General features: G+C 37.7%; 2 protein-coding genes across 2 annotated transcripts; one reads left to right on the top strand and one right to left on the bottom strand.

Annotated features, from left to right (window-relative positions):
- Positions 1-2,469: 2,469 nt before the first annotated feature.
- fat2 (FAT atypical cadherin 2) lies at positions 2,470-57,763 on the bottom strand. Its single transcript, XM_022684053.2, has 25 exons — positions 57,536-57,763; positions 48,740-52,024; positions 47,695-48,006; positions 45,010-45,068; positions 44,076-44,387; positions 43,562-43,772; positions 40,588-40,727; positions 39,635-39,910; positions 39,195-39,405; positions 34,791-38,843; positions 34,396-34,592; positions 33,427-33,580; positions 32,656-32,889; positions 30,455-30,844; positions 25,669-25,880; positions 24,141-24,278; positions 21,720-21,863; positions 20,590-20,787; positions 18,499-18,974; positions 16,051-16,370; positions 14,620-14,774; positions 10,234-10,666; positions 8,589-8,742; positions 6,930-7,453; positions 2,470-6,055 (listed from the first exon to the last, which is right to left on the bottom strand). The coding sequence occupies exons 2-25, from the start codon at positions 51,999-52,001 to the stop codon at positions 5,574-5,576; spliced, it is 13,047 nt and encodes a 4,348-aa protein (XP_022539774.2). The 5' UTR covers positions 52,002-52,024; positions 57,536-57,763; the 3' UTR covers positions 2,470-5,573.
- A 38,568-nt stretch (positions 57,764-96,331) lies between these two features.
- Positions 96,332-102,841, top strand: LOC103029073 (ganglioside GM2 activator). Its single transcript, XM_007246442.4, has 4 exons — positions 96,332-96,643; positions 96,771-96,923; positions 100,507-100,689; positions 102,075-102,841. The coding sequence occupies exons 1-4, from the start codon at positions 96,539-96,541 to the stop codon at positions 102,228-102,230; spliced, it is 597 nt and encodes a 198-aa protein (XP_007246504.2). The 5' UTR covers positions 96,332-96,538; the 3' UTR covers positions 102,231-102,841.
- The last annotated feature ends 6,229 nt before the right edge of the window (positions 102,842-109,070 follow it).

Genomic DNA, 109,070 nt, shown 5'->3' on the forward strand with positions numbered 1-109,070 from the left:
CTCTTTCAGCTCTTTGGATATATATATAATTTTAGATTACACATCTTTAAAGCATCACTGTCTAATTGACTCCAGCAGTGATAAGCTTAGTTTGAGTTTAAATTAAGTGATAATGAAAATGACACTGTATTTTACAGTATATAGTGCTTAACAGATCTCAGAAACAGTTTTACACCATAAATATTACGGTTTTATGATAAGCTATCATCAAAAGCAGCCCCAGCAGAACATGAGTGATTACAGAAGTATGTGCTGATTCTGCATTGTGGTTAATGAAGCCTATAATTTATTAGAGAATCAACGTTTTAATGGCCCATAGCCAGAGAGAGTGAATAGACGCTTTTCTAATAATGAATTCTTCACTTAATCCAGTAATGACCCTTAGAGACAGCTGAGCATTTATGTTAGTGCCTCATTTCAGTGTTAAAGCAAATGACATAGTTGGTGGTTGTCAGATTAGAATGTTAAATATCTCTCTTGAGCTCTCTGTGTGACAACAACCACAAAAAAGACATGAGAGGATATATTTCTATAAGGTTTAAAATATACATAACTTTCATATTGAATGTATCTTCAAAAATGTTTTCCCCTCATTTATCAGATTCCAAAATGCTACCAAATTGGCTTAAAAGTAGGAAAATATTAAAGTACTGTAAAATAGAGACTTATTGCTAGATTTTTTTTGTAGTATATTATATATAAATATACTGCTCTGACAAAAAAATAAATAAAAGACCACTTCAGTTTCTAAATCAGTTTCTCTGATTTTGCTATTTACAGGTATATGTTTGAGTAAAATGAACATTGTTGTTTTATTCTATAAACTACAGACATTTCTCCCAAATCCCTCATGAATTTTGTAATTTAGAGCATTTATTTGCAGAAAATGAGAAATGGCTGAAATAACAAAATAGATGCAGAGCTTTCAGACCTTAAATAATGCAAAGAAAACAAGTTCATATTCATTAAGTTTTAAGATTTTACAAATCAATATTTGGTGGAATAACCCAGGTTTTTAATCACAGTTTTCATTCATGTTGGCATGTTCTCCTCCACCAGTCTTACACACTGCTTTTGGATAACTTTATGCCACTCCTGATTAAAAAATTCAAGCAGTTCAGCTTGGTTTGATGGCTTGTGATCATTCGTCTTCCTCTTGATTATATTCCAGAGGTTTTTAATTTGGTAAAATCAAAGAAACTCATTATTTTTAAGTGGTCTCTTATTTTTTTCCTAGAGCTGTATTATATGACTATACTACATATTGCTAGTACTGGTATACTATTAATACTGGCAGTGAGTGTATTTACATCAACAATCAACAATCAACAATCCAATCATAATCAAACTTCTGCAGTAATCTTATTACTGATGTGGTCGTAAACAGCATATTTTGATTTCTTTGATTGAATTAAACCCTGGGCTCATCTTTTCAGGATCTTTCAAATCCTGATCTCCATCTTTTTATCCAGTAGGTTTGTTTTGTTATATTAGAAATCATAAAAGCAGGGATTCATATTTGCTGGTAAAATAGGCCAATGTTTACAAAAAATCCACAGCAAGAAGTTTGAAGTTCACCTCACATGTTTTTTGTGAGATTACTGGCTGGTTTCAAAGAAAAAAATCTGATTATTGCCACACTCATGAAAACCTTTATCAGATTAATTAAATGCATGTACACAATCTGACTTGATGCAGTTGTTACATTAGTATGTGCATCTAATGGATACCATGTTGTTTAGATTTAATACATTAGGCTCAGAGTTTAGAACACTTTTATAACTTCCTACTATTCTGACTTTTTTTTCTGAATTTTTTTCTTATTGAAGGTTGGAAGTTTATGAGTTGAGTTACAAGCTTGGGAATCAACCAATCATTTTTTTCGATTTACAATGTGTGTGATCAGTGCTGTCCTAGATTTGTCACTGGCTGTAAATGTGAGCAATAGTGTAAGCAGGTTTCAGTCAGTATTTTGGAGAATTGCGGCCTGAACTGAAGTCCTGCAGATGGGTCAGATAGCTATATAGTCTGAATATCTGGGAAACCTGATAACATCACTGTGTACCTCTGGCAGGACTGTCACTTTGAGTAAATGTGAAAAAACTGCTGAGTCGGGTGGACGGAGTTGAACTCTAGTCTCTCTCAAATGGCGCTGACTCAGATCCTCCAGTGTCCCACTGTGCTGATTTATGCCCCCACTTCATTATGCTCAGCCATTAATGCAATACCTTTGATTCTATGGCAGTGGGAAAACAGATGCGCCGTGTGGCACCTAATGAAAAAGCTCGCTCACCTCTCCATCCCTGACACCAGAGATATCTCAGCACGCAACTCTGAAACGCTGCCAATCAGCCAGAGCCCGGCCTCATTCGTATTTAAGAAGGAGGCAGCTGAGCAGGAACAAAATATGTTTGCATATTGAATAAACACAGCTGTAACTTGCACGGAGGATACAACGTGAGTCAGTGAAACATTTAATAACCACATATTTTTATTATATACTATTTTTTCATGAGATTTAACAATGATGAGAACAAAACAATTGAAAGGATTCTCTCACAGAGGAACATGGGATTTAAAACATGGGATTTGTCCCACATTGAATGTAAAAAATAGAAAAATAAACAAAATAAAACAACAACAACAACAACAAAAAAAGTACATTCTCTCTTGAACTCACTGGACCACTGCATTCACTGTACATACAACGAGAGTTTGTGTGGCCGGCCGTAACGACAGAGATGTGAGAAGCTGTGGAATCAGTCATCTCCGGAAATACTTCAAACAGCTGCCATACACAACACCAGAAGATTCCTAGAGAGTGTTGCTCCAAACACTAAGCTCCACCCACCACAATGACATGGCACTCGGCGAGTAAAAGAGAGGGGGCAGTACATGCACTGGTTTTAATGGCTCAGCCCTGAGCATGTAGCTTCGTGTGTGTGTTCGTATTTCTGGCTTTAAAAATAATTATATACAACCTCAATGCTATAAGCTATGAACTTTGACCTCTACAGGCCAGTAATAAGACCATCCAGCATCTGAACTGTGGAGCAACTCCCTATGGATCACATTTCAACTGTAAACAAGTCGTTACTAAGGATAAGACCATAAACATGTAGTTTAAGCAAAACTGACAAACAGTTCATTTTTAAAATAATGTATGGAGGAGGGGAACAAAAGCTAATACACATTCTATTACCTTTTTTATTTGTACAATGCCTTTTTTATTGTTTAGTTGGCAAGATTGCATCATGTTTGTTTGACTGTTTTCATGGCAAACCATTTTACCCTAGTAAAAGCATTTATTTCAGTTATCAACAGTAATAATATAAGACTTTTTGACTCATCATGGCAATGTAATTTAGAATGACATATGTTACTATTGATTTGCATGATATCGAACTCTCTCTTATCCATCATTAATTTTGTTGTTTAAATGTTGTTCCAGATATTTCCACTGTAATTATAAATAGTATAAATAGTCAAAATTATAGTCTAACTATCTGAAGTAACAACTTTAGTAAAAAGAACAATTGTATTGTACTTTTTACAAGTAAATTGTACAGTTTTAATCAATGTTAAATTCTTAAGAATAAAATAAAAATTGCATTATCACAATTTGGAGATTGAGCATCAATCAAGCTACAGCTTGTATTGTTGGTGGTATTTTAGGTTAAAATGGTTTGCCATATTTTGTTATTTTTAATCACTTTAATGTATTCAAATTCAATTGGCTTTGATCATCAGACTTTTCACACATTTACAACATTAGTGCACGAGTTCACATTCCAAAAATACTGCATCTAACTCATTACTATTCACAATGCACTGCATCCCCAATACTTTACATGCTGGTGAAAATATATCTGTTTAACAAGACCTGTCAGTGAAAGACTCAATACTTTGAATCTATTTTCGATATAGACTATATTTATATTTCTACTATATTTCAACAATATATTGGAACAGCAAAGGACCAGCCTCGGCTTATTTATTCTATTTATTCATCTAAATAACTTGCATCTGTTATGTTTCTAGTATATGGACTCACCTTGCAATTTAACATTGGCTGGTTTCTTCTCTTTCTACACAACTGTATCACCAAAAAAAAACTAACACACAGTTGCTTTGACATACGTGAAGCTGAACACGGCTTGGTTTCAATGAACAAGCCAAACAGGATTGTGCTTAAAAGTGCTTCAACACACTTGGAGGAGAACACTGACTGCCTGACCAAGCAAATAAATAGTCTACTAATAAACCAGCTTTTTATATAGGGGCAGCCTGTTATGGACGGCATCTGGCACAGCTGGAACCTGAATATTACTCCTAGCTGGTGTGCGGTATTTATCACTGTTGGAATTGCAAATAAAATAGTAAACCAAACATTCTTAACTTTAGTCTTATTCATAACCATTTCTGTTGGTCCAGTCATCATGAAATGTTCTGATTAAATTCATTTAAACACCTTTCCTTTTCTTTCACTCTTTTTGCATCTATTCAGACTTTTCTCTTCTGCTTGTTGCAGCAAGCACAAATGGGACTTGAAGAAAAACAAGCTTCAGTTAGCTTCCCACAGTGCCTCCAATTTCATATTTTCAAGATGTGCCACAACAGTTATTCTGGTTCCACATCTTCAAAATCTGCACATATTATTATGGTGCTGTTCAGCTGCTTCTCAGGGAAACTAAAAAACAACACACAGGAGAAAAACCTGCAGCCTAAAACTGCAGCAAGATGTCACTTATAACCACATTTCAGACTTCTTTAGAAAGTCATGCAACAAACACTACGAATCAGCACATGAAGACGACTTATAATGGGAACTGTGCAGCTGTGCTTAGGAGTTATCTTCTCAAACAGCAGGGCAGAAGAACACTAGTTAACACCTTTCTTCATATGCTTCTCTGTGTGATGGACGGTGGATCGTGTTTGAGGCGGGCGACTCTGTGCCGACAAAACTACAAAAGTAATACTGTTCCATGAAGAACCCTGAAGTTCATGACTCACATTCTTCTTCTCCTTATCCCCTTAAATCCCAGAGACCTGTCTAGGGGTCCAGGTTTTAATCCTTACTCTTCTACTACAACTACAAAATGTATATACCAGTGTTGCTGGTTTATTCATGGCAGTTATGGGCAGGGCTTTATTAGCACATTATTATTATCACTATTAGCTTGGGTAAAGTGGCTTTGGGATGATTTGTACCACCATCACATTAATCACAAAATAGAAATGCTGAAAAGACCATTTAACACTGAGGAACCAGACAAAAATGGCCTAAACCGGTAACCACTTTAACGGATGAGCTCTCTCCACTAGGCTAAATGGTGAATGGTGACTACTTGAATGGACACTCGATTCTACGGAACGATAGATAATATAAGGAGTACAAGGGGCAGTTCTCCATCAATGTAAGCATATTTTGAAGTCCTTCTCTCAATTTTTCAATGTGACAAGGCCCCTCTGTAGGAAAGGGCCTTGAAAAGCAGCCCTGGGTGAACACAGCCATAGTTGAATAATAATCCTGGAGTTTAAAGAGGTTTTAAACCTGCAGTTCCAACATTACACTAGAACATGACCTCCTCACAGCTGCCATAGTCACTCTCCATCATGTCCGAGTCTGCGCGGCTGCGCGGGCGCCTGGACGGCGACGTGTGACGGGAAGTGCTGCAGTCTGCGTACGAAGGCTGGGCCACACTCAGGCGAACGCTGAGCCGCTTGTAGCCCGTGGATACGTTGTCCATGCTGCGTGCATGCTGGGTGGGGTAGTAGCTGATGGCTGTGTACTCATTCGGACACTGTGAGCTGGGCAGGGGCAGACCATCCGGTCCCAGAAAGTCATCCAGGTTCTGGTTGCTGTAGCAAGGGGGCAGCGGTGCACGTCGGTCACTGCGCTCCAGAGGGAACGGGAAGCCCCCAAATCGAGAGTTTCGCCGAGAGTCTGTGGACGACATTGTTGGGTAGGTGCTCTCTACGATGTCGAACTGAGGGAACTCCTGCACAGCTGGAACAACTGGACGCCCAAAATAGTCTGGATCAGCAGGGTAAACTGCAAACATAGAAGAAAGAGAAGAAAAAGGATGTTTTTTTTGCTATAAAGGTAAACAGTTTAACATTATAAATAATAGTATATACATCTATTGTCAATACAATATAAAAAATAATTGCACCCAGAAGGAATCAAATAACAGGACAGAAACTTGCATAGGTTTGACATTGTGAGACATTGTAAAACTTAGCAGCATTCTTTAAAGGTAAAATATGCTTTGTTAAGGAGTTCAAAAACAATTTGAGCAGTTGAAAGAGTTGAAGAAGGGATGCATCATGAAGCTAGGGTTAGAATTAGAGTTAGAGTTAGCATGCTGTTGGCAGCAAAGTATAAAACAAGGCATTTACCAGCCCCACAAAGGATCTGGGAGACCCAAACTAAGCATGGACAGGAAAAACCAACACACTGTCCAACATGCACAGAGTAACCCAACAGCCACGATTGTGGACATTCAGTAAGCAGTAATGCCCTCCATGATTCTGTTGGTGCCAGCACCACTGGCAGACGGCTGCAAAATGCAGGACTACAGTCACTATAATATAATGGCAAAATCTGCATGAACTGTGTGAAAATATTTAAACTGCATGGGATAGATTACTGTAAGACACCTTTAAAAATGTGGACATCTTCATACCAAGTCTACCTGTTTATTCATTTATTTATTATTTGTATTAATAGATTTTTTTATTGTTTATCAGGTCCTCAAGACATATGAACAAGCACTCTGACATCTGATTTTTTAGAGTACTTCTAGATCAAGAAAAAAAATCTGTAATTTGCAAGTTACTTGTCCTTTAATGTTTTTCCCCAGCAAATAATCATAAGAAAAACACATTTACAAGTCTTTGAGTAAAAAGAAAGCTCCGAGACTCACCTTCATAGCTTGGCTCCCAGTTGTGCTTCATGATGGAGTCATTATCAGAGCTGGTGGAGGGTGGAGGGGGAAGGTTCGGGGCCACACTGCAAACCACAGGGCCCTGAGCCTTCTGAGGCCGTGAGCCGGCCTGAGCCAGCTCCCTTTGCTCGCGGGGCTTCAGGGAGCGGAAGGGGCTGTGGTCGTTCCCTGAGCCGATCAGGGTGCTCATCTCCATGGGCGGGGAGTCTCCTCCATCACGCATCATGCTCTTGGTCAAACCCGTCGGGAAGTAGCCGTTGGAGTCTTGCACGCAGCTTGGCTTGTGCTTCTTGTAGCTGATGTAACACTTTCGGGCAAACACGAAACCAGCGACCAGAAACACCAGCGCCATCACCCCCGCACAGATCTCAGCGATCTCTATATATCCAATTCCTCTCGAGAGCTGAGGCAGTGGGTCACAGTGGATCGAGCGCTCAACCATTTTACAACCAAATCCGCTGGGACAGGGGTTTGGAGAACAGGCATCGATCGGGGTGTGACAACTGCACGCAAAAATAAAGAGAAGAAGATGGATGAGAGGAGAAAAAGGTTCAGAGCTGTGTGCACCATGAATGTTTAGACTATGCCTAACGAGGGAGTTTGGGCGGGAAAAGAACAAAGGATGCAAGGAGTAACATTGTCCATCTCAAAACCATGAGGAAAATAAAAATGCAAAAGCAAAGAAGAGTTTCTGAAAATAAACAGCAAAAACTAAAGGTTAAACTGGGAAGACATAGAGACATCTGTCTTCCTATTTCTTGTAGAGACTTGTTTCTTTTTGTTTCTTTGTAGTAGGGAAAAGGAAAGGAGGCTCAAGGAACTAAAATGCTGGAGAAATAAGAACAGATAACAATCTCTCTTTTACTCACACACACATGCAAAGTCACGGCAAGGAGTGTCTTTGTCTCATTGGTTATAAAGGTATCTGACCAGGTGTTGCCCCGGTGGCTGGTGGTCGTCTAGGTCTAGAAAACTCTTTTACACTATCCTCATTACTGCTGAATTAATACTTAAAAATTTGCTAGTTCTGAACAGCTAAAATGGAACAGGAATAGGAGCACCTTTTGAACATCTGTCCACGGTCAACTGTTAAGCATGGGGGTGTATGTATCTTGCCTTGTGTTGCAGCCAGTGGCAGGGGGAACATTTCAGTAGTAGATGAAGATGAAAATCTTTGTGGAAATTGTGAAAACAGGGTGGAATAAAGGGAATAAAGCATGTGAATATCATTTCTGTAGTGTCTGTGCCAATGTGCATTCTAATTTTTCATCATCTTCAAAACAGTACAGTGTGGCAGTTGGGGGTTCTCTGAAAGATGATGTTCTTTAGTTTGTCTCTCAGGGAAAATGGAGTTAGAGATTTTCAAGGTTTGAGCCAATTAGCCAATGAAAGAGGTCAGACAGGAGCTAAATCATAAGGCACTATTCCATTACCTCAAAGGCAGAGGAATAAATCTGATGAATGTTGTTGTGCGGCGCGCACACACACAATTTACATACGCTGTCTGGAATTTGCATTTTTCAGGAAAAAGAGGAGAAGCCGCTAACTGTAATGCACAAAGCATTGAGTCCCCTGTGCCCTCACCAAGATAAAGTATGTGTGATCGCACTGAGCACTGCTGCAGTGTGCGGTTCTTACCTGCTTCCAGTCATTTGTTCAGGGCAGTGGCACATGTAGCCTTGCGGTTTTGGCACACACAGGCTGCCGGGGGCGCACGGCTGAGATACGCAGGGGTTGTTGTCCAGCTCGCAGCGCCAGCCAAAGAAGTGGGGCGGGCAGCTGCACTGCAACTCTGGAGAGCAGAATTTCAGAAAACATCATGTCTTAACTTCTGAAAGAGAAGCTGTCACCCTGGCGCCGGCAGATCCACAGAGATCCATGCCGAGTTATTTGAATGGAGATCAAAGACCAGAACCGAAATCACTGAGCCTGACGTTCTCGCACATCTTTTGAAAATGAAATACGTTTGGGGTTATTATCTCCCTAGCTTCATTTCCATAATTGTGTTGCAGTGAATAGTGCTTCTGCATACAAATACACATATAGAAATTTCAGCCTAAGGTCACAAATATTAGAGCGATTGCAGAGACGCAGCTTAAATAAACCTGCGCACAACATCAAGGCTGTCACTAAATTGGTTAATTGTGTTTCCACTATAACCAGAAACCAATTTGTTACTTAGAATCATGTGAAAAAAACCATGTAACAATATTTTTTAAATAAAGATTAAGTATGCATAAGTTTAAATATGTTTAAACTACTAATTACTAACTGGTTTTTACATGGCTGTGTATTTCTCATATATTTCTCATACTGTATATACAGCTCTGGAAAAAAATTAAGAGCCCAATTTCTGAATCGGTTTCTCTGATTTTGCTATTTATAGATATATGTTTGAGTAAAATGAACATTGTTTTTTTATTCTATAAACTACAGACAACATTGTTTCCAAATTCCAAATACAAATATTGTCGTCAAGAGCATTTATTTGCAGAAAATGAGAAATGACTGAAATAACAAAAAAGAAAGCAAGTTCATATTCATAAAGTTTTAAGAGTTCAGAAATCAATATTTGTTGGAATAACCCTGGTTTTAATCACAGTTTTCATGCATCTTGGCATGTTCTCCTCCACCAGTTTTACACACTGCTTTTGGATCATTTTATGCCACTCCTGGTGCAAAAATTCAAGCAGTTCAGTTTGGTCTGATGGCTTGTGATCATCCATCTTGCTTTTGATTATATTGCCCAACTATTACATTTACAGTTTGCTTTTAATTTTGCCCATAGCACAGTTATATCATTTTTAATACTTATGTGCCAAAAACATGCATTTTGTATTACCATAATTCAAGCCTTGTTTGTTGCTTTTAATTTGAGATGCCTGTTTTTTCTGTCTTTTTATGACGGATATATTCAAACACCGGAAGTAGACTGAAACTAAACTTAAACATGAAATGGACAGCAGCAGAGCTAAGTTGCTGAAAGCTGAATAAGTAAATGATATATGTAAATGCACTGTCTCTTTTTTCCTGGTAATAACAATTTTTTTTATCATTTGTTAAATAAATACTTCAGGTACTGAGTAATTAGCATGTGAGGTCACATAAGGAAAAGAGCTTATGATAACTACAAAGATTTATTCCCCCTCATTCTGTTCTTAATTAGTACTTTACATAACGCTAGGCCAATGCAAAATGCTAAAGAGGGTCAGGAGTGCACACATGCATTATCCCTATTTTAATGCATAGACATTAATGAATTCAGTTTCAGTTTAATCCTCACCTCCGTTTAAGTTTTGCGTACATGTCCCTCCGTTCTCACAAGGGTTATCAGCACATCCGTCCTCTCTGCAGCAGTTGTACATGCCGAACAGCCGGTTCCTCTGCGAGCCCAGGCTTGTGGTGATTTCCTTATTCCTCAATGATTGGCCGTTAAACTCCAGACTGTCCAGACAGCCTTTGAAACCTGGTGAACGGGCTTCTGTGTTGGGGGTGGCGAGCAGCAGGGCCCCGCGGCTCTGAGACAGCCTGCATGGTTCCGGCAAGATCACAGAGTTGGTATGGGTGCCATCAACAGTAAGTCTGAGGGTAGTTCCATTGACCTCCAGAGAGACGTAGTGCCAGCGGTCATCGGCTACCGGGTGGTCTTTCAGGTGCAGGCTTCCAGGGAGGACGTTTCCACAGCCATAACGGAAGAGGATCTCCCGGTTAAACACCTGTATGGACAGAGACACATTAAAAGGTTATTATGAGATAGAAAAACTGCCGGGGTGCCATATTGTATATTTCCCAATAATATTGTTATAATTTTGAAAACGATAAAAGACATGTATTTGTTTTGATATTTACTGTAAAGCTTTTAGAGTGTAGAGTATATATATATATATATGTGCACATTTACTAAATATTTTGCACTTTAGATTGTGGTAGATTTTTTATGTTACATTATTTCTTTTGTTTTTCTACTTATTTTATACATTAAGTCTTGGCTAGTCACTGTTGTCTGCAAAAAAAAATCTTATAAATGTTTAAATAAGTTACTTATAAGACCTTCACATTTTATTTTGTTGCAGTAGTTTATTCTTTAACTTGTCATATTTCCAAGAATACTGTTATTGCAAAAACAGCTTAAAATGTTTTAATTATTTTAAAAATATGCAGAAAAAAGTATTTATAAATCCTATATATTAGCTTCTAGAAAGTAGCCCTTAATATATATATTAGTAAGTTAGCAAGTTAACTTCAGCTGAATATTTAATTTATAGTTATGATATTTAGCTGACAAAAATAGACTAATCTAGCACTAGCAGTTTTCCTCTTTTTGGTGTAGTCTAAAGTGCTCATCTGGCTAAAGAACTAGATCCTAGTCTTACACAGAGAGGCCAATATTGTAACCACTGTGCTTAACCAAGCACAAGCAGAATTCACAGTAAGATTAGCAAATGTAAGCTGCTAATTAGCCAGAACGAGTATGCATGAACAATACTCATTTTTTTGTTTTGAGGCTGCAATGCTAAAGCAAACAGACTGTAGAAATCAGAATTGCAGTCGAACTGGGTATGCTAAATTTAAATTATTACACACATGCATCAAACCATGCTGAGTTGTTAACCTTAACTAATCTCAACTTAAATATTCAACATATTTTGTATGACATATTGCGCAATTTTATTTATACGAATGAAAAAATTAGGTTTTCAGCTTAGCTACACACATGCATATTAGTATGGTACAAAAGTCTTGTCAGGATCCTCATGCATTTGAAGTAAACTAAGCTACATTATTTTATTTTTTTTACATAATTTCACATAATTAGACCTATTTTGCTTTAGCTGCAGGCTTAATGTAGTCAGGCACATAAAAAGTTTTGAAAGAGGATGGTTACTTAATTGCCCAGTTTTTGCTTTTTATTGTTCAGAATAAATGGCGCAATATAAATGAAGTGCCTTTGATTTACCCTGCTCTTAATAAGGCAGCTCTATGGTTTGTGGTTCTTCAGTAGCTGTGAATTGGCTTAAAGCACCACAGCAAGGAAGTGTTTTTTTTCTTACTGGTTGTTGTTTTTTTAGCACAGTGCCAACTCACGAACTCCAGAAGCGCTTTGAGTTGGGCACTAGTAGTTCTGCAAGACAGAGCTCACAGGAGCTGGAGAAGAGTCAGCTCGCTTTCAAGCTCACTGGGGCTCTGGGATGCAAGGTCATGCTCAAATCAGCGGCATTAGCATGCGCACGGACATTTTTTTGCCTCCTCAGCGCTGCACCGATAAATAATGAAATCGCTTCGGCCTTTCATATTTTTTTTCTCCAGTGTTTCCTTCCATGCATTAGCTCTTTCTCTCTTTCATTAAATATACACAGCATTGCGTATGTGGCTTAAATTTGCAAGCATCACGCTGATTTCCAAGAGCATATATTATTCATCGTGATCATCATCATCATCTTCATATTCGTGCCAGCCATTTATTTGCTGCAGCAGATTCTTCTGAGAGTTTTTGGGGTGTGTGAAGAGTGCACAGCCTCTGATGTATCAGTGCTCGGCCTATGTGCTTTTCTCATTTTCTTTAGCTGGACTGGGGCCTGAGTGTGCTGTGCAGAGGGTGGTGATCCATGTTCTAATGGAAGAGCTGCTTTACTCAAGAGACCTTGTGAAGATGAGTTTGAGGGGGGGGTTCAATCAGACTTTTAAGCTTTTTCATGCCACCGCTGAGACTGACAGGTAAGAAGGCTGCTTTCTTTTAAGAGTCCACACCAAAAACCACAACCGCCGGACCTCAGCATAATTGCACTAGGCTTAAAATCAGCCTGCGGCTAAAAGTAACATCTAACAAGTTGAGGCAAAAAAGGTGCAGCGAATCCAAATTCCCCTGAACGCTCTTAATTGTACAGCAGCTACACAAACTGAAGCTACTTGTTACTAAAGAAAACATAATGTGATTCCACTTTACAGCTGAGATCAAAGCAGTAAATTATCTCCGGTTCAAGCACAGGCAATGCTTTTGCTGATGTTTGACTGCTGCAGAAGGAAGTAAAATAATCCTTTTTATGGCTCTGGGTAAAGAGGATCACACTACAACTGCATACACCTGATTTATCCATTTAAAAAAATGGAAAATAAACACAATAAACTCCCAATCACGGCTTCCTATTTGGACTCCCTGAATCATTTAACAGTATCTGTTCCACACTGCCTATCAGATGAGGAATCTTGTTCCCTTTAATAATGTTAGATCCTGGCTGTCAGTTTTCATAAATGTTACAGCAGCTTAACTGACAAGTCACCTTTCCTTCCCTCCGTCTTGTCAGAGGTGGTCTTGTTCAAATCGACCTAATTTCCATCTGAAAGGTAATTTCTCAAGAGGCGTGAGTACAGAAAAGAAGAATTAACCAGGAAACAGGTCGCTCTTAATTCCCGGCATTTTCTGTGAGATGCATGGCCCGCTCTTTCAACCTGGAATATTGATGAGGGCTGGAAGACACTAATAATTTGCCATGGTGCACTAGAGCATCACCACAGCTCTGAAGGAACACAAACTATGTCATGTATCTTGTCAAACCCTTCACGAAGGAAGCGTAAATGGATGCATGGGAGAAGTCAAGGATGACCATGATTAATGATTCTTTTTGAAGCCTTTCTCTGACAATAATGAAGACGATCCTCAACAGGGTTTGAAACTCGGAGGAAAACCTGGGAAATACAGAGATGACACTTTTGATGTCTTAAGCCACTGCATAAAAGAGGGACCCTGAGGGAGATTACATCACATGACATAAAAAAGTGGAGGTTGAGGTTTTAATAAGTAGCACCCTCTATGTTTTTTAAACATTGAGTTTTTTGTGTTTTTTTTTTTGTCTTGTGTGGCATCGTCTGTAAGATGTCCTACATAAGATTTGAGCTCCAAACATTGTGGGGCCGACCAGATAAATCTGCTTAAGATAGAGACATCATGCCCTCATTGCCCTGCTTCCTGCTTTGAAAGTATGGCAGGGGTAGAAGACTAAGCCAAAGCTTCGTCATAACATTGATTCTAAGAAAATGAATCGATTCAGTGATATGCTCAGACTCAGAGGCAGAATCAAAGGCACTCTGATCTGTATTAGAATATTCTTTGAAATGCAAGTGACTGATGCACAAGCCTTAGATTTAGATTTTATTAGGATATAAAAGCATAACTGTCTAATGAAGCACTTTTTAAAGCCTTATGTGAAAAATATGTCTCTTAAAAAAAAAACAGATCTATATGTTTTATATGCAATCTTTGACTGGCTAATGAGAGAAAAAACATGTGAATTCTTTTCACAGCTTGTACTCTTCTCATTTCTAAATATATTTAATATTTAAATTGAGCAGAAGGGAAATAGAAAGATCTCTAACCTTGAACTAAAATGTTAAATATGTTTTTTTAATCTTTTTTTTATTGATTCTTATTGTATTTTAAGTGAATTTTATCATTTTTATCTTCTTTTTTTGTCTTATTCTGGGTTGGTTTGCTCCTTCCTCAGATGATCTTGACTTCAGCCCAACACAGTGGATTTGAAAATTCTAGCTTTTGTACACTTCTCTTGCCTCGCCATCAATAAATATTGATTTCCTCCAATCAAGTCCTCTTTCAGCCTGCAGATTCACAGGCAGATACACTGTTTTGTGGGCTGCTGATTGGGAGCAGTAATACCTGTAATATTCCCCAGTCTGAGGCGTTGACAGTCATCACTGTGCCTTCAGCATTAGATGTCTTGATTCGCAGAGACAGGTGGAAGTTCTGTTTTTCCTCCTCCATCTGATAAAGATACTTCAGATAACCGTGCCCATCAAATCTCACAGCCGATTCTACAACACGGAGAGTGCAAATTGTTAGTTCAATTTTGACAACTTTCTGCAAGAAGCAGAAACTAATCAATGCCTTATAGTTGAGTCCAAACACAGAGTGGAACAAATAACACCTAACTACTATACACAGTCAGAATATCAGAATATTATGAGCACCTCCTTGTTATTATCCATTTATTATTATCCATTTTTACTGACTATATAGCACGTTGTACTTCTATAATTCCTGGCTGTAGTCTATTCGTTTCTCTGCATATTTTATCATCCTTCTTTCACCATGTTTCTTAATGGTCAGAACTCCACAGGACCATCACAAAGCATGCATTATTTGGGTGGTGGGCCATTCTCAGCACTGCAGTGACACTGATATATAATGGTGGTGTGTTAATAAGTGTGTCGTGTTAGTGTGTGCTGATAAAAGTGGATCAGTTGCAGCAGTGCTGCTGGAGTTTTTGAACACCTCAGTGTCACTGCTGCACTTCAGCCAACAGCATCCTATGGACAGCGTCATGTAATCACTGATGAAGGACTAGAGGACAAATGACCCAAGTCTCCCAGAAGACGCAGGAGTTGACCGCATATCAATAACGGCTCCCTGATGCCCGCAAGTCAGATAAAATCTACTGGAATCTCGGCAACACAGACTTTTTTTACCCAATTGTGTGTAAAAGTGTGTGTAAAAGAAAGGGAGTAGGAAAAAAGTCGCTCCCCTCGTGTGCATATTGATGAAGCACATGCAAAACAGAGAGGGTTCTGATTGGCAAGTTGTCTGCAAACTCTGTAAGTTAGCTAATCAGTTTTTAGTGTGGGCGGGCATTGTTTTTTTTCCCTTTCTAAACAGGATGCATTCAAGAGCATCATGGCTCCCAATAAAACTCGTTTTACCTCTGAATTCTCTAAGGTATATTTAGTTTGTAATAGTGATGGAAAGATGGATAATAACATACGCAGAGAAACTACAGTAGAGAACTACAGTATGTAATTATAGAACTACACAGTGCTTTGTGATGAGATATCACTCTTAAAACACACATTTCAACTTTACAGCAAGGTCTAGGTGGGTCTGGCAAACAAACTGGGCAGGCATACACATGGCAATGAACTTGAAAGCACTGATCTATAGTCATACATCTGATCTACAACACTTAAATCCTCTCTGACCCAAGACTTTAGGTTTATTTTTCCTGTAGTAATACCAGAACAGAGTCAAAACACAGATGAGATCTCTGCTAATCCTGCTCGGAATGTGGCGTGTGTTTGAGAGGCAGGCGCCTACCGTTACAGGAGCAGACGCTCTCCCAGCTGTGGCGGGGTGTGATGAAGCTGGCCCGTGCCGTGCTGTAGTGGTTCACTCTCTCCTCACTCATCAGCACAGAGCTCCTGCAGCTTTGCTCGTGGCAGCCGGACCGCACACAGCCACCGTGCCTCACCCTCAGCACGCTCAGGCCCAGAGTGTTCTCCACTTCAGTCAGTGCTCCAGTCAATCTCTGAGCATCCACGGGTCGAACCGAACCTTCGTGAGACCGCCGGACCAGAAGCACCTCCAAGTTTACAGAGTCAGGCTCCTGCTGCAGGCTGGCGATGTGCAGCTCTTGCCTGGGGAAAAAATAGGCATTATTTTTTAACCTATTTCAAGATAATTTATTAAATGAACGTTTTGTTTAATATTTAATCCAATAATAAGATGTTTTTTTTATAGTTCTTAACACCCAGCCAGGCTATAAGATATTTTTTTACTTAATTCATTCATTTTGTCTATCCCTGAGTATTATTATTATTATTCACTTTAGGGGTGGGCAATATTATATCGTATACAATATATCGTGACACAGAAATATCGTGATATTAAAAATCCATATCGTGATAATAGAGATGTTCTGTCTTAAAAGTAGTCTATTATTTACTGTGAAGCTTTAGGTGTATTTATTGTATAATTGTTTTAGTTTGCAGTTTATATGCATGCACTAAATATTCTGCAATATTTTTTGCTGCATTATATTATTTTATGCTATATTATTTATTTTGCCACATTATGATTATGCTGTTATGTTATTATACTATATTCCTGAAATTAATTAATTATTTTTCTGTTTTCCTATATCACCAAGTATATCGTTATCACAAAACTACCCTGAAATATCGTGATATTATTTTAGAGCCATATCGCCCACCCCTAATTCACTTATTTAGTACTATTTTTCTGCATTGTGATGACTCATTGACTGTATGAATTCTGCCAGTAATTCTTCACTTTTTTAAGAATTGTTTTAATATCAGAAACAGTAACTTTAATGTTATATACTGTATTTTTCTTGGCATTAAATGAAAAAACTGATATTTTGTACACAGAACTAAAACAAGCCAATTTCTAACCCCTAGGTTAACTATATTTTGGTTTTCGAAAAAGAAGACACTATGAATACACATGTGTTTATGATTGTTTGGATGTTGTGACTGTGGGGCTTCCATATAGGCTTACGTTAGAATAGGTACTCATATGAAAAACCATATGAGTGTCTAGGTATAAAGGTGGGAGCCAGTTGAACAGTAATAGTAAAAGCCCTAGTCAAATCTAGTTAAACAGTAAAACATGACTTCAGGAGAATATTCTGTTTTTGATACTGGAGAGCAGCACATCCTCTCCTGACACAATATCTGTTAGAATAAAAGCAGAAAGCTAGCTTTTACCGTGTCTTCCCTCCAACACCTGCTCCTTCTAAAATATACCACCTACCAACTACTACTAACTTCCAAAATAGAGCAAAACACACATATAAAAGGAAAAGTACAGGAGGACGCAAGAAAATTAAATCCAGGAAAGCAAGTGGGGGTGAGGCTAAAAGCTAATCCAGCTATAATCATATCTGCTTGTGCTAGGAGTACACAACAAATGGACATGAGTTTTTGTTACAATTATAAAACTATTTTCAATGTGTGGCTGTTTCAATAGTGCTGTAAAACAGATAATAGAAGAAGAGTTTATCATTATGTTTCTTAGCTAAAAGGGGCTATAGGGGTAAATTGATGTGTAACAGCTTTCTATTTATACATCAATAAACGGCTTAAAATAGTCAATACATGCATTTGCTGAAACATTCAACTAAACATATAAATTTGACCATTTAATTAAATATATAATCAGAGCTACAATATAATACAAGAGGTATTTCATTCAAATATACAGGTCTGGATAAAAAACGATGAGTTTCTTTGATTTTACCAAATTGAAAACCTCTGGAATATAATCAAGAGGAAGATGGATGATCACAAGCCATCAATCCAAGCTGAACTGCTTGAATTTTTGCACCAGGAGTGGCATAAAGTTATTCAAAAGCAGTGTGTAAGACTGGTGGAGGAAAACATGCCAAGATGCATGAAAACTGTGATTAAGACCAGGGTTATTCCACCAAATATTGATTTCTGAACTCTCAAAATGTTATGAATATAAACCTTTTTTATTTACATTATTTGAAGTATCAAAGCTTTGGATATTTTTTGTTATGCCAGCCATTTCTCATTTTCTGCAAATAAATGCTCTAAATTATAATATTTTTATTTGTAATTTTGGAGAAATGTTGTCTGTAGTTTAAAGATAAAAAAAAAAATCATTTTGTAAATTTTACATATACATATAAATGGCTAAATCTGAGAGGCTGATTCAGAAACTGTAATTTTTTCCAGAGCTGTACATAAATAGAATCATTTTCTGATCACTCAGCTCTACCTGGGGATGTTGAGCTCAGTGCCCAGGCTGCGCTGAAGGCTCCTCCAGTGGTCGGCCACAAACTCCTCAGCAGACAGGCCAGCCAATCTCAAGGTGAAGCCCTGGTCCAGGGCCTGCTGGGAGGCGGCCCACACGTGCACCCCGACCCAGGCCCACACGCTGAACTTGCCGTCAGACACGCTCACATTGAGGGAGTAGAAGCCAGCCTGCAGCGCCTTCTCCGCCACGATCTTCCCATCTACAGAGTCCACAGAGAACAGTCCTACATGCGGGGACTCCAGCTTGTAGGACAGGATGTCCTGTGGGTCCTGGTCAGAGGCGTGGAGCTTGCCGATTACCCGCCTGCTCAAACTCTCCTCAGTGATGGTTATGAAGACCTCCAGGGGAGCCACAGTGGGAGGGTACTTGCTCTCCTCCGTAACATTGATTTTGACCACACAGATGGAGGAGAGTGGGGGGTGGCCACTGTCGGTGACCTGTTGAGGGAATATCTCTGTTATAACACTTTCAGACCTGAATCACATTCCATTTCCAATGCTGTTTCTGTATCTAATGTGCTTAAAACATGATTCTGTAAAAAAAATAGTAAAATAATTATATTTTTTATGTTTATTGCAGTGGACTCACTTGTTTAACATTATTTTATTGTATATAACTTCCACAACTCATTATTTAAAAAATTGTTCCTAAAGCAGAAAAACTCCAAAAAAAAATTATGGGGGAAAAAGTGTTTACACTGCCACATTAGCTGGGATGCTGCCATGCTACACTTTTTTCATTGTGCAGATTTGAATGTTTTTAATGCTGTGGGTGGACCTAAATCTGCTGTTCTATTGGGTAATAAATGTCTATTCAAATAGAATATTGGGCCTTATCTATGTTAAGGGCTAGAATATGCAAGAAAGAAGAAAAAACACATCATGTCCATTAAAATGGACGCAGGGTCTGAAAGGGTTAAATGAGACATTATATGTATGTCAATTATTAATCAATAGCCAGTTTAGCAGTTATGAGTTTTTTCAGGGATATGTTTGCAGGACACAGGAGTTTTTATTGTTGCTATGGGACTATGAGGCTAATCCAGCATAATGGAAGCTTATACACTCCAGTTGGACTGCATTACACATATAACTCACATCATATTTTAGGGTTTAATATCAGCATAAAACACAAATATGAACACCACATATAATAATAAAGTGATGTAATATATAAAAAGTGATGGTAACAGATTTTTTAAAAAAGTGATATGATGACAGAGCAGGAATGAAAGTTGTGTATGTCCTCTCAGAACTGTTTGCTGAGGCGGCGATCACAGGGGTTCTGTGGCTAAGTGGGACAGTGACTTTGGCCCTCATTAAATGGGTCATTGCTTGCTCTGCCCAGTGTTTCAGAAAAAAAAAATAATGTCCAGCTGACACAGGGATCTACTGAGAACTATTTGATGTTTCAAAACATCTCTACAATCCTCTACTATATACACTCTTAAGACAAAAACTGCACAAAAGGTTATTTAAACCATAAAGAGCCATTTTCATTTAAACAAATGTCTGTGAAGAGAGTTTTAAAACCTTAAAAAAACCTTTAAAACCCTAGTCTTGTTATTTGTTACTGACACAGTTAGCATCAATAAAAAAAAACTAAAATGGACCCCTGTGGGACTACACAAAATGTAATTCATAATGGTTTCTGCATTAAGCCTATTAATTGAATGATAAACATAGGTTTCAATGTGTAAAAAAGGTAGATGTGAAGGTTCTTTCTGGAAGCAACAATGGTTCTTCTATAGGATCTTTTACAATTTTTAGCACTTTTTTTTCTCAGGAATTCCTGTAGAATTTCCTTTTAGTGGTTTTTGAGACGTTCACCTAAGTTTGAAGAAAGGTGAATGGAAAACCTGCCATTCAACTGAAATTATGTGTCACAATAAATTTTTTTGTTATATTTACTGATGCTATGTTTAATAATGATTTGAGTGTGTGAAGACATATGTGTCCAAGCTTGTTAGTCACAATATAAACTACTAAAGCAAAATCTGAGATGAGGCCAAAACTGTGTGAATTAACATCTACTTTATTTTGAGTCTACTACCTGAATTTTGAGCACATGCTGAAGCTTTCCTCTCTTCCCCAGTGCTGATGAGAGAGACAGGAGTCCCCCCTGGTCCACCTGAAAGTGTCTACCCTCATTTCCTGATACGATGTGGTATGAAAAAGGAGGCCCGTTCTGCGGCGTGTCCCTGTCGCTGACCAGCAGCTGCAGAATGCTGCTGCCCACAGCCTCTCCTTCCTGCCACAGAATAACACAGCAGGGTTAAGGAATGCAAAATGCAGGTGCCATGGCTTTTCCATCACGAACAGACATAAATAGACTTCAATTTGATCTTCACTTTAGAGTTCACTCTGGTTACCATGGAGTTTGCTCTTATTATTGTCAGGTATTACCTTTCCCAGACTGGATAAAGAAGGCTCAAGTCACAACCAACAGTGACAAAAAGAGAATTCCCAAGAGAGAGAGAGAGAGCAGCGGCGATCAATTTGTTAGGTTGCACGTGTGTTGCTGGCTGTTTTCAGCTTTGTCGGATCGATGGTGTGTCGCTTAGCTGCTCGGCAAAGCCAGATTCTTTTTGAACAAAACTGAAAACACAGCTAAGGCTGAAGAAAATGATCAAATTAAAATCTGCACACAAAATCCAAATGAAATAGGGACCCAAACTGCACCTGAGCAGACGGAGAGTGAGGTTCTTATCACTGTGTCTGCATTCGTCAGCCCACAGGCAAAAATTTGGCCCAGACATTCACACCTTGACTGTGCCTGTTCATTCAAGCCAACACAACTGGAGCAGGTAATTGAAACAGAGTGCTCAGTTGGCAGAGATCAGCCTAATTGTCACTGACCACCTCCATTGTGCCAAATAGTCTGGCTGTTTGGAAGACACAGATGCCTTGGGTGGAGGCAAATGGGCTGTGAAAAGGATTTCCAAGTCAGCAGTGTTGGCTCTATAATTAGAGGAAATAAACCGGGTCACTTCCAAAGGGGGTAAACAGCCAGAGCAAATACCACTGTGGACAAAATGGCACGGGAGCAAATCCATAGCCGTATTAGACACGGCGGATTGGCTTTTCGGTCGGGTGTCTAGTCCCTCCAGCACCTCTGAGGAGAGCTGTGGACCTGCATTAACCTGAGAAAAAGATAACTCTACACCACCCCTCCCCCAATACCTGTAGAACAAGGCTGTGGGTGGTCTGGGAGAAGGCTGGTGGATTGTCGTTGACATCAGACACCATCACTGTCACCTGAACGGCAGAGGATAGAGGAGGATGTCCCTCGTCGGCCGCCTGAATGGTTAGCGAGTAGTGTGTTACCTGAAAAAGACATAAAAGGACTTAAGCCTGGGTGTCCACTTGAAAATTCAATATAATTTTCCCCCCAAATTATTTCAAATTTAGTCATTTTCTGCCAAGTTTAATCTACAAGCTAGAACGATCACTAACACTAACATAACATTAACCTCTTAAGCTCCAAGCCTATTTTGACCAATTTCCGCCTGAAATTACATACTCACATTTGAAGGCTTATCACTCTAATATTAAATAATTCAGAGTCAATTCTATGAATTAATATCACTTAGAAGCCTTTACACAATTCATTTAAGACACTTTAATTATTTAATTGAACATGTAATGGCCAGAATATGGGTAAAACCAGGAATTTTTTTAGGCGCTTTTTTTTCTATTTTATTTTTTTATTTTCAGACATATAAAATGAACTATTTATATGGATGAAGGGTTTTGGCAGCTCTACATTTTGCTATAGAGTGTTTACAATCATCATATAAAATTATAAACTGCTGCCATTAACCTATTAGATAATATTGTGATTTGAAGCAGTAATGGTATTTTCTTTCTCCAAAGAACTGGAAACTTTATAATAATAAAAACTACCACTTTAATAACTCATTTTGCAGTAATAAGGCTGTTTTTTTGTGGTCTACTCCTATACAAACAGAAAACCGCAGTGTCTCTTTAACAGAGCGCTTCCTGCAGAGTGAGCAGTCTCTGAGATACAGTCTCTCTGCCCAAGCAGCCCCCGCCCCTCCTTCTAGCTGGCCGCACTCGACCCCTGATTGGCTGACAGACCTCATTTGCACACAGTCACGTGCAGTAGAGTCTGTTGTGTAAGTAGAGACCGCACACATGCCGGTGCGTCGAATGAAACGGTTTTAATAAGCAGTTAAAGTTTCTATAATTTTTTTTCTGCCTGAAATTATTTCAAGCTCTGAGTGGATATAAATGGGGATTATAGGAGACTGGATTGGCGGATTCTCTTACGTGTGGACTCATTTTGAAGGTAAGAGCGTGGGGGATGCGCTGGTGGGGGTTGGGGGGGTGTGCGGTGTGTCCTGAGGTAACCCCAGAACGAAACCCGAGCAGATTTTAACTGTAAACACGCGCTCCGACGCGCTCTTTCAGCTCTAATTCAAAAACCGTACATCCTACAGTAAAACGGCACAGTTCCGGAATCCGAAGAGACAGACGGTTCGAATGGTGTATAACATGACCGCATCCGACCAAATATGGACGTACGAAAAACGGAAATATGAAAGATATGAATCATAACTTTATGAAACTAGGCATATTTCGCCATAAATGTTTATTTTCTGAAAGGAGATACTGCTAAATAGGCTAGATAACTGACAAGCAGAGATTCTAAGCTTTAAAATGGTATATTGGGTGTCTATATTGAGCCTATAATTGTTCATAACTATTCATAAACACAGCCAGATATGATTTTTCATAAATTTATGGTCCGCCGGCGGGCCAGGGCATGTTAAGAGGTTAATTAATAATTAGATAGCTCTACACACTATTTATTCATTCTGCAGTACAATCACATTTCCACCCACTGTACTGTCTACTGTGCGTGGTAATGCCTTCAATGATGCATGTATTAGAATGTCCAGTCTATCCAGCACCCATTATCAGTACTTGCTCAAGCACTAATAATTAATTTGCCTTGCCATGAGCATGTTGACCAGTGTTCAACCCCACGAACAAGTGAGCACCTTACGCCTTATGAGCCTTATTTGGGCATTCCCAAGTTAATTGTCTCCTATGGGTAACAATTAATGATCATTAAAGTTAACATACTGCTATTACATTTTGGAATGTCAGTGTACTATACTGGGTTATCCAGACTAAAACCTTTAACAAGCTCCAACAGACAAGATTTAAATTATACTAGACTACAAATTAGATTTAATAATGTTTAAGCCAGCCTTTGACTCTGACTGCAATAAAACCTGCAGAATGTCTTACTGTAAATCATGGATTTAATCCAGGTAGTAATGTAATGTAATGTTTTATAACTCGAGCATTAGGCAGATTAACACAGTCTGCTTATGTTATCGCACTTACACATATAATGAGGGGTGAAAAGAATTGCATAAGCCCATTATATAACAGTTATAATAGTGAAGAAACCCTCATAATCTGATGATTCAGACGACCGAAACCAAAGAAAACAAGTCTGCACTCGCTGATGTAGGAGACAGAATGCGCGCGAGAGAGAGAAGGAGGGACAGGATGGGTGGCCTGTGCTCGGTGCTGAGCTCCTCATTCTCCTACAGCGGACAGCCTCACCTCTTCCCTGTCCAGTGCAGAGCGCACTTTGATGTGACCAGTGCGAGGATCGATGCTGAACTGCTGCTGTGGGTCGCCACTCACGATGGAGTAGTGGATGAGGTTGTTTGGAGGCCCATCAAGGTCGACAGCTGTCACCTGAGAGAGGAAGGGAGAGAGTATGAGGGGGAAAAAAGGGTAAGGGAGTAGAATAGGAAGGCAGAAAAGGAGGATGAGAGAGGGTGAGCGGTAAAGAAGGAAAGAGAAGGGCAGTTAGAAGAGAATGAGACAGAAAGGGGAGAAAATAAAAGAGAAATGCTGTCAGCAAACAGGAGTACTGAAACCTGACTGTGTCCGATCAAAGCTAGGTGTGAACCTCTGTCTCGGATCACTGCATGTGCTTAGGGTAGAACAGGCTGCTTCTACCCAAACATACAGCATCACACGCCTACAGACTGACGGTTAAGAAGCCACAGAGATGTTCTTTATTCAGAATGCTGTAAACAATGAATAAATAATCTTCTCTTTTTTTTAGTATTATACGTTTACCCAGCTATTGACAATAAAGTAAATAACACTGTATTTCCAGTAAGTACATGGATGTTCTTGTAGCTGTGAATCCAGACAGTTTGGTGTTCACTAGGGTAAGGGTCACCAACCCTGCTTCTAGTGAACTACTTTTTATCAGACTTATTTAATAATCAATCCCACAGGATCACCATTCAGCTTGAGCTAAATAGTGTAGTATGGTATGTTGCTAACCTGCTAGGGGATAGCACCTTGGTATAATCAGATGAATGTGTGGTACAGTCATACAAATCAGTCATGAACCAAGGGAAAAGTCTTCAGTAAAAAAGTTTTTATTATTATTTGTGTTTTATCATATAACTTGGCTGTGTTGGATTTTACTTTTTTTTTTGTCTTGGTTAATGAGTGTAAGCTAATATACTAATGTAATTACATGCTATTAGAGGTATAGTCTCATCCTTAAGCCTCGTAAGCCCATTGCTGTGGGCCTTCAAATCAGGCATACTTCTATGTACGTATATGTATAGACACATATTTAGCCTCAACAAATTCCTGTGCTGTTCAGTCAGTTTTGTCATTCCATGAACATTAAAACTAACCTGCTGGGGCAAACTTTACAATTTATGACTATGAAACTGAGCATTGTTGCATGAAGAAACCAATGTGATTCAAGAAATTTAAAACGTGTTCTGTGTGATTGATTACGTACGGGATTTCACACGAAACTGTGAAAAGGCAATTTTACAACAAGTTCATTCATTGTATTAGATTGCGGATCATTCTGCCTTTCCCAGAGTAATCAAAACTGACTCAGCAGAGGGGGTATAAAATATGAGGCCTGAGATAACCAAGAGGCATTAAGGTGTGTGTGTGTGTGTGTGTGTGTGTCTGGGTGAATCCGACTGTCCAGAGGCGGTGGGAAAGAAGGCTCGGTTGGGGCAAGAAGCAGCCGGCCCTGGCCTCATTTGATAGCGTTATCACTGGAGCAGCAGTGACAGGTGAGGGAGACAGTTACTGATACCTGCATCACTGTGTCTCCTGCAGAGAGATCCTCTGCGATTTCGGTGCTGTAGTCTCCACGGCTAAAGACCGGAGGGTTGTCGTTGATGTCGGTGATGTTGATTATAACCATGGCGATGTCAGTCAGTGACGCCTTGCCTCTCGCTCCCTCCACTGACAGGTAATACTCGCGGCACAGCTCAAAGTCCAGCGCAGCGTTCACCCACAGCACACCTGCGGCACAGAGAGACAATATCAGAGCCACTTCTGACGGGTGCACTGCGTTCTCCACAGAAAATGGCCTGGAGGAAGGAAGAATGTCACTTTTGCCTGAGCTCGGGAACAAAGCTCAGAAATCCATTCGCCTGCTCTCCGGGATGAAAGCCGCTGTGTGATATAGCTTTGTAAAAGGAAAGCTACCGTTGCGAATGTTCCTGGCAGAATTAACGTGGTTGAGGAAAGGGCAGCGGGCTGAGTCAAAGCATAGCAAGCTTCTACCTTGAAAAATGCATAGTTAGCAATTCCCTGGTGAGGCCTTCCAATTAGTGAGTGTTGTAAGTTTGAGAAAGATCTAAGAGAATAAACTTGAGGATGAGCTTGGCTTTCACACAAGCGTGAAATGTTGCAAGAACTAGATTTCAGGTCAGCAGCCTGAGAGCTTCTTTCTTGTCAAGTCTGCACTACTGTTAACTGATTAGGTGGCATGCCAGCAAAAAGGTTCATTGACTCAAAATGACCTAGAGGCTTGATTCAAACAACTATACACTTCAAAAGAAACTATAAAGCTTTCTCAGAACCAACTGCAGCATTGGTGATTTTTTTTCTTCTGCTGAAGGTGCCCTACATTGTCAAGCAGTATTTACATTGGCACAGTTGAATAATAAGAGTTTGGTACGGGGAACTGACAAGCAATAAACATCAAAAGCGAATCCAGCGTAGCCAAAACAGGGTTGGAAAACAAGCCAATTCCAAAAGCAAATTTCCAAACCTGTTTTGGCTACGCTGGATTTTCTTTTAAAGGAGAACAAAACTGTGATTTGACTCATTGACCTGTAACATTTACACTCCAAAATTCATATACACCCAGCCCACTAGCCAAAACCCTAGTCAAAACTGGCAAAATAGTTACATGTGACTAAGATGTCGGAGCTGGGAATGATGCCACACAAGGGCTGTGTCTAGTTTAACTTTCAAATATTTTTAGAGTATTTCAAAATATTTCCAAAAACTGTTAGTTAAAGACTTAGATGTTTCCCACAACTGGTTTGACAATCATTTACTAGTGTTTTAGGGTGAATCCAATCAAAATATATCTCATTGTCCCAGGCTACTGATACAATTTAAATACACAAAGTCCTCTAATGAAATCCCTCATCAAAGAATTGCTTATTAACTTACTAAATTAAATCATACAGTATGTAATGTTGTATTGTGTTTACTATTGTATTCGGATAGTTCTCAGGGTTTCAAGTTCTTAGGGTTGATGAAACTAAAGGGTTGGTGCCCGGCGTACAATTAATTTTTTGAGTAAGAAAGGACATTTATAAGGACATTTCAGTTAAAATTCTCATCATGGAACTTCCTGGAAATTCTGATGACCAAGTTTAAACTGAAAGTAGAAAAACACTCACCCAGTTCAACCCAGGAAAGTTTTTTTTTAATTAGCTGATTTGTTGAATCTGGCATGTAAGAATATTGCAGCGTAAGAGCAGAGGAGCATTCCAGGGTAAGCATAGAGAAACACTGGCGTAAAGGCACCCAACCAAAGAGTCAATATTCAAGTTGATTACAGACAGAAATATTCATTAGGTATCATTTCTCCTCCAGTGTCTGCAGCAGACTGTTTGCTCAGAAGTTTACAGGGCCCCCTGCCAGGGTACTTGCACACTTCATTAAAATAAGACTAGATGGGGGCAAAATGCACATGAACAACTGCATTCCTGCTCACTGCTAGAATAGAGGTTTCAACAAGTCGCTCTCTGCAATCTCTCTTTTATTGATTTTAAAGATCAAGGGCTCTGCGGTGTCAGGTAATGGCTTTCTCCAGAGCTTGGCTGCCATGTTATTAACAGGACTCTGCCTCCCCTCTGTCAATAAACCTGTGTTTGCTTACTGTGTTTGTACACACGCCTTGTATTCCATGCAAAAGTGGACACTAGGCCTCGCACAAAAGCCTTAGTTAGAGTCGTGGTCAATGCCCAAGCATTCTTTCTATGAGCAAGAAAGTAAAAGTAGCGTCACATTCCTGGAACACATCATTCAGTAGTAAGAACTGGGTGTTATGGCAACAAAGCACACATCATTCACGAAAAACGCCACTTCCATGCAGAGTGTAACAGGCATGCCTGCAATGCCACACAATAATGGAGGGTTTCAATGTGTTCTCATGTTTCAATGCTTCAGGAGGGACATTCAGAATTGTCAGAGGCACAAACACCTCGTGTTAGCCAGCTTCATGTCTGTAAACATTATGTATAGTCATACTAAAGCAAATGGCAGGGATAAGATGTAAGACTGTGACATCTACTGAAAGATAGAAACACAGAAGAAAGGGTGGACCATTATGTGGCTTTTAAAACATCAAGGCATGCTTTTACTCATACAAATTGTCCTAAATAAGAAGATTTTACTTGATGGCTTAGTAGAGTTTGAAGCTAAACTAGACATATATTTCTTTTGTTATTCCATATGCTATAGCAAATATTTGCAGCATATATATTATTGCTGTCAGAACAAAAATCTATATATCTATATATCTTTATCTATATTGCAGAATAAGAAACACACCTTTCTAACTTGCAATGAAAGTCGTGGTAAAAAAGACAATCCTGATTAGTCATTCTAGAGCATTTCTATTGGTCTATTGATAATAAAATGTTAATACAACATAAAAAACAACTATTAGATTAACATTATGCAAAAAAAAAAAAAAAAAACGGCAAAAATGAAGGCACAGTTTTTATATAACAGTGACAATATGTTTGGTTTACATTCAGGAACATACAGAGTAGCCCACACAAACATCTCGAAACTAGGCACATTTTGCTAAGGCTAGGTTACCTCAGCTAGCATTACTATCCTAGCCCTGTATGGCTAATGTCTTACAGCTGGAAAACAAAAAAAAATACATCTAGGTACAAGTGCTGCATAAGCAACATTCAACCTTCTGGCCACTGAAATTGAAAAAGAGAAATTAACATTCTACAAAAATGTTGCACAACAGAATTTTATTCCCAATTATAATGCAAATCCAGCCATGCAAATATAAATCCATTTCTGTGCCTAAAACCAACCGTGCTTTGGGCCGATATCTAATGGAAGATGTTCTAATTACTTCTAAATAACCAATTGATTTCTGCTGCAGACCTCATGGTAGTTGCCAAGGCCTGCAATTGTGAACTGTTAAAGAAATAATTAATACATAGTGCAGAAAGAGAAGTGGTGTGGGCAGAAGGCTCTGAGGAGTGGAGATAAGGAAAGAAAGATGATGGGAGGAGGGGGCCTAAGCAGTAGTTGAACAGAGGAGCAGAAGTGAAGGAGAAGCTCCGCTGTTCAAAAGCATGTTAGTACAGGCTCTTCAGCTCTGCCCTTACTAATCCCTGAGGAGAAGCTTTGCAGGCTCTTGAGGTAGAGGGTTCAGCGCAACCTACTCAAGAGTGAGAGCACCTGGAGTCAAAGAGTCTTTACCGTACTGTAAGTTCACTGCCTCTGTAGCATTTGGCTAATCTTCAATGTTTAAATACAGCCATATTAGAAACTGTTTTACTGCAACTCCATCATGCATTCAATTCAGCTACAAAGCACACTGCATATTATTTTGTAATTGTGATAAATGATACTTTCAACAATGTCAAACAAACTACATTAAAACTAAGCAGCATAATTAAAATTCATTCAGCTAGAAAAATGCATGTGAAAAGTGAAAACCTGACACTATAATGAAATGTAAGGAAATTACTGATAGTATGTACTGCTGTGTGTTTCTCCAGCTTGCCTATTAAACAATTATAAAACTGGCCGTAATTAAATTAAAAAGCAAAATCCACAGAGACAAAAAACAATAACACTGTTGTCCCAACACAGGTTCTCCAACATAAAATTGATCAGGCCCAATTTATGCCCTATTAAAATGTATTTTTTTTCTCTTTTGCAAAGTAAAAACTAAGATGTGCCAGATGTTATGTCAATTATTAGCAAATGTAAAACAATACATTTGAGCCCAGCTTGTTAATTGGTCTACTAAAGCACATGAATGACTGTAACTGGTGAATTAGCAAGCTAGTAACAGAAATATTATAGCAAATCTAACGGAAAATCTTTCACATGAAAGATTCCAAAGCAATTAGAGCCTATATTAATCATTTTGAGTTTAAGTAGGTTTTACCTCACAAAATGCATGTGAAAACCTGACACTATTATGAAATGTAATGAAATTACTTATAGCCTGTACCGCTGTGTGTTTCTCTGGCTTGCTAATTAAACAATTATAAAACTGGCTAAATTAAATTCAAAGGCAAAATCCCTACAGATAGATGGAGTGATGTGATATTTGAGATGGCCTTCGTTATATTTATGGACTGTAACTATGTTAAGATTGATTGAAGCAGGTCTGGGGGTGGGGGGAAACAGAGAGAGGGACAGAATGTATGTTATGTTCAATTCTATGTTCAGTTCAAATATATATGTGTAAAAAATTATGATAATAAAAAGACCTTGATCAAAAAAAAAGTCTTGTTTTTTTTTTTTTTTATTCATTTAAACAAAAATAAATAATCATAATAATAATAATAATCATAAAGCAACCTCACCTGTCTCTGGATGAATCATGAACCTCCCGTCCTCGTTTCCAGCTACGATGGAGTATCGGACAGGCTCACTGCCAGTGCCGTCTCTGGTGAGGGCGGACACGCTGAGCACCTCTGTCCCTACTGGCGAGGACTCTGGGAGCTGGGCTGTGTACTCGGAGGTCAGGAACACGGGCTGGTAGTCGCTCAGGTCGACGACGTTCACTGTGACCATGGCTAATGAGGAGTGGTGGCGAGGAAGACCCCTGTCTGTGGCTTTGACTCGCAGCTCAAAGGTGGACTGAGCCTCATCAGCCAGAGAACGCTCCAGACGCAGGATGCCCGAAATCTCGTCCAGAGAGAAGAAGCCGCTGTAGGCTCCCTGGAGAGAGTACCTCACCTCTGAGTTTATGCCTGCCAAAAAGGAGGAGAGGACATTAACCTTCAACTGTGAACAATGAGCCTTCATTGTTGAATTGATCTGTTTACATTCATTTTTGATATAAGTTACATGACTTCTGCTGCTCTGCCCCAACAAAGCTAAAGAGATGCTCTACTGGCCTATGGGATATGTGTGTGGGGCCTCCTGCATTAAATGTGTTTGTATTTAACCAGATTAGCTTAGCTTAGTCTGTTCTACCCAGACATCACTGGTGCACTGTCCACTGTGGGAGGTAATGCCTTTTATGATGTACACACAGTGCACAGGTGACACTGTGGTTCATGGAAGAATAAATGTTTGCACTTTGGAACTTCAGGATCTGGCCCCCATTATCAGGCCAGACTCTAACTCTAATCATTAACATTGCTTTGCCATTAACATACTGGCCAATGTTCATCCTCACTCACAAGATTACACCTCGAAACTTACACAGGTGCATGCATTTTAAAGCTGTTCACTAACGTAACACTTCATGACCAGTTAGTTGTGATGATATAGTGATGTTCCATGACTTTGGCATCACAGGTACGAGATCAAGCCCAGTGGAGTTAAATAAATAGATGTGTCAGATATTATGTAAATTATTAGCAAATATAAAACATTACATCTGAGCCGAGCTTGTTGATTGGTCTGGCATATAAAGTCACATGAACAACAAAGTGAATAAGTGAATTAGCCAGCTAGAAACTATTGAAGCCTATCAGTCATTCAGAGAGAGTGCATTTTTTGTTATGCTGAATTTCTTTAGATTTTACATGGTTTAAATGAATACATTTTCATGTGGGTCGTAGAATGTTCTGTGGAGGTTTAAGTGCGCCACAAATTGTAAAAGATTATTTTGTTTCTTGTTTTGTAAACTGAACTGCCAGAAGGAATGAGCTTAAAAATAAAGAGAAATAAGAGACTCCTGAAGACAGAGCTCTTCAAAGAGCACTTACTCTCCTAACACCTCTAACACACTAACTACTCCTAACCCCATTTCCTCCTTCCCCTCCTTCACTTCTCTATCCCTTTATTTCCTTTCGACCTCCTTTAAGCCCTATCTAAAAATGGTTTATCTTAATTCCTATTACTTTTGTACTTCATTATTGTAAGTCGCTTTGGACAAAAGCGTCTGCCAAATGTAATGTAATGTAATGTAATGTAAAAAAATGGAAGCATAATGGTTTTACATGGTTGAAAATGGGGTTAAAATAGTTGACTAGGAGCTCAACTACTTTTTAAAAACTGAGTAGAAAACTTTGTCCATGGGCTACAGTTTATAGCATATAAAGAGAATGAAGATCATTTCAATGTTTTGCTTCTAAATTTGTAATTAATTTGTAATTGTATTTCATGTTTTCAGAAAAGTGTAATATGCAAAATACCCCAAAGAATGCTACTGTTGTTTACTTTTGCAGACAGTGTTAAAAAAGTTCACAATTCAGCAGAAGCCTTGGGCCAGGAGCTACAGTGGATTCTGTGCAAGTTCCCACACATCACCAGGTGTGGTCTGGCACTCCCAAAGAGTATCTTTCTGTACAGAACTCGATCCCAGATCAAACGTTACACACCTACGCTTTTGCTCCACACTGCTCTGTCTCAGGGGAGAGGAATGAGGGCTTTTCAGTAATAGCATTTAGCAAGTGTGTATTCACTTTTTGTTTAGAACCACTGATACTAGTGAGCACTATGTTGGACATGCATGACCTCACAACCTGTTTCAGGTCATTAAGTGTGCTTTTCTGTTCATTGTGCTACCATTTCAAGTAATTTCAAGTTATACCAATATATCGAGAGATACCTGTATCTGGGTCTTTGGCATAGATGACGGCGATGGGTGTTCTAACTGTGGTATTGTCGAACACAGTGACCTCATAGTGGTTGGTTGAGAACTGTGGAGCATTGTCGTTCATATCCTGGACCATTAGCACGATGTCTGCCTGACAGGAGCGTCCACCACCGTCAGTCGCCTTTACGACCAGGTCATATTCTGTTTCTTTCTCCCGGTCCAATACGGCGAGGGTGAAAAGCTCCCCTGTTTACAACACAAGCATGTTTGGGTTTGGAATTACTGTGAAATGTTAGGCATTGGCCAAAGGAAGTAAACACGAGCAATATCTTAAATATCCTGTTGAGACACGTAACTGTTTTCTTTTCTTTTTCTTTTTTTACAAATGCAAAGAAATGTGCTTTAAGCACAAAAAAAAAAATATTTCTGAAGACATCTTCGATTCTATCTAACATTTAACATAATTTCAAACACTTCTGATCTTGTTAACTTAATCTAGCATGCCAGGAAGATGATGGGTGTAGATAGTAGGCAGTACTGGAACAAGTCAGGTCATATAAAGCACTAGTAATACAATAGTGATTGGTGAGAAGCAAAAAAAACAATCTGATGAAGGTAAGGGTCTCTAAAGATCATGGCTCTTTCATCCTTTATTTTTATGATTATTAGCAAATCAGTACTTTAAAAGTAAACAAGGAAATATCTGATATCTCTAACGGTTAAAAAAATAACTGACATGATTCAGGAGCATTAAGAGGAAGCAGCAAAAAAAAACAGCTTTACCAGTTTTGGGGTCAAGATGAAACTTGTCTGCATTTGGTCCATGAAGGGTGAAAGAGACTTGCCCGTTCGTGCCAATGTCTGGGTCAGAGGCAGACACCTTCAGAATAAACAGTCCTGATGGGGAATTCTCCATGACTGCTTCAGTGTACAGCAACTAAAAAAATCAAAATTAATGTTTTTTTTTACACATTAAAGCAGCAGTCCTTAATATTTTACTGCTGAATTGAAAGCAGTAGTATTTTGGAGTGGGTAAGGAGACAACATGTTCAAATAAATGGCATCAATCTGCCTCCATCCCTGCAAAGCTGAATAAATTCATTCTAAAACAGTGTGTTCTGGTAGGTTTTCCTGTGAGTTTTTTTCTGGCCAATCACATCACTTTCCAACAGCTTTTGGTGGTTAACTGAGCATGCGAAGCACTGCCAATGGTGCTGACATAGGTGCTACATGAAGTGTACATGAAGATATCAAAACTTTATCTGCTAATTCACACATTATTAAATCTTTAAAGCCTGCACCACAATGCACATTTTATAACTACTGGTACTTTATTGCATGCTCAGTGCAAATACACATATATTCTCACCAAACAGGTTTGCAAGTCCCCAAAACGCACACACTGTTGGTTTAAAAAATATTTTTAGACCCACAATGAGTAAGCATAACACAATAACCATTTCTTTTTGGATAGCATATTTCCCCAGAAATAATTCTGCTGAACAACATTATTATTATTTTAAGATAATATTGTGACATTGATTATAATATAATATAATTGCATAATTGCAATCTGGACACTAACAATGTCAGCAATATAAAAGGTCAGAACAAAATGACTGAGGTTATGTCAATATCTTAAGTCCATAAGTCGATAACACAATTATTGTGACAGGCCTAAAAATAAGCTTAAACGATGATTTGTCTCAGCATAGTTCATTAACAATTTGTATGGAAGACTGCATAACTTACCTGCTCACACAGTGGACTGTTGTCATTGATGTCAAGAACGTGGACCTCCACTGTGGCAGCTGTTTGAAATTTCCCATCTGTGGCAATTATTCTGAGGATGTGTTTGTCTTTGGCTTCCCTGTCAAGTGAACCTCTGGCCGTAACTCTCCATTCGTCTCCTACTGCGATGACCGAGAACTGGCCCAGTGGGTCACCATCTTCATAGAAGGTCAGGATAAAATAAAAAGGAAGATTATGAGCATTAACAGTCATCTGAATAAATTCAGCTCATGTGCAAAGTAATGCTGAACACATTCTGGAATGTGGGCCAGCATTATGAGTGAACTCAATCTTGCAGTTTAGATGCTTATGTGTTTGTTATCTTGTCTGATTGCTGTAATACTGATTGGACTCACCTGTTATATAGCATGTGACCTGTCGGTTGTCTGAAGACATGTCTTTATCGATAGTTGTCAGAGTGACTATGGCCTCCTCAGGCCTGTTGTTCTCGATGATGGACCCTTGATAAAGTTCCTCTGTGAACTGGGGTGGGTTGTCATTTTCATCGCTGACTGTCACTTCCACAAGAGCCGAAGAAGAAAGCACAGCGCTGCCCCCATGATCAGCAGCCACTACATAGAACCTGTACAACTGTTTGCGTTCGCAATCCGTCTCCTTCAGCGTGGTGATCCAGCCGGTCTGTGGGTCAATGGTGAAGATGTCACTCACGTCATCCATCTCTGACAGCAGACTGTATGTCACCTGTCCATTAGCATCCTTGTCTGGGTCATTAGCTGTCACTTGGATGACTGTAGTGCCAGAAGGCATGTTTTCTGCCAGTACGGCCTCATACGGGTCTGCCTCAAACATGGGTTCGTTGTCATTCACGTCCTGAACTTGGATGCTAACTGACACTAGAGAAGCTACGTCTGTGCCGTTGTAATTGCCTTGAGCAAGAACGTCGATCTGATACCACTTGGTCTTCTCGTAGTCGATATTCTTTTGTACCACGAGGGTGCCACTTTCTTTATCAACAGCAAAGACTTGTTCTCTGTTGCTTTCCACAGTGTTGCCATCTACTAAGCTGTATATTAGTGGCATGTCCGCATCAGCTTTTATTGTGCCTACCTCATAGCCAATAGGAAGGTCCTCGGAGGCTGAGAATGTGTATAGTGGTTCAGTAAATCTCGGCAAGGGCACCTCTGGTGGGACTACTTTAACCTGGACGGGCACTGTGGAATTACGATATGGAATGCCTCCATCTCGAGCCTGGACTTTAAAATTAAAGATCTTGTTCTCCATTCCGACCAGGCTCTCTTTGACACTGACCTCGCCAGTAAAGGGATTAATCTCAATGACTTCCTCTGTCACTTCCTCAGCTTCATCGACTGCGTAGGTGACATCCGCATTCTTGCCGTCATCAGCATCGTAAGCCATTATCTGAATAACTGGTGAACCTTTATTGATTGTGGACTGGATCGAGACGTGGTATTGAGAAGCTATGAACTGAGGGGCATTGTCATTCTCATCTGTAAGAATGATCTTCACAGTGCAAAAGGCTACTCTCCCACCACCATCCTTAGCCATGACTTTAATGGCAATCACTCTCTGTGACGAGTTTTCTCGGTCCAGAGGCTGAGATGTCACGATTTGTCCTTCATTGTCAATGGAGAATTTTTCATCCGCAAGCTTGTTGATAATGGTGTAGTCTACGCTTCCGTAGGGTCCATCGTCAGGATCAATCGCAGCTAGGCGTATTACACGTGTTCCAGGCTCTGCGTTCTCTGCCAGTTCGGCTTCATAAATATCCTGGTTAAAATAAGGGTTATGCCTATTGCTGCTGGTCATGTCAATGTTTACCGGAGCAGTTTTCTGGAACACGCCATCAGAAACAGCCACTGTCAGGTTGTAAAACGGATCCAGATTTCTCTTGCAGACATTGGAGAATGAGATAAGGCCTGAGGATTCATTGATAGCAAAGTACCTCCCTTCATTCCCAGAAAGAATTTTGTACTGCAGATTGTCCTTGCTATCTGGATCTGAGGCCTGGATTTTGATGACTATATGACCGCAAGTGGCCATTTCATCCAGAGATGCTCGATAGTGGGACTCGCTTAAACTTGGAGGGTTGTCGTTGATATCAGTAACATTCACAATAATGTAGGCTTCACTGCTCAGAGATGGTATACCATTATCTGTGACTCTGATTTTCAGATGGAATTGTTCTGTAGCCTCATAGTCCAGGATCTGAGATGTTACTACAAACCCACTTAATGGATCCATCTTAAAAAATTCAGTTTCATTCTTCCCTGTGTCTGTGACTATTTCGTAGGTTAAATCTTTATTTCTCCCAGAATCCAGATCAAAGGCTGATACCTGTAGTACAGATGTGCCTGATGGAAGACCTTCTAACACTTCTGCGGTGTAAGTAAGATTGTCAAACACAGGAGCATTATCGTTGACGTCTTCTACATCTATCTCTACTTTGGCCTCCGTAAAAGTGCCAGTCACAGAATCAGTGGCCCGAACAGTCAGTATGTGCTTTGCTTGAGTCTCGTAGTCTAGAGAGTTAGTGACGCTCAGCATTCCTGTTTTAAAGTCGATGTGAAAGTACTTTGTGGCATTTTCTTCTGCCAGATTGTAGATAAGGCGATATCCCTCTGGGTTCCTTGCTTGCACATGCAGGATGGTGGTGAAGGGAGTGATGTTTTCAGGTAGTTTCAAGGGGTAATACAGACTTTGAAATATAGGGTGTGAACGGTTCTGCACTTGGACGTATAGCTCTCCCAGAGTTGCCAGACTTGGCTCACCCTCATCTGAAGCTCTCACGATAAGCACATACTTATTCAGCGACTCAAAGTCTAGGGGTCGTTGAAGGGACACATCCCCAAGATAGGGATCAATCCTGAAGAGAGTAAAATCGTCCTCCAGCGTGAATATTACAGATCCATTCTCACCAGTGTCATCATCAGTCGCCAGCACTTGGAAGAGAACATCTCCTGGTTCAGTCTCCTCAGATATCATCAGCGTATGGGGAAGGTTTGAGATGATGGGTGCATTGTCATTGATATCATCTATGTAGACCTTGACATGAGTGATGGCTATGCGTGGTGGAATTCTCATGTCTCTGACTTCCACGGCCACATCATATTCATCCTGTTCCTCGCGGTCAAAGGGAACACCAGTGGTCTGCACTACTCCTGATGACTGCACCACTGAAAACATATCTCCTGAGTTCAGAACAGTGTAGATCAGCGGTTCATTGAGGTAGCTACCAGTGGCTCTGAGTACAGTTAAGGTTTTTATAGATGTGGTGTTTTCCAATACGGTGCCTAAATGCATCCTTTCTTCAAACTTCAGGGTTGTCATTTTGGCATTTGTAATATTAACTTTCACTAAAGCAGTGTCTTTGTATAAACCGTCTGAAGCTACAACTTTGAATTCATAATAAGTCTGGAAATCATGTACATCATTCACCAAAATTTCTCCATTTGATTCATGTATTTTAAATGCATTTTTCAGACTGCTCTCTGCAATACTGTATGAAACTGGTGAATCTGCATCCAAAGCTGTGACTTGGATGACTTTCATGTCTTTGAAAACAGGCAACGTGAGGGACGCTGTATACACAGGTAGAGTAAATTTAGGTGGACAATCATTCAAATCTAGCACACGAATGGTGACTTTGCAAGGTTTGGCAGAGCTCAAAAAGGGTTCCCCAGAGTCCCGCACTTGAACACTAAATATGAACTCAGGCGATGTCTCGAAGTCAAGCATAGATATAAGAGAGATAGTTCCCATGCTCGGGTCTATTTTGAACATTTTCATCGCCTCAGGCTCTTGGATTTGAAAGATTAGCAGAGCGTTGGAGTCCTTGTCGGCATCCGAGGCCTTGATCACCAGTGGAGTGTTGTTCTCTCCCATTACCATGCTGTTTATAGGTGCAGATTCGCTGATCTGACCATAGTAGCTGTCCTGAAGGAACACAGGGGCGTTGTCATTTTCGTCTACGACATACACATAAACAACAGCATCTGACGAGACCCCAGCTGTATTCATGGCTGTTATTTGCAGGCGGTAAGAGAGGCACTCTTCAAAATTGAGGGCTTTTTGGACAGATATCAGCCCAGAGTTGAAATTGATGTGGAAAGTTCCATTAGGGTTTCCATCTTTGATCCTGTAATTCACAGCAGATGGACAGCCAGCTGAAACAGAGAACACTGGAGAGCCTGGAGGACTGGCCTCGCTTATTTCAGTGAAGTACTCATTCTGGCTGAACCTGGGTGCTGTGCGCTCTGACAGCTTTACACGAATGTTGACTGGGCAGAAGTCACTGCGCTGGGGGAAGCCCTGGTCAGTGGCTTTTACTGTAAGATGGTACTGTTCCTGAGCGAGTTTATCCAAAGACTTAGCCACATGGATTCTTCCCGTCTCTTGATCAATGTCAAAAGCTCCGTTTGCATTCCCTTCTGGAAAAAAATAAATAAAAAATAAGGTTAAGTGACACAGTTAACTTATCACATTAATCATAACATATAAATATCCTATGTAACCATGCCACAAACATTAAGAGATAAAATAGTTTAAATGAAATCCTGGAATTAAACCCCATCCATACTCAAATTAATAAAAATATCAATTAAAGTATAAGTGCAATGTTTTCTCATAACAGCAGTAATGCCTTTTTGCTACCTACATAGTATTTATTAGTAACCCATTGATGACGAGCAGCATTATCAGTAGCTTGGTAGCTATGCAAGGTTTTTTGCTTCACACCAAAGCAATTCCAAGGAATTTTTTATCAGCACTTTTGCTCTTACCTGCGTGAATGGAGTAGACAATCTCAGAGTTGCTGCCTGTATCCTTGTCCAAAGCTTTGACCTGAAGCACTTCAGTACCAGCTGGAGCCAGGTTGCTGATGGTTCCCTCATAATGAGTGCTCATAAAGGTTGGTGTGTAGTCGTTACAGTCCTCCACATGCACCACAGCTTTCACAAAGTTCTTCTTCACTGGGATCTCCTGATCACGAACCTACACAGAAAAAAACACAAGTTTAAGAAATCCAGTAAACAAACTGGATTTTAGCTTCATTTCATAAATAAATTATACTTATAAAATCTAACATTTTAAACAAAATTTAAAGACATATGCTTGAATAATTGTTAGAAGATATAGCCAACCAAAAAACATCAACCTCATTCGTCCCAGCATTCTTCTGTACAGTTTTAACATTAATAGTGTCATAAAAAAAGCATTTTACCATCACAATAAGAGTGTGTGTGGAGATGGTCTCATAGTCCAGCTCCTCAGTCAGTACAAGGACGCCGCTCTTAGGGTCCAGATGGAAATGCTTGAGGCTGTCTGGATGGAGGGTACTGTGGATGGCGTAGACCAGTCTGCTGTTGGCATCTGCGTCCTGGGCACTGATCTGCAGAATCTCCTTCCATGGAGCTGTGTCCTCTGGAACTCTCACTTCATACTGACTCTTCAGAAACATGGGTCGATGCTCATTCATGTCCAGGACTCGGATGTATGCCTGAATCAAAAGAAAAACATGCACTGCAATTACTGTGGATATGTTTAAACCATTTCTACCATTTCTTGACTGATGCAATTGATAAGCCAAGACAGATAGATTATGGTATGTCTACTTTAACTATAGCTGAGATTCCATAACAGTTTGGCACAAAATGTTGGTCCACCATAGCTTTAAGGGAGTATTGGATGTATAGAGTTGTGGGAAAACGATCGGCATTCAGCAGTTTATGACTGTGTAATAGACTAGTAATAAGTAAGTAATAAGACTAAAAATATAAAAACTACATTAAATGACAAGCTAAGGGTGCACATAGCTTTTTGTCCATTTCTTTTTTTTTTTTTTGCCTTTTTTTGTTTTTATCAACTCTATAACTTTCTCGCCTCATTCTAGTGTAGTGTAGGTTTTTATGCACATTTTTTAAATTTGTAAAAATATGCTGAATGGAAAAAAAACTTTCCTGTGATAGTCAACTGTTTCTCCATATGGATATCAGACCTACCTGTAGTGACATACTGTTTTTTCTCTGTTTGCTGCATACCAAATATCTGTTGCCGTAGGCATGAGAAATCCCAATTTGTCATATTGAACTCTTTTTGCTCTCCACATTGGGGGGATAATATGTTCAGTCAGTCATTAACATGTCATATTACAGCATGCTGTACACGTGCCTTTACCTGAGTAGTAATGGTCTGCGAGCCATCTGTGACGCTGATGGTGAGGTTGTAATTGGATCTTTTGGCTGCATCCAGACGCCTGGCTATCACAATACTCCCCAAGTTCTTCTCGATGTAAAAGTCCTGGTCCTCATCGCCACCTAGGAAATGACACATGCTGGTGGTTAGAAGCAGAGCCCTCAGAGGAGTCCAGGGGCATCTAAAGTGCAACTGTCAGTGTCTCTCAGCAGAGCCCAGCATAGACCCGCGTGCATTAATGGATGAGTGAAGAGCAACAGATACATTGTGACGCAGACACAGGTGGCAAGCAAACGGAAGAAAACAAAACCTGTTTAAATGAGTGATAAGATGACTGTTCGTCCAGAACCGACTCTTTTAATTGATGGCCATTCTAGCATAGTAGACCACAAGCTTAAGTGACTAAGCCTTTGCTGAAAAGCAGCCACTCACGTTTCATCTACATGCGTGAGAATGGGTTGCTCACTCATCCACCTTTCCATGGCAAGAGCCACCTTTTCAGGGCAAGTGCATCCGTTTTCATGCTACGTCTTGTGTATTTTAAACACAAAACAAGGTCACTTAAACAGCCCCCGCTAGAGTTGCAGAGTACACAAGAACAAAAAATAATTGTTTCAGGGGAAATGTCTGGCATGCGCACACTCGGAACAGACGTCTCAATCAGTGGGGGTAAACTCATGCCTGCTTTGGCAGATGGTGTTTATTAAGAAATGCACCTTTTGAAGGCTCACTGGCCTCGTTGTACAGAGAATAAAGCCACTGAGTGGCCCCTTAACATCTTTTTCAACCATCTATTAATTCCCCAAATTCATCAGTTAAGCAGCATCTGAACAGATTTATGTAGAGCGACATCCCTTCCACTGATCCCATGCCATTGCCCAGCTGTGACTAATGATGTGCCGACTGATGGTGATGGTGGCTCTGGGAGAGTTTCTGAAGAAAGCCTGTGTTTGAAGCTGTCTCTTTGTATCTAATCGATACATAATTGGCTTCTCCAGATGAGGGGCTGAATCTCAGCTGTCACAGTGATGGCACCCGCTTCATAAAGAGTGCTGTGTCAAATCAATGTTTTGGGAAACTGGTTAAAGTGATTTTTATGAGGCTTGATCTAATGATCTCTATTTCTAACTGTCTAAAATGGTTTTGAGGCACATTTGGCAGTAGTCGCACTACAGTGATTGTTAAGTGTACAGCATTTGGTTTCAAGAAGTTGGCAAGCTTACTGAGTAGAATTTGGCTACCCATCAAGATTCATTCACAGAAAGGAGACTGACTTGCTAGTTTAAAATATTGAGAAACACAATATTAATTTTAGACATATTAAGTCAAAAACTTAAAACAATATTCCATCATTTAAAAATATTATTAAAAATGTGTCTAGAAAAAATAAGTTTTGGGCAAACATACTTTTTAACGCCATTATTTATCAACCTCAGTCAAAATATTGCCAAAGTCAATTTTCAACATACTTAATAAAAAAACTAATGTAAAGAATCCATTGTTTCAAAATATCCAGTCAGAATATTGCCTATATTTCTATAGTCAGAATAAGCCTATATTCAGTTCTGAAGCAGCTGCACATAAGTCTAGCTCAATGCAAGTACGGCAAGGGGATCAAGGGATAAAAAGGCTCCCAAGGTTTGCTTGTGGAGCAGTGGAACTATATTAAAGGATGTCCACCCAATATCTTTGGGATGAGTTGGAGTGGCATTTGTGATTCAAATCCAATATTCAACTATCCAGCCGCAGTTCTTACAGTTTTCTGCAGTGACTGAATTTATTCTAGTCCGAACAGCAATGTCCGAACATCCACACTAAATCCTCCCTCCCAGAGGAGTAGAGACTGTGAGCAAAGTGTTACAAAGCTTATACAAATGAACAGACGTCTAAAAATAGCAGATATATTTTCAGGAGGTACGTTTTTCACGTGCTGAATACTAACAGTGCAGAGAAACATATACCAGTAGTTCTCTCACTGGATTCACTCCAGTTTGGAAAGAAAAAAATAACACTGCCTCCACAATCACTAGCATGCTGAAGAAAAAGGCATCTTTTCAGGTGTGCAGTGAGTGAATCCTTGTGTTATTTTCTCATTGAAAAGAAAAAAAATTACTTCCCCTTTCATAATAGAAAAACAGAAAAATACAGCCCACTAGTACATGTATAGGTACAAAGCAGGGTCTCCCACAGTCAATAGCAAAACTGTGGCTCAACATCCGACTGCTGACAATGTTCTTGACTCATTTCTATATGAGGTTGTAGGCGGCCTGAGCTGAGCTTAGAACTCAAGTTGCAGCTTGAAGGTCAAGATGAGCGCCTTCCTGCAGGCGAAGCTGAACGACAGCTTGGCTTGTAGAGTCACCGCGACACCGATGGAGAAGAAGAGAGGGCAGGGGACCTGGCCAGTCATCTGAGGAAATATGGAGCAGTTGGAGCTCTGCCTTTCAGCTCAGATCTTATCAGAGAGTGGAAAGCTACTGTTAACTGTTCAACACAACACACGGCCAGTGGTGCTTCACACTGAGCTCAACACAAATACACAAACACAACCCACACTGGGTTTAGTCAGGGCTCTAATCCACTTGAAGCAGATATGAAGCCTACTCAAGCCGAGTATAAGAAAACAAACAGGGGTGTTTGGAGGTGAGAGCTGCCTATAATCACTTCTACATGCTTTGATTAGTTCGAAAATTCATTTTAGCATTGCAGGCGGTGTCACATAGAGCCTCCTTTTCAATATAAAAAACACAAGCCGACAGCTGTTATCCTCAAAAAGCACAACTCTCTCTTTTTTTCCTAAAAAAAAATACAAGCTCACAAACCTCTATCATTTTGTTTTTGTTCTGCCAGCAGTGCCAGCTGAGGTGGGATTATCTTCAAAAAAACACCGGACCGTTTGTTTACAGCTACTGAAGCATGGAGAATAAGGAGGGCAGAGAGGCAGTGCCACTCTTACCTATGATGTCGAACCAGAGGGTGCTGGGAATGATCTCTGTGCTGATGAGCCCAACAATGTCTGCAACTGGGTCGGTCTCCATGACTGCGAAGGTATAGTGGGCCTCATCGAAGGCCAGTGGCTCAGAGCTTGGCTCTGGCTGCGGCAGCCATTCCACGTCCAGACGCGACTTGGACATTCTGGCAGGACTTCCATGGTCTATGGCTTTTATCTGTGACATACAGGTAGGGCAAAATTTGAAAAAGCTATATCAAACTATAAGAATGTTTTTATTTTAATTTAAAATATAGATTTAAATATTGAAAAAAATCTTTGAGATAAAAAAAATAGGCAAAATCATCCAACAAACACAAGATTTCAACACCATTGAATTTATATATGTTAAATTATGTTAAAGAAAAATACAGTTTGTACTTAGTTGTACAGTCGCAGAAATTATCTTTCTAAATAAAAGGCTTAAATATTTATAACTACAGTTCATAAAGTTCATAACTGAAGGTTGAAGGTTTTTTACCGTAAGAATGCTGTAGTTGCCTCGCTGAAACTCCCCCCTAGCGGTCACCACCCCTGTTAGAGGGTCGATATCAAACAGGCCCTCCATGCTGTTCTCTAGGCTGTAGGTGATCATTCCGTTGGGTCCTTCATCATCGTCGCGAGCAACCATCCTATAGACCTGCTGGGGCAGGGCTGTGCTCTGGCGCTCGGGCAGCTTGACCTGGAGGAGCTTGTGAATAAACTGAGGACTGTTATCGTTCTCGTCCAGCACCTTAATGACCACCGTGGCAGTGGAGCGCAGAGGGGGAGCGCCATTATCAGATACAATCACCTGCACACCACAAATAGAGAGAAAATAGGGATGATATGTGGTATGATGTCTGTTTCCTCCTTATCTTTGGAATACATACATTCCATGGTTGTTTTTCTTTAATGTAATAAACTGCTGAATTCCTTGGTACACATTTTTAGATTCTATTGTCAAACTGCAAGTTTCTTGCTGTTTAAAAGCATGTGTAAATGCTTTGTGTTATCATTATTTCAGCATAAAATAACTTAAAATATCTTAAGTTGCATTTCTCTATTTTGAGGTCAAGCATTATTACAGTTGACATTTATGGATCATAGCCTTTATAAATGTCTATATAGGTCGATGTCAAGTTCATGAAAGGGTAATGTGATGTCATTTGGCCTCATGAATGATTCCTTTTAGTAAAGTGTTACAGCCTTTTTATAATATCACCCTTTAAAAACTATATAAATAAGCCACTGCTAGATCTATTCAATTTGAGATTCCTATACAGTCAGACAGTGATGAATGAATGCAGAATGCACCACATGTTTAAGCTGGAAATACAAATAACACAAAACATAAAAGCAGTGAATAATAAAAGAGAGGCTGAAGCTTCCTGGCTTAATATATATATATATGAGAATCAAGCAGGTGAGCTCACCTCAATAATGTGCTCTGGTTTTTGTTCCCGGTCTAGCTCAGTCACAGTGCTGATCACACCTAAACAAACACACACACAGAGGGAGAGAGAGAGAGAGAGTAATCAGTATAATCGATGGCACTGAGCTCAGATGGATTGGCACACCTGTTTGAGGACTTCAGGCAGACCATTTCACTCTCAATTCCCACAGCCTTGCTTTCTTTAGTCTTGTTTATCTAGCTCCACTGTTTACACGAGGTCACCCTGATGAACAGTTATTCTTCCAGCTCTCCTTTACGACCTGGTCAACAGTTCTGCGTTTTTTACAGTTGTCATAAGACTTTAAAATCTTTAAGCTGAGTTACCTTTCCAACGGCATGAAAGTTGCTGGGCTTGATAGGACTCAAGTTGAGGTGAGAACTGTGGCTGAGAAAGTGAAATACCCCAACAAACACTGCCAGCTGCTAAATTAGCTAGCTACTTAACAATAATAATAAGCAGCAGTTTACCACCACAGCAATAAAAAGGCTCTCATTTATGCAGGCTAGGCTAACAGCTAGCTAGCTGAGAATTCCCAGCTGCATTTACAACTGCACTAAAAACAAACCCCACTGGGCTTTTACTGCTTCTTCTATTTAGGCAGGTGACCCCTGGAAGAGCAATTTAGGAAAGTCTGGTTTTAGCATTTACTTCTACCTGGAGGTCGACTTTTAAACACTAAGAAATCTCTCCAATACAGAGAGGGGAGAGGTAAGGAGCACAAAAAGCAAGTTCCTACTCAGAGCTAATGTTGGCTGTTAGCTTAGCTAGCTAAACAGAATGATTACATTTCATGAAATAAAGAGTCACTAAATCCTAAACCATAATTTCTTCCTCTGCAGCACCCTTGCTGATTTAACTGTGATATAGATGAGGATGATGTTTCTGTGCACTGTCCCAAAACCCATACATCACCCAGTGCCCCTTCCAAACTCCTCCTTCCATATTTAGCCTTTTTTTTATTTAACTAAGGGGGGTTCAGCAGAAAACAGAGTAGTTTAGTGCCCCTTTAAAGCTCTGTTTTTTTTAATATGACAAATAAAACAAACACATGATTATTTATGCATTCTGTAATGCATATTTATTTGATATCAGTGTGCCCTTGTATTTCAGTCTGCCCCTGAAAGTCTTGAATTGCATTTGCTAATTGTCCTAATAATGATTAATCTGTTGATAATTATGATAAATAGCACAGAACGAACGAGGACTATGAATAAACATGCCGTAGCAAAAGTCAACATAATAAAATGGCTGTTTAAATACACATTTCATTTTTAATTGCAGTACAGGTCACTGATTTTCTTTCTGCTGGATTAAAAAAACACATAAAACATTTAGAGTAGCTACTAATGAAATTTGGAACCCTCGGCCAGCCTGTTTTAGCGTGCAGTCCAATTGTAAGCTATCTTTGCTGTAGAAATTCTTAAAAATGTTATTAATAAAAGATCCGCCAACCATCCTGAAACTGCCCCGTCAGGAAATTCAAGAAGAAAAATACACAAGACATTTCCTTCTTTTTTTTACATTTACAATACATTTCTGTGACTCAGTTGTAAGAAGCAGAGGCTCTTGCCCCAATCCACCCTGGATGTGCTGTGTCCTTAGCAATGCCGCATATTGCTGTTATCCTAAATGAGAAAGTTTTGCTACACTAAGCCGTTAAGGCGGTTAGCTTAGTCACACTGGTCTCTGTAGAAATGAGTCATTCAGGCCCTGTTCTAACACGGAGATACAGAGATCTCTGGCCCTATTTAGCCTGAGGAATATATCTGAACAAGAGTATTAAAATTTGTCTTGTTTTTTTGTGCTTTTAATTTGGCTTTGGAGACTCAGTAGCGATGTTGTTTGCTATTTTCTTTTCATTTATTATTCTTGTTGATCCTTTAATGTTGTGTACAGCGCTTATTAAAGCTCTCCCTCTTTTTTTTCTTTTAAGGAAATAATTTCAGATTCATACTAATTGATTTCTAAGTCAAAACCACAGGGACAACCGAATACATTAACATTACAATGACAAGAATTAGACCGCCGTAAAATACTCAGCATAAAAAGGTTACTGCAACAGGACCTGCAGGTTTTGTTTCGGAGATACACCTTTGTGTGCGGTAGACTTTTGTAATGTCCCTGTGCTGGATGGGAGTTAGTTTTGTGTTGTCCCTGTTAGCCTGGGGTGGAGGTGATGAAGCAACAAAGGAATAAGGCGTGAATGGACAAGTACGAGCTTGCGATGCAGGTTAATGCTCTTGTAATTTTCCTGGGGGCACTTCAAAGGCTAATCCACACTGCTGTCAAAGGTCATATTTTAGGTGGTTTGGGGATTTTTTGAGCTCCAGAGGGCTTGTAATAAAGCTTTCCCCACCATTGAAAAAAAATTCTTAGAGTGATGGAGTTTTGTGTATAGTAATTATTTACCACGTTCGTTTTGTACCACACCTCGATGCACACATTTTGTGCCTGAACTTGTTTTATTGAACTGTCATGTTCTGCACGCTATTGTTGTTATCATAGGATTGTGAACCATCCAAAAAAGAATATGTCTTAACACAGAAATGCTAAAGGCAAAATGTGTTTACCAGATGGGAAAGTATTTAAGCACCACAAAAATATAAAGAGCATGATTAAAAAGAAATGATTGAAAAAAAAAAAACTTTAATGAGAGTTGTTTACCTGTCTTGGAGTCGATATTAAAATATGTACGCTGAGAATCTGGGATCTGGAAGGTCAGCTTCCCCTCGGAAGACTTGTCCACGTCTGTTGCAGAAACTTTTAACACAGATTTGTCCTTGGCCACATTTTCATGGACTGATGCAAAGTAGACGGGTTGGGACGGCTCAGGAGGATTGTCGTTGATATCCAGAACCTCAATGTACACTTCGGTCCAGGACATCAGGGGAATAGTTCCGAGATCGGTGGCATAAACTGTCAACCAGTAGTGCGGTACAACCTCTCTATCCAAAGTATCTGCTGTCCGAATCAAACCTACAAAAAAGCATACGGTTTTTAGTTGGTGAAGCACAGCATGTAACAGATAACAAAAGTGTATTTAAGAATGTAATGGTGTTGGATGCAACAATTGTTTATGCAACAGGTAATGCATTATTTTTGCCTTTTTATAGTAACAATTTCTTTGTCATTTTTAGAGATTTGTATCTCAAATATATCTGCAATCTTAAAGAAGGGGCTCTGTACAAGTTTATGATCACTGGCCCGTGTGCTCATGCCAGAACAATTTAAATGCTTACGTAAATAATTATTGGATAAATCTGGATAAGTCTGGATGAATGGTTCTTCATATATGAGGTAACCCTTAAAAATAGTAAGTGTAGTGTAGTGGATAACAAGATATAAGTCAGTCTGGATAAGACAAATCCAAAGTACATGAATGTAACACAAACCTAACATAAATGCAATTTCAACACTAAAAGGTCATCATCAAAACCCTTTTTGCTCAGAGTATGAGCAAATGAAAATAAAAATTTCAGCATATAATACACTAATTAATAAATTACAGCAATATGAGGCATACGGCAAGTAAAATATTTATGTAGCATTTTTCAAGATAATATAATATTTCAGTATATATCTTAAAAATACACATACATGTTTAAATATGGTCTGTAAACCTACTGCATGCCCACTGCATGCTCACTGAAATAAAGTATTTGTTAGAACAGGAATAGTATGGGAATGGCATTTTGGGTGTTGAGCTTACCTGTTTCTTCATCAATAACAAAGACTCCAAGTCCTGTCCCATCATGAATATGGTATCTGACAACTCCGTCTCTCCCTAGATCTTTATCCACTGCTGTCAGGGTTAGGACTGAAGTGCCTATTTTGGCATCCTCCATAACTGGAGCGCTCTGCACAAATGTTCTGAAAACCGGCTTATTCAAATTTTCATTGACGTCCAACACTTCAACCTCTACGAAACATGAGGACGACAAGGACCTGGGGTGGCCATGGTCCACAGCGCGAATAGTTAGGTTATAAAACCTCTTTCTTTCAAAGTCCAGTTCCTTCTCAAGAGTGAGTAAACCTGTGGCTGTGTCCAGTGAAAAGGTGCCAGACTCTAGATTATAGCTTATGAGGCCTCCACTTCCTAAATCTAAGTCATGGCTTTCAACCCACAACAGCACTGTGCCTTGAGGCGCATCTTCAGGCACCTTAATCCTGTAGAATTTGGGTACGAATTTAGGAGGATTATCATTGATATCTTCTAAGACCACCACAAGCTCTGCCATTGAGATAAGCTGAGGGTCTTCTTTCGCCTGATCCCTGGCTTCAATCTTTAAGTCGTACCGGGGAAAGGTCTCTCTGTCCAAAGGCCCTATCACCCTCACATCCCCAGAGCTTTTGTCCACTTTGAAAAAGTCAGTAAATGTTAACAAGGAAAATCTGATTTCTCCATTGTCATCAAGGTCAGGATCCAGTGCGTGTACTTTGAAGATACTTGTGTCGACCTCTGTGTTTTCAGGAATGTTTAAGACATATCTTGGTTGAGAAAATAATGGCGGATTGTCATTTATGTCCAGGATATTGACAGCAAGAAGTTTCCATGCGGAAATCTGAGGAGATCCCAAGTCGTAGGCTGTTATGTTCAGGATATAGAATTCTTTTGTTTCTCTGTCTAATGTGCAGATAATCTGTAATTCTCCTGTGTTCATATCAACTGAGAAACATCCATCCTCATTCCCACTTGAAAGCGCATAAACAAGCCTTCCATTAAAGCCACTGTCATTATCAGTGGCTTTAAATTGTAGTATAGATGTATTTAGAGCAAAGTCTTCCCTGACATCAATGGAGCTCGGAATGCCAAGAGCAAACTTAGGAGAGTGACGATTGATTATATGGACATCAGAGAAGGACTCTTCCTCTTGGGCAGAGAGCACAGGCTTGATTGATTCAATAAGCTTCTCAGTCAGCTGCCGGAACACTCCGGTTTCTTGGCAGTGTGTGGTGGCTTCCTTGCCGTTGCCTGTGACATACACAGTGACAGTAGTGGGATCAGCGCTATATTTGCCATCTGTTGCTGTTATTTTTAGGGTAAATGGAGGATTTTCTGTCTCCGAAATATCTTTGGGGATGGGCTCTGCTAGTGTGATAATTCCAGAGATAGGGTCAATTGCAAACAGTTTATCCTCATTTCCAGACTCGATTCCGTAATGGATTTGATCCATCTCATCCAAGTCAACTGCAGTCATCTCTGCAATGCTCTGTTTAACTGTGAAGTTTCGAGGTATGGTAACATTGCATGAAACCCTCTCAAAAAGAGGAACATTGTCATTTACATTGTCCATAGTGATGGTCACAGCACATTCGCTCACACGGCTAAAAGGACTGCCACTATCAGAAGCCCAGATCCTTAGATGGTACCACCTCTTCATTAACTCATAATCAAATTCTTCTGAGGTAGAAATGACCCCAGTCAGTGGGTCTATAACAAAGGGCAATGGGACTGTGTTTGCAATGGCATAGGTCACAAAGCCGTTGTTACCCCTGTCCACATCAATAGCAGAGACAGATAGGATGCTAGTTCCTATAGGAACATTTTCTGGAAGAGTGGCCTGGTACGAGGAGGAGATAAATCTAGGAGCATTGTCATTTTCATCAGTTATGTCCACTACAACATGAGCTTCAGCTTCGCCATGATTTGCCTGGACATCAAACTCATAATGTGATTTCTTTTCAAAGTCAAAATTTCCAGTAGTGACAATAATGCCTGTTTTTGTGTTCATTTTAAATGTATGACTATCTGCACTATCTTTAATATGGTATGTGACATTTGATGAACTAGGGTGTACAGTTACTTTTAGTACATGGGTTTTTGGAGGAGAGTATTCACTTAGGGTGACGTGATAGACTTGCAGCTCAAATGCCAATGATGTAAATTGTGGAGCAGGAATGTGGATGTTCTCAACTGGTGTTAGCAATGGAGGGTTACTTCTGTCTTTTGCTTGAAGGGAGATATTTAATCCAAATGGGTTTTGTGGCCATTTAATCCATTTTGTTGAGACCACTTGAAAGTCACTGCCCTGCAAAGCAGATGGAATAATTTCAAAACCCTTCTCTGCATCCCCTGCAACTATACTCAGAGAGGCCGCTCGTGCCTTTGCCTGAGGCTCGATCTTGACATTCACGCTTATTCTATCTGTGTTCGTTTGAGAAGCCTCTACCACGTTGGGTGCGATGAGAGTAAAAGTTTCGGTGACCTTTTCAACGTTTACAACAACCGTGGCAACATTTCCAAACTTCTGAACTCCAGAGATTTTCTTGGTTCTGTCCTCTGCCAAAATGGTGAGGTCATACCTGTCTCTCTGAGTTGCGTTCAGCTTTCTGACAAGCGTGACCGTGCCCGTGAAAGGATCAACCGCAAATGGAGGTGATCTGGTGGTAAAGGAGTAATAGAACTCGGCATTGCTGCCAATATCAGCGTCCGTTGCGCTCACTCTCGCCACACTTGATTTCACTGGAGTGTCCTCCCTGATTACCACATTGTAAGAGGCAGGGTAGAAGAGCGGTTTCAGGTCATTGGTATCAAGCACTTGGATCGATACCTTTGTTCTGGCCTGGTATTCGTAGGTGCTCTCTGTTGCTTCAACTGTCAGAGTGTAAGAATCCCGAACCTCTCGGTTGAGCATGACAGGGGAGAGCGAGTTACCGCTGCCGGTTTTTATCCTCAGGAAGCTAAAATCCCCCACGGCTACCTCCTCTGCTTTGAAAAGGCCATCATCATCGCCAGCGACAACTCTGTACTTGATGTCCCAGAAAGGATCAGAAATTACAATGCCCATTCGAATGGGGCTCTCCACGTAGGTCCTGGGGGCAGAGTTTTCGTTAATGGTGGCATTATACAAGTGATGGGTGAACCTCAAAGGAGAGCTGTCCTTTTCCAGGCTCTTCTGACACCAGGCTACGTGCAGCAGGATTGCTAGGACGCTGAGCAGTTTAGCTCTGTCAGTCAAGGCCATTTTCATTGGCTCCACATGGACCCTCAGACCTAAGAAGAGAGAGAGAGAGAGAGAGAGAGAGAGAGAGAGAGAGAAAGAATTAGAAAGAGGTTTGTGTGTTGAGCGTTTCGGCAGGCCTTTGTGAGGGGGATTAGCAGGCTGGTCAGATCATGACTTGATGATGAATAATTTTTCATATGTAAATATATCATTGCAGTAGGTTGGCAGTGTAGACTAATGCAGTTTTACCACACACACACACACACACACACACACACACCCACACAACCGCACAGTCTCGGTTTCTAAGTGAAAGGCCACAGTCAGGTATTCAGCCTCCTGTTCTAACATGCCTTAACAAAAGCTGTATTATATTGTTTGGACTTGAGAAGGAACTTTGAGCTTTTTTAAGACTTTTTAGAACTTTTTTCTTCCTGTTCTGTGAAAAATAAAGACCCCTATTTTTTGACCCAGGGCAATTATTTAATACTCATCCTCCATGTTTTCATGTGTCTCACAGAATATGTCTTACACTTAATTATTTCTGATCACTATGAACTACGGGATTTAGAAAGCATTAAACTGTTTAAAAAAATATGAACAATATAAAAGTTTTCGTATTTTATAATAGACATGTTAGACTAAAGGCTTTAAAAATATCATAATATATTTTAATTTAAATATATTAATATTTTAATAAAATGTGATAATTGAGATTGTACATCTTTAGATATATAACCTGTCAGAGGGCATCTTAGTAGATAGGCTTGTGTTCCTTTCAGAAACATGTAAAGAACTCTTTTATGTGGCAGTGATTTTCATACTTTCTCCAATTTCCTAACTGAAATACAAGGAGTCAAATCAGAGGATTACAATATTATATTGATTATTAAACATTACTGTATCGATTATAAGAAAGTCAAACAAATTCAAAATACATTGAATCAAAGAGGACAGACAGTAGGTCAGATCCCACTGCTCTGATTGGACTGGTGTACTTTTTCTACTGTGGCCATTTTCCTCAAATTTGAAAATGGAAAACAAAATTGACAATACTTTATGGGTCACAAATAACAGTACTTATGGCAGTAATTAACATTGTTTAATTTTGGCTAACATAAGACAATAAACGTTACTAAAATGGACATTACAACACAGAATGTTCTAATATTTTTGGATTGGGACATGATTTTAAAAAATCTAATGATTAATAATCTTTAACTAGGGTCAATTAATAGTTAGTTGACTCATTCAGTCTAAATAAATACTATTAATTAATGTACTTTTACTGTGAAGTGTTAACAAATATGTTGTGCCACAATACTCTACATCCCAGTATATTAAATAAAACCCCCTGTGACACGATACGTGCAGTATCTTATCACCAGGGTCTTGCCAATACACAGCCCTTTCTTAAACCTGTATATAAAGTGTCATTCTAGAGAGTATGTCTCCATTTTTTTTATGTAAATTCTGGAAACAAAAAATCGTTTGAAAGAAATATCCTCTGAGAATTTTCTGGCCTCCTTCGAACTTGTTGTAAGTCTAAACAGCTGGTTGCATCTGTGAAGCTGTGAACCCCGCAGGGAGAGCCCGACTGAGAAAGTCGCAGAGCAAGTGAGTAAGCATGTCTGTTAGTAATAGGATGTGCTTTTTGTGTTCTTGTTCCAAGTAACAGCCCTCAGTGTAAGCTACTGTACCTGTAGCCACATGCTCAGCTCGGCAGCAGAGGCTTTCACACGTTTTACTATGAGGACCTAAATGTGTAAAGGTGTTGCACTGAGCTGGCCTTGATAATCTGCCTTCTAATCATACAATGAAACTCATTACTCATTTGTATAAAAAGTAAAGCCTGGGCCTGAGTCAGAATGCTGGCGAGGTGCATGCTTCAAACGTGCATGCCGATCTCACAGGTCTTTACATGTGATTATCTAGCATGCTAGCTAGCTTTTGTATTAATGCTATGCATTATGTATGGTAAGCATGCAAAGAGTTACGTTTCAGTACTTCAGTATGGACTGTCATTGTGTAGACATAAAAAAAACCTCTACAAATTGAAGTTGGTTACATTAGTTATCTTTGGTTTAAGTATAATTTGAATCTAAAAAAAAAGGGTTAATGAGTAACGAAAGAGGTAGCAACACTGCTTTCTTTTAGCAGACCAAAACTATGTTTAGACTGCAGGCAAAATGCATTTTTTCTCAAATCAGATCTGTTAAGAGGAGTGTCCACACTGTTATTTGTGATCTGCAAGTGATCAGATCAGATTTGTGTGTCTGAACATCACAAATGTATTTGCATAGTTTAATGTGGTAACAAAGTCAGCATCAGTACCTTTTATTGAATCCACTTCGTATTTGAAATCCAATTTGAACGTCTAGTGCCTTCAGACTGAGACTGAGATTGTAATCACATTTTAAATACCCCCAATTGTCTTGTCATTATGCATAGGCAAATTCGTAGAAACAGCAAGTACTGCATAAGTCTAGCCTAAGGTTTGATTTGATGCTCTGGCTGGGCTACACCTATAAGAAACTGTTTACACTGGCCATTATCATGCGTTTTTGGTGATCAGATGTCCCCTGTCTGTATGAAAAGCCAGGTGTAAACAACCACAGGATGTATTGAGATTGAAGTACGATCGGATTTCGCAAACTACGTTTTTTTCTGTGATCAGGTTCTGTCAGCCAAATGGAAATGCATCTGTCTGAGAAAAACATTATTATTATTATTTTTTTTTTTTTTTTTTTTTTTTTTTTTGCACTTGTACACACTTAATTATCGGTAGATGAAAACAGTATTAAAGTATGAATTCCCTAAATAATGTGACTTCTCCAACTTCTCAATCACATTTTCTGATAGAGCTGCTATGGATACTATCTACTGTTCTACTGTCTGCATTGTAGAACCCCTGACCATTTCTCTAAACTGGAGGCAGTCTCCTAAAGAAGGACAGTTTTAATGAGAAACTCTTGTTGGAAAAGAGCAAAATGAAAATAATGTACACACTGGTGTGCTCTTTACTTGGGATGCACAGATCAAATATTTGAATAATACAAATGATTTATACCAAGTTATATTTTACATTGTTGCTCTGTCTGCTGAGATGTAAAACAGTCAATGTTCAATAAATGTTTTTATACTGTAGTTTTTTATTAAAGGAATTATTTGAAAGAAATGTAGGGTATTCAATTCATGCAGTGGTGAAAGAAGTGACAAAATTCATTAATTAAAAATATGGGTGGTATTTGGTATTCAGCATTCAGCCTTCAGGCCAATACTTCATTTTGTTTGGTATCAGTTTCAAACAAAAATGTTTAATTCCAGTGTATCCCTACTTTTTGTGATCTCTTTTTATTGTTTTTTGCAAGCATGTAGAATTCAAAATTCACCACAGAACAAAAACACAATAAACAAGTACAGTTATATAAAGTATAGTCACACCAAATAGGAGGAGGATAAGTATAGACTATGTGGTAACCCACCAAAGAACTGTAGCTGATTTAATCATGTTTTGAGATTAAACCAATTATATATAATATAATTTTAGCTGCTATTCAGATAATGTGAAACTGAAAGAACTATCATCACTTACTGTAATAAACATAGACATGCATTTATTTATTTTTATGAATTTGAATAAGCATATCAGTGTTTATTAATACAATGTCATCCCAGAATTTAGAAATTACACTGCAATCCAAAAACATGTGAATGGAGAAATGTACCAACAGATTCAGGGACAGTACAGTAATTTTTGTGTACTATTTTATGTCTTAAGTATGGTGTGGAATAAGCCCTGTGTATATTTATAGTTAATTGAATGATCAGCAAGATTCTTTGAGAGAGCTGTCAGATTAGGCCATATCTCATCCCACTTTCCCTGGAATCCAAGCTATTTCAGTTCCATTTCCCGTTTCAAAGTTATTTCCAATGAAGAGTAAGATATATCTAATATAGAATTGTACATATTTGTTACTAGGCCTTGTTTACAAGTCTGGTGGTCAAACCATTCAGACATTGGGTGAGAGGAGATTTGACAATCCCAGGAACCTCTGTATGCTTTCATGGCAGATCTGAGTCCAAGATACAGAAAGTAAGATATGTCAGAGATAGAAATTCTTTCATTCGTTGTCTTGAAACAAGGCACCAAAGGTGAAAATACACTTTTTCTTTAAGGAGAAATACAAAGGGTTGTCCACTAGACAAAATGTTGCAGATTTGCCAGAATGGTGCGGAGAAGTTAAACTTACAGGGAGCATATATAGTCTTTTCAGCTGTTCTCCAGGCTTTTAATGAGGCGTATTTCTTTTTTTCCAAGCCTTGTACCCTAGTAATTCTCAAAGCATGTGAGGTTTGATCAGTGCCTCCACAATAGATCACCAAGATGCATCCCTACTTTTAATAAAATCAGATCGGATTGCTTGGTCACACTAGAGACACATTTTAGTGAGTTTTTTAAGTGTAAACAGAATCTGATCCGGATTAAAAATTCATGTCAATGTCAAATACAGGTCCTACTTATTATTGGTAAAGAGTTTGTCTGATCCTAATGTATTCACCAGCCTGTGTCACATGATTCAAATACCTTTTGTTCTAGTGAAAACCATAAATGTATCCACTATTAACTATATCTATTATAGATAGTATCTCACACTAGCCCTCCACACCAGAATGTATTTTTAAATGTTTGCAACCAGGAGAGAAGTATTGCATTAGACCAAGCTTCTTATGAAGGGCAGTCCGTTCTTCCAGCGTGTTCTACTCCTGTCAGTAGTGTTTTATTTAGTCAATATCAGCACAGCTTTACCCAGAGATTTTTCCTGAATTTAGAAATCCAATCCCCACTCTGGTGGTCAGATAGCATAAATTGGACCTCATGCATGGTTTGGAATGAGAGGTTAGAATTATGGGGTCAACTGAGAACGCTTGTTTAAATTATTGCCAGTGAGGTTATCTCAGCGCCCATCTGGGATTTGTCTATCGGGGCATCTCAACCCTAAGTACCCCATAAATCAGATTGCACTGCCAGAGAGAACATAACTTTAAAAGAGGTTAAAAGACAAGACTGTGAATAATGTGATAATGGGATATATATCTCCTTTCATTAGTTCTGATTTACATATAGTATATTTTTCTCTATATATTAAATACATTTTTAGGTTATTGCTGGATAATTAGCATTAAATTATAAGTATATTTACATTGTCTTTTAGGTATTAGTTAGTATCATTCCACAGTTTCTCACAGTAAAACTTACACAAAATTCATGTGTACATTGTAGTTCATAATCATTGCAGTAGTAAAGCAAATGCCAAAATAAAAACATTAAATCTCAAAAAAGCCACTGAACAAATTTAAGTTAATTTTAGTTGCTTCTCATGACAAAAAGTACTTTTAACATAAAATAGAAAGTGTCCATTAGAAATAAAATGTTACAATAAAAACATTGTATTAAAAATATTTACCCATTGAAACTAGTTTTCAGTTATAATTAGTAGTACAGTTGTTGTTAGTAAAGGAAGTAGCTGCAAACACGCCTGCCGTCACTGCAAACTCACCTGAGGTCCTCAGAGAAACTCCTCATGGAACTTTTCAGAAACTCCTCAGAGCTTCGGTAATTTAGTATTCCACCGCTCCAGAAAAAGTTGTTGTCGTTCTTCCATAATGCACTGAAAAATAATACAAAATTAAAATCCAGGAAACACAGGTCCTGTGTGTGCGCCGCTCAGGCTAACTTGCTGTTTTTACTCAAGAGTGAGGAGTGAGTTGCCGGTGCTGGTGTGACACCTTGTTCCCTCAGGACGTTCATCCCCTCCCCAATCTGTCCCTCCCTCCACCCTTCACCATCCACCCCCCCCTTCCCTGTCCAACACCCAACCAGGCAGACGCCCAAGCACATGTCGCTCTTTCTTTCTCTCTCTCTCTCTTTCTTGCTCTCTCTCTCTCTTTCTCTCTCTCTCTAACTCTCTCTTTCTCTCTCAACATTTGGGCTCTGGGCCATGGTTAGATCTGTGGGACTCAAGATCTTTCTGTTTAGGATCGTCCCATCCAGGTAGTAGGGATTAAGCTCTTGTTGCACTTCTTTTGTTGCATTTTAATGCAAATCTAACCACGTGCAAAGTTTACTCAATACTCTCATTATTCAAGAAATGAAGAATCACATTCTGAGAATCTCACTGAATCTCTTTGCTCAAGGACAGAAACCTTGTGCTTTGTGAAATGTAACAGAAACTTTGAGAACTTTGGATGCATCACCAGAAACCATGAAGCTTCCATGACTATTCAAATCAACAATTAAATCAACATCAAATTGTATGGGCTGTTTTGTTTGTTTTAATTTATTAATAATCAAATGAAGCAGTGACTCACAAAAGGAAACACAAGCAAACACAAAGTTGTTTTAAATGATACAGAGAAGTAATTAGCTTTTTTTAATCTGTTTCTGAGCTTCTGCTTACACCCCCAAGGCAATTATCTTTGTCTTAATGTTGTGTACACAAAGATCACAGCTCTCATTTGATTAGTTGCTGAGTGACGTGTGTGAGAAGCTTCTGGAGACAGCTCAGCATACCTTCAGGTTTACCATACATCAAAGCTGCAGTGCTCCAGGGGGAATAGCCTGTCGATAAGATCATTTTTACCTGCAGCAACCTTAACCCTAGTTATTTTTATAAAAAAAAGAAAAGAAAAATGGAGTCAATCCATCCCTACAGCTATGCTACAGGGGTGATGCCCCCAACCCCTCCTCAACTCAGTTGAAATGCTCGGCCGAGATGATGTAATCGGGGTCCACGAACGGTGCCAAGTTCAGCCTTGGAGTGGAAGTGGACGAGCACATGGACCCAGTGAGAAAGGGGGCGGGCATGGCCCACAAATAAGGCTCAACAGACGGTGGGCACTGGGCCACTGGCAGCAGGTGGACCTAGCAAAAGTGCACTTTGAAGACAGAGTGAAAAATGTACAACCCTCAGGGCACAAGAGGAAGATTTAGAAAGAGAACCACCTGCATCTCTGTTTTTTTTTTTTTTTTTGTTAGTTTTTTCTTTTCTTTTTTTGCACTCTCCTTTTCACTCAAGTAATGTTTAGAGTGGATTAGAGCCCGGTTTCAAAGAAACAATCGAAACAAGTGTCTTAACACTGTGCTTTTGCCTTTAAATCTCTTTAATTATTATGTTATTCGGTGTAAACCTCAAGCTTGAAATAACAGATAAGCTCATGGCTAAGAAATCGCTCATTTTTATACAACCCTAATTCCAAAAGAAGTTGTGAAGCGGTGTAAATAATGGTTTGCAAAATCTCATAAGCCTACATTTTATTTACAACAGAACATTTTACCATTTAATAAAAAAAAATACATAAAACCATTTAGAACTTCATTGCTGCAAGACATCACAAAAAGTTAAAACAGGGTCACAAAAGACTAAACCTTAATTTAGCTTTCTTTTATCTTTGTAAGATACAACTTTAACTTAAAATTTGTATTACCCAGTGAATACACAGTCTGTGTTTACAGACTCTGATTTCCGGAAGTGTTCCTGTGCTCATGCTGTGATTTTCAATACAGAATCATGCCTGGTTTTAATGCAGTGCTACATGAGGACCCAAAGATCACCAGGATCCAATACTGACTGTCAACCTTGTTCTTTGAGCACAGAGATTTCTTCAGAATCTCAGAATCTTAATTTAAAAAATATAAAAAATATGTATTTTTATGTAATATTTCCTACGGCAGGGAGCTAGCGGGGGCCTGCCTTTCCTTCTGAAATTATCCTAGAGGAAACGCTGAATTTGTCAAAAGTCAGTTGTTGCCCAAGAACAGTAACAATGCTTTAATACTATGTCTGTATGATTGACTGCCTACAGTTTATCATGACATGTTAAAATGTTTGTCTTTCAACATATGATATGTGTTCTATCTTCTATTGTGAATAAAATATGGGTATATGAGATTTGCAAACTTTGCAATCTGTTTTTATCAACATTTATTTACATTGTTTATTTACATTAAACTCAAAACATTATTGTTATTGCTTAATAACAGAGTCATTCAGAGTTATTGGATGTGAAACAATCCCTTCTCAGTGGTGGTGATATGTATCCTGATGTCTGTGAAGAGTTTAATGTCTCTTACAGCTACATCACAGAAATTTAATAAACCAGAAGGTTTTAAAATCAGTACTTTACAATTGAAACTTTTTTTTTTTTTTTTTACTCAATTTTGACCATGTCCAATTCTCTCTGTCACCAGGACATCCTCTTTCACACAGCCCCAGGGCAGGAAGAGTGAAGGCTAGCAAGTGCTTCCCGTGTGTCATATGAAACCACCCAACAACTCTTTCTGAACTGCCACTAAAACCACATCATTGAACAGCTAAACGTGATTGGAGGAGAGGGCTACGCCAGTGTAGGATCAACCTTTACACTAGAATTTCAGCACACATTAAGCTCAATTGTTGGGCTAAAACATTAAACCACAGAACAGCATGTGTTTACTTGATTTATTAAAAAATATTTAAAATGAAAAGAAAACTATAAAATGTAGCATGTGAATTGGGTCCAGTCATTTCACGTTTGTAAATTATTTTAGTCCTAAAAAAAAAAAAACTTTATTAAGTCATCTCCCAAACAATAAATCCTTTCTGATTGGAAAAATATTTGGATCGGCAAAATATTATGTTATCTCAATATTTTGATAAAATCCATGCAATAATAAAGTGCAGAAATACAGTTAATTGTTTTTTGATTTTTTTTTTTAACAGCATGTTATCTGATTTCTGTGATCTAATTTGTCATTAATACAAGCATGTTAGATGTGGGAATCAGAGGGTATCTCATGATACAGTATTATTATGATGCATTGCCCACATTAATAATGGTATCACAATACTGTGATTCTGCGATAATTAATTTATTGTACGGGGGGATTTTAACATTTAATCCCATTTTCCTTTGATTAATCCAACATATAAGCTTTTTTGGACTCTCTAAACCCACAATTAGACTAAAGCTCATCTTTTTGGTCATGTGTTGTATGAATAAGCTAAACGCTGTGTGTGGATGTTTCAAGAACGTTCTGAGACGCACTTTATGTATGTCTCTTTGTCCTTACACTTTCCAATAAATGTATTACAATGATGGAGTGGTTCCACTCTTGAAATTTCCATCGCAAATTAGCATCCCTGCATGAGCAGAACATTCTAGAATAATCCAGATATAATGTTATCATCAATCTTATTCTGCTTATTCATACAAAACGTGACCAAAAGTTTGAGATGATCTAATCTAGGGTTTGCAGAGTTCAAAGACCCTTCCAACCTTCAGACCCTCCAGGTCCTGTTCTTTCCTTACAAAGAGGAACTGAAACTTGCAAGCATATGGAACATATAGTAAAAATATATATGAAACAGAGAAGTACATTCTGTCATCATGCAAGATGATGCAATAGAGAAATTAGAGAGATGTGTTGTCAGGCTGGCAGGCAAAGATTGATTGGTTTGACATTTAACATGCACAAATTATATGTTATACTGTATGTTTGGTTAATCTAAGGAAAACAGGAATAAATGGGATTTAATGTAAAAAAATTCCCAACAAACGCAAGACAAATCTCTATGATACAATAACTGTGTCACTGTAGTGGACAAAACACTCTTAAATATGCAAATATCAGGAATTATGGGTTTATTGGTTTCAGTTTCACAAGTGTAAACAGAATCTGGTCGTAGTATCCAGATACGCATGTTAATGTCAGGTGTAAACAGGCCCCATGTTAGATTTAAGACTAGGTTAGAGTTTGGGTTAAGGAAAATAAAGATGATTGTTATTGATACTTGGCTATGCACAGCTCTAAGAGTTCAGAAATCAATATTAAGGTGAATATCCCTGGTTTTTATTCACAGTTTTCATGCATCTTGGCATGTTCTCCTCCACAAGTCTTACACACTGCTTTTGGATAACTTTATGCCACTCCTGGTGCAAAAAATCAAGCAGTTCAGCTTGGTTTGATGGCTTGTGATCATCTATCTTCCTCTTGATTATATTCCAGAGGTTTTAAATTTGGTAAAATCAAAGAAACTCATTATTTTTAACTAGTCTCTTATTTTTTTTTTCCATAACTGTAAGTGTACTCCAAATGAACATCAACAAACCATCTACTTTAGCCTGTCCAAATAAAGTGCTATTTAAACATTTGTTCTCTGCAGGAGGGATTGATGATCTGATGATCTAGATTAGCAAGAAGCAAACTGCATGAAGCACATCATAACCACATATCAACTTCAAAGACTTTTCACTTCTTTTTCTTAAGAAGTATACTGATAAAGATCCCACCAGGAAAGCTCAGCATGGAGAAGGTGGTCAGTACATGGCGAGTGTGCATGATTAAAGATAGTCGTTTCATTCTCTTTCTCTTTCTGCCCAGTTCACAGACTATCTGCCCCGGGCATAGGGTGTCTGTCAATGTGATGAGCAGCTTGATTGAAGTGCACAACTGTCTGCACCAAGTAAACAGGGTCCAGCAATCACTGACCACATGGGCTGCCAGGCGAGTCGCTAGCCTCTTAGGCCATGTTTACGAGGCTGCAGTGGCGCTGACAGCTGGATAGGTACTATTATCAGCGTGCTGGAAGGGTCAAGAAAAACCTTAAACATCATTCAGTGCTCCCAGAGCGGCCTGCTTCCAAACACTGGAGGAACTGTATCCAGCTGTGATCTGCATTTAAAGTGAACAGTGTTGAGCAGCTTTGGCTCGGCTGTGGGAGTCTTATGTTTGTATATGTGTGTCAGAGGATGATAAAAAGAGTAGGATTGAAGGAAAGAGAAAAACACACAAAGGGAGTGACTCTCTATACCATTCAGAGCATAGAACCAGCAGTAAATCCTCTTCTTTAAGTGCTGAAGGAATTAACAGTGCCAGACTTGCCAAGGCACTGCATGTTTGCTTAAGATTTTGTGCTTTCAGTAAATAGATGCAGTTCATAACTTGTCTTTAGATCAAATGTAATTAGTTTTCATTGTAAGTGAGATTTGATCCATGACTACCCTACATATTTCCAAGCCTACTATTATTGTATTAAACAAAAGCCTATAAAAACATGTGTAGTCCATAAGAACATAAAAACTGTATTAATATTAGTATTTTTTATTATTTGTTAGTAATGAGCAAATCTTGAATTCCTTATTCTACCTTAATTAAGGCCCAATCCCATTTCACTACTTGCCAGTGCCACTTAACCCTACCCCTACAATTTGTGTCTTCACACCTATTTGTAATGTGTCCCGGTTCTTTTTGAGCTAGAAAGATAACGTAGATGAAGTGTTCTGGTTACATGGCTCTCTGAACAGAGAATTTTTAGAGACAAAGGCCAAATGGAACGTTATCAGAAATTATGGCAATGATGGCAAACCAAGCAAACAAAGAAACTCAAAAATGTAAATTTTTTTGTTTTAAATAATCATTGTAGGTTAATGGCATTTTATATAATTTTATTTATATTATTATTTATATTATTTTTCCCATTTTCTCCCCAATTTAGCACAGCCAATTACCCAACCCACTCACTAGGACTCCCCCTATCACTAGTGATGCTCCAACACACCAGGAGGGTGAAGACTAGTACATGCTTCCTCCGATACTTGTGAAGCCAGTCACCACTTATTTTCGAGCTGCTGCTGCTGATGCAGCATTGCAGAGCAGCCAGCACCCCTGGAGGAAAGCGCAGCGGCTCGGTTCCGATACATCAGCTCGCAGACGCCCTGTGCTGCGGACATCACCCTAGGAGTGATATGGGGAGAGAGCGCCATCCACCCACCCGGAGGGAGCAGGGCCAATTTTGCTCCCTCTGAGTGCCGGCAGCTTGATAGCAAAGCTGTATGAGCGGGGGTTCGAACCGGCGACCTCCCACTCATAGTTTCAGCGCATAAGACTGCTAGACCACTCGGCGTGGTTAATGGCATTTTAATGTATTATTACCCGTTTCTTCATAACAAGCAAAAGAATTGTTTTTAGTGCATCTCGGTACCTAGTTAGCTACCGTTTTTTTTATTCCACCTTAAATGGTGCAACAAAATATTTACATCTTTTCATTTCATGTGACTGAACCATGTGTTTATGTGTCTCCAGTTGGTCAGACTGAAATATGATTGCTATTTCAGACAGTGTATGCAAATTTGCTTGTTGTGTGACTGTGATGTTTCAGTTGTACTGTTTTGGAGAGTGTGGAGAGACAAATGTGTTTAATTTTTTTAATGTGGTTTGGCCATTCCCAGAAATAATTTTGATACTCAAGAAGCACGAAAGACCAGATGTAAATGGGGTGAAAGTGTAGCCCTCCTACATTCTGTAAATAGGGAGATGAATGAACACACATTCACACACTGTTCTCTGACGCTCTTATGATGTCCAGTAGCTGTATACCACTTACGGACTTCATGAGTTAAAGTAAAGGAGAGGACGCTGTAAGGAAATGTACATATCTTTTAGGGAAGGGTCTGTGACACACGCCACCATGGGTTCTTTTGGGATAATAAAGTTTTCTCAAACTTGATTTGGGTGGTAATATATTGGTGACCCAGTTTGGCGTACTTTTCAGTTCCCATAGCTGAAAGAATAGTTACTGAATAGTTCACATTAGTTACTGAATAATACGTGTCAAGATTAATGACAAAAAAAAAAACAAGGCAAGGGCAATAGATGGAACATGTCATATATTTTTCATTCTGGAAGTGTGGCTCTCATTCCTAGTTTTGGGGAGGCTGTGCTCTAGACAGTTGATGACTTGTCATGTCCGTCCTGCAACACACGTGACATAGTACCCAATCAATTAATTATCAAACCCTTCACAAGCCAAGTGAGACAAGTTAGAGCAGAGCAATGCACAAAAAATGTGCAGGGTTTGGGGTCCTTGAGACTGCTGCTCTAATATGCCACTTGAAAAATTCTGATGAGGGCATTAATAAAACAGACGAGGAGAAATAACCCAGTCCAGAAGCCAAGAAGTGAAGCGGCACCTCCGTAGCTTTTTTTCATTGATCAGTTTCTACAAATCACCCACTTTATGAAGACAAGGCGCATACAAAACAAACACTCTGCGAAGAGGATTCCAGGGCCACACTTCGCCATGTGTTTACCACCAAGTGGACTGACCTCTTAGCATGCAATTACAGCTCGCTGGTCCATTGTGTGTGACTCCGGCTCAGCAAAAGGAATGCATTAGCTGTCTCATTAGAAGGAGAACACTCTGACATTGAGTGGCTGCTTGCGTGCTGCATAGTGATCCACCCTGAGCTCCCAGAGGCAGCGGGAGGGGACCTACGCTGGGCTCGGATCATCAGCCCACCAAAGCAGCATCTTGGCAAGGCGGCAGCAATTGAGAGATGCTCTTGCTCCCTATTTATGTATGATAATGAAGATTTTGGCAGCAGAGCAAATCACTGGGTACAGTTCTCATTTGAGGAATAATGCTCTGACCTTCTGGATCTTTAAACAGAACTGTGTTCATATAAACAGATTAATCTGACGGCTCTCGGGCTCCCCATCATGACAATTATCAGTCCTATTGGCTCCCGCGACTTTCATCCTTTCTCTATCGCATTGTTTGATCCATTTAGACGCAAACAAACAAGTCAATGAACTGACTGATTTCACAAACACACAGGAGGCATATGGTGTTGCAGCTGCATGTAATGATGAGCATTTGCATTTTGAGTGCAACAGATTGTCCAAAATTAAATCATGGCCTTACACACCGCATTAACCACATAAACACTTTCTTTTTGATTTAAACTAGATTTTATTGGAAATTCACTATGTTTATAAACAACCCCAAATCCAAGGTTGGGATAGTACAGAAAATTTTAAAATCTAATTGCAGACATTTAAGACACTAAGGCTTTTACCACTTTCGATGTTTCAGCATAGAGGATATCAAGCTATCAAGTGTTTCAGGTCTCATTTTATATCATTATTTCAGCAAACATGTCTTAAGGTGTGCAGCAATACAGATTCATTGTTAAAATATTTTGCATAAAAAAAAAATTAGACAGTAACCCAGTAATCTTACACTCTTCTTAGGCAGCTATGCCTCTATATTGTGTGCAGCAGGTGGTTCAGCATTGTCTTGTTGAAAAATGCTTTGATATGTTGGGAAACATGTCTTGAAGGCCACAATGTGATTTTGTTTTGCATTAATTCTGCAATCACACAAGTTGAACGATCCTGATTCGAAAGATCTTACTATTTCTGAAAACAGTCAAAATATTTTTTTTTCATCTTTAAACACAATGTTCATTGTTTACAAAAAAAACTGTAATACTGATTTTTCTGAAGACATATTTTTATTTGACAGTCCATCTAAAAGGCTGTCAAGCACCGAGAAAAAGACACCACTTTTACACATACTTAACATAAGTTAATGGGTTAAAAAGAAAACATGTAAATGAGCTCTGTTCTTATTAGCTATGATGTACGTCATTGAAAAGGCAGTCCAGAACAAAATGTATGGAACAAATTAACAAACGAATCTTCATTCAGAAAATCATGTGTGTGAACAACACATTTAATCATTTAATTTTTCTACTCATATGTTAATTATTTAATTATCAGATACACAACAGTACACATTTAAACAGAAAGCAGCACATCTTGTTTGATCCTGTAATAAACAAAATGTAAAAAAAATGGTAACTTAGAATAAAAAAGCCGACATAACATATTAGCTATTTTTTGAGCATTTTTATTGGCACATTCATCATAATATTTAAAAATAGTTTTGACAAAGGATAGTTTCCAGATTCATATTATCACATTATTTTAAGACATTGAAAAAACAGATATCAAACATTATATGTATAAGTTTTATTTCAACTGTTGACAAAGTTCTATTAAACTTAACTTGTCATAACAAGTAATGACTGTACCTCTTTACACATCAAACTGTTGATGACCCTGTTCACTCTGTTCTCTCACTTTTCAAAAGACTACATGCAAACGAGCCGTGTGCCAACCCTTCAGATAATGCTGATTTGTGGTTTTGGAACCGGTTGTGTGTCACCTGCAACTGTCTGTGTTAAGGAGACAAAACACAGACTGTTAAACAGTTGAAAATACAGGTGTATGAAATATACAAATTATCAGAGTCAAATTAATGAAAGCTAAAATTCCAACAGTTTCTTTATTGAAACAAGAACTGAGAACAAGAATCCAGAACAAGAATTGAACCCCCATTTCCTGGTCCCTGGTGATGTGTGATATGGACACAACCTGCTGTGCCACCATGTCACCCCACAAAGTAAAAAGGTTCATTCTAAAACAAGCACATAAACAATATATAATGCTCAGAATTGTGTGGGGTTTTTTTATTAATTACCAGAGTTGCAGTTAAACAAATCCTGCGAAAGCCGTCCTTCCTGACTCTCTATCAGTTAAGCCGGTTGTAGCTTAACATTTGAGTGTAAATGGATTGGTAATTTGCTGCAGGGTGAATGGGCAGTTGTGATAAAATATGTGGTTTCACACTTTGCCCATCCTGTTTTCAGACCCTGAGTGATTGTTCTGCGTGTTTTGTATGATTTGTTACATGTGAAAGCAGGTTTCAAGCACAGGAGTATTAGTAGTAATCGTTAGCCCTCCTAAAATGTTTTTTGAGTTTTTGTATTCAAGCTAAATAATAGAAAGCAGCAAATGGCTGAAGCTTTTCCAACTATATATGCAGAAAAATGACGCATGGAATTGCACAATCGATCCACAGTCTGGTTGGAGTTCTTGTGTTCTTGTGTGTGAAAAACTAACCAGCGATAATGACCAGCTTCTCCTCCAAATAACCCCAGAATTGGTCTTGGGTGCAGACTCATTTATTCAGGTCAAGTTTGAAAACACCCAAAGAGAGTTTTTAAATGATAATTTACATATTTAGACTATATGCATTGAGGACTGCCGAGTGCATTTGAAACCATATCCGTATTTAGGAAGCACATAAAGTCGTTTATTTCAAAAAAGCAAATAAGAAAAGAACAGAAGTCTTCAGTTCTCAGCAGTATGACCCCTTTACATTCTACAAATGTGCTGAACCAAGGCTGGTAAACGCACTGTAGAACACAGCCCAGCAACTTTTGGAACATAATACCAGAAGCACTTCCCATTCAGGAGAAAGCTGCCAGGCCATCTTTTTCCTGTGAAATGAGAGCAATTTTCTGTGAACTTTGTCTGTCAGAGAGCAGGAAATAGATTGAGCTCTTTATTGTTAAACACTGGCGGCATGTGTTTGCTGACACACACACACACACACACACACACACAAGTTGATCGAAGTTGAAGTAAAATGGGAACGTCTTTTTTTTCGGGACTCCTCTGTTGCTGCATTGTTGTTCTGATTGTGGTGGGCCGATCAAGTGGAACTGCCAAAGTTGAAATATGAAACGGCGTGGATGTCAAGTGCACCAGGTTAAGCCTGTGGAGCCATGCAGTGCTGTCTGTCAAGCCCTCCAAACACAGTGACTCTGCGCCAAAGAAATAAAGAGCTGCAGCAATTTGAACACACACAAATTCACACACAGACAATTTCTCATTGTACGTCTGATGCTTCTTGTTTTTCAAGTAAAGTTTAACACTGGAATTGATACAGATGTTCACTTTCGGAAAACAAAAACTTTTAATTGGCATTGGACCTAAAATCAAATAAAATGATATAAAAATAAAATGTTGTGTTTCTTACATTCACTTTGCCTCTGGCGTAATGGTCAGATATTAAGGTGTATTCAAGTGCTCCACTGACTAATTTAAACTAATTAAGACTGGGTCAGTTTGAGCCAGTGCATGTTTAATTATCCAAAAGAGAAACCAACAAAATAATAATAATAAAGTCCTAATAAGCAGTGTGTATATTTCATTACTCAATTGCTAAATATTCTATTAATATTTAGTGCAATGGTGTTCCTGTCATGGTTAGTACAGAATGCAGACACGTACAGATACTGATAAAAGATTGTTTATTAAAAAATAAACAAATGTAAAACGTAGTCGGCACAGAAAAATGGGTGATCACCAATAACAGGAGCAACGTAGACAAAACCATACCATAAACGAGAGACAGTCCAGAGTTCATACACGAGATATCCAGTATCAGAGATAATCCAAGAGGCAGTAGTGAATACACAGTCCAGGTAATACACAGAAAATCCAATATCAGAGGCAAAGGCAATAATCGGCGTCGAGAAAGCAAAGGCAAGGTCATACACGAAATAAACAGAGACAAGAGATATAGAACGCTTTGTAATGAGAAGAACCTACAATACGCGGCGTGGGTGTTTGTGTGGTGTGCTCTTTTATAGTGCCAGTAATCAGTATTCGGGACTTTCTGGAGGAAGCAGGTGAGGTGTCACATGATCAGGTGAGTGCGTGATGTCAGCGGGTGGTGCATTCTGGGTGGTGTATTTGTTGACCTGAGAACCTCCGTTAGAGCTGGGTGTGGAAGGGACAGAGGAGCTAACAGCACCAGACGTGACAGTTCCTTACCTCTAACAGGTAATGTTTCAATTAGGATAATTCACTCGTTTTTCATAAAAAAAAGGTACAAACTTTTTTAAATGTTTCACTACTTTATAAAACACAATAGTTGTACATAACATTGGAATTTTGTTTTTGTTTTAGTTTTTGCAGGGGGGTGGTTGCAAGTATGTGAGATGAGCCATTTTCATATTATATTTTCATTACACTAATTAAAGCAAGCAAAAGTTGTTTCATACTGGAAAAAAAAATACTTTTGACTATTTGTCCTAGATCTTCAAACTTTAAAATGGGTCAATTTGACCCAGAACATAACAGGAGGGTTAAACCCTGACAACAGTCAACAATCAGACGTTCTTAACTATATTAACTTATTATCTTTACATCAAAAATAATGCACAGAATACACAGTAAAATAAGATTGCTGTTCCTGTAAATGACCTGCTTACACACCTTCACAGAGTGAATGAGCACGTCACTTTCTCTACTGAGAATGGCCAAAACAAACCTATGATTAATGAAGAGAATTAGTGCATGTCTTTTCGCATGTTTCGAGCTGCACAAGCTGTATCTTTTATCTCCTCATGATACCAAACACACACTGACACGCCCTAAATCCAGCTGCACAGTGTACGGTTGACAGCTCACCTATAGACCACTAAAATAGCACCCTAAAACTCATCTGTTGAAAGTTGCTTCTGAATGAGTAGCATGAGCACTGTTTATAATCTGTATTTTAAAAGCATTCTGTTCATTAGTCAAACAGTCCTGCTTCTCAATTACAATTTTTTTTTAAGGAGCGCAAATTACTCTGCTCACTGAGCGTAACTGTAATTACGAACAGTAATACAGGTCTTATGACTACTGTTTACTCCTCAGTGACACACATATTTACCGCAGGTTGTATCAGATTAGTTTATGAGAAGGCAACAGACACACGCTGGAGCTCTGTGGAGTTACTGTTCAGCACTCAATAGGATGTAATTATTGAATCCGAGTCTGAATCCCCTTGCCAAAACCTCCCATTAGGATAAAACCAAGGAGCGTAGAGACCCGAGTGCATAATCCTCATCTGATCCACTCTTACTCTCCATCAACATCTAGCACTGTTCTTATTCTCCTCAGCAGCGCAGCTCGTTCATGCAGCACAGAAGCCTGTAATTAAAACCTTTCTGTGTGTTCCAGTGAGGAAGAGGAGGAGGAGCACCACAGCTTACTCTACACGCTGCCAGCTTTAGCGGGGTGTAGATTCCCTTTCTACAAACAAACTTCAGAAAGACAAGGTTTGTTTTTTTGTGATTAATCTAAAGACATTATATGGTAAACACTATTAATCTTAAGGTATTATATTGTAAACACTTTTAATCTGTTTCGCTTTATTTCAAATATACCATTTTAAGAGGAAGATGGATGATCACCGGTCATCAAACCAAGCTGGGGTGCGTTTCCCAAAACGTTCTTAACGCTAAGTACTTCGTAACTTCGTACTTACGAACAATCTTAAAATTACGAGCGTTTCCCGAAAGCCTTCGTAACTAACGTAGTACTTAAACTCGTTCGTAACTTTACGAGTGGTCTGACCCACTCGTAAATAACTAAGTTCTTCTTAACGTGGAATCCACGTGCAGTTCTGACTCAAAAACGAAAGAGGCCGCTTTTGATCCTTAAAAAAATGCATTTAAAGATGCATTCAGCATACGTATTTATAAAAAAATAAACAATAAAAAAAAGACTAAATTCCAGACTATTTAAATTAATTTATTAACCTGCGCATATTTATTCATAGTATTTGGGTTTATTATATGGTTGAAATAATCGTATTCACGTGAAGAAAAAGTTACAATTACCTACAAATATAATTTTTATTCACACATATCACACACATATGGATTAAATTAACGGTTTTCCCCAGTCTGACAGTCGTAGTAGTAAACAAATAAGTAAATATATTTTATTTGGCTTTTTATATCATACAAAATTATACCTTTGTGGCTTAATAATGAAGAACTGTATATAAATCGGTGGTCTAGTTTTCATCTGGCTTTGCCTTAAACCTCACAGACACGGGGGCGGAGCCACCAAAGTGCTACTTAAAGGTCCTTCGTAAGTATGGAGACTTAAGAGTGGCTTCTGGAAACAGTCGGAAAAATGGCGTTCTTAAAGTTAAGTCGTTCTTAAAGTTGTTCTTAAATCCCTAAGAACAATCGCTATCGGGAAACGCACCCCTGAACTGCTTACATTTTTGCACCAGGAGTGACATAAAGTTATCTAAAAGCAGTGTGTAAGACTGGTGGAGGAGAACATGCCAAGATGCATGAAAACTGTGATTAAAAACAGGGTTATTCCACCAAACATTAATTTCTGGACTCTTAAAAGTTTATGAATATGAATGTGTTTTCTTTGTATTATTTGAGGACTGAAAACTCTGCATCTTTTTTTTGTTTTGTTATTTCAGTCATTTCTCATTTTCTGCAAATAAATGCTCTAAATGACAATATTTTTATTTGGAATTTAGGAGAAATGTTGTCTGTAGTTTATAGAATAAAATAACAATGTTCATTTAACTCAAACATAAACCTATAAATAGCAAAATCAGAGAAACTGATTCAGAAACTAAAATGGTCTCTTATTTATTTTTACAGCTGTATATGTTGTAGAATTCTTACACTAATGTGTATACACTTGTTATTTAGAAATATGATTTTTTTTATAAATGCATCCTTTAAAATTGTCAAAATAGGATCCACAGTAGACCCAAAATATATTCTAAGATAGATTACATAGATTAGATCTATTGTCAGTGTTCTTATTACATAGTAGTCAATTGATGTACTAACAATTGATCACAGTCTAAAAATGTCTAAAAGCAAATATAAATAAACACTAAATTAATTTTACCTGATTTATATAATTTCTTTCATGTTCTGTAACATGTAACATGTTTTATTACTTTTTTTTTATTTTAAGACACATCATGATACAAAGACAAATTATGTAGCTGTATATGTTGTTTAGGCCTTAAGTAAATTATTAGTTTTGGTAAATGAGTAGATGTTTATAAAGTAATGTTTCATACATAGTTGCAACAGTTATTTAATATTTATCCCCCTCTTACCCTCATAAATACACACTGCCCTGGTCTTAACTTAGGCCTATGTGAAGAACCCGGCCACAATATTCTAACCCTGACTGAAGCCTGTGCCTGACAATAAGCTCACCCTAGACCAGCGATTTTCAAACAGGGTCTTTTTGTGACCACAATGGGGGGCACAGAAAAATATTAAAGGTCCTCTATTATATGTATAATTTTAAGTTATGTCCACTTGTTCTTATCAGATATTTTAAAAAGTGTGCCTGATTTAATTTTTTTAGCAAAATCTGCCATTGTTTTTAACCGCAGGTAAGGTGGGGGGTTGTAATTGCCACTGTAATTCAATTTTAATTAGTGTAATCATTATGTAATTTGTAGTTATGTGAGTAAGAAACTGCATTGTGCTGTTACCAATATGACTTTTTGATTATCAGAATGATCTATTATGTTAAACTGATCAGTTTGTGATCAGTGTTTTTTAAGAGTTATTTCAAATGTGCAGATCAGCTGGCTGACCAATACAGCTTTCGTTTGTTGTTGTGTCACTTTCCCCCACCGTCCCGCGATGAAAACTGCGGGATACGAGCACCCCGGGGGTCCGGGAGAGAGCACTCAGCCTGACGTGACAACACTATCACCTGCTCCAGGACTGGCCGTGCCAACAGGGGCGGGGGAGCGTCTGTAGGGGTAGCGGTAGGGGTGGGTGGGGTGTGTTGGGCGTGTGAGGAAGAAAGGCAGATGGAGCGGTGTAGGGGGGTGAGGGGACGGGACCCGGCCCAACACAGCACGCGCAGGAAACACAATCAAACTCCCAGCAGACCTGCTGAGCCTGACACACGCCACAGCTCTCTCTCCCTCTCTCTCTCTCTTTTCCTCTCACTCTCAGTCAGTCTCTCACTACACACTCTTTCATTCTGATTTCCTTCCTTTAAGACTTGCTTACAGTTCATTATAATTGCTTTGTTAGCTTATGTGGAAACTCTGCCATATGCTCTTCTCAATGAGTATGTGCTGATTACCAGGAAAACTGTAGATGCATACAGAAGCAGTTAGTTTATCCTGATAAAATACACTGACATGTTAACAATATTAATCAATATTTAAACAATCAAGTGCATAATTACTTAATTTTATTACCAAGCATTCCTATAAATGGAAAGCATTTACATTTAAAAAAGAAATAAAATAACTTTAAAAAATATATACATTTTTAAATAACCTTATGGCTCAGAGATGTGTAATAAAAGAGTTGTAATAAATCTGTCATGCATGAGGTGTCTTTTAGAAATCAGGTGTCAATTATATCAAATATATAAATTGAGATGTAAAAATAGAAGAGATACTTTCTTTTTTTAATTTTATTTAATTTTTTTTTTTTTTCCACATTTTCTCCTGAATTTACATAATCGACTCATTAGGACTCCCCTTATCACTAGTGATGCCCCAACACCAGAAAGATAAAGACTAGCACATGCCACCTCTGATACATGTAAAGTCAGCCACCACCTCTTTTTGAACTGTTGCTGATGCAGAATTGCAGAGAAGCATCACAGCGCGCTCGGAGAAAAGTGCAGCGACTCGGCTCTGATACATCAGCTCACAGACGCCTTGTGCTGATCGACATCACCCTTTGGAGTGATCTCTACCCACCCAGAGAGAGCAAGGCCAATTGTGCTCTCTCATGGCTCTGGCAGCTGATGGCAAACTACATGAACAGGATAAAACCTTAACTTTCAATTCAAGATTAAAAAGAGTTCATTTCATTTTGGGGAGAATTTCTATTGGTTTTGAGGTAGCTGTTTGTTGTCATGTGTCATACCAAGTCTAGAAGACCTGGTGTAATAGTGCAGGCTGCCTTTTCGTACAGTGCCAGATTACCTTTGGTCTTTACTAAAGGCATTTTGACAGCTTAGCATTTGTAAGGTCGTGCAACCAGGGTCTCTACCTTTTCTGAATGCACATTCTAGTGCTCTGATGCTCCAACAGTACAACACTTGTCCACATGCTGCTGCCATCTTAACAGCTTGCCTTGAAGCAACAGACCTACCGTACCATAAATATTCAAGCTACACGGGATACATTATTGGAAGACACCATCAGAAACAACAGGCTGAGACATCTATATTATATTCTGCATGTGTAGTTAAATAGATATTTAATTATTCATTGTTCCTGGAAATTTTATCTTTCTTACTATGAACAGTATTGCAACCCGACATTTCCTTCTGTGTGCAACTGTTTTTTGGGTTTTTTTTATGATAAGTGTTGATACCAGTGCAAGACTAATTAATGGTATTTTATGAAAAGATTGGTGAACCAAGAAAGACATCCTTTTTTTTCATCTAAAATGAGTTGATTAAACAAAAGTCTTGTTACAGAAATAATACATATACAGGACTTAAGAAGCATAAATCATGATACTCATACTTGGGATACTTTAATACATTTGAAGGGAACAACTCTTGTACTTTTATTCAAGTGGTGGTATAAAGGGAGGACTTTTTTACTTTAAGTCAAATGGTTTGGGTACTTTGTCCACCACTGCCTTCACTCATCTTCCCAGTGCTTATATGTTATGTTGATGGTAAAATAGGGGTCAATCTGAACAAATAAGCATTTTCTTGGGATTGGCCTTGCAGCCTGCATGTACCGTAAACATTCTTTTTTAAAATGAAGGTCCCAACCTGCTCTCAACACTATTATAACACAGTGTTTTAGACAGCACATCTGTAACCATTTTACGCAACATCTTTCAGCAGGTGAGTGGCATTATAAAAGCTTCAGACGTAAGCACGGTGAAGAGTTCAGACTTGTTAAGTGTCTCTTGAACACAATGTGTCACATTCAGGAGCTCTGAATGACTTTGCTTAAGTTTTAATCGTTTATCTATGCAGAAATTGTTCTCCATAGAGTAATAAGATTAAGACATGAAAATGTGCTGGTAAGAGTTTTATAAAACTAAGGATTAGTTACCATTAAAATATGTCGGAGAACTAAGGACGGAGAATAAGTAGCTGCTCAGTAAAGCCCAGTGAGGGTTATTATCCAGTATAATTGCTAATTCACTCTGTAAATCCTTGGATTATAATACACGTCTGCAAGCTGGTATATAGACAGGTGTTGCAGTTGCATGAAACCAACCCTAGTGTTTGTTGACAGTGTTGAAAACTGGTTTAGCCACCAACCTCTGCTTTCCAGATTTGCATTGTGCACTGATAAAGAAACGTACTGTATTTCACTGTAAATAACTGTTGGCACTTCTTGCACATTCTATGGAATTTGTGTTGAAAGTGAAATCCAGAACAAGTTTGTATCAGCATCAATTCCCATTTAGAATTCACTGACACATACTATGACATGGATTCCTAAAAATAAAGGTACTCTAATTGGTTCTTTAAGGCATGCTTTAGAAGAAACTCTTTTAATTTCAATGTTACAAATTTAATATTACTAAACAAAAACTTTCTGGCAGTAGAAATGCAAGAAAATGTTTGTAAATAGTTTTTAATGTTCTGACATCCCTCCTACCCTGTTACCATTACTTTTTTTTTTTTTTAAGTGGACCTTCACTGTCTGAAAAAAAAAAACGGTTCTTCTTATGCAGACCTAAGCATTGTACAGCAGCCCCAGGGCAACATTCATATCCAGTCCACATGAGGTCAATGGTAATAAAAAAAACTAAATTAAATGTGTATACGTATATATTATGCAGCAATGCAGCTAAATATCTGTTATTTCTATTATTTTATTTTCATAATCTATGCTAGTTAGTATGTTTGTGTGTCTGTGTGAGTATATGCAGCTGCTGCTTTTACTATAATGTGCAAACAAACAAGAGCTACAGGAGCTCAGGAGAGATACAAATTAACTAGCACGCGAGCTGATAACCCTGAAAAATGTCAGCGTATGCTAAAAAAAGATCGATTCAGAGTTTTTTAATAACCTTACCTGTCAGGTATCTTTCGCATATCCACTTTAAAAACGAAAATGGACTTCACTGTCCGTCTCAGGAACAGACCTGTTTTCTCTCACTAAATAAGAAAAAAAGAATGAAAACAGTGAATTAGGTAAATAGGCTAGAAACAAAATAGCAATAGCATTTTGTATACAGTTCACTTGGCCTTTACTGCAAAAACAAACAAAACAATTGTTCATAATAGATTTTTAAATGTTGATTTTCAATGTGTGATATATAATGTTGAAAATATATATTAAAATAAATAGTTTTTTATCAAATTAATATTGAGTTACACTGAGATCAACCTGTTGGTTTGTGCCTCCAGAACCACTTCAATTTATCATGTGGTCCTTTGAAAAAAATAAATGCCCATCCCTGTTGTAAAGCATTCCTCAAAGAATAGCAGTGCATTAGTTGCTTGACTAAAAACTGCACAATTAAAAACAGTTGAATTAAAATTCAATAATAGTCTATTTTGGAAATGTAGTGAGTGAAAAGTAAAATATAAATATATAATATAATATAAAAATGTAATATAACAATTATCAAGCAACATAAATACTCAGTTACAGTACAGATACTCACAAATGTACTTAAGTACAGTACCTCCCACCTACCTTTAGTGTCAGAGCCATAAAGAATCATGTTTGTAATAGAAAAGAAACCGTTAAAGATAAATATATTTATCAACTGATATAAAGGTTATTTACCAATGTAAAGATTCTATACACTCACTCAACTCTACTAGCATGGTTCTTTATGGAACCAGAAGTGTTTTTCTCTGTTGCATCACTTAAAGAACCATTTGAAGCACCTTAATTTTTAGGAGTATAACTTTTCCCCAGAGTGTCACTGAGTTTCCATTTTTACAGCTTGCTGTTCATTAAACTGCCCACAGGAAATCACATTAGAGATTTAAACAAGATCCCATCTCAATCCGTCACATCGCAAGATTGATGAACCCCATCATCGCTTGTTCTCTCTCAATTTAAAGCTTTTACATTCTTCTTTCCACCCACTCATCACTCTCAACGTTCGGCGTGTGGCATGGCTCCATTTGTCCACCATACAGATGCCACGTTTCTGTGCCAGCGATTGCTTACAAACAACCTTGGTTCCAGTTTCTGCTTTTGCTTGTAATGACACTGTAGCACAGCAGCAGATGGTCAGAGAGTGACTTGCAGACGGCTCCGCTGAGATTAAGTTTTCTAATTCATATCTGAAATAAAAGAGGCTCTGTGCTGAAGCTATGGGGGTTTGCCTTCGTGCTGATAGCAGCATAAAGAGAGACTGCACGTGTGCTACACCAAACAGATAAGGAGGAATGCTCAGGGCAAAGCAGATGTGTTTGTAAGGGCCTGAGGCCATGAACTGCCTAGAAACACAACACACACATACACACACATATCCATACACTCAAGAAATGGAGGAATATATATATAATAAAATATAATAAAACATCAATTGCAGTTAAAGCAAACATTATGTCACAATTTTACCATAAAATATCTGCTACAAAGATTTCTAATCTGACAAATGGTGTTTCTGTTATTGCCACTTTGACCTTGGAATGCTGGCTACTGTATTATGTAATTTTGGTGATTCTGCTCACAATCTTTTGCAAGAACTGCACAGCACTGTGTAACCTGGGTCATATTTGTGTGCAGTGGTGCAAAAAGGGGGTATGCAGCCTATGCGACGCATAGGGGCGCTGCACTAGAGGGGGCGCCAAATCCAAGCCCCAAATAAATTTCCTCTCCGGAGAAACAGCCAATCAGCTTGCTGGTTTGTGGAGCGCGGTGAAAAAATAATGACAGGACGCGATTTTAAAACGTATCTCTCCCCCCACGCTGATGAATGTAAAACTTATAAAACTTAAAACCCCGGGGGCGCAGATACTACGTTTGCATACACCCCAAAAAGTATGTAGTTGCGCCCCTGTTTGTGTGAAATCCCATAATACTCTACCAATTTGGTTCACAGGCTTTTTTCACTTCAGATTCTGGTTGAAGTTTTAATCTTAAAATTATGTTGAAAAAACATATCGTAGCACTTTATTTTAAGTGATCCTGTTTTATAAAAAATGTTTAATAAACTCTTCTTAACAGAGTATCAGTAACACATCAACAACATCTGAATACACTAAGGTAAATACCATAAAGATGTTCTGTTGATGCAGTACTAATGTACTCTTGATATGTTACATGAAATAGACTTACACTCTAAGAAAAGTAAGTACAGATTTGTACTTAAAAGAGTACAAAGCTTGTCGCTGGGGCTGTACCTTATATTGAGGTACAAAAAAGTACCTTTCCATGAAAGTCCCTTTTTGTACCCATGGTTTTTGTGCCAGTTAAGATTATAAAGATTATAAACATTATCATCAACTAAATATGGCTCAAAAACTTGATGATGCAAAATTGACTGGCTTTCAAATAAAAAATGCGCAATTAAAATATATATTGTTAATTAGTACAGTGATACAGAATACTGAATGTACCCTTTGGCTGGTTAAATGGTACAAATTTGTACTTATTGCTGTTAAAAATTACTTTGTACTTCAGAGGGAACAAATCTGACCCTGTAAAGACCAATATTGTACCTTGGAGGGTACAATTATGAAGAGTGTACCTTTGAGTACAAAAAAGTACTCATATCGTACCTCTGTTTTTTAGAGTGTAACATGATCCATCCATTTACCTAAAACATAAGCCTAACCCAAACCTAACCCTAATCTCAACACAAAGCCTAATGCTAAATATAATTTTGGCCCTTGTTCTAACTTTAACTTCAATTCATAACCTAGTTCTAACCCTAGTCTAAGTCCAAGATCAAATCTGTCCCCATAGACTCAGCCCTAATCCAGTGAAGCTCCAGTTACAGACTGGTGTCAGCAGCAGGTCTGTAACGGCTTGTTAGGGAAGTTTAGATTAGTCCGTATTAAAGTTGTTACACGATCAGTAATTTGTCAGGTTAATTTTTCAATATTAAGGTGGATACTACAAATAAAGTGAAAAAAATCTGAATTCAGTTCTAGTCTTCAGTAAAGGCCTTGTGGTTATCTACTGAATGTTCAGATGCTGATATGTTGTTGATTATTAACTGAGAATCTGATGAGTGTTTATTTTATTTAAAAAGGATCACTCAAAATAAAATGTGTATATCAACATTAAAATTTTACCTGGAATCAGCATAATGTTTTTGTCTAACTATGATAATTATTATGATGCTATAAGCATTTGATTATATTTAGGTCATAAGAGCACTAACAATACCTAAATGTATGTTTTAAAATATGCCGTTTAACTGTATGTTCATGGTTCTATATAGAATGTTAAAAAAAACAATAATTAAAAAAAATATTTGATGCACAATAAAAGTTCTTTGAAGATGGAAAGATAATTGAATATTGATGCAAACTTGAAATAATGTTACTTTAAGCATAAAGTAACAAAGAATTCAGGCTGGGTAGAGAGTATTGTGGCACTACTGAAAAAAGCAAATCGTCGCTCTCCAATGAAAAACAAGTATCTCAATTTTTGTCGATTTTCAGTTTATTACATATTTTGAACAGACAAACTGTTCCTTTACACTTTGCCAAAATTTATTGATGAATAGACCAATAGAAATACTTTAAAACTAGCTGAAATAAACTCTGTTTACATTGACTTCCATTAAAGGTTTAGAATGTTTTTTTTTCTCTGTCCTGTAAAGTAGCTGTTTTATTGCACAGCAACAAAATAGACTCGATTTCTTTTACAAATACAGTATTGTTTTTATTTTGGTTTAAGTGCTTTTTATAAGCTATTGCAAAGTTTGTGCATGGATGAAAAATTGCAGTGTAAAAAAAATTGCCTGTACGCTGACTGCTCTGTTTGATTGAACGGAAAAAATAGCATATTTTTATAGTTTACTTTTTTTAAGTATGTTTATCCACAGGCCAAAGGTCAAGTTGTAACTATTCATGCACCTTTATGGAGGGAAAGTAAATCCTCTGCATGTTATTTTGTGGAAGTGATATATGTGACATCCTGATTGATGTGAATTCATTTGTGTCCAATTATACTGCGCTCTCAGTATGCTCAAAAGCCTTCTCCAGCTTTGCATTTACGCAACGTGCACATTTACGCGGATTTATAGAAGAATAGAATCACATCTACCTGTCTGCTTCTTACTTACAGGCTTTCAGAGCTTAGAGCACCTGCAGCGCAGTTTAATTGAATTTACACCCCCAATTATGCAAATCTCAGTGTCGCCACAGCATACACAAGTTGATTTTCAACACTTTATGCAAGTTTTGATAAGGACGGCGAGGTGTGCATTGTGGTAAAGCAAATGTTTACACAAGATCTTACTGTGAGCGCTGATATATGAGCACCCCGAGTAGGCAGAATGTGGAATGTAAGCATAGATCAGTGTCTTAACGGGAGAACTTCTTACGTAACCTTTCACCCACTTCACTACACTCCCTACAATCAGAACAAGTTCCACTATCAGAGTATCTGTTTCCTCTTCAGGCCCCAGCCAGTCTCAGGACCCTGTGCGGGCAGATGTATCCCCTGCTATTGCTCAATCACGGAAGACAGCGCGAGCCAGTTTGAAGTGAGTTTCATTTTTTTGTCACCTTTGCTGTAGTTTGGGATTGACAATACATGACTGGATGTATAACCAGGGTGTTTTGTAGGTGATCAGCTCCGTCCAGGGTTGCCAGGTCTAACAAAAATATCCAGCCCAAAGTCAGTCTAAAACCCGCCCTTCAGAAGCTTAAACTAGCCATAGTTATATATCTGTCACACATTTGATGCAAATGGCAAAATAACTATCAGTGTTTGATCATAACAATTTTTTTATCAGTACTTTATCTGAACATTTTTTTTCACCACCTTGTGATTTCTGGTTACATTATGATCTCTCTCTCTTTCGCTCTCCTTTTCGCTCTGTCCTCCTTAATTAATTAATGAAATTTTTATTTGTTGTAATCAATTCCAAGGAAGATTGATTTTAGTCTGGACTTGTACAAATGTACACATTTGACTGCTGTGTTAACATACTTTTTTTTTTTTTTTTTTTCTTGACGGCCGTCAAAAAGTAAAGTAGCCCAGAAAAACGCACCCCACCACACCTGAATTTTCACCCGCAACTGGATTTTCTAACAAGCCCAATTAGACAGGAATACCGAACCTGGCAGCTCTGGCTCTGTCAGCTATAAATAAGGAGCATGAGACAATGTGACCCAGGAAAAAGTCCAAAACTCCAAAAACTAAATTGGCCAAGTAGACATGTACGTATACGACATGTGTATAACTGTATGACTGTATGCCCAAACATGGATGCTACTTTTCACCTGTGTGTGTGGAAGAGTGCTAAATGTAAATGACTGTGTGTAGAATATGATTGTAACGCATCCTTAATTGTCTAGAAAGGTGCAAGTGTAACTTTATCTTCATCATCATGTTCAGAACAACCCAGCACTCTACACAGTCCTGTGAACTTGCTACCTTTGTTATACTTAATTGTTATATATGTATATAACTTCTAAACAGGGGACAGGGGCCTTTTTATTTTCTCCTTTTTTAACAGGGAATTGTTACAATTAGTGTTTTTTTTGTTTTCTTTTATTTTCTGATTATTGAGTAGAGATGACCAAAATTCAGTTTGTAAAGAGATAGTAAACTGATACCAAAAAAAACAAAAGAAAATGTCATATTTTGGATTAAATTTAATTCTTTTAACGGAATGTTTTTATTTTCCATTTTCGGTTGAATAATTTAAGTTGCCATATGCAGCTCTTGAAAAAACTGAGAGTTTCTGAATCAGTTTCTCTGATTTTGCTATTTATAGGTTTCTGTTTGAGTAAAATAAACATTGTTGTTTTATTCTATAAACCACAGACAACATTTCTCCCAAACTCCAAATATTTATTTGCAGAAAATGAAAAATGGCTAAAATAACAAAAAAGCTGCAGACTTCAAATAATGCAAGGAAAACAAGTTATTCATAAAGTTTTACTTAAGTTTAAAAATCAATATTTGGTTAAATAACCCTGGTTTTTAATTACAGTTGTCATGCATCTTGGCATGTTCTTCTGCACCAGTCTTACACACTGCTTTTGGATAACTAACTTTATGCCACTCCTGGTGCAAAAATTCAAGCAGTTCAGCTTGGTTTGATGGCTTGTGATCATCCATCTTTTTCTTTTGATTATATTCCAGAGATTTTCAATTCAGTTCTCTTTGCACATAAAAAATGAGTGGAAAAAAACAACGCAATGAAAACAGGGCAAAATAGTGAACAATGAAGGCCGAATTTTCATTATCAAGTCTTTACAATACCTCCAAATCCTAACAAGGATCCACCGTACCTTGACTACAGCCTAGGCTTTGTCATGTAATGGTTAATCTGGACTGTGTGGTGAGAAAACCAACTGTCATTTTCTGTTATGGTCTGGGCTTAGATTGGTCCGAAACTTTAGCAAAACGTTGGGTTTACTGTTTAATTGTTGTGTTAAACTCAGTTAGTGCTAGGCATTGAGCTAATGTACTGTCTGAAAACAAATAAGGTAAAGTAGTGAGAATGAGTAAACTTAAAGCCTTAAGCAAAAATCTTTTCTCGTGGCCTGTGCAAAAGCAAAGCATACAATTAGGAGCCCCCCATTTAAAACACTTCCCCAAGACATAAGTGACAAAGGGTACCTATTATTAGTGTGAAAGTTCTGGCAGATAGATTGGGAGTTGGGGGAGCAGGGAGGCGTGTTTAGGTGTGTTTTTCACTTCGTCTTTTCTTGTTTTGAAGCTGTTCTACAAAAGCTGTAATTCAAGTTTTTGCTGAGAGCATGGTGTGAATTGCAGAGTAACCCTGACTATGCCATGATGGATTACTAAAACCACCTGTAAGTTTGATTCCTTTAAAAATATTGGCCAGCAACTAGCCAGATAAAACGTATTTATTTTAATACAAAATAATCATTTGGTTTACAGGGCAGTACTAATAATTTAACGTACCAACAAGGAAAACAGATATGATTTAAAAAGGCAGGGACTCCAACAAGGCTTTCTGAAGATATTCTGCCCTATCTGGCACCAAGACATAAGCTGTAGGTCCTTTAAGTCCTGTCAGCTATGAGGTGGGGCCACAGTGGATCCTATCAAGGAGCTTTGGCTGTCTTTGGCTTCACTTCGGTTCACTGGTTGTCTTTCATTGGACCACTTTTGCTAATAACCCCTACATACCACGGACAATCCACAAGACCTAACATTTTGGAGATGTTCTGACCCATGAGCTGTCACAACCTGGCTCACAAGTCACTGTCTTGCACTCAGTTTTTCATATCTTCAAGAACTGACTATATATATAGCTCTGTAAAAAATAAGATATTGCTTAAAAAGTATGAGTTTTTTTTATTTTACCACATTGAAAACCTCTGGAATATAATCAAGAGGAAGATGGATGATCACAAGCCATCCAACCAAACTGAACTGCTTGGATTTTTGCATCAGGAGTAAAGGCATAAATTTATCCAAAAGCAGTGTGTAAAACTGGTGGAGGAGAACATGCCAAGATGCATGAAAACTGTAATGAAAACCCAGGGTTATTCCACCAAACATTGATTTCTGAACTCTTAAAATCTTTAGGAATATAAACATGTTTTCTTTGCATTATTTGAGGTCTGAAAGCTCTGCATCTTTTTGTTATTTCAGCCATTTCTCATTTTGATATTTCTAAAAAGGGTTATTTGAAGGGATGCCATAAAAGCACTTCTGACTTCAGTAATGTGTTTGTTACTGAATTAAACCCTGACAGCAATGTACCCAAATATACATTAAATATTTCACTGCACACTTTCACAGTTACAAAACTAGCCACAGTTAAAAAATACCCTTTTTAATACCCTTAATTTTTGCAGTAACAATGGTTGAGCAGGTGTCTCAAAACTTTTGTCCAATAGTAAATGGTGTCTTGTCTGCAAATAATTTATTTTATAGATTTTATAGAAAGTTATAGAAGATGAAGTGGAACAAATGTGAAAAGTTATTCATAAAAAGTAAAAAAAAAAAAATTAAGTTAGCTGTGTTCTGTACATTGAGCAAAGAAAAACTCAAGAATAACTCAAGAAAGCAAGAACAACTTGCCACTCTCATATTGATGGGAGTCTGAAACTGACCATTTTATCTGTCATCCATTTCTGACAGGACACTTCGTTCTGCAGAGGAGAATTCAGGTCATATATTTTAGCTGGACAGAAGTCTGAAGCTGTAAAGAGTTTGGATATTTTATGAAGCTCTCTCAGCTGTGAGAAGTGAAGGACAGTGTTAAAATAAGAACTTAATACACCCATCATTTTTCGTACCCTTCAAGGGAGGTGACACAGAGGGTTGTGAGAGTGCAGCGTTATTCATGTGAGCACCTTAATGCCCTTAAATGTTAACGGCGGGAACTCTAAGCTTGTTATTCAGTTATGAACCTCTTGAAGTGAAGAGCTATTATTTTATTTTTGCTAACTGTTCAATGTCATGTTTAATTTCATAATAGCTGAATTTGTGCTGTATCAACAGCTTCACACTTGCACATCTGACTTGTTATTTTTTCATTCGATGTTCAGCACTGAAAAAAATCCTGTCATAAATGTAAACAATTGACATTAATTTACACTGTATTTAAAATTCAGGTCAGTAAAATGTCTTTTTCATTACAAAAACAAAGGGAATTTCTCCACATTTTTAAATAAGCAATATAGTAATTCCAATATATTTTTATTCAATATAAATCAGGGGCTGTGGTGGTTCAGCGGTTGGTTCATTCACAGGGTTATCGATTTATGGGTTATGTTATTGGTTTAATACCCAGGTTTGGTAAAGTTGCCACTGTCAGGCCCTTAAACAATGCATATTCAATGTATGTCAGTTTGGGTGGTGTGCTCACTAGTGCATTCCAAAGTATTAGGATATGAAAGAAAAGTTAATTTAGTTTAGTAATTCAATTCAAAAAGTGAAACTTATATATTATATAGATTCATTACACACAGAGTGATCTATTTTTTATTGTTGATGATCATGGCTTGTTTCCAATAAAAAGTCATTTACCATCAGTAAATTTTGTATTTAATTTTTGGAAAAAGAGGTTCCAGAGTCCGGAGGAAAAGTTGAGAGTTACACAATTCGAGCTGCTTAAGGTCTAGTGTGAAGTTTCCAAAATCAGTGATGGTTTGAAGAGCCACATCATCTGTTTGGGTTGGTTTCAGTCCAGTCTCAATGTCTTTCAACTAGGTAAAATTTATTTGTATGCAGTGTATAGGCAGTCAACAGTCTAGCAGTCAACAGTCTCTCACCAAGAGGTACACTACCCAAAATTAACCTCCGAGAGGATTTTTAGAGCAGTAGAGAAAGTCCCAGTGTAAAATCAGACTACATCTGTTTTAATTTACATCACCTGCCTGAGTAGTTCCATGGTGGGTTTTTAAGTACGGGCTCCTTAGCATGTTAGAAGTTGTGAAGGTAGAAGATAAGACATGACAGATGTGTGTTTCTGCAGTTTGCAGCGATGATATGAGAAGATACGTGTATGAGAGAGGAGAAGGTGTTGGCTGTCACTGGTGATGGTGTAATTATGGTAAACAGCCATTACGTTATTTTGCCATTGTACTTGCACAAGCTTCTCCCATGACAAGCCCTGATGAGTTACAGCTTTAAACATTCCTCCGGCTGAAGGATGCATCACAGACCAAGCTGTATGTGTGTGTGTGTGTATTTGTGTGTGTGTGTGTGTGTGTGTGTGTGTGTGTGTGTGTGTGTGTGTGTGTGTGTGTGTGTTCGTGCAGGCATGGGGGTGTGTGTGTGTAGAGGGGGTTTCAGCACAGTGAGAGATGTACAGATTGTTCTGGTCAATTTCACAGAAACAAGATGCCGCCGTCCGTTAGCTATATCTCACTCACGAATGTGTATGTTAAGATGTGTGTGTGTGTGTGTGTGTGTGTGTGTGTTTGTTTTCATACATTATCAGGACAAAAATGCAGAGAAAAGAAAAGCAGAAAAAAAACGATCTTTCATCAGGCCCTATTAAGAAAATTGTCTTTGATGTACAGCTATGTTTTGTAATGCTATTTTTATTTTATATAAAGCTGATAATCACAGAATAGCAAATTAACAAATCACACTGTGATGGTCTGCAGAGCATGCAAATGTGATCTCCTCCACTTGTCCGTATTACACTTTGGAGTTCCATTCCTAATAAACAGTTTTCTTAAATAAACAACACTTTCTTGCTCATAAAACATTACACAGAAAATGTATACTGTAGCTGTGTTAACTTCTATTTAGTTTAGTTTACAGGCACATACAAGACAATTTTCTGTATAGTTTTTTCTATCACTGACTGGTGCACCTTCTTAGCCTCTGAATTCTATAGCTCCTAAAATTGTTGACCTCCCTGTTACTTCTTTAAAGTTTTTAAGCATTAATTTTAGTTTAACATGTAGATTTTTTTTTTTATAGACCAATACAATCATAGACATATGGCAGCACAGTGTTACAACCGAGAACCGGCTTACAACTGATAACAAGTAATTGAGTAGACTCAGCAAACGCAATGTTACATTAACAAATTGTCACATCTGGCGCTGATAGTGCTCCTGTCTCTCTCACACTCAGCTCTTCCTGTACTCTTCAGTCACCGAACTACAATATCCAGAACGCACCACACTTGAACTACAATGACACATCTGATCACATGACTCTGCACACAGCCCTACCAGGAAGTAATTAACGTAATTAGCCTCACCTGTTTCCCCCTGTATTTATACCCCCTCAGTTCACTCTCTCCCTGCCGAGTATTGTTTGGTTTGTCCTGCTTTACAACACGTTTTCTTTGCTCTGTTTTGATTATCTGTTTTTGATCCATTTTTCCATGTACCTCGATTCTGCTGTGTTTTGCCTGTGTTTTTGACCTTGGACTGTTTCACCGTTTATGGTATGTCATTCCCTGTTGGCTCCTGTTTATCCGCACTGAACCTTTTCTGTTTGACCACTCTTTGTATCGCCCCTTGGTTTTAAAAAAAAACTGTTTCTATGCATCCAGGCTTGCCTGAGTCCGGCCCGATCATTACACAAATCTAAAAGGACAAAAACAAAAAATGCAATTTGATTACCTTATCTATACCAACACCAAGCCTTAACCTGACATTAATTTACAACTTAATCTACACTTTAACATTACATTAACTTACACCTTAAGTCTTTAATTTGGTTTCAGAATTTCATATACACATGATTTTCTTCAAGATTAACACTGTTTTTAAATTCTTCTTTGACCTGACAGACAGTTGACAGTTGTATAACATGCCAAACACGTCTATTATATGGAAGTTTCTGTGTGAGATCATGTTGCAATATACATTTTGCAGATTTACACTTAGTAAACAGTAGTAAATGCGTGTAAACAGCATGGCAGACATCACAAGTTGCAAAAGTTGATTTCAGGGAGGTTACCCAATCCCCCACCCACCCCGCCAAAAAACACAAAACAAAAACAACTTGCACACACACCAAAGGATAACAAAACTTTACCTTTATACTAATTAATTTTACTTTTTTTATATTAAATTTAGAGTATTCAGAGGTGAAATGAGTTTTATCTTTTTTCTTTTTGGAAGGCCCTGCCTCTGCTTTCCTTTTTTTTTTTTTTTGGAAAAAAAAAAAACCTTTATTTGACAAAAATTGACATTTACAATATCACAAAAAAATGCACAACATCAAAAACATTTCATATCATATTACAATAATTATTAATATTGCCTCCGCCATGATCTGCTTTCTCTCACTCACTGAAAAAATCACGTCCGGGAGGGGGGAAAAACACTGCCCGCCCACACTAAAAACTGATTGACTGACTGACACAGACTCTTTGCAGAGAACAGGCCAATCAAAACCCTCTCTATTTTCTCCCTCTCCTTCCCACACGCGATTAGAGAAAAAAAGCCTGTCGCCCGTGTGCGCGTTTGTGTGCAGTGCACTCTTGGGGCACTCGTTCTGAATTCCGGGAGATTATATGTGACTCGCGGGCATCAGGGAGCCACTACCGAAATGCGGGAGACTCCCGCAGCTTCAGGGAGACTTAGTTTGTCTGGCATGGAGCAGAGATGGTGTTTGTTCATAGCTGTGGTAATTAGCGTTATCTTGCTAATATACCAGATTACCAGATCATCTTATCAGCAGTTTAGCTCAAATAAAAGAAGTATATTTGATAGTCTGGTCGGATCAAGAAATGATCATGTTTTCACACTTACTCAATCAAACCACACTAAGGGTGCAGACGAACCAGAGGTTTTTTTTGGTTTTAACCAAACCAAATAGTATGAAAACACGCTCAGACTTACCAACCTTTACAAAATCCAAAATCGTTTTGGAAAATCATTATAAAAATATGAGAGAACTGGTGAGCATAAAAACAACTGGAAGGCCAAGAAAGACCACCACAGTTGATGGCAGAAGTATTATCAGATATTATTAAAAATAAGGAAAATATCCATGGACCTGGCATCTGACAGTTCAAAAACATTCTTCAGAATGCATGTAGATTTATTAATGACTACAAAAAATTATGATAAAAAATAATGAGGCAAAAATATATTGCAAGGTGCAAACAAGCAATTTGTCATTTATACAGGTACGTAATTCGTTGCTTTAAAGGGTCACATTTTTGGTCTTCATGTTTAGGATAGGCAGTGTATTTTATATTTCAGCTTGAAAGAGATTACATGTGTCAATACTTACCTATTTTATATGACACCACATGCATTCAAGCATACACATTATGCAATTTACATAAACACACAAACAAATCACTTTGTACTAGGTCAAATTCTATCTGTCAGTCTAACAGACAAAACAACATTCATTTTTCCTGAGATAAAGGAAACCATCTAGGATCTTTCTGAAAAGCCTGAATCACACCGTACAGGGAGAAGACAGCAGGAAAGAGACTGGGTGAAAGCACAGTGTAGAGATACACTTCTTGGTACTGTCTGAATGAAGTATGAACCCTCTGCCTTTTATTATCTTAACTGCAGTTTGAAATATGTGATTTAAATCTTTATTTGCTCCAGTTCACTGCACCTCTCACATGAATCTGCATCTGCAACTGTTGTTTAGAAGATCAGAGACCAAAAAGATTTCAAAGATTTCATTTCTCACGGGTTTATTCTTAGAAACACATGACTGTGTTCTCTTAGCTAAGATCACTACAGGTAGAGGCATTTTCTCATTTTTTTTACAACAAAAAATGTTTCTCCTTGTTGATTTGCATCAGCTTAGAAAGAAATCCAAGGTCTTGTCACCTGTCAGGTGATGTGCAGCTGTGTATTATATATTGTATGGTGTATTGTGTTTTTACTCTTATAAAATTACTTTATACTACCCATTAATGACATTTAAAACCATACATTTTCAAGATTGCACCAACATTTAAAAAAAAATACTGGAAACACTACTAGAGATAATCTCCAGCTGTCAGAAAACAGTTGTTCTGCTGGGCTCCTGGTTTGGATTTACAGTAACATATTAAACCACCAGGGGTCTCTCATTACCAATTCAGCCTACAGCTCTGCAATCTGCTGCTTTTTATGGCATAGGTAGACTGTGGCCATGTACCAGGAATCAGAGAATTTAGTGTTATTTGCCAGTGATCCATACAGACATACATATAAATTGTTCTTTAAAATGTTTAGCTAAATTGTTGAACAAATAAATACAAATTAATAAGATAAATGTAAAAATAAAAGCATTAAGATAAGATAAAAATAAAAGCATTTTTTTAGAATTAGAAACACTTTTACAGCACTTGCACAGCAATACCACAGATTTAAACACATGCTCACACATTCACAAACTATTCACTATAAGGATAGTGAGCATACGCGCATCCAAAGTCATTGTAACTGTTGAGGAAGGAGAAAATGCTGTTCCTTAACTGGATCTCTGTCCAAAGAATATTACTGTCTTTTAGAGAAAGCGTCTTATTTCTAGTGAGAATGTGATCTGATCTTGATCCAACCCAACTGTTAGGTGTACTCCATAGGTTTAAACTAAATTACATTCAAGTGTAGTTTATCCTGGTATATGACTCAGATAATAACTACAATTACAAAGAAATGCAATCTCTGTCATTGTTCCATGCTCAGCCACAAAAATATACACCATTCCAAAACACAAGACTTTTCTGAACTTGCAGCAGAACAGGTCTGACACCATTGGTATATATATATATATATATATATATATATATATATATATATATATATATATATATATATATATATATATATACAGTATATATATTTATTTATTAGTATATAGTATACAGTATGCAGTATTTTAGACAGTAGCCAAACAAACGGTCTAAAATACTGCATACTGTATACTATATACCAATAAATAAATAAATAAATAAATAAATGTATATATATATATATATATATATATATATATATATATATATATATATATATATATATATATATATATATATATATTTATTTATTTATTTATTGGTATATAGTATACAGTATACAGTATGCAGTATTTTAGACCGTTTGTTTGGCTACTGTCTAATGGAGTAGTACAGTAGCTCATTAACACCTAGCCAGCTAGTTTAACATTAGCAATGTTAATAAATGAGAGAACCCCTGTTTAATCCAACCTCTACATGCTCTTTGCAGTCACTGTTCCTAACAGTGCTAACAGTGTCATTATTTCAACCCTATTCAGAAGGAATAGATTGTAATGTAGTTTAGGGCTGGCCATACAAAAACCTCATTGGTCTACTCAGCATGAAGAGGGGCCTATCAGGATCCTGTATTTTTCACTCTCTCACTTTGTGTGTATTTCCCTCGTCTCCTTCTGTTGCCCATGTGCACTTTCTCCCATTATTTCTGGGATATTGCATATCATTTGAGTATAATCAGGAGGAATCTCTGCATTTTAAGCACTTTTTTTCTGCATGAAAGCAAACCAAACCAAAGGGAAAATTTACAAACTTGTTAAAAACTTGTGATTAAAACCAAAACTAACAGAGCAAAACCAGAGCAACTGTAAAATGTGAAAATGCCCTGAGGTTGCAACACACAAAGGAAACAACCCAAGAGCATTGAAGATACAAGGCTAACAACAAAATTCACCAAAAGTTTTTTGGTGAATTTAATAGAATTTAATAGAATGAATCATCCAACAGTCTCACAAGAGGATATAATCAGCGCCTACATGAAACATTGAGAGAAGCCAGGTAAGAAGATGCCAAAAAATAATAATTAAATAATAATAAAAACTAACCACATAGTCCTATGGTAACATTCTGCTTGGCTAGGTGAATAGGAAAACACAAAACCTGTCTACCTAAACTACAAAACCTTAAATACCTCAACCTAATATACACAGTGGACATTAAAGAGCCACATAACAAATGCTAAACATGTAGAAACAAACAAAAATATTAACAAAGACAAATAAGAGACAGAGCATACACTAAAGACAAGAAAGCACAGACACACAGTGCGCAACTTTTATAGTCACAGTTTTACCAACCATGAACAAAACCTACCAAACACAAAAACAACAAAAAGACATGTACCATAACTTAAACAATAAGCTAAAAGTTATTATAATTATATTTGTTAAGCTACTGATTTACATATCTAAACTACAACTTAATGGACCAGGATTGAAAAACACTGATTTAAAGGCTCCTCACACACACACATTCATATCTTTTACAGACAAGTTCTTCCATGACATTGCTCAAAGAACCCCTGTGTAGCAATTTCTCATAGTGTAGTGTATTGTGATCAACTAATCACATTTTCACAGTAGTTTTCCACTTTGTATTACAATTAAATATCTTTATCTGTATATAGCTGTGAAAGGTTTTTGCTTATTTCTGTCCTCTCAAAACAGTTCAAGTTTGGGCTTCATTCTTCTATATAAACGAAAACAATCCAGAAAAAATAATTTGGAATTATGCCATGAGTGTTCATGTTGAGACACTACTCCACAAACCTGCATTCTCTGATTCACGCAAATGACAAATCTGCACATGCCTAAAATCTCACAGTGTGTTAACGACACGACACCAGCACATCCAACAGACAAAAAGACTCACTCTCAATTGGATATGTGAATACCGAAACTTTAAATATTGATGGTTATCAGAGTTTGTAAATAAATGAAATGACAGAGAACTGAATGCATGTTATTGAGCATGGGTGTAATAGGAAAATACCCACAGAGAAGATTGCAATCAAAGAATGTCCTTATGAAAAAAGCTGCATAGCTGTAGATTTATGGCACCTCTGCAAAGATTTACTATGGCAAATAAAACGGTTGATGTTTTATTTGTCAGTTGATATGCCCTCAACAGCAAAATCATGTAAAATGCGTTTACACAATTTAAATGTACATTACAGTAAAACAAGATTTCACTGCAATGGAATTTTTGAATATTTCTGTTGAGCAAATGATCATGTTTACAATAATCTTTGTGATAATGTTTAGGGGTAGACATTATTAAATAATGTAATAATGTAATAATGCACTTTAAAAATAAAATAATAAATAAATGTTTTGCACTGCATTCAAATTTGGTGCATTGCCTAAGCATGTAAAAAAGTGACCAATTTATTTGGATCCAAAATTAAACTATGTTTAACTAAACTATGTCTAAAGAAGTTCCATAAAAGATCCAAAACTCTCTCACAATCTCACAATCTAATGTGTGACACTGACGTGACACTGACTATTATTCATCAAACACCATACAAACAGTGAAGCATGGTGGTGACAGCTTCATGTTTTGGGAATGCTTTTCCCCCAGTGAGGACTGGGCATCTTGTTAAAACTAAAGGAGGAATGGATAAATAATGGATTAAAGATAACCCACACAGTGTTTAATACAAAAGCCAGTCAGATTTGTACCATTTGTACACGCTGACTAAAACACAGTATTATAAAAGAGTGCCCTTATAATTTAAGTATAAAATTGTGACAAGTGGTATTTTCCCTTAATATGACCAGTTCAGTGATGTGTAGTCAGCTCCACTCAACTACAGATGGAGACATGAGGAGATTATTGTGCACATATGGGCTGGCATTTACCTGTGCACTCACACGCAGCGAGATTAAAGGTGACTCATGCACACTCGCAGTGCCATCATATGCCTACTATGCAGTCCATAACACGCAGCATTCCACCATAATAAATAGCATTCACACCGTTTTCAATCGTAACTAATTAAAGAGTTGCCATGTGAAAATCACCTGCTTTGTCATGACTTGTGAATGGTGTCGTGACTTGTTTACAGGTGTGTTAGTGAGGATTTAGAGAGAGGCTTTAGAGAGAGGGCAGAGTTCACTTTATATACAAGATATGTTATATAATGAGTTATTTTCTGGTCTAAATTAACCAGCAGTTTTGTAAACTCAGCAGTCATCATGGTATGCAACATTTTGGTAGCCCATAAATTCATAACAATTCAAACATAAAATTGGAACAAGTAATTAGTATTAATCAGTAACATGTATTAATGCTTGTAAAAGGTAAAGTAAAAAGGGAAAAATACCTTAAATAAGGGAAATTGTGAATCAATGTTGACTACTTTCTTATAATGCTGTCTAAAGATTGCACTGTTTATATTTTGTCAACAGTTTCATTACAACCTGATAATTAGGTACACTGCCTGTTGTTTGCAAGGTATTGTGTGTGTAATGCAGTTTTATGGGCCTGGGGTTGTAGGGTCATGCCTGCTCTGGTCACTGTCTGTGGGAACTTGGTGTGTTCTCTTCATGCCCGCCATGTATCCTCTGGGCAATCCAGGTTCCTCCCGCATCCCAAACAAATGCGTGGTAGGTGAATTGGCCATGCTAAATTGCCCCATAGGTGTGAGTGTGTCTGTATATCTGGTACCCTACAGTTAGTATTCCTCCATTGCTTTCAATAATTCCACATTGGCTCCAGATCCACAATAACCCCGACCAGGAAGAAGCAGATAAAATAAAAAAAATCGAGCTTGGTCATGAAGGTTTTTTTTTTTAAGATTCTTATCATGTTACATTGTTCATTATCACAATGTGGACACTAAAACAATAGGTTGTTGCAACATTGTAAGAACATAGCTGTGTAAGCTGGGATTTTAGCATTATAACTCATAGCTTTTTGAACCTGAATTAACTAAGAAATAAGAAAAACATTGTTGACGCCTTTCATAGTAAAATTCATATTTTGGGTTAGAAGAAGAGCATACATTTTTTCATTAAAACATTTTGCATTTTTCCCACACAGTTAAAGAGGGTGGTTGTGGGTGTGCTGTTTCCATGAAAGTAAAATTGTTTTCTTGTCTATTAATACAAAAGATAATTTCATTTTAGCTACTATTTTGCTAAGTTTACACACAGAGGTGTCTCCAGAAATCATTAGTATTGGGGAAAGTGGTAACCTCTATTAACATTTGTGATTTTAGATAAATGTTCAGTAATATGGAATATGGGGAAAACACAAATATATACATATATATATATATATACACACACATATATATATATATATATATATATATATATATATATATATATATATATATATGTATACATATATATATATATATATATGTATATATATATATATATATATATATATGTATACATATATATATATATATATATATATATATATATATACATATATATATATATATATGTATATATATATATATATACATATATATATATATATATATATATATATATATATAGGAAGTTGAACATTTAAAAAATCAACATGTAAAAGTCTAAATCAGTACAAAAATATATTAATAAATAATTCAGTACAAAATAAAATATACCAGAACCATTAACCCTTTCAAACCTGAGCTATTTGCCAGTGTTAAAACATATTATTACTACTAATAATAGTGCTGTTTTCTGTCTGCAATGCACACTAGGGAAGACTCAAATATTAAAGAGAATAAAGTGTTCTAAATTACATACAACTAGTAAAAATGATCTCTTTTAACCTCTTTGGCTCTAGTGCTTGATTTTTCTTCAGTGCAGTGGGCGGGGCTAAGCTATTGTTTCCTTGGTTTATAAACTTTTTCTTTGGCTTGTTTATAGTCCAATCTGATTAAAACAGGTCTCAATTGGTGTTATGTGCAACAAAACATAAAAAAAAAATAGAAAATACATGATGTCCAATGTAATGGACACAGGGTCTGAAAGGGTTAAGTAACATTAGGTCTGCTTGTGGTAATGATTAGCATCTTAGCATGTACATTATTTTACATAAAAAATATATTATTATGTATCATTAGCAAATTTCATTAAAAAAAAAACATATTTTTATATTTCAAATTATTTTAGACAGAATACCAAATATTTAAAAAAATAAATTTCTAACATGCCAGAACCATAAGCATTGGTTAGCTAACTAGTTCTACATTGAGAATAATTTTTGGAATTATTCAACTTAGCTTTAGCATGTTATGTTTTTTTCCAGTTCTGGGAAAAGAGAAAAAGGATAAAACTTTTATATATGTTTACTTTTAAAAACTACTTTTTTGCTAAGCATATTTGTTACGTTCTTATTTTATGTAATAAGTTATTCAAACCATTACATTTGAACGTCACGGAAAAAGCCCATTTATTTAATTCATTATCAGTGTAACATTGCCATCTCCTGGCGTGAACCATTACCACACTTCTGGTAGTTAGTAGTTGTCTCTGTTAGTCATTTCCTCCAGCCTTTAGAGGGCTCTATTGTGCAACGGAATGCAGAACACGGAAGAAAACATAAATAAGCCCTGATTTCTGCCCACAGCCTGTGTTTAGTATTCACTCAGCTGCTCTTAGGACTGGGTGGTGTTTTATCTAGTCTGCAGCAGGAAGTGACCGGCTGATACTGTGGGAGTTTGCATTGCATCAGTTTGCGTGTTTTAATTCAGTGTAGAGTATAAAGTTCAGTTCTAAACTGTGATTTGCAAAATGACGAGCCCTGCTCCTCTTCTTATCCCTCTTTTAATTGGAAGTGTTCTTTTAATGCAAGTAAGCTGTGATGTGGAGATCAGCAGAACAAGGAGGTTGTCGAAGGTAAGAGGGTCTGTTTACTTTACTCTTGTTCGGTTAGAGATGTTAACCTCGCTATCAGATGGGTTACAATGCTAAATTACATGGTAGAGTTTGTACTCATCACTGCAACATGTTTTATCTTGGCTAGATTTTGGGATTTTCCTGGGAAAACTGTGGAAAACCTGCTGATCCAGCTGTTCTGAAGGCTCTGAGCTTGTCCCCAGATCCTATTACTATTCCTGGAGATCTGACTGCCAGTGCATCAGGATCCACATCAGTGGCTTTGGTCTCCCCTCTCTCTGTAAGTCATGGCACATGTATTTGTAGGTTGCTTTTTGTACAACTGACATTGCCACAAGTACTCTGTGACTTAGCTTCCCAGGGCAAGAGATCAACAATACATAAAACATAATAAATAAATAAAAAAACAGTGAGAAAGCCACAGGAAACCTCTTGGATGGAAAAACTCTTGGATCTACCTTGGGAGGAACTAGGACTCACAAAGAGGACCCATCCTCCTCTTGTTGTTTTAATCCAAAAAAATCATAACAAGCAGTGTGAATATTTCATTACTAACTCCATTGCTAATTATTCTATCAATATTTAGTGCAATGGTGTCCCTTACCTCTAACAGGTAATGGTTCAATTAGGGTAATTCACTGGTTTTTATATAAAACAAATGTTAAAACTTTTTTTAATGTTTCACTACTTTATTACTTTTGAAAGACCAACATATAAAACACAATAGTTTTACAATACATTGAAACATAACATTGCAATGTTGTTTAAGTTTTTGTTTATGCAGGGGATAGTGGCAAATATGTCGATTACACTTATTAAGGCAAGCAGAAGAAGTTTCAGAATCAAAACATACTTTAAACTATTTAATCAAAACAGATCTTTAAACTTTAAAACGGGTCAATTTGACCCGTAACATAACAGGAGAGTTAAACGTTAATATGTCAGTCTTCTATCTGTGTCTGGCCGGACAGTTGGGCAATCATTAACTCAGAGAAAGTTAAAGAGATGAAAAATAGGCATAGGTAACACAGGCAGGCTAATACAATTTTTAAAAAATTATAGTAGTAATATATTTAGTTACAAGTTTATTTATTAAGCCTTTTTGTTGAAGTGTTTAAAAAAAAGTTAATTATTGTAAAATAGCTTTGTAAGCAGAATGGTTCATAGTATCAATACACACAGCGCGGTTCGAATCCTCACCTGGGTAACAAAACCGTGCCGTACCAACAGGAGTCTTTGAGCAAGATTCCTAAACCAATATCCAAAGCACAAAGGCTGCTTGTTTAACATTATCATCAAACTTAAAGTAACTATGCATAAGATCAGAGGTAAAATGCCATTAAAGTAAAAAAAACAAAAAAAAAAACTGTAAGCTGATCTGTCAGTCAGGCTATTGTTTTCAACCCAAGAAGAACTCATTCAACAGACTTTCGTTGATTACATTGTTGTGGTTTATGGTGCAACTGAAACAAATGTTAATGCAGTAAGCACACCAAGTTTGTATTATGGGAATTGTGTAATTCTGCATAACCCAAACCATATTTGTTTCAAGTCCTGTAATTTTACTCTATCTCTTTGGTCCGCTTTCATGCTTCTCCTGAAATGCTGTGTAAAGCATGTTTTTTGTGTCAGGTTCACACTACACAACCTTTAGAGTCGCCAGATTATTGTACCCTTCACTATACACAGCTTCATGTCTTGTAATTGTGAATCATTAATTAGTTGTAGTTTACACTTTTGTCCCAAATGACTAGATCTCAGTGAACTCTCAAATCACATTTTGTTATAAAAACACTTGAGACACTTATATACATACATATATATACATACATAAATTAGTAGTCAGTGTTCTGATTAGAAGCAAAACACACAGAAGAAAAATAAAACAATATGAATGAGAAAATAGATGCATGTTGATGATGTTGTTTAGGTCATGCCATGCAAGATATCAGCAGTCATTCTGTGATCTCTCAGATTGCATCTTTTAGGAGTTCACACACAGCAAATGCAGGCTTTTGTTAGCATTCCCTCAAAATGAGGAGCTAAAGTGATGTAGTGTGAATCTGACATTAGTGGTAGCTCATAGTGCAAACTACACTTCTTAACTGTAGGGGGAGCCTAGAAGAAGGAAATGGCAATTCTCGCATATCAATGCTTCAAGAAATTGTATGACTTTGGTTGTTTTATATTGTTTTGTTTTGTTTGCTGGACTGCTTTTATTTAAACTTGAGTCATATGTTTTACTTGGATAATAAAACTTTTATATGAGCAACTCTGCCCCTCTGTATCATATAGCTACTGCAAATATAGGGGCTGGCAGTTGGTAAAACAAAGAACACCGTGCTCAAAGACCTGTCACAATATATTTAAAGATCAGCACATACAAACAGAATGCCTCAGTTTTTTAAAATGTATATTTTCTATGATAATAGAACAGGTAAACAAATAAAAAAAACAGCACTGCATTAAAGCCAGTTACATTGGGCTATTTTACAACCGCTTATATACACAATGTAAAGCATATAGGAACATATTTTCTACAATTCAACAAATCAACATTTTTTAAGAATCGAGCAGTTATTACCAACTTCTATCCATCTGCACTATGTACCCAGAAGATTGTGGAAACCACTTGTAATTTTCTGCAAACTATGACGTCCTTTAGATACCATAGAAAGGTTCTATTAGCTCTGCAAATTGAATAGAATGCCCTGAAACAGCTAAGTGTAAGATCAACATTCCTAATGCCAAGTAGGGCTGCTACGCAAAGCACTACATAAAGTAACCCAGATTGTATATTTTTCTTTGTTTATCATAGACTTCTGCTACTTAAAATTCTTCCACTTATTGCTGGGGGAAAAGCTACTGTTTAAAATGATATATTTACACATTATCCTCATCCTTTTCCTTTTAACATATTATTTAATTTGTTTAATTCATTTTGTTTTTGTTTTTTTGTAATTGTATTAATTTATTTTTTCTAATACATTTGATTAAGCTTAAATTTTTGTGTTTTATGGCTCATTTATTTTGATTTCCTATGGAAACTTATTTTAAGACTAGACAACGGGGTGACATTCTCAGGTGTGCAGATGTGAGCAGGTGAGAAAACATGCATTTTTATAGGATCCATGCCCACAGAAAGCAGAGATGGTGGACATGGCAGAAATAATAGTAATCTAATTAACAAATCGGCTAATCAGAAAAACAATTAAAATATTATTTAACTGCTAATATAATCATTAGTTGCAGCACTAAACATTAGGGAGTTTAGTTCTACAGTTTGTTTGTGTCTGCATTATTTGAATGCAGATGAATAAACAGTGATTCACAAGCAATCTGTCTCTACAAGGATCACATGCTCTATCTGCATATGAGGAAGTAGACGACTCACTTCTCCTTTTACAGGTTCACCACATTCCTTTTGTTTATAGATAGTCTGATTTAAAGAGCCAATTTCCCAGAGATAGAGATTAGGCCTAGTCTCAATTCACAGTGCTGTAAATTCCAGGCCTATGTCTATCTCTATCCAGGAAACCCACCCAAAGAATTTACGGCCCTGTATTAATTACATAAACTGTTTTAATATCAAATAATCCAGAAAAAAATCCTATACTGTACATGAGATTGTAAATTGAATAATCAGCCAGTATAACTACATTTTTTTGTGTCTCTGATGCTTACTGACCTCTGTTTATTCCCCCCTTGTGACTATCACAAGGCTCATTAGAACTGATAGAACAAGCAGTTTTAATCTTTACAACTGCATAACAGCTTTTTCTGGAGGCCATTCTGCAAACTGTCCTGAATTGATGGCTTTGATGCTGTAAAACTGTTATTTTTTTACCCTTATGTCGTTTCAGGTGAATGTCACGCTGGATAAAGAGGTGGCTGGTTTCTGGGTCAAGATTCCGTGTGTAGAAGAGATAGGCAGTTGCCACTATACTGACGCCTGTGATATCTTGAACCAGCTTATTCCTCCAGGCCAGGACTGCCCTGAGCCTCTGCACACCTATGGCCTCCCCTGCCACTGCCCATTCAAAGCAGTGAGTGTCATCAAAGAGTGTTTTACATATTCGGAAACTCTTTTGCATCTGCATCTACAACATTGCCTTTTCCTTCTCTTATTATGTGTTAAGTCCTTATTAAGTTACTGAAGATTAAGTTAAGTTATGACAGTTAAACTCATATTTTATATTCATTACATGACAAAAATTACATTACAACCCTGTACATATGTTAGTGTGGCTTATAGCTCATAAAAAATAAAATATCAATATCTCAAATTATTAGAATATTTCAGAAAAGGATAAACAGTAAAGGATAAACACAACAAAAATATTGGACAATTGGACAATGTTTGGACATAATGTGAAATAGGGAAAAAGACTTCTTGTAAGTGTTTCTCAAAATTTACTTTGCAAATTCAGGTTCAGATTGCAAACTCAGAGCTGCAACATATTCCATTATCATTATATATTATATAAAACATTATTTGTCAAACATTATTTTCATACTGTTGTGGAAATACTGTTGAAATTTCACATACATGTACTTCGTTTTTCATAATAATTGTTTATTTCATAATAATTGTAAATACAGATTTTTCTTTTAACCTCAAGGTTTGTAATATAGAATAGTTTGTAATATAGAAGAGAGACTGACTATACTGTAAATTATGTTTAAAAATAGAAAAATTACATCTTGTATCTCACTATGAATAATTCTGAAATGAGGATCAAAATGTCAATTTAAAGAAACTGATTTGATGTTTTTTCTAAGTTGATACAATATGCAATATAATACAGTATATAAAGCTCTGTAAAAAATATTAGAGACCACTTAATAATGATGAGTTTCTTTGATTTCACCAAATTAAAAAACTCTGGAATATAATTAAGAGGAAGATTGATAATGACAAGCCATATATCCAAGCTGAACTGCTTACATTTTTGCACCAGGAGTGGCATAAGGTTATCCAAAAGCAGTGTGTAAGACTGGTGGAGAACATTCCAAGATGCATTAAAACTGCGATTAAAAACCAGGGTTATTCCACTAAATATTGATTTCTGATCTCTTAAAACTTTATGAATATAAACTTCTTTTCTTTGCATTATTTGAGGTCTGAAAGCTTTACATCTTTTTAGTTATTTCAGACATTTCTTATTTTCTGCAAATAAATGCTCTAAATTACAATATTTTTATTTAGAATTTGTGAGAAATGTTGTCTGCAGTTTATAGAATAAAATAGCAATATTAATTTTACTCAAAAATATACCTATAAATAGTAAAATCAGAGAAACCGATTCAGAAACTGGAGTGGTCTCTTAATTTTTTCAGAGCTGTATGTAAAGAATTGTGTTTTTTCTGTTTTCTGCTATTGGTTAATCAGTCTTTATGTTTTCTAACACATTTTTGTTTCTCTCCTCAGGGTGACTACACTCTGCCTCAGTCTGATTTCTATTTACCAAATTTAGACCTGCCATTCTGGCTGACCAACGGTAACTACCGTGTGCAGGGAGTACTGGGAAACATGGGAAAAGAGCTGGGATGCCTTAAAGTCAGCCTGACCATTCACTCAGAATAATCACCTGAATATGGAGAGTTTGGGATACCTTAATGGGACATTAATGGTTAAATTTCTACCATGGTGAATCCCTTAATTGGGAGAGCTCTGCCTTCTGCTTTATGGTGGTACACAGGCTGAAACTCAAACTCAGTCAGATCTGTTAAATGAGCTGTAAATATCTGAATAGCGGATTTCTTATGATCAGTTTTTGTACAGATAAGAAATGGTACCTGATGATTTTACTTCGGTTATGCTTCACCTGCATTTGATTTGATTTTATGAGAGAGGATTAAAAAAACTGATTAGATCATAGAAATAATGCACTAGCAGTCATTTTCGGACGCTTTTTAGTACTGATTTTGTTCAATCACTGGAAACAATGAATCGGTCATTTTGGCCTTTCTAATTTTAGTTTTGAAATACTTTTTTATATATTTTTAAATGCCTTTTTATTTCAATGTTTACTGAACCAAGAAAAGGGAGAACAGTGACCTTTTCTTTGGTGTGGGAGATCTCATGATGATTAATAATGCTGTCTTTGCACTGGATAATCTGTGTTGTTTATCTTTGGGCCAAAATAAATGTTCTGTGGTTATCAATAAAAGGCTTAAGAAGTGCTTTTCTCAGGATATTTGAGTTGTGTTATTTGTACCAGCAGTGCAGATAAATATTTTACACTTACAATATTAGCTAACTTTAAACATACAGGGTCTCTTTCCTGGGCAGGGATTAAACCTAGTTGTAGACTATATTTTCCTTTCAGGAATTCTCCATTTTGTGTGCTGTGTAGTCCAAGACTAGGTTTAATCTCTGTCTGGGAAATTGACCTTTATTGTATATGGGAAGTTTTACATGTATCCCCAATACAGACGCAGATACTAGTGCTGTGCATTTTAAACACACTAGATGGCGCCAAACTGCTTTTTATATTACAGCTCTGTAAAAAAAAATAAGAGTAAATGTATGTTTGAGTAAAATGAGCATTGTTGTTTTAACTACAGGCAACATTGCTCCCAAATTCCAAATAAAAATATTGTAATTCAGAGCATTTATTTGCAGAAAAGGAGAAATGGCTGAAATAACAAAAAAGATGCAGAGCTTTCAGACCTCAAATAATGCAAAGAAAACAAGTTCATATTCATAAAGTTTTAAGAGTTCAGAAATCAATATTTGGTGGAATAACCCTGTTTTTTAATCACAGTTTTCATGCATCTTGGTATGTTCTCCTCCACTAGTCTTACACACAATTTGGTAACATCAAAAAAAAATCATAATTTGTAAGTGGTCCCTTTTTTTCCAGAGCTGTATTTACTGAAAACTGAAAATACAATATAGCAAACAATAACCAATAACCTAAAAATAAATTTTGTTTCAAAGCTTTTCTTGATTGTTTTTTTTTTACAGTGGCTAAAGAAATATGTACGTATTTCATTAGTCACATTGAAAAAAAATTGCCCTAGTTCTAGACTATAGAGCACAGCACAGCAATATTTGATTGTTCTTTTAGAATATGTAGCACTGTCAGATTTAAGATAGGGTATACCAAAGAGCTGCCATGGTTGAAAAAGCATCCATAAAGTTCCTCTCAATTAAAAAAAAAATTGTGCTCACTAGGGTTTATCTTCCTGTAATAAATTATAATGCATTATATATTTTTGTGCACTGGAAAAGACTCATGCAATGCCGTTCATTTCTTTTTATTTTTCACCCCTTCCCTTCTAACACCAGAGTCCACCACAGGTATGAAGGAATTTGGTTTCACTTATTTCATCACACAAAACTGACAGTTGCTTTTAAATGAGGCAGTTTCTAAATGATGAGTTCGCCACCTGTAAAAATAATGTCTTTGAGGCTGAAGTCTGCACTTTGCAGTTTGCAGGAGGGTGGGTTGTAAAAGCCCAGCCAGGTCTCATTCCTCACTGTCATCATTCCTGAAATTCCTGATTCTACAGAGTGTTTTCCAAAGGTTTTACCACCACCATCATTCCAGATGTGCAGGTGGAACCTTTAACTGAGCTGATACCACTGATAAAGACAAATCACCATATAACAAAATGTATATCATCTAGTTACCAGAGCTACATAACTTATTTTTGTTATTTAAAGGACTTTTCTTCAGCATTTTTCCCTTAAAATTGTCAGTCATTTTGATGGTCCGTTGATTACACTGATAAAAGGGAGAATAGCATTACTATCATTCCCATCTTGCCTGGTGAAGCAGGCAGGACAGTACTCACAAGAATTGTGAAATGCTGAGTCTCACACTATCTTTGAATAGCCCCCTTCTTTGTGTGGGTATCTAATATTTTACAATCCCAAATCAGAAAATGTTTGGGAAAGAATTGAAAATGTAAAAATAAAATATTAATTTTCTTTTACTCTTATTTCATTGCGGACTATATGAACCCAATATATTTTATGTTTTATCTGGTAATCTAACATTTTCCTTATAAAATGTTACTATATAAACATTACATGTTACTTATAAAACATTAATATCATCCATTCCTGCATTTATACTGTATGCAGTCAAATTAAAGACAGTTTTTAAATTTATTTGCACTTTCCATGCTGACTTGACCTTTTCTATTATAATTTGATATTGTAAATTCAAGAATGCTTAAACCTGATTGAATATATCTGTGGCTGCAGATTGTTGCAATAAGGATTGGGAAGTAAGATTATTTATAAAACTTTACAATCTGCATAACCTGGCCTTATCCATCAATGACTGTGGAGAAGCCGCAGCCCTAAAAACCTTAATGTCTGAGAACCTCAAATTTTCAGTGACCTAACCTTTTTCTGGTTCTCCTTTCCTTTTTCCACCTAAAAAGTTGCTTTTCAGCTTCAGTCCAGGAAACCTATTAGTTTTAACCATTCCTCGCCCCAAGCACACCCAGTCCACCTCATCGTGTAATTATCAAATGAACTGGACTACGCGTGTTTCAGGCAGAGAATGTCTGGAACTCTGCAGGGTGGTGCATTCCTGGACTGGTGTTGAAAAAACACTGCTTTAGGACATTAGGTTTAAGTTCTAGCTTGCACTGCATTGTGTGTAGTAATGCAGTAAACATTCTGTACTATAGTATATGTGCTCTTGGACACAACTACAATGGTACACTCCCAAAATAGTGCACTTCTGTTTTTAGTGAATAGCTTGGGCTGGGGGTACCTCCGCTTTGGAGTTACTGTTGTAGTAACCACGTGTCAAAAATTAACCACACAGTATGATCCAAGATAGTTCATATTTCATTTTATTTATAACTATACATCTATTTCTACATGTCAGACCTGCAATAGTTCAATTCAAGAGGTGATTTCAATCATGATTTGGTACAAAAGTATCCACAAAAGTCTGTACAGTGGAGCTCCAGTTTGTTAACAAATGCATTAATGAGAAAATTATTAAAATGTCTGGATGTTATTTGCCTTTTTTTGCATCTCCAGTGCATTTTTTTAATCATTTAACCATTCAAGGAATTCAAAGGTATTTTAATGCTTAAAGAGCAAGGGTGCAAGCCTAAACTGAACACCTGTGTTCTCTTATACCTCAGATGGCACTGATGTACCTTTTAACAATAGATAATTGAACCATATGGGCAAGGGATACAGTACAGTACCTTTGTCAAGCCCTCAATTCTTAGTTACATTCATACATACCACTTAAAACTTTACTGTGGAAAACAGAAGCCTATTGTTATCATGAGACAGTATGACATCATTACAAAGTCAATGTAAGAAACACTGTTTTGGTTTGTTTAGTTTTTTTTTTTTTTTATACTGTCCCAGCTTTTTGATTTGTGGTTGTATATAAATACTTCAAGCATATTAGTTGAGCCTATTTGATACACAATGTGCAGCTATATGTTTTGTTACTTTTCTTTACTGCTTCAAATAACAATCTATTTATTTATTTATTTATTTATTTTTTAACTGTAATCTCTCTATGACTTTAATGGCTCTATTAAGGGTTCTGGGTGCTGTAACCTGTGTCTGTGCAACAGTGTGCTTCAATATGTGTGAATGTATGTGTGAGAGCAAAAACTCACACATGGTCTAAGAGGCAGTGGAAAGAATGTTATCTCTCAGACGACCGCGAGGTCGAGTCTGACTTTTTAAAGAGCTCAGAGGAGCAACAGTGTTACAGGTTCTCTTGAGAGGGTGCACCACACACAGCTACTGTGAAAGGCTTATATAAACTCAGTCCATATGCATTCAAAATAAATGTCTGTAAGTCAAAAGTCTTTATATCGTTAAAGTAAGGATGCACAATATGGACAAAAAATGTAATATTGAATAACACTTTTTAAATTGTTTAAAATGTTAAATTATACTTAAACTAAATTGATTTAAATTTTTCAAATTTTTTGAGACTTGACTATGATGCACAATTTCCCAGACTAAAAAGTAGCTCGATGTGTGCGATTACTGTGGACCTCTACCTCGCTCTGCCTCCAGCCTAGTTACGTCACGTGAGCCCAATCTGCAACATGAAGAACTTGCTCAATTTGTGCACAACGATAATGCTAAACCACAGATTGTAGTCCTTCGGTTTCCCTGCATACTTCACGTGTTATACTCCTTTCAGCCTGTTCTTTAATGGTGAGGACCCCACAGGACCACCACAGAGCTTGTGTAATGTGATTGGATCAGACACAACCAGTGCTGCTGACGTTTTTAAACACTGTGTCCACTCACTGTCCACTATTAGACACTCCTACTTAGGTGCTCAACCTTGTAGATGTAAAGTTGGAGTGAGAAGCTCAACTGTTTGTGTAGCTCCTCTTCTACTGCTTGATCAGTGGCCACAGGATGTTGTTGTCAGCAGTCACACTAAGGTATTCAAAAACACCAGCAGCACTGCCGTGTCTGATCTGCTTATGCCACACAAACACACCACTCGAAGACCATTGAAGAACAGGGTGAAAGGAGGATAATTAAGTGTGCAGAAAAACAGATACAATACTACAGTTTGTAATTATAGAACTAGAAAGTTCTCCTATATGTTTATTAGAGCTAAAAAAAATGTGTCCATCATGATGTCATGTTTGACTAGTGTTCATGCTCTGTTCTCTCAAAAACTCTACCATAAAAGATTCTATAGAACATTGTTTAAAGTGCTGATCATATATTAACAACCTTCCCAATTCTGTGAAATCTATCATTTATATTCCCTTTTTAATCCTCTTCTGGCCTAATTCTATCCCATAACTACAAATCTGATTATGAAGATTATGTGCTCTAAAACTAAAAAAAGTAAGCTCAAGCTTCATGTTATTAAACTCTTTTAGGAGCATGACCTCATATGTGATTAGCTCGTATCTTTGGCTTATCCCCTTGTTTAGCAGAAACACACAGCTTCATGTGATTGCAGTATTTTTGTTTCTGCAGATAGCAGTGTAAACCCTCAGTTATCAGACAGCTTGCCACTATGTTGTTTCTGCCAATGAGCGATCAGCCTGCTGCTAACTGAGACTTCGCAGCTGCTGGTGCATGGAAAGTTCCTGTGTTCACACACAGCAACAACTGCTCTATCTTTTTATGTCAGATTAGGACCCTCCACTATAAATAGACCAGGTTTTGAGAAAAATGAAAGTGTTTCAAATTCCCTAGATGATCCATGGTTGAGGCAGGATATCACACTGATGCTTAATATAAACCAAATAAGAAGGCCAAGAGGCCAAAAATAGATCCTGTATCTTTGCCTGGGGTACTGAAGCATATCATGGCCTAGTGCTAACCTTTTCCATTATGAAGTGAAGTGATTTGCATAAGTGACATGGGGCATTTATATGTCGGTTATTAAAAAAGGCTGGAAATTGATAAAATACATGAGAAAAGTACTAACTGTTATAACTAACTGTTTGTTGTGGTGCGGTGCAACCACAATTATCCAAGGATGATTTACACTCAACACTGACACAATCCTTACACAATCATTTACACTCAGCATTCAAGCAACACATACCAGATAGAAATGGAAGCCAATTGGTCATAGTGTGCAAGGGATAAAGTAACAATCCTTAAACACAGGCATACACATATACATACTCACACGCACACACACACCAGGGCAGTTTCATAGAGTGACCAGAGAAAACCCACAGATACATTGAGAGAACAGACATGGGAAAACTTCACCCAGGTAGGGTTTTGAAACCAAGACCACCAAGACACACTCTATGCCAGGGGTGCCCACAAACTTTGGACTGTATTAATTTACCTAAGAGCCGGTCTCCTCAAAAGTTATTCAAAACATTGTATCCAAGATATAAAAAATATATATAATTTTAGTGCAGTAACTGTAACGGGAAAAAAATCTTACTGTGATGATTCTTTTTTTTATCATTAAATGTTGTTCTTTAATTTTTTTGCAGTCCAGTCAAACAAACTAACAGCTCTTAATTTTAACTAACTTCTGTTACACTATAGTGCAGTGTACTAATGCCACTGCTTGTGGGCCACTAACAATGTGTTTTAAATTAATGCTAAGGCCAAAATGACTGTAGGCTGCATTTGGACACTACTGCTGTACATTCATTACATAATCCATGCTGAAACCAAGCAAGAACCACTGCCCACTTCTAGGGACATATGGGATGCGCCATAATAAATATTTTTGTTTAAAACTTAACCAAATGAAACAATTGGCATAAGACCAAATTATTATATATTTTTTTTTTTGCGTTTTTTCACAAATTGTGCTGATCTAGATATTAACTGTTGTGTTTAGTTACCAAAGTGAGACAGATAACTTGAGTGAGCCGGTATATCAATGTTTAAAAATGTATGTTTTATTTATTCAGGATATTTAAAATGTTTGTATTTAGTGTCTAAATATTTTTTATGTAACAGTTA

The sequence above is a fragment of the Astyanax mexicanus genome, chromosome 10 (assembly GCF_023375975.1).
Source record: "Astyanax mexicanus isolate ESR-SI-001 chromosome 10, AstMex3_surface, whole genome shotgun sequence".
In the NCBI taxonomy this organism is placed as follows: Eukaryota; Metazoa; Chordata; class Actinopteri; order Characiformes; family Acestrorhamphidae; genus Astyanax; species Astyanax mexicanus.

Bases quoted from the DNA above. Each gene is read 5' to 3' on its own strand.
- fat2 (XM_022684053.2), bottom strand. From the start codon at position 52,001: ATGAAAATGGCCTTGACTGACAGAGCTAAACTGCTCAGCGTCCTAGCA. The intron at 32,890-33,426 runs GTAAAGCTGTTT...TGTTGTAAACAG, and splicing joins TCATCTTGACCCCAAAACTG to GGGAGCTTTTCACCCTCGCC. The intron at 30,845-32,655 runs GTATCTCTCGAT...CCTTTTTGGCAG, and splicing joins TGCCAAAGACCCAGATACAG to GCATAAACTCAGAGGTGAGG.
- LOC103029073 (XM_007246442.4), top strand. From the start codon at position 96,539: ATGACGAGCCCTGCTCCTCTTCTTATCCCTCTTTTAATTGGAAGTGTT. The intron at 96,644-96,770 runs GTAAGAGGGTCT...TATCTTGGCTAG, and splicing joins GAACAAGGAGGTTGTCGAAG to ATTTTGGGATTTTCCTGGGA. The intron at 96,924-100,506 runs GTAAGTCATGGC...ATGTCGTTTCAG, and splicing joins CTTTGGTCTCCCCTCTCTCT to GTGAATGTCACGCTGGATAA.